This window comes from Schistocerca serialis, chromosome 11 (assembly GCF_023864345.2).
Source record: "Schistocerca serialis cubense isolate TAMUIC-IGC-003099 chromosome 11, iqSchSeri2.2, whole genome shotgun sequence".
Classification (NCBI taxonomy): Eukaryota; Metazoa; Arthropoda; class Insecta; order Orthoptera; family Acrididae; genus Schistocerca; species Schistocerca serialis.
In genome coordinates, this window is record NC_064648.1 from 135,459,918 (window position 1) to 135,574,786 (window position 114,869).

The 114,869-nt window shown below is 42.1% G+C and overlaps 1 protein-coding gene across 2 annotated transcripts; it reads left to right on the forward strand.

Annotated features, from left to right (window-relative positions):
- The first annotated feature begins 8,950 nt into the window (after positions 1-8,950).
- Positions 8,951-69,285, forward strand: LOC126426869 (ankyrin-3-like). Of its 2 annotated transcripts, none has more exons than XM_050088904.1 (6): positions 8,951-9,050; positions 30,189-30,323; positions 30,446-30,493; positions 46,043-46,604; positions 50,985-51,134; positions 68,623-69,285. In XM_050088904.1, exons 2-6 carry the CDS (start codon positions 30,236-30,238, stop codon positions 69,107-69,109), a joined length of 1,335 nt encoding a protein of 444 aa, XP_049944861.1. In that variant the 5' UTR covers positions 8,951-9,050; positions 30,189-30,235; the 3' UTR covers positions 69,110-69,285. The 2 variants fall into 2 exon arrangements, with proteins under 2 accessions (XP_049944861.1, XP_049944862.1); XM_050088905.1 differs by lacking the exon at positions 8,951-9,050 and adding an exon at positions 15,746-15,835.
- The last annotated feature ends 45,584 nt before the right edge of the window (positions 69,286-114,869 follow it).

Here is a 114,869-nt window from a genome sequence, read left to right on the forward strand (position 1 = left end):
CATAACCAGCTCTATGAACAATGGCGAGGACGAGAAGTACGAATATGTAAATGATGAATCTTGATGTTAAACATATTGAATATTGAACGTCAGTTTATATTAGTGCCAGTTAAAGTTCACTCAAGATATGTGTACCTTCCAATTGGTTTTAATTATTTTTTCCAACTCCTTTTAACTATTCAAGCAGGAATTATTAATCAGTTTACATTATACATTATATTTTTTGACTGCTCCCCTGTTCTGCCACTATTCAATGGCGACCATGACAGGGCGGAGCCGAGCGGAATATGAACAGACCTTTGACTTGTTGAGATAAAAAAATTTTTGCGTTAAAAATGGTTCAAATAGCTCTGAGCACTATGGGACTAAACTTCTGAGGTCATCAGTCCCCTAGAACTTAGAACTACTTAAACCTTACTAACCTAGGGACATCACACACATCCATGCCCGAGGCAGGATTCGAACCTGCGACCGTAGCGGTCGCGCGGTTCCAGACTGTAGCGTCTAGAACCTCTCGGCCACTCCGGCTGGCTTTTGAGGTAAATGATCCATTTTATCGTTACAAGAAACTAAAGACACATTTGTCTTATTTGTTACATGTCCGTGAGATTGGGAACAATAAAAAACTTGAAGGAGCGAAGTAAAATTAAATTTTGCCAACATACAAGACGCGCCGGGAATGCTGATTTCAGCTGTTGAAGTAGGAAGCCGCTACGCCATATGCGTGTATGGCTGCGCTTGGAACCGTCTCTCTCACAGCAGACAATTTTTCGTTCCAGTTACCATCCTTTATGGAGAGCGTATTTCTATAGAAAAGAAGAAAATTAGTATGGTCAACATTAAAGTGCAAAATATGTCATTCACATTCTGTAATACTGTATCAGAGAATAATCAGTTTCATTAATGAATAAGCACATAAATCTAATTTAATTGAAAAGTACCGACACAAACAAAATATCATTTTTGAATTTTTTTCATAGTATTGTTAAACACTGTTCTCAATGGAGTCAAATGAAATGGCCATTGTTGAAAACTCAGTACAAAATGCAATATGCCAAGTGAACTGACTGATAGTTCACAAACCGACGAGGTTTGGGTCCTACTATTAAAAAAATGATGACACTGGTAATATAACCAATTATGATGTCATTTTTATGACGCTCGACGTGACAATTTCTCAGTTCTTACCGTGGAACTATTTTCAAATAGTGAAACTAAAGCGCGTGAAAGCGAAAATTCCTTTATTTGTTCACGATGACGCGAACGCAAGAACAGGAAACAGTTCATAATGGCAACGTAAATACTTGAGACACACAGTTTGACGCAACTCATGCAACTAATAACACAGCAGTTCACACAGCAGTTCCCAAGACACCAGGAAAATATAGGACAGAGCTTACACAGCAAAATCAGGTATTAAACGATTTCAAGAATAGTATTAGTCAAAAGTTCAGTGAGGTGAGCAAAAGTATACGCACTGAATATTATCTGACGAACTATCCGGGAATTTAACAGAGCTCCTTAAACAACTAAATGGTTCAAATGGCTCTGAGCACTATGGGACTTAACATCTGAGGTCATCAGTCCGCTAGACTCACAACTACTTAAACCTAACCTAACCTAAGGACATCACACATATCCATGCCCGAGGCAGGATTCGAACCTGTGACCGTAGCAGCAGCGCGGTTCCGGACTGAAGCGCCTAGAACCGCTCGGTCACAGCGGCCGGACAAAGAACTACAACGAGAAATAACTACCGACATGTCTCGCAATATAAATACGTTAACGGAAGAAGTAACTTCCGTAGATTATAAACAGGAACAACTTGGAGGTGAGGTACAAAACCTTAGTGAAACATATCCTCAAATTCCGGAGACCCAATGAAAGTGAATGCTTCGGTAAAAAATGTGACGAACACAGTCAACGAGCTGCAAGACGTATGAAAAAACCTACCTACAGAAGTACACAAGTTGAGTTTAAGAGTAGACCAGTTAAGTTTAGAGTCAGAAATTGCCTAAAAACAGAGATAAGTTATGTGCAGATGTAAAGGAAATAGGAGAAAAAGCCGGGATGCTCAATGGGGCCGCATCCTTCCTGAAAAGTTAGTGTCAGAGTGCAAACTTTGTGTAGATACTGTCGAAGAAGCTCTGAAAGAAAGTCAATTTATAGCTAAAATAGTTTCAGGTTTAAAGGAAGCAGAGGAAAGGTTACGAGGCATTGTGGCTAAAATTACTGATATTCCAAAACAGCGTACGACAGAAAATAAATCCATGATTTTAGAGAAGTTAGATGCCTTCAGTGGTTACCCACAATACGGGGCTTGTCCGTCGAAGGAAAACAGTGAAGGTTGCACAGTGCAAAAAACACCTGCCGGCACTTGCACCTGTCGAGCAAGCGCAGTTGCCATGCGGTACGACACAAGCGAACATGAACACACCTGTCACTGACAACGCGGCGTGTTTGTCAACATTACTGGCAGATGAGGGATTACTTAGCGATCAACGGGTTCCCGGAATTTACTTCTGAAGAGAAAAGAACACACCCTGTGGTTTTTATCAGAGCATTTCTAAATGTTTTGCCACGTACGTGGACAGAAGCCTAGAAAATTAGATTTGTTGTTGGATGCACACAGGGTGACGTTCTGCAGTGGGCTACGGACATGGCGGAACGTTGCCACTACTATGAACAGTTTGAGAGAGCCTTTCGGGATAAACATTGGTCTGAGACCGTACAAGAGAGGTTCAGACGTGAAGTATTCAACCTAGCTCCATTCAATAGCAGACATGGAAGCTTAAGGGGCTATTTTGAAAAATATTGAGTAATACCAGATACTCGACGAGCCTGGTTTCTCTGGTAGAAGCGCTGAAAAGAGCGTGCCCTCATTAGGGAAAAACTCAGTACCATTACAGAACACGATACCGAATATTTTCTCTCTGTAGTGGACGCCATAGATTTAATATACGAAGAGAGGCGAGAACAACCCAAGCCAGTTAATTGGTCAATGTACGGAGGAACAAGTAAACAATGGGCGCGTACTACAACAGGGATGGCAAACTTGCCCACACAGATCTGTGGTAATGGTAACGGTAATCACAACGGCAATGGAGATATTCAGAGGCGGATATAAAACAAATGGGCAAAAATTTAGCAAAAACCACTACAACAGCCGGCCGGGGTGGCCGAGCGGTTCTAGGCGCTTCAGTCTGGAACCGCGCGACCGCTACCGTCGCAGGTTCGGATCCTGCTTCGGGCATGAAAGTGTGTGATGTCCTTAGGTTAGTTAGGTTTAAGTAGTTGTAAGTTCTAGGGTAGTGACGACCTCAGATGTTAAGTCTAGTAGTGCTCAGAGCCATTTTGAACCTACTACAACAGACGAGTAGCGTATGGCCAGCCTGTACAATATGTACAGACACAAGCTACCGACAATAATCAGCCGATCGCTTGGCAAACGCAAAACAATACCAGACAACCAAATAACCCACAGACAGCGGAATGCGGCCGGCAAAGTAACGCACATATGCAGAGCAACGCGCAAAGAAAATTTCAGTCGAGAGCCTCACAGGCTACTGATTGGCGTAATCAGACACCAACAGTCCACATACGCCTAAGTCAGAGACCGATGCCACCGCGATGCCAGAAAACTTGAACCGGTCACAGTACGCCCCCGTTCTGTGACCTTGGAGAGGGGGGGGGGGGGGGGCACGAGCCTGATCGACACTCGCTTCATCAGATACGATCATGGCAGTGACGTGAGAGATGATCTGTATCGAGGTAATGAGAGTACGCAGAAAAACTTGACAGAGGAGAAGTACAAGCTACTACTAACGCCAAAATATTTGACCTTGTTGTGCTTCACACAGGTGCTACGACTAGTCTGATGGCACGGGTGTAATATCTCATTATATTCGATGAATTATTCATATACAGTTCTACCCTTGAATGACGTTTACTAATTTTCTATCTTCATACTCGCAGAATCCATGCAAAAAGTAGCTCATACAATAGCTATGCCATGAGCGCATAAGTATTCTTTGTAGTACTCTCTCTGGTAGTTGTTAGAAAAAAAAAAAAAAAAAAAAAGAACGGGAGCTTCCGGGATTGTCCTCGTGCCGATTAGCCTGTGCTTGGTTTGGAAGAACTGTAATCTGATTATTGAGATTTATTACAGAAGATAACTGATATGAACTGTACGATTAAATGGAAATATATATAGATGGCTCCTTCAAGTAAATGGTGTGTATTTTAAATTTGAGAATTAATGATATTTATCGATATATTGCGTAGTTGTTAATCAGAAGGGACTTCCGAAAGACTGGATACGAACCTGCACTTAATAATCCAAGAGCTCCATTGTTTCTTCGGAAGGTTAAACTTCATCAAAGCCAAATATCCGCTTGATCTGAGGTTTCCCGACTGATTATACAACGCTCCCAAAATTACGAGGCATTTTATTTGTGCAGATTAGCAGACTGCCGCAAAGCACGAGCCTGCAGAGAAGAAGAATCATTGCCTGATTTCATTCTAACAAGTAAAATTTCAGAATCATTTTGAGTGACTGAGCTATGACTGTATTTCCTATCATGAATGATTGATTGCTCGAACGAATTGAGAGCTACAGAATTACGTAGAAAAGGAGGAGGAAAAAAATTACACGGGGATTCTTTGAACCTGTGTCACGCGCAACTTGATGTGTATAAAGTAGTAGGCCACTGTCATACACATCCTGTAAGTTGTACCGAGCATCCTTGAAACGTGAAAACACCAGTATTTGTAACAAGTATACCGTATCTCCCCTTCAATATCTGTAGTTATTCATATGCACTACGTGGTTATATTGTTGCAGACTTACTCCGATTTTGTTCATAATTGTTCTTTTACTACGCTTTACTATTTCACTACTTGTCACTGGAGACGGGATTTCTGGCTCTCAGTCCTGCAAGGACAATGAACTACGTGGCACACCACCTGTTTCTCCGCACAGTCGACTGTTTACTATACCACGCGTTCCAGTGACTCATCTTGCAGAAATGCCAATATTTCTTCTGCCTCTTGGTTCTCTCTCTGCAAAATTCCTTGGCTCCCTTTCTGGCAAAATGTCAACTCCGGTAAGTGTTCTTGTTGATATAATGCAATATTGGCTTTGGGTTGTTTTGAAAATCAGATTTACGCAATCACAATTAGTTTTGTAGAGCTTCGTGGGAAATTCTTGGTTTGGCTTTGAGATACTCATTTTACTCTAAGACAAATTTACAGAAATAAAAATTTGACCCACAGAAGGTGACACATAGGTGTCAAAACATGCCTGGGTAAATACAAAAAACTAATTGTGTTTGCATAAGGCTGATTTTCAAAAGAACCCAGTTTTAAATCGCCAAGACGGTAGAACATCCAGAGGAGCTCAAACCGTAGTGAAATGAGTGATATTAGCTCTGTTTATCGTTGCCATCGCTCTGCTTTGTATCAACATCACTTTCACTGTAACACTGTTGTGAGTTAGTAATCGACTAAGCAGCTCAACTGCGCTCTGTAGCCGCACGCTGGGCTCGCCACTTGGTTCCTCCAGCCCTGCCCTCTGTTCCCATCAGGAGCCAATGTTGTGGGGGCGTTGTTGGCCATACGTGGGCCGCCAAATGCCGTAGACCTCACTGATCTTTTGCGACTTGACACTCAGGGGATTCGTCAGCCACTTCGGATCACGGCTTTATGGGCTCCTTCGCCACTCTCTTTACAATGACGTCGCTAGGTGTCTAGAGCACATTCCACCTGGAAGCACACGCTCTGCAGCGTCCACAGCACACAACCACACTCGGTTTTCAACTGTTCAGCTTCCTAATCCATCAAATGATAATGTTTAATGACTGCACGTAGCTTTAGTCTGTTGATTTTCTAAAGCAACTGGTACAATAGCCACATGAGATACAGGTCGTCGATCTATTGCCAAATTTCGTCACAGACCCTAAAGTATCACGTGTACCATTTGACAAAATTTTTCAGTATTTCATAAAAATGGTGCAAACCTATTACACGATCCTACTAGTCCTTAGACGAATGATTGTCGATGGCGTAGATTGGGTCCAGGTGGAGTGAATCTAGCAGCTCTGCGTATCCTGCCCCCCACTTTTTTTTTTTTTTTTAGACTGGAGGGTACTACAACGCTGCTGCTAAGCCCTAGAGGTTTCCCTCTGAATTTGAAAAGCTGTCTCTTCCTGGAACAAAACACATTAACGTCGAGTATTATCAATGCCTTCAATCTGCTTTAGTGTAATTTTAGCTTAAGTTGCTTTATGAAATTACAATGAAATCCAGACCATTAGCTACTTATAGGGGTTGATAAATATCAACGGGGACAGTTGAATATGTGTGCCCTAACTGGTACTCGAACCTGGGATCTCCTGATTACAAGGCTGACGCTCTATTCGACTGAGCCATGGGGGATAAAGAGCATAGCGCGACTGCATGGTCTTATCTCTGGCGCGCTCCCCATGAGACCCAAACTTCCTACTTAGTGTCCACAAACTACACTTGTAGTGCCCCTGCCCCTGTACTCATTACTCACGGCAGTCAGTCTACCGACTCCAGTAAGAGTTTGAGCAATGTGAGTGCATCCACACTGAAGAGCATTATCTGATAAGCATTATCTATATGAAGATGGTTTCATTGTTCGATAGTTGCAAGATCGCGAATGGTACCTGTTGTTTCGAACATGTCCGAGAGAACTGATACCATCTTCCTATATTCATAAAACCACCTTTATGTGAAAGTTAAGTTCAAGGCACAGCAGTACTATGAGCCCATGTCCACCATATACATTACTTCGTTAAATATTCTGCCATCCTTTGACGCCGCAGGATCAGGAAAAAAAGCTATTAACAAAATATTACCAGTTGTCTTCACTTTTATGAGCGCCTGCAGCTCTGCTGTATGGTCAGATAATGAGGGCACACTCTCAGATAAGATGTTATGGAGGTATGGAGGTCTTCCATGAGGATCTCTGGGCGGCGGATACTCGAGAGGATGTTATCAACAGAAGAGAAACGAAACTGGCGTTCTAGAGGTCAGAGAAGGGAATACCTTAGCCGGTTATGTAAGTTAGAGAATTTAAGAAGAAAATGAACAGTAGTAGTAGTGTAGTGTGGTAGGACGAAGGACAGGACTTCTGGCGAAGTCAGTATAGGTTTACCAACATAAAGTCAAATGGGGTAATGTAGATGCAGGTCTAACAATGAAGAAGAAAACAGAATCGTGGCTAACGCACTGTAAACAGCGCAGAGAATGTATTATCATGGCGAAGATAGACAGGAAGCTAAAACCAACGAAAACAGTACCAGTTTTATACGTCAATCAACTTTGCAAATGATACATAAAATCGAACAATATGAAATAAAAGAAATTATTCATAAGCTAAGGGAAAGAAAAATTTAATTTTGGTAGAGGACTGGTGTTCAAGTGTAGCAAAAGGAAGAGAATAAAAAATACACAATGTTATCAAAAGTATCCGGACACCAGTAAAAACATACGTTTTTGGTATTATGTGCATTGCGCTGCCAGCTACTGCCAGGTCCTCCATACCAGTGACCACAGTAGTCGTTAACCATCGTGAGAGAGCAGAATGGGGCGCTCTGCAGAACTCACAGACTACGAATGTGGTCAGGTGATTAGGGTGTCACTTGTGTCATACGTCTGTACGCGAGATTTCATCACACCTAAACATCCCTAGGTTCACTGTTACAGATGTGATAGTGAAGTGGAAACGTGGAGGAAGACGTACAGCACAAGAGCGCACAGGCCGATCTCGTCTATGGCTGACAGAGGCCGCCAACAGTTGAAGAGGGTCGTAATGTGAAGATCGACTGAAAGTACAACGGCAGGTATGTGAGAGGTGAGTGAAATTTGGATTTCGTGGTCTAGCGGCTGCTCATAAGCCACAAATCACGCGGGTAAATACCAAACGACGCCTCGCATCCTGTAAGGAGCGTAAACACTCGACGATTGAACAATGGAAAAACGCTGTGTGGAATGAGGAATCACGGTACACAGTTTGGCAATCCGATGGCAGGGTGTGGTATGTCGAATGCGAAGTGAACGTCTTTTGCCAGCGTGTGTCGTGCCAACAGTAAAATTCGGAGTGCCAACAGTAAACTTCTACGCTTGTTAGTTGTAAATAAGCTGGAAAACGGTAACACCATACAGAGCGGTGGACGAGTATACTCCCACATCTCGTTAAGCTGGCTTCTGAGACCCCATGTTCCATACCTCAAATTGTTCAGTGGAGCATTCTCTATGTCCTGTTGAATTTTTGCTCTCCCTTAAGGAAACACCCTGTATGTACTGTTAACAGTGTCAGTTCTTTGACACCTCCTTCAGGTGCGGCTGAAATCACCTTTCCACCTGACGGTGTTGTTCCGTTAAGAGCAGCGTGCTGAATTCTGTCCGCAGGGAAGGCTTGAGCCTGGTCCCCTGACCGGCGACGTCTTGTTTCCTCAGCAAACGGAGTGCCGGCACTGTCCCAAGTGACTTCCTGAAGTCACTGAACTAGGAGGAATCAAGCTGGCCGCCGATGTCTACAGCGCTCTGACACTCAAGGAGAGTACGCGATACGCGAGCCTGTAACGTGTTCCATAACTCAACAGCAGCTTGACGTCAGCAATGATGGCTTCTAATTTCCTTCTTGGAAAATGTCATAACTTTTCCTTTTTTTCATTGGCTTCGTTGCTCCACTTGTTCTTATTCTAAAGCTGTTCTTTTGGTTTTTGCCATTCGAATTTTCATTAGAACGGCAATAAGAAATGATCTCTCCTTTACTTCGTGTTATCTCGTCGCAACACGGCACGCTCTGGTGAAGGCGATGCCCGCGCTATCGTTGGCGACCCTTCCGCTCTTGACCCGCGACGCGTCCAGGGAGCGCCTGAGTGTTTTCCTGGTGGACAGTCACTCATCAGTGCAGCTGGCCAGTGGTTTCAAAGCAAGCTGCGAAACCACAACTAAACGATTCGACTGTCATTCCTCTACGAAAGGAGTTCCACATGTCTGATGATGTGTCTATTACACTGGTATGATTTTCACGTTGTTACATTTAATCACTCTCATTCTATTAAGTCCATTCATTTCAGATAATTTATTTTACTCAAATATGATATATTATATTTGTTTTTTCTCAGTTGGAAATATATATAGGTTTTGGGAAGATCAGCTATTAACATTACCATATCTACAGCTGTTACAGCAAAATTACAAAAAGTCTTAATTGCATCATATATACTGAATGAGCCAAAGATACTGGTACACCTGCCCATTTTCGTGTAGGGCCCCCGCGAGCACGCAAAAGTGCCGCAACTCGGCGTGGCATGGGCTCGACTATTGTCTGAAGTAGTGCTGGAGGGAACTGACAACATGAATCCTGCAGGACTGTCCATAAATCCGTAAGAGTACGAACGGGTGGAAATTTTTTCTGAACAGCACACTGCAAGGCTTCCCACATATGCTCAGTAATGTTCATGTCTGGGGAGTTTTGTGGCCAGCGGAAGTGTTTAAACTCAGAATAGTGTTCCTGCAGCCGCTCTGTCGCAATTCTCGATGTGTGGTGGTGTAGCACTGTACTGTTAGAATCACCGAAGTGCGTCGGAATGCACAATGGACGTGAATGGATGCAGGTGATCATACAGGATGCTCACATACGTGTCACCTGCCAGAGTCGTATCTATACGTATCAGGAGTCCCATATCACTCCAACTGCACACGCCCTACACCATTATAGAGTCAGCCGAGCGGTTATGGGCGCTACAGTCAGGAACGGCGCGACAGCTATGGTCGCAGGTTCGAATCCTGCCTCGGGCATGGATGTGTGTGATGTCCTTCGGATAGTTAGGTTTGAAGTAGTTCTAACTTCTAGAGGACTGATGACCTCAGCAGTTAAGTCCCATAGTGTTCAGAGCCATTTGAATCATTACAGATTCTCCACCAGCTTGAACAGACCTCTGCTGGCATGCAGGGCTCATGGATTCATGAGGCGGCGTCAAGCCAGATACAATTTGAAAAGAGACTTGTCCGACCAGTCAACGTGTTTCCAGTTATCATCAGTCAGTATCAGTGTTGACGGGTCCAGGCGAAATATCTTCAGACTACTGGAAGAATGTGAGAGTTCCTATTCCACATAATGCAGGTGCTGACAAGTGAAAATTCTACAGATCCACAAATTTAGTGAGGCACAGTCACCATATGTTCACACGAATTATTTATGGAAGAATGGAAAAAGTGACAAAACCCATGTCATGGGAGATAAGCATCTGTTCCAAGGAAATACCAGTATGTAGTTCTTGCGACTTTCTCTAGAACAGAAATGCAAACATTGTTATAGCGTTTGTAGATTTAGGGAAATTTTTTTACAATGTTGATTGAAATACCTTTTCCAGTTCTCAATGACACTGAGATGAAATATACACAACGTGACCCAATGTATCCGGACGCCCCCAAAAACGTGCGTTTTTCATGTTAGGTGCATTGTGCTGTCACCTACTGCCAGGTACTCAATACCTTCGACTTCATTAGTCATTAGAAATCACGAGAGAGCAGAATGGGGGGCTCCGCGGAACTCACGAACTTCGAATGTGCTCAGGCGATTGCGTGTCACTTGCGTCTTACGTCTGTACGCGAGATTTCCACACTCCTAAACATCCCTAGGTCTACTGTTTCCGATGTGATACTGAAGTGGAAACGCGAAGGGACAAGTACAGCACAAAAGCCTACAGGCCGACCTCGTCTGTTGACTGACAGAGACTGACGACAGTTGAAGACAGTCGCAATGCGTAATAGGCACACATCTATACAGACTATCACACAGGGAATGAAAACTGCATCAGGATCCACTACAAGTACTATGACAGTTAGCTGGGAGGTGAGAAAACTTGCATTTCAGGGTCGAGCGGCTGCTCATAACACACACATCACGACGGTAAATGCCAAATGACGCCTCGCTTGGTGTAATAAGCGTAAACATGGAATAGTGGAAAAACGTTGTGTGGAGTGACGAATCACGGAACACAATGTGGCGATCCGATGGCAGGGTGTGGGAATGGCGAATGCTCAGCGAACGACATCTGCCAGCACGTGTAGTGCGGTGGTGTTACGGTGTGGTCGCGTTTTTCATGGAGGGGGACTTGCACCCCTTGTTGTTTTGCGTGGCACTATCAAAGCACAGGACTACACGTTTTAAGGACCTTCTTGCTTCCCACTGTTGAAGACCAATTCGGGGATGGTGATTGCATCGTTCAACACGATCGAGTACCCGTTCATAATGGACGGCCTGTGACGGAGTGGTTACACGACAATAACCGGGATTAAATGTCTTGCACAGAGTCCTGACCTGAATCGTATAGAACTCCGTCGAGATGTTTTGGAACGCTGACTTCGTACCAGGCCTCAGCGACCGACATCGACCCCTCTTCTCGGTGCAGCACTCTGTGAAGGATGAACTGCTGCTCCCCAAGAAACCTTCCAGCACCTGATTGAAGGTTTGCCCGCGAGAGTGTAAGCTGTCATCAAGGCTAGGGGTGGGCCAACACCACAATGAATTTCAGCATTACCGATGGAGGGCGCCACGAACTTGTACGTCGTTTTCAGCCACTGTGTCTGGATAGTTTTGATCAGATACTGGACGCAGTGAAAGGTTATTCACATTGAGTACAGAAACAAGAAGGTGGTTATAAGTGTCGAGAATGGAGAGAGACAGGATTGTAAACAATCGCCGCTTCTATTGAGTCTGTACGTGGAGCAAGATTTGAAGATAAATCAGGAGATATTTTGGAAGGTAATTAAAGATCAGGGTGAAAAAATAAAAACTTTTAACTATGTTTACGACATCCTAATGTTATCAGGGTTGCGAAGGACTTGGAAGAGCACTTGGAATAAATGGATAGCGACTTCATAATATAATATAAGGTGAACATCGAGATTAGTAAACAATGACAATTAAGTGTGACAGAATTACATGAGGCAGTGCCATGGTAATTAGGTTAGGAAATGAGACACTAGAAGTAGTGGATGATGTTTACTATTTGGATAGCAAAATAACTGATGAAGACTGTAGTTCAGGGGAATAGAGTGTAGACTGACAATAGCAAGAAAAGTAATACTGAAAACGGGGTGTTTGTAAAGGTGTAATATCAGTTTAAGTGTTAGGGAGTATGACATGTAGGTATTTGTTTGGCAGTAAATCGTGGATGATTAGCAGATCAGACAAGAAGTGAATATAAACTTTTACAGCACGGTTCTATTTAAAAAAATGTTGAATATATGATGGACTGAATAACAAATGATGAAGACAGTAGAGACAGATGAAAATTTGTACCAAGGCAGGAATTTGAAATGAGGTTCCCTCGCACTATGGAAAAGCAGTAACCACTACGCCACCCTGGCACAATGGCTTTGTACAACTGCACAGACTATCCTAGAGGACCTGCCTCCCCACACCAAATCCATATTCACACCTCAGGCCGCATGGTAGGAACGAGAATTTGAATTGAACAGGGAGGCATGCAGTGATAGTGCACACTGTTCTGCAAACCCACTATAGCAGGGTGGCGTGCGAACCAGCACATCTGCCTAGAGTGCACGACACACAGGTTCAAATCCTGGCCTTGGTACGAATTTTCATTCATCGCTCCAGTCTATATATATATATATATATATATCACAGGTGTTTCAGACTTGAAGAGATCTCTGGAACCATATACTTTCATTTGATTAAGTGAGGCAGTACTTAACTGACTTGGGGGAAAGGAAATTTATAACGCAACTTGACTAAAGGAAGAAACTGGTTGATAGGAAACGTCTTGACGCAATAATGAATTGTCAATTTCATTGTGGAAAGATACGTGGACAATGAGGGTAAGAGTTGTGGGAGGAGAACGAGGCTTGAATAAAGTAATTACGTTCAAATGGCTATAGATTGCTGTAGTTATACAGAAATTAAAAGACTGACGACCTTATCAGAAACAATCAAGGGAAGTTGTATAATGAGGTTGGACTACAACTTGAATAAAGGTGGCTGATCTGAGTGTATACCAAAGCGGACTGCCCAACGTGTCTTAACGCTCACCTCCACGTAATGCGACGTGGGAATAGTGATCGTAAAAAGCGAGACGAGTGTCACACCCCGTTAATGACAGCAGGCACCAAACCTATTATTGATTGCTGCTGTCACTGTATGTATGGCCATTTCGACAAGTTTGCGAGTGAACTTTGCTAATAGAACCGTATACAATGGACATTTAGCGTTGGTAGCCAGCAGCACATGAGACTGCAGGTCTTCAGCTGTGCCAGACAGCACGGGAACTGGGCAGTAGCCGGCTGGAGGTGTGCCGTTTGGCCCGACGTATCACAGGTCTGCTCCCTCGTCAGATGACGCGAGGCCCTGAGTGCACCGAAGAAGCAACGAGGCGCTCTGCCCGGTACGTGTGGAGGCTGCAGTTCACGCTGGAAGCGGCTCAGTCAGCTTTCGCGGTGTTTCGTGTACCGTTACTCAGGCCCGTTCATTCAGGTTACTGTGAACGTGGACCACCGTGTGTACTTTGGTACACTCTCTGTGTCCAGGTGTTGCCGTTACTGAGCCGTGGCTACCTGCCATGCTCTCGGCTGGATAGTTTCTCTGTCGATGTTACGCACTTTGAGGCGTCCAGGTTGGCCAGCATCCTCTAATTGGGACGGCCGCGGCTCTGGAGGAGAGGAGGCAGTGACAGGGGGAAGGAGGCAGCGCGCGGGGCGCCGCGAGCAGCCGGTCAGCGCTCCGTGTACTGCGGGGACGCACCGTGTTGACACTCCGGCGCCTGGGTCTGGCGGTAGCAGTCACCGGCCAACACGGGCTCTGTTGAAAGAGTCGGGTCTGTCTGGAATCCCGAGGAGAGCGCGGAGATTTACCCTGGCGTGCAAGTTAACGGCGATCTGCTGGACTAACTGTAAATGGTGAGCCAGTTGTCGTAGAACTAGTCATTGCTCCGTGTAGCCTCTTTGATTTCCGCTAATCATTCCTTAAACCACTTGGATGTGGGTCCGGGATACTTGGTATTGCAAGTCCATCTAACTGCACTGTGCCCTGGTTCTGTTGCTTTACAAGTGTGGCCGATATTCGGCGATTCCTTTTATTACTATTATTGTTAATACGGTAAGTCGTCAATTTTATGAGTGAAAGCTTATTCTCTGTATAAAACTCGAGCCGCCAATCTAAATTGGAATTGCCAACTTCATTGTCGTTGGCAACTGTAGTAGTAACAACTTTGCATCTTCAAATGGCGCTTTGCTTTTTAACGATGTGTGCGGATTGTCTGATCATTATCACCTTGAGCTAGTTGTGGTTTATAAATTTATCAAGTGAAATTTGACGTCATTGGAGGCTGTGTAATGAACTATTGCTTTAACAGTAACTGGGATTGGCACACTATAACGTTTAACATCTCGTCCAGCGTTTGGCGCTACCCAGTACTTGGCTGTTGGTTTTAGGATTTTAGTGAACTGTGTATTAATACTGGGTTTGTGTGATCTAGAAGCCGTTATTGATTTGTGCAGGCCCTCCTGCCTGCTGGTGTCACTTGAGCTCTCGAGCACGGAATTCAGACGCGCGGCCGATGTGAACGCCAAACGTCGAGAGGGTGCTGATTGCTGTATAAATCTTTCAGGCTATTGTAACATCATATTGGCGATTGTTTTCCATAATAGTTAATTCACGTGTTTATGAGACCTTGCTATTTGAGTATTTGTTTTGAAAGCAAATAGCTTTTACAAATTGTAATTTTTCATATTCACAAGTGATTAGTGAGCTCAGAACTGTAGTTATGATACGGTTACATTTGTGTAAAGTAATTTTTTATTAATTTAAAGTTGTGGCCATGAGGCTGTTTCTCTTTAAAATCATGTTTTGAATTATTCTCATTGCTTTTATTCAATTGAATAACCGGTGTAGATCATCCCCATTTGCAAATGCTAATTAAGCATTGTGTTGTTAACAGTGCTCTGTTTTAATTAACGTCGTGAGAATAAATTTTTGTGTCCACAAATGAGGCCAACATTCCACTCCAGAAGCCCATGTGCCCAGCTTACTGTTCTACCACCTTACCACTCACTTCTGCACTTCCTGATGAGCATGCTGTACACACTCCCATTTCGATAGATTACAACAGCCACATTCACAGGACTGAATGGATACATTCCCCTCTTGACAAACGCTCAGGAACCCGATCACATCTTAATAGCCCCACTAAATCTATCGATCTTAGTCCCATAGAAATGCGAGTCTGCGAGTTCCTGGAACAGCGTGTGATCGCAGCTCACGCCCGAATAGTAGCTCTACAGATGTAGTCATCATTTGGTGCATATCATACGAAATCCGCGTATTTCCTTCGTAGCCGAATGGAGGCCACTGTCAAGGGTACACGCAGTGTTGACGATATTTGCATCCTCATGGCGTGCTTGTCAGGGGATGGACTGGAACAGGCTCTGATGTGAGCACCTGCGGTGAGCGGGTACCTGGCTAACACGGAGTCGTACTGGAAGAAGCCGCGAGGTCAGAATGAGCAGCAGGGCGGTTGCCATAATTATCACGTGCCCTTGAGGTCAGTGCTGTGAGACGTTGCGCAAGAATACTTCGAACGTCGGACGCCGAGGAAGTTTGACCAGGAAGCGCTGGAGGAGGGTGGGGGGGCAAGGGATGAGAGGGGGAGGGGTTCTGGAGCAGAGGGCAGACTGCAGACAGAGTAGTCCGGCAGTGCCCAAGATAAGGATAAAAGGCGGTCTTCGCGACAGCCCACTACACTGGCTGCAGCGGCACAGAACAGAACTCACACATCTGGTAAGTCTCTATGTGTTTCTTCCAGCACTGTGCGACGTGCTGTGCGTATCACTTTCCTCAACTTGACGGTCTCCTGTTCTCAATGTTATCCTCCTTAATATCGGTATCTGTGAAAACGAGACTGGCTAGAGGTGGTACCGAGTTTTAACACAATTTTCTCAAATGTTTCTACGACCTCTAGCGCAACAACTCTTGATATGCATTCCGGTACCGATTCCCATCATCTACGCATTTCAGCAGCTACTGATTCTTACGGCACAGTCGACGTAATGGCGCCACAGGTCACACTAACTATTGTTACATGTTGTGTGCACTAGAAACAGGTTCCCGAGCGCATGCTACTTTCGATGCAAACTTGTCAGATCCGACAACTGAAGGAGTACAGATCTGCTGGAATACTGCCGTACAGTCCTCATATACAGGGTGATGCACGAAGATATGCAAATGTTTAGTTACAGAGTTGTTGTTGTTGTGGTCTTCAGTCCTGAGACTGGTTTGATACAGCTCACCATGCTACTCTATCCTGTGCAAGCTTTTTCATCTCCCAGTACCTACTGCAACCTACATCCTTCTGAATCTGCTTAGTGTATTGATCTCTTGGTCTCCCCCTACGATTTTTACCCTCCACGCTGCCCTCCAATACTAAATTGGTGCCGGCCGAAGTGGCCGTGCGGTTAAAGGCGCTGCAGTCTGGAACCGCAAGACCGCTACGGTCGCAGGTTCGAATCCTGCCTCGGGCATGGATGTTTGTGATGTCCTTAGGTTAGTTAGGTTTAACTAGTTCTAAGTTCTAGGGGACTAATGACCTCAGCAGTTGAGTCCCATAGTGCTCAGAGCCATTTGAACCATTTGAACTAAATTGGTGATCCCTTGATGCCTCAGAACATGTCCTACCAACCGATCCCTTCTTCTGGTCAAGTTGTGCCACAAACTTCTCTTCTCCCCAATCCTATTCAATACTTCCTCATTAGTTATGTGATCTACCCATCTAATCTTCAGCATTCTTCTGTAGCACCACATTTCGAAAGCTTCTATTCTCTTCTTGTCCAAACTATTTATCGTCCATGTTTCACTTCCATACATGGCTACACTCCATACGAATACTTTCAGAAATGACTTCCTGGCACTTAAATCAATACAGGATGTTAACAAATTTCTCTTGTTCAGAAACGCTTTCCTTGCCATTGCCAGCCTACATTTTATATCCTCTCTACTTCGACCATCATCAGTTATTTTGCTCCCCAAATAGCAAAACTCCTTTACTACTTTAAGTGCCTCATTTCCTAATCTAATTCCCTCAGCATCACCCGACTTAATTAGACTACATTCCATTATCCTTGTTTTGCTTTTGTTGATGTTCATCTTATATCCTCCTTTCAAGACACTGTCCATTCCATTCAACTGCTCTTCCAATTCCTTTGCTGTCTCTGACAGAATTACAATGTCATCGGCGAACCTCAAAGTTTTTATTTCTTCTCCATGAATTTTAATACCTACTCCGAATTTTTCTTTTGTTTCCTTTACTGCTTGCTCAATATACAGATTGAACAACATCGGGGACAGGCTACACCCCTGTCTTACTCCCTTCCCAACCACTGCTTCCCTTTCATGTCCCTCGACTCTTATAACTGCCATCTGGTTTCTGTACAAATTGTAAATAGCCTTTCGCTCCCTGTATTTTACCCCGGCCACCTTTAGAATTTGAAAGAGAGTATTCCAGTCAACATTGTCAAAAGCTTTCTCTAAGTCTACAAATGCTAGAAACGTAGGTTTGCCTTTCCTTAATCTTTCTTCTAAGATAAGTCGTAAGGTCAGTATTGCCTCACGTGTTCCAGTGTTTCTACGGAATCCAAACTGATCTCCCCCGAGGTTGGCTTCTACTAGTTTTTCCATTCGTCTGTAAAGAATTCGTGTTAGTATTTTGCAGCTGTGACTTATTAAGCTGATAGTTCGGTAATTTTCACATCTGTCAACACCTGCTTTCTTTGGGATTGGAATTATTATATTCTTCTTGAAGTCGGAGGGTATTTCACCTGTTTCATACACCTTGCTCACCAGATGGTAGAGTTTTGTCAGGACTGGCTCTCCCAAGGCCGTCAGTAGTTCCAATGGAATATTGTCTACTCCGGGGGCCTTGTTTCGACTCAGGTCTTTCAGTGCTCTGTCAAACTCTTCACGCAGTATCGTATCTCCCATTTCATCTTCATCTACATCCTCTTCCATTTCCATAATATTGTCCTCAAGTACATCGCCCTTGTATAGACCCTCTATATACTCCTTCCACCTTTCTGCTTTCCCTTCTTTGCATAGAACTGGGTTTCCATCTGAGCTCTTGATATTCATACAAGTCGTTCTCTTATCTCCAAAGGTCTCTTTAATTTTCCTGTAGGCGGTATCTATCTTACTCCTAGCGAGATAGGCCTCTACATCCTTACATTTGTCCTCTAGCCATCCCTGCTTAGCCATTTTGCACTTCCTGTCGATCTCATTTTTGAGACGTTTGTATTCCTTTTTGCCTGTTTCACTTACTGCATTTTTATATTTTCTCCTTTCATCAATTAAATTCAATATTTCTTCTGTTACCCAAGGATTTCTACTAGCCCTCGTCTTTTTACCTACTTGATCCTCTGCTGCCTTCACTACTTCATCCCTCAAAGCTACCCATTCTTCTTCTGCTGTATTTATTTCCGCCTTTCCTGTCAATTGCTCCCTTATGCTCTCCCTGAATCTCTGTACAACCTCTGGTTCTTTTAGTTTATCCAGGTCCCATCTCCTTAAATTCCCACCTTTTTGCAGTTTCTTCAGTTTTAATCTACAGGTCATAACCAATAGATTGTGGTCAGAGTCCACATCTGCCCCTGGAAATGTCTTACAATTTAAAACCTGGTTCCTAAATCTCTGTCTTACCATTATATAATCTATCTGATACCTTTTAGTATCTCCAGGGTTGTTCCATGTATACAACCTTCTTTCATGATTCTTAAACCAAGTGTTAGTTATGATTATGTTGTGCTCTGTGCAAAATTGTACCAGGCGGCTTCCTCTTTCATTTCTGTCCCCCAATCCATATTCACCTACTATGTTTCCTTCTCTCCCTTTTCCTACACTCGAATTCCAGTCACCCATGACTATTAAATTTTCGTCTCCCTTCACAATCTGAATAATTTCTTTTATTTCATCATACATTTCTTCAATTTCTTCGTCATCTGCAGAGCTAGTTGGCATATAAACTTGTACTACTGTAGTAGGTGTGGGCTTCGTATCTATCTTGGCCACAATAATGCGTTCACTATGCTGTTTGTAGTAGCTTACCCGCATTCCTATTTTCCTATTCATTATTAAACCTTCTCCTGCATTACCCCTATTTGATTTTGTGTTTATAACCCTGTAGTCACCTGACCAGAAGTCTTGTTCCTCCTGCCACCGAACTTCACTAATTCCCACTATATCTAACTTCAACCTATCCATTTCCCTTTTTAAATTTTCTAACCTACCTGCCCGATTAAGGGATCTAACATTCCACGCTCCGATCCGTAGAACGCCAGTTTTCTTTCTCCTGATAACGACATCCTCTTGAGTAGTCCCCGCCCGGAGATCCGAATGGGGGACTATTTTACCTCCGGAATATTTTACCCAAGAGGACGCCACCATCATGTAATCATACAGTAAAGCTGCATGCCCTCGGGAAAAATTACGGCTGTAGTTTCCCCTTGCTTTCAGCCGTTCGCAGTACCAGCACAGCAAGGCCGTTTTGGTTATTGTTACAAGGCCAGATCAGTCAATCATCCAGACTGTTGCCCTTGCAACTACTGAAAAGGCTGCTGCCCCTCTTCAGGAACCACACGTTTGTCTGGCCTCTCAACAGATACCCCTCCGTTGTGGTTGCACCTACGGTACGGCTATTATACAGAGTTATGGCTAGTAAAAATTTTGCCTGAACTTTAGCAACTTCGCTAATATGAAGATATCGCAAAACTGGATGAGATTAAAGTAAAGCACGATTCCCATTTATTTTGTTGTTATTGGTCTGATGAATCTAACAAAACGTGTCCCAGGCGTGTATCTACAATAGTTTTCCGGAATATCCAGAGAAGCAAAGGCGTAATTTCGTGAAATTTTAAATTTATTAACTACTTGGCCTAATTTGTTTTTTAAATTCCAGACAATTGCAGAAAGTTTTCAACAGAAGTTGTAGAGAATTTAATTTTGGAAAAATTGTGGTAAAAGCGTTAACTGCGTGAATGTGTCACATAATCTGCTTTTATTTATACCACAGCACACGTGAATTCGTGTTAAACCGAAAAAAAACCGAAGCTCGCTGTTAAGAAACTTGTACAAAGTACATAAAATTTCACAATACAATCACAATAAATGTTCAAAAAGTCTCCACCGAATTCAGTGCATTTAGCTGCGCGTGTATGAACAGATTTTGTTGCTCCTTTCAGTTTCACAGACTTGTTCATAATTTCGTCTATTGCATTCATAATGCAACCAAGTAGTGCCTCACGATTATTGACATTGTCATCATAATCTATGCCTTTCATCCATCCCCATAAACGAAAATCCATTGGTGTTAAATTGGGCAATCTGGGTGGCCACAGACGTGTAGCACCACGACCAACCCATTTCTGGGGAAAATGTTCATTTAAATGTGCAGTATCTGCGCTGGTGAAATGTGGAGGCGCGCCGTCATATTGAAAATACATTTGCAGTCGCGTAGCAAGCGGAATATGTTCGGACAAGTGGGGCATTTCTTCTTGAAGGAATTGTAAATACGACATGCCAGTTAGACGTCCTGGGAAAATGAAGGGTCCAATAAAGTGAGTGTTGATTATACCAGACAACAAATCTATGCTAAATCGCTGCTGGAAATTGCGCTGCACTGTTGCTTGTGGGTTTCCTTCAGACCATACGTACTCGTTAAAAAAATTGTTTATACTATCTCGAGTAAACAGTGCCTCATCAATAAATAAAACGTATTTGTGTAACTGTCGATTAGTTTTTAACCAGTTGCAAAACTCCAAGCGAAGGGCAGGATCTCCCAGGTGTAAATGATGCACTTTTTGTGTATGGTAGAGACACACATTATTGTGCTTCAGTGTACATCATACCTTACATTGTGAAATGCCTAATAGTTGAGAGATACGCCGTGTACCGTACACAGGCTACCTTGAACAGCATCCATATCTTCATCATCGTCTTCACGTGTCGAGCTCTCGTACTGATTATAAACGCTAGGTGGAGAACCTGTCTTCTGTAACATTCGAAATACTCCACTAATGATTCGTCCATTCGGAATCCTCCGAGATGGATAACGTCCGCGATATTCGTTAATTTCAGCCGTAGCATTGCCATCACATTTTCCATAAATAAACACTATATCGGCGTGTTCATACGTCGTAAATTTCAAAGGCATCCCTATTTCAGAAATAATATACAAACTACAACAGTTCCTATATGGTTTTACTTAAATACACTGTTTTTATTGTGTTCTTTGATTGAACAGTACAGAAAACTAACTCGTGTAAAGGTTAGGGAACGACTGAAACAACTCATTAATGGTAACCAACAATGACACAAACGTTTCTACATTCTTAATGAAAAGTAAACAAATTTACTTGTATAACAACCTTGCCTTCTCTGGACGTTCCACTGCAGATAGACGTCTGGGTCATGTTTTATTAGATTCAACAGACCAGTAACAACAATAGAAATCATGCTTTAATTTAACCTCGTACAGTTTTGCGAGCGTGATGCTTGGCTTATGAGCAGCCGCTCGACCACGAGACCCAAGTTTTCTCACCGCCCACCTAAGTCATAGTACTTGCCGTGGATCCTATTGCAGTTTGGAATTCCTGTATGATGGTCTGGGCAGATGTCTGTTTATAACACATCACGACCCTCTTCAACTGTAGGCGCTCTCTGTCAGTCAACAGACGAGATCGGCCTGTACGTTTTTGTGCTGTATCACATTGGAAATAGTGGACCTAGTGATATTTAGGATTGTGGAAATCTCGCATGCAGACGTATGACACAAGTGACACCTAATGACCTGGCCACATTCGAAGTCTGTGATTTTCGCAGAGTGCCCCATTCTGCTGACTCACGGTCACGAATGACTGCAGATGTCGGTCATACGGAGTTCCTGGCAGTAGGTAGCAAACGATGCACCTAATATGAAAAACTTATGTTTATGGGGGTGTCCGGATGCTTTTGTTGTGGGGGTGTCCGGATGCTTTTGTTCTTGTAGTGTTTGCCTATGACCTCCCATTAAACCCCTGGACCCATATCACCGAAATATGACAAACAAACAAACTACATGACTGTGAGCTTCATCACTGCTTGTCTTGTAGCCTTCCAGGTCGACAGGTGTGGGAATATGGACCATATCGTATTTTGACAGCTCATGCCATATCAGCTGCTCCGTATAATAGGCATGTTGTGTTCATATAGAGGTGGTTGGTCTTAGGAACCTGCTTTGCTGTGATGCCTATTAATCGACTGTACAAAATGGTTTTACAGTGGGTAGGCTGTACAGAACAACAGTGTGTTGGGATAAAGTAGAACTGACCTGGTTTATCGATTTTCTTTGCATGACATCAGGGGCACTGATTGGTTTCAAGTCCCTGATGTGTAAGCTGCAATCCACAATATGTTTGTTGTGGGAATATTATCAGCCTGCTTTATCGACATGTTTAGTAATGGCTACATATGTGGGTGGGCATGGCTGGGGAATTTCTAAATGGATAGAGGAGGGGATGGACTGAGGGAGGGACCAGGAAATGATGGACTGGGTAAGTGGAGGCAGGGGGAGATGATAGGAGGCGATGGACCGAGAGAGAAGGAGCAGGAGAAGACATAAAGAGAGATGGGAGTGGGAGGAGGTGAACACTGAGTGGCCGGGAGTAGAAGATGAATGAGGAGAGGCGGCTGGGGTAGATGAGTGGGGGATAGGAGGAGATGGGTAGGAGAGATGGGCAGGAGGAGAGGAAAAAATGTAGGGAAGAAGAGATGGTTCAAAATGGCTCTAAGCACTATGGGACTTAATATCTGAGGTTATCAGTCCTGTAGACTTAGCACTACTTTAACCTAACTAACCTAAGAACATCACACACATCAATGCCCAAGGCATGATTCGAACCTGCGACTGTACCAACTGCATGGTTCAAGACTGAATCGCCTAGAACCGCTCGGCCACAGTGGTCAGTGAAGAAGAGATGGGTTCGGAGAAGAGGAGGACAGAAAGGTAGAGAGGTGTAGGAGATAATGGAAAGAGAAACGGTGGCAGGAGGAGATGGATAAGAGAAAGAGGCCAGGAGGAAGTGGATAGGGAAGGATGGGAGATGCAAAGGGAGAGGGTGCAAGAGGAAATGGATATATAGAGGGGGCACATTTAGATGGAATAACAGATTGGAGGCAGGAAGAGATGGAGAGGGAGAGTGATGGAAAGGCTATGGACAAAGTGGGGAGGAGGATGTGGACAGTGAGAAAAGGGAAAGGAGAAAATGGAGAGAGGGGGTGGAAAAGATGGACAGAGTGAGAGGGAGGAGGAGGAGATGTAGAGAGAGAAAATAGAGGAGATAATCAGAGGTAGAGGGAGAATGAGATGAACTGAGACAGGGGTTGCAGGAGCCAGATGGATAGTGTAGGTGAGTAGTTGTAAGATGGAAAATGATGAGGGCATAGGACTGGACAGACAGACAGAGGGGTGAGGAGGAGATGGATGAAGACAGTGTGCAGGCAGAGATGTATGCAATATATGTGCCATACAGGTTTGCAAGTGAAATTATGGGAACAGTGACATACAACTGATCCTCTAAACTGTACACCCATATCACGGACATTATAGTCAGTAAGATTTAGGAATATACAGGCTGATCCAACTTTATAAAGTACCTTGAATCATCGGCACATGGACAACACTGACTCAGGAAATATGTTTCTTATGGAACCCTACTGGCTTTTTGTCCACACAAAGTAATTACTGCTATCGACAGAGGACCTGTAGTTGATTCCATAATTCTAGACCTACAGATAGCTTTTGACACCGTTCCTCACAACCAGCTTCTAATAAAATTACATACCTGTGGAGTATCATCTGTGACTGGATTCGTGAGTTTACGCTATAAGGCTCTCATTATTCATCTCTTGGTGCTCCATCTCTCTTTCCATCCCTCTTTATCCCCATCCATTCCCTTCTCTATGTATTTCAACCTCCCCAGACATGTAGCCCCTATTAAACGTGATGACAAAACAAGCTGACAATACTCCCACAACACATCTATAATACTGTGTGGCCTACATGTCAAGGGCTTGAAACCATTTTCTTCTCTTGCTTTATATGTTGTGGTGCTCTGTATGGCGACTGCAGGGTGAACCATCTCAAACTTGCACTGCAAATATTATGGAAATGGGATGTGATATTGACGTGCAGTTTTCACAGAATGAATTGGAAGCCAGAGTCTCGTACTGTTCGTCAATACAGATTGTAATAATACTTAGAAACTGTATTTTCTGTACCTGCAATTTTTCAAATGAAACAAATCTTACTGCCAGTAACAAACTAAAAATGGGGTAAACTAGAATTTCAGTGCTGTCTGCTGCAGAAGTCTAGTGCGAGCCAGTTATGGGATATCACATTGTGAAAAGTTTCCACATTGACACTGCTTTGTGCCATTCAACCTGCATAGTTGTTAGATCGATGTTGTTACGTTGGTTTACAGTGTACTTGTGTGTTCCTTGAGTGCACTGCTATGAGTTACTAAGTGACAGTCTAAGCAGTATCTCATTTGTGTACAATGGGATTTATTGGTGCAGAAAAAGCTGACATGTTCATGGTGTATGGAGAGTGTAGGAAGAATGCAGTGCATGCGGCAGGAGCCCAATCTCGGCCATCTTCTCAATCAGTTGTGTGAAAATGATAGTGTAACAACTATGGAACGCAACAGAATGAAACAAGTGATGACAGATGCGGGGAAATTAATTTTCTTGCTGTTGTCGCAGTTGATCAACACAGTACCTCCTGTGCAATCGATTGTGGAAGTGGCATGAGTCAGGCAAGTGCCCTACACATTCTCCATCAGCGTAAATTCCATCCCCATTACATCTACCTCAGTCAATAGCTCCATGGAAACAATTATAAGAATCGTGTTAACTTCTGTACATAAGCATTACGACTAGTACTCCAGATGTTTCATGTGTCTTCTTTCGTGGTGAAGCCAGGTAAACGGTGAAAACGTGCACTATTGGTATGTTGACAATCCCCATTGGCTTCCTTGGGTGGAACATCAGTGCCCATGAAGTGAAAACATTTGCTGTGGGATAGTAAACCATCAAATCATAGGCATGAGTTTCATAGATAGAACAATGAATGCACACAACTATCACAGCCTCCTAACAAACCATCTCCCACAGATACTGGAAGGCTTTCCTCTGCGCACAAGGAGGAACCTGTGTTACCAATATGACCGCTGTGCACTACATAGTGGGTGGAGTATTACGGCGTGTCTTCACAAATTGTTTCCAAAACGTTGGATTGGATGGCGAGGACCAGTACGTTAGCTGCCCCATTTTCCAGATTTGATGCCTGTTGACTTTTTCTGTGGGGAAAGCTGAATGACGCAGGACATACCGACTACACTTGATGATACGCAACGAGTCATAACTGCAGCCTGCTCGGAGATGTTCGACGAAATGCTAGCATGTGTGCAGCAGTCGCTCCATATCAGATAGCAAACGTGTGCTGCCGCTGCTGGTGGTCATTGTGAACACAACCTGTGATGGTCAGTTACCTCGTTACTGCCCAGAATGCACATAACTAGTGCATGCATTTACGTTGTCCTTTAGTGCGTACTACCACAGGTATTGTACAAGTGACAGTGTGGCAACTTTACAAAGTATTTATATTGTAAGCAGCTTGCACTAGAATCCTGCAACAAACCAACCAACATTATAATGTACACTATTTTCAGTTTCTTAATGACAGTAAGCATTGTTCCATTCAAGAAGTGTACCTTTGCACAAAAAATACACTTTACAAATATTATTACGAACTGTTTATTGGCCAACAATACGGAGCCCTGACTACCTGTACGTTCTGTGATAACTGCGCATCAATAGCACTTTCCATCTCCGCAATATTTTCGATGCAAATTTTATGTTAGTCACCCTGTATGTATACTTTACATTTTCTGTTACGCATATAGCTGCATCCAAGCTGCTGTCCTGGAAACTAGCATGAGTTCTTGCAGTTCCTATGTGACCAACCAGTACATCCGACCATTATGAAGCACCGAGAAGAAAACTATCTATTGACACATAATCAGCAGGGTCTCAGAAAATATCGTTCTTTTAAAACACAACTAGGTCTTTTTACTCACGATGTAATAAGTGCTGTCGACGGGGGATTCCTATTTTTAGATTTCCAGAACGCTTTCGACACCGTTCCTCACAAGCTTCTTCCAACCATGCCTATGGAATATCTCCTGAGTTGTGCGACTTGATTCGTGATTTCCTGTCAGAAAGGTCACAGTTTGTAGTAACAGACGGAAAGACATCGAGTAAAACAGAAGTAATATCCGGCGTTCCCCAAGGAAGTGTTATAGGCCCTCTATTGTTTCTGGTCTGTATTAACGACATAGGAGACAAATTGAGTAGCCGTCTTAGGATCTTTGCAGAAGATGCTGTCATTTATTGTCTTACAATGTCATCAGATGACCATACCGAATTGCAAAATGATTTAGATAAGATATCTGTGTGGTGCGGAAAATGGGAATCGACACTGAATAAACAAAACTGTGAAGTTATTCTCATGAGTACTAAAAGAAATCCGCTAAATTTCGATTACGCGATGACTCACACAAATCTGAAGGCTGCAAATTCAATTAAATACTTAGGGATTACAATTACAAATAACCTAAACTGGAACGAGCATATAGATAAGGTTGTGGGTAGAGCAAACCAAAGACTGTGATTCGTTGGCAGAACACTTAGAAGGCGCAACAGGTCTTCTAAAGAGACTGCTTACACCACGCTTGTCCGCCCTATTCTGGAGTATTGCTGTGCGGTGTGGGATCCCCATCAGGTGGTACTGACGGATGACACCTGAAAAGTTCAAAGAAGGGCTGCTCGTTTTATATCATCGCGAAATAGGGGAGATAGTGCCACAGAAATGATAAGTAAATCGGAGTGGGAATCATTAAAACAAAAGCGTTTTTCGTCGCAATGGGATCTTCTTATGAAATTTCAATCATCAGTTTTTTCCTCCGATTACGAAAACATTCTGTTGGCACCCACCTACATAGGGAGAAATGATCATCACTATAAAACAAGAGAAATTAGGGCTCACACAGAAAAATTTATGTACTGGTTTTTCCCGCTCACCATTCGAGAGTGGAACGGTTGAGAGACATCTTGAAGGTGATTCATTGAACCCTCTGCCAGGCAGTTTATTGTGAGTAGCTGAGTAATCACGTAGATGTAGATGTAGAACCCTGCATAGCATATGGGGCTCTATCTAGAAAAATCCGTTGACAGGGTACGATTTCATTCCTCTGCTGAATGTACCCCACAGGCATTTGGGAAGCTTGAGAAAGGGGTCACATGTTGCCACTGGGCGCGTCCTGTGGAGCAGAGGACACTGAAGTCGCCCTCTTGTGACGCAGTCGCCATGCAGAGCAGACGCTCCTGTATTTACAGCCTTCTGTCGTAGCTGACCGCACTTTGCCGACTTTTCCCTTCTCTGCTCTGAAACCAGCTTGCTCTAAACGCGCGCTACCTTCTTCTCTCTTTCCTGCACCAGTACTTCACTAACAGACTGATGAACGTCCCTAAACTCCAGCCTGGACAAGACCTAGTGTACTCCGTAGGTTTCAAAATGTAGCAGAATGTTGGTTTCTCTGCCAGTGCTCTTCTCTCGCATTCTTGACACAGTCCACATCCACAACTGGTGCGATTTGTACAATTATTGTGAATTGGTTTGGACTTTACCGCTATATAGGAAACTGGTAACATTCTGTGTAATGCTGTGCAAATGCTTTGTCGTACATAAAGAACGTGAGTGAGTAATGTATGAGGGAGTGCCTGATTTTCTCTTAATATATGCGAGATGACTCATATAAGATTTTGACCTTGAAAATACACAATGTGATCAAAAGCATTCGGACACCTGGCTGAAAATAAGTTACAAGTTCGTGGCCTCTCCATCACTAATGCTGGAATGTAATATGGTGTTGGCTCACCCTTTGCCTTGATGACAGCTTGCACACTCGCAGGCATACGTTCTATCAGGTGGTGGAAGGTTTCTTGGGGAATGGCAGCACATTCTTCATGGAGTGCTGCACTGAAGGGAGATATCGGTTTTTCGGTGATACCTGGCATGATGTCGGTGCTCCAAAACATCCCAAAGGTGTTCCATAGGACTCATATCAGGACTCTGTGCAGGACAGTCCGTTACAGGAATGTTATTGTCTTCTACTGCCGCCTTAGACTCTGCATTATGAACAGGTGCTCGATCGTTTTGAAATATGCAATAGCCATCCCTGAATTGCTCTCCAACAGTGAGAAGCAATGAGATGCTTAAAATATCAATATAGGCCTGTGCCGTGATAGTACCACGCAAAAAACAAGGGGTACAAGCTCCCTCCATGAAAAACACGATCACACCATAACACCACCGCCTCCGAATTTTACTATTAGCACTACATACGCTGGCAGATGACGATCACTGGACATTCTCGATAACCACGCCTGCCATCGGCTGGCCACATTGTGTACCGTGCTTCGTCACTCCACGCAACGTTTTTCCACTGTTCAGTCGTCCAATGTTTATGCCCCTTACAGCAAGCGCGGCTTTGTTTGATATTTACCTGCGTGATGTGTGGCTTACGAGCAGCCGCTCGACCGTGAAATCCAAGTTTTCTCACCTCCTGCCTAACTGTCATAATAGTTACAGTGGATCCTGATGCAGTTCGGAATTCCTGTGTGATCGTCTGGATAGATGTCTGCTTGTTACACATTACGACCTTCTCCAACTGTCGGCAGTCTCTGTCAGTCAACAGACGAGGTCGGCCTGTACGCTTTTGTGCTGTATTTGGCGCTTCACGTTTCCACCTCACTATCACATGTCAAATAGTGGACCTAGGGATGTGTAGGAGTGTGGAAATCTCGCATACAGAAGTATTATAAAAGTGACGTCTAATCGCCAGACGATGTTCGAAGTCCATGAGTTTTTGTGAATTTTTTATATTAATTTCAGCCAAAATAACAAAGTTGCTCTGTGATATCTGCTGAAGATTGTGAGTATAGTTCTCCAATTACGTGCAGCATAGCCATTCCGATTTTCATCTGAAATCAGAAAGGATTTGATTTTACATTACTAACTTATTTTCTAAGAATATGAGCCTCAATGCAGGTGAAAATAATGAAAATTAAAAACTGTGCAGGCGTGGGAACAATTTACTCTGATTTTCACATTTTTTTTCTCCATTTAGGCGAAGAAAAATACCCGTGAAATCATGAAATCTCCACATAAGTTGGTTCATATAATTAGTAGTTTTATACACAATCATACTATCACATTTAATAATGATCGATTGAATACTTTTTGAGTTAGACTGCACGCAAATGTGAAAAAAGTCATTTGGAGATGAACGCGTTTGAGAAATGAATTCTTGGAAACTGGAAATTCGTGCAAGTCAACAATAGTGTAAAATGCTTAGCAATTGATCTGCGATTCCAGCGCCATATCGTAATCGTTCTTCTTCCTCACAGGCTTCATTTTGCGCTTGCTGCAGTGCTTTCCTAGCTTCCCGACTTTCCTTCGATTCAATGAACTACGTAGATTCTGCCGGCATACGCGCTGGTTACCCATTTGTTCGACATAACTGAAGCTTTACGTGTCTCCTACAATTCCTGCCTCGTTCATGGCCATCAGAAGGGATGAATTTCCTTGATTGAATAAGCCAGCTGCTAAATACGACGCCGAATCAACCACTTATAATCCGGAGTGCAGGTGTTTGGGAGCTAATCACCAAATAGTGGAATTAAAAGTTTCATTAGCATTTTTCGTGTGGCCATCTACATATTTCTCTAGTAATTCATCCCCTGATAAATCTTATATCGGAAGAATTTCCTTCTGTACAAATGCGAATTTTGCTTTGAAATTTTGACAGAGTATTCTTGGATAGTTAACTTAACCCTTTATACTATAAAAACTGGATTTTTCGAACCTCCTAGTGTGGTTTCCCCATTAACCATCGTAATCCAAATTAGGTTATTATATTAATTTAGATTTTCAATCCAGTTTGTAGAAAGTAAATGAATTGTGGAGATATATTTACTCATAAATTTACAGATTTTCCAGCAGTTGTTTATTTGGCCTGACAGCATTGTCCTTACATCATGTTCTGCAGAAGCGTTGGTTGGTTCATCTGCATTTTTGTCGCAGTACTCACAGCTGCCGACTATAGCGACTGTCGTCCCAGTACAGGTAAAGATTTTACTTGTGTAAATTGACGTAAGTCTGTATATGATAATGAATAACCAGTTTTAGTAGGTAATGAAAAACATATTCAATATTTTCATTACGTATTTCATATATTTGTTTTTCAGGATTCGATCCTGTACTCACAGTCTACCACTTTGGAACTGACAATCAGAGTAAGTGTCATTATTTTCCATTACTTCCAGAAACTTTTCATGGTTCAAGAAATTCATGCAGTGCAAACTTATCTCATTGCTAGGCTTATCTGATGATTTAATAACTGATTTGGATCATTTGATTATTATGTGTAAAATCTCTAACTCCACTATGTTTCTATATTATTACTTTTGCTTTTATAGTCGGTACGAGTTGGAATACAGTTTACATATGTGTTACATACGTGTTGGTAGGCCTTGAGTGGTAATCATAGCCTTTTTCTGAATTATTTTCATAAAGGTTTAGTGGTCCCATCTAGATCAATATAACACATGAATAGACGAAGCTAAACAGCATCATTTCACATAAGTAGTCCTGGTATACAGGTATTTGACATTTCTTCCAGGATTACGGTAGTACATTGTACACCGCCTTCCATAAATTTATATTGACTACAGAAAAACCTTCTCACGTTCACAATATTTATGTAACCAATTAAAAACAGGAATCTGATAATGATAACCATCTCAGGACGTATCCATCAGAAACTGTAATGCTTGTGCTGACTATGTTATATCCATGTTTCTTATCTGTTTAAATTCATTGAGGTATGGGTTCAAAATTATGGTACGTTTGCTTCCAACGTGTCCCTTCATCAGTGGCAGAATTTTTTAATTAATAGTGGATGTCATCATTGTGGTTCAGCTGAAGATTTGCTTTCATGTAAAACAGAGTTCCATAGAACCTTCACATGGGCACAAACAGTAAATTTTAAAGGAGTGTTAAGTATTCCCATCTATATAGATGACTTGTAGCACTTACTCCTTCTATTTATTTTGAACAACATACTAGTTTCTCTTTTCTTGGAAATAATGGTTATTTTAGGAAGACAGGTATGCCTGTAAGAACCAGTTACGTGGCACATGCTACAACTATACCAGTAGCATTATGATTCTCTTGTTAGTAACATTACTAAATCAATAATAAACCAAACCCCGTCGAGTTACCTCTTCACAGTGTGAGATATGTAATGTTCCCTATTACGATTGTCATCTGAGTGAATGTCCATCAAATTATTGCTATTTACTTTCTGTAACAGTACGTTACAGAAAGTAACTACAAGTTGGTCTACATTTTCGTAGCAGTATGTAGTTGATATGTACACTGTTTCGAAGGAACCACATGGTAAACAAAATGTCATTCAAGAATGGGACATAATTGATGTCTGTAGATCATAAATTTTAAGTAACCACGTTGGTGTCGTCTGTAAGCATTAATTTAATTTCACACCGAATTAATGCCTGCTGTGTGCAGATTGTTACCAGAAATGCGAATCATAAGGGGACGCTAGGCTATACAAAAATGTAACTCCTTGTCCTGATGCCACAGAAACTTCCTGTGATGAGACAAGGTTTTAGCCGGTTAACTGATGAGTTACTGATTTTATAATTGCTAATAGCAGGCTGAACAGCACAAAGGCTTTAGTCAAATCACACAAGGTATTTACAGAAAAACAATTTCTGTGTCAACGCTCTAAGGTATACACAAATACAAAGATAGGAATATTCCTCTGAAAGCCAAATTATTTTTATTCCTAGTTGCAAAGCATTCAATACATTTGATTGTATGAATTAATTATTTTAATAATTTGAGGTTCTCCACATTTGTAACATCCGATTAGAGTTCCCTGGAATTTTGTGTAGGGCACCTTTTTCTAAAGAGTTCATATGATGGTGTATTTCATTTTGATGAAACAAATACTGTGGTGAAGTGTTGCATTAAAACATGAGTGAAATGTATGTATTCCATCTATTTCCCCAGAGTAGGTTTTCAGCTATTTACATGATGTACTGCCACATCATGTGATGCTTATTTCTGAAGGCAGGATGGTTTGGTTGAGTTACCCAGTGGTTACAGACAGGTGACTCATAACTTTCATGTGAAATATTGGGAGTTAGTTGTTGTAGGATATACACTGCAAGTCTAATGTCAGTGACATTTGAGTATCTCATGTACCTGGTCAGTGTGTGTCATGTGCCTTCTGCCTAGTCTGATGCACTGTCACGACTTCCTCCCTGTGCCAACCTCTTACCTTCAGAGTTGAACTGGTTATCTCACGTTCCATGTTGAAAATTCATACCAGGACGTAAAATATTAGAAATATTTTCCTTATGTTTGGTTGTAGTAGACACCTTCGACGCAGGAAAGCCATCTTTCCCTCTGCATGTCTGCCTCTTAAATCCGCCTTACTTTGTCCTTCATCTGTAATTTTGCTTTCAAGGAAGCAAAATTCCTTCATCTATTTTGTGATCCCAGACTTTGACGTTAAATTTAACGCTAATCTCATTTCTGGTATTCTTCATTACGTTAATCTTTCATTTGTTCACACTAAGTACATATTTGCATTCATTTGACTCCCCATTCCATACAACAGACCTCATAATTCTTCCTGATCTTCACTGACAGTAATGTTTTAAGCGAATCTTCCCCATGGCACTTTATAACCATGACTGTTAATCCAACTCCTAAATTTGTCTTTTATTTTCATTACGGTTTCCTAAATGTACAGATTAGACAGTGGGGGAGAAACACAGTTTCACTACCTTACACCCTCATTAAGCATATCTCTTTTCTCATAGTCTTCCGTTCTTATACCTTCTTTTGTGTTCCTATACATATTATTGTATACCCAAATTTCCGAGTATTTCTAGTCATATCACGCTGTAGAACGCTTTTCCTAGGTCAAAGAATTCTATACAAGTATCCTGATTCTTCTTAACTCTTGCATGCATTACCAAGTGGAATGCAGCACTTGTCTTTTGGGTTCTGTCGTGTTTCCTATGCACATACGCTACATCTGTTCTCCAGAACAGAGCTTTCTTTGTGGACCAAAGTCTCCTCCAGCCACTCACCCTCCCACAGATGCAAGACTCTTAAGCTCAACATCGAGGTGATAGCATACAGGAGGATGGCACACTGTAATACTTGAGAATCAAGACAATCCTCTTGGCTGCCAGATCTGTCCTTTCGTTCCTCGCAATTCCGATGTGTCCTGGTACCCAGCAAAAGGACACCTAAATCCCCAGTCGTTGTAGATGGAGGAGGGACTAGCTTCCCTGCTGAGTACAAACGTTTCACAGATTGAAGGGAACTTAGAAAATCGGATGAGACAAGAAATTTATCACTGGAAGAACGTCTCACCTACTCCAATGACCGCAAGATCGCATAAAATTCTGCTTAAAAGACAGTAAACGCTTAAGGCAGTATGATCTTGAGGACAAGATCTGTCAAAAAAACAGAGCAACCAACAGGATCCCCCTGTAGCGATACATGGATAAAAACAGCTATATTGTTGTGGTGCCCAGGTAAAATGTCAGAAAATATGTCATTAAAAGCGGAAGCAGGAGTGTAATCTCTCTTTTAGCGCCCCAAATCTAAAATCACTCTGGGTCTCTCCAGTAACCAAGGCAGCAGGCAGTTAAAATCCTGGATTTGGGGCAGTACTGGCTCCACACTGAGGGACTCCAGCACATGGTGCACGTGGATCGCAAATGGCATTGTGGCTCTTCAACGGTTCGAAGTAAGGGGGATGAGCAACATTATAGAGTGTGGGTGAAGTTGGAGCTGTGAGGAACTTGCATGCCTGATGCACTAGGTGAAGCTGCTGGTGACCCCCCAGCCTCAGCACATAGGCTGGGTATGGGACTGGCCCTATAGTGACCTGTGGCCAACTGGAGCCCCTCAAGGTGGACAGCGTCAATTCAAATCGAAAGGCCTCGCCAATGCATAAACCATGCACACATAGTCCACCCATGAACGCATGAAAGCTGTATAAAACTTCAATGCTCAGATACACATTGCTGTGGCTCAATGCAAGTTCTTTAGCTGTCAGAATCTACATTCCTAAATCAATAGCTAGGGTCCGGGGTCTCTCCCAGGAATGCTGGTCCCCATGTGCCACAATGCATCCCTTGTGCACCAGCTCTCATCTGTGACAAGATTTTAGCTGACATTCCTGATGAAAACCTCCAATAGAATCTTCTGAACCTCGAAGATCCATTGCTCATCTCATGAGTTCCTATCATTCGAGCTTCTGAGCAGGCTGCCACAGCAGCAGCTTTTATCGAAGGCCCAACTCTGGTATTTGCCACATAACCCAAATTGGAAGCTATGCAACATTGGTTGTAGCCCAAGTCTGGAAAAGTCCTCAGTGCCATTTCCACAAGGTGAATTGTGTTACTAGGTGTTAGTGTGCCCCCAAAGCTGAAATTTGCCACACCTCCACCTCTATGTCTGTGGACTGGTGACTGGGCGACACCAAGGAATATTCTTCCCAGCCATATTTTACAGAAGCGACACTGGTATAGGCTATACTCTTGCAGTCTTCTCAGTTGCTTTCTATACAAGCTAAGTTGTAATGCAAGCCAGTCAGATTCCAGACTGACATTGGGTCATCAGCTACAGTAATCGACTGGGTTGCACAAGCCATTAAGTCTCCTCCAGGCACCACTTCACAACAAAGTTATGTAGTTATAGTAACAACACCATTTCTGTTACCTCTGATGCAGTCCAAGCCCTGGGCCTCTTCCTACACCACCTACATCTTGGTTAAATTAGGACCAGTGTTCTGCCAGTGAGCATCCTGGGATTCCATATATACCTTACACCTACTGCAGCTCCAGAATTATTTAAGGTCTGTAGCGTCGAGTTTGCATACCAGGATAAGCATCAACAGGACTTGCAACATCTTCAGGATGAGGCCGTCTTCATCCCAGTAACACACAGCCAATGGGCCCTTCCAATTTCATTGTGGAGAAACCATCAGGAGCTGGCTGCATTTGTGGTGACTTCCAGGACACTGTGAATGCCCAGTCTGTAGTCGTCAGATATACCACTCCCATGCTTCAGGGCACTGTTTACATCTCGCGGGGTCTATGGTATTTGCCAAAAATGACCTTCATTATGCTTATTTGCCAAAAATTACCATCATGATGCTTATCTCCACCTCACACTGCGTAATGGCTCCCAGGAGACTGTAATCATAACCATCATAGCCACTCCTTTTGGATTGCTCCAATACACATAGCTTCCGTTTGACATCGTCGAAGTTACATCAATTTTTTGGAGGTACTATGTTGTTGTTGTGGTCTTCAGTCCTCAGACTGGTTTGATGCATCTCTCCATGCTACTCTACTCTGTGCAAGCTTCTTCATCTCCCAGTACTTACTGCAACCTCCATCCTTCTGAATCTGCTTCGTGTATTCATCTCTTGGTCTCCCTCTACGATTTTTACCCTCCACACTGCCCTCCAATGCTAAATTTGCGATCTCCTGATGCCACAGAACATGTCCTACCAACCAGTCCTTTCTTCTTGTCAAGTTGTGCCACAAACTCGTCTTCTCCCCAATTCTGTTCAATACTTCCTCATTAGTTATGTGATCTTCCCATGTTCAGCATTCTTCTGTAGCACTAAATTTCGAAAACTTCTATTCTCTTCTTGTCCAAACTATTTATCGTCCATGTTTCAATTCCATACATGGCTACACTCCATACAAATACTTTCAGAAACGACTTCCTGACACTTATATCAATTCTCGATGTTAACAAATTTCTCTTCTTCACAAACGCTTTCCTTGCCATTGCCAGTCTACATTTTATATCCTCTCTACTTCGACCATCATCAGTTATTTTGCTCCCCAAATAGCAAAACTCCTTTACTACTTTAAGCGTCTCATTTCCTATTCTAATTCCCTCAGCATCACCCGACTGAATTCGACTAAATTCAATTATCCTCGATTTGCTTTTGTTGATGTTCATCTTATATCCTCCTTTCAAGACACTGTCCATTCCGTTCAACTGCTCTTCCAAATCCTTTGCTGTCTCTGACAGAATTACAATGTCATCGGCGAACCTCAAAGTTTTTATTTCTTCTCCATGGATTTTAATACCTACTCCGAATTTTTCTTTTGTTTCCTTTACTGCTTGCTCAATATACAGATTTAATAACATCACGAAGAGGCTACAAACATGTCTCACTCCCTTCCCAACAACTGCTTCCCTTTTGTGCCCCTCGACTCTTATAACAGCCTTCTGGTTTCTGTACAAATTGTAAATAGCCTTTCGCTCCCTGTATTTTACCTCTGCCACCTTTAGAATTTGATAGAGAGTATTCCAGTTAACATTGTCAAAAGCTTTCTCTAAGTCCACAAATGCTAGAAACGTAGGTTTGCCTTTCTTCTAAGATAAGTCATAAGGTCAGTATTGCCGCACATGTTCAAACATTTCTATGGAATCCCAACTGATCTTCCCCGAGATCGGCTTCTACCAGTTTCCCCATTCGCCTGTAAAGAATTCGTGTTAGTATTTTGCAGCTGTGACTTATTAAACTGATAGTTCGGTAACTTTCACATCTGTCAACACCTGCTTTCTTTGGGATTGGAATTATCATATTTTTCTTGAAGTCTGAGGGTATTTCACCTGTCTCATACATCTTGCTCACCAGATGGTAGAGTTTTGTAAGGACTGGCTCTCCCAAGGCCGTCAGTAGTTCTAATGGAATGTTGTCTACTCCTGGGGCCTTGTTTCGACCCCAGGTCTTTCAGTGCTCTGTCAAACTCTTCACGCAGTATCGTGCCTCTCATTTCATCTTCATCTACATCCTCTTCCATTTCCATAATATTGTCCTCAAGTACATCGCCCTTATATAGACCCTCTATATACTCCTTCCACCTTTCTGCTTTCCCTTCTCTGCCTAGAACTGGATTTCCATCTGAGCTCTTGATATTCATACAAGTGGCTCTCTTTTCTCCAATGGTCTCTTTAATTTTCCTGTAGGCAGTATCTGTCTTACCCCTAGTGAGATAAGCCTCTACATCCTTACGTTTGTCCTCTAGCCATCCCTGCTTAGCGATTTTGCGCTTCCTGTCGATCTAATTTTTGAGACGTTTGTATTCCTTTTTGCCTGCTGCATTTACTGCATTTTTATATTTTCTCCTTTCATCTATTAAATTGAATATGTCTTCTGTTGCCCAAGGATTTCTACTAGCCCTCGTCTTTTTACCTACTTGATTCTCTGCTGGCTTCACTACTTCGTCCCTCAGAGCTGCCCATTCTTCTTCTACTGTATTTCTTTCCCCCATTCCCGTCAATTATTCCCTTATGCCGTCCCTGAAGCTCTGTACAAACTCTGGTTTAGTCGGTTTATCCAGGTCCCATCTCCTTAAATTCCCTCCTTTTTGTAGTTTCTTCAGTTTCAATCTACAGTTTATAATAGATAGTTTCTGGTCAGTCCATATCCTCCCCTGGAAATATATTACAATTTAAAACCTGGTTCCTAAATCTCTGTCTTGCCATTATATAACCTATCTGATACCTCCTAGTATCTCCAGGATTATTCTATGTATCTAACCTTCTTTTATGATTCTTGAACCAAGTGTTACCTATGATTAAGTTATACACTTTGCAACATTCTACCAGACAGGTTCCTCTTTCATTTCCAATCCCCAATCCACATTCACATTCTATGTTACCTTCTCTCCCTTTTCCTATTCTCGAATTCCATTCACCTGTGACTATTAAATTTTAGCCTCCCTTCACTACCTCAATAATTTCTTTTATCTCATCATACATTTCATCAATATCTCCATCATCTGCAGAGCTAGTTGGCATATAAACTTGTACTACTGTAGTAGGCATGGGCTGCATGTCTATCTTGGCCACAATAATGCTTTCACTACGCTGTTTGTAGTAGCTTACCTGCACTCCTATTGTTTTTATTCATTATTAAACCAGCTCCTGCATTACCCCTCTTTGATTTTGTATTTATAATCCTGAATTCACCTGACCAAAAGTCTTGTTCCTCCTGCCACCTAACTTCACTAATTCCCACTATATCTAACTTTAACCTATCCATTTCCCTGTTTAAATTCTCTAATCAGCCTGCCCTATTAAGGGATCTTACATTCTGCACTCTGATCTGTAGAACGCCAATTTTCTTTCTTCTGATAACGACGTCCTCTTGAGTAGTCCCTGCTCGGAGATCTGAAAGGGGGACTATTTTACCTCTGGAATATTTTACCCAAGAGAACGCCATCATCAGTTAACCATACAGTAAAGCTGCATGCCCTCAGGCAAAATTACGGCTCTAATCTCCCATTGCTTTCAGCTGTTCACGGTACCTGCACAGCAAGGCCGTTTTGGTTAGTGTTACAAGGCCAGATCAGTCAGTCATCCTGACTGTTGCCCCTGCAAGTACTGAAAAGGCTGCTGCCCCTCTTCAGGAACGACACATTTGTCTGGCCTCTCAACAGATACCCCTCCATTGTGTTTGCACCTATGGTATGGCCATCTGTATTGCTGAGGCCCGCAAGCCTCCCCACCAACAGCAAGGTCCATGGTTTACAGGGGGGGCGGGGATGAGCAACACTTAAAGGACGTCTCAGGGACCGTGAGCTACCTTGACAATTTTCTGGTTGTTGGAAAGTATACAGCTGATGGTCTTCTCCCCATTCACAGAAGTTTACCTTCGTTGTTATCTTGGCAAATGTTCTTTTTCCATCCACCAGGTCGAATATTTAGGACATATCTTCAGGACATCAGGCATATGGCTTACACCACATTGTGTGCGTGCCATCCAAAAATTACTGGCCTCGATAGATGCATTCCAGCCGAAGTCTAAGTCAGCCAAACTGCTATAAACCATTCATGCCTCATGCTTCAGCGATTCTGGCACCACTCACTCTGTAACAGAGTTCCATGGAAGTGGCCATCCTAATGTAATAAGGTGTTCCAAAACCTGAAGAAGGCCCTCTTCGACCGACTTGTCTCATGGTATACAATCCAACGAAACCATTGGTATTAGTGGCTGATGCTGACTGGCACACTTTTGTCCCTTATTGAGAATGGCATGGAGCGACCCACAACATTTGTATCCAAGACACTTACAGCAGGACAGAGGAACCACATAGAAAAGGGGGCTTTGGTCATCATCTTTGGCAGCAAACGCTTCCATGCCTACATCTATAGCCGCCGTTTCACACTCATGACAGATCATAAGCCTCTAATGCGACTCGTCAAGTATTCAGCAACTTGCCACTGTGGGCTCTGTTTCTCTCAGGATATGCCTATGGTATCCAGTATCACTGTAATGCCGCCAATGCCAATATCCTATCGCGATTTCATGTCAGCCAGAACCCAGAATTTCATGAGGGTCCAGAAGTCTATTTTCATGAGGACAGTGAGACTGCCATCACCAAAGACCTATCTTCCAATTGATGCACCCCTTGTGGGATAACACACAGTGACAGGCCATGTCCTCCAGGAGGTTTTGCATTATACAACAGAAAGATGGCCTGCAGAGAAAGTAATCTCTCATGTACCCAGACCTCCAAGCCTTCTGTAGCACGCAGCAAAAATCTTTATCCTTGCATCACATTGCGCTGATAAAGGTCGCAATGGGCCAAGCTCAGGTCCTCATTCCCAAAACCCTATGGCATTGGGAAGTCATTTTGACTCTCCTAGCAATACATCCACTGGAAGGGTATGGAGACACTTAATGCGAGAATGGTGAAAGAGTGCCTCACATGTCAAAACAAGCAAGCTGTGCCCCCCTGTCAGTATTTTCCATCGCCTCCTATGGTGACTCATTGGTCCTGTCTTCATTTGGACTTTGCTGGCCCATTCCTTGGATCTGTGTGGCGTCTGATTTTGAATGTGAGCAGTGGGTTCTCCTTTGTGTTTTTCATGCCATTCACAACCTCAGTGAAGACGATCCAAATTGTTGCATGGTTGTTCGCCCTTAAAGGTGTCCCACAAGCTTTGGTCACTGACAATGGCCCCAATTATCATCAGCAGAATTTCTGATTCTTGCTGTTCAATTTAGTTTCATCAGTCCACATGGTCAACCTCATAAATCACCATTTTCCCTAGAATCAGAACAGCCCCATACCTTCTTGGATCAATGGATGGTGTAGGTTTTCTTTGCAGGATCCAGTGCAGCTGTAGACACCCTCCCTTTATTCTCCATTTGATTGGGCAGGCAATGTTTGAATTTCAGTTGCTGCGAAGAGGCTGTCGCTGCTGGCATATCCATGAAGTATGGGCCCATCATGGATCCAAACCACTAATGGGTGCCATAACTCCTTCTTGCACTCCAGACGCCTGTAATGCGACTCTCTTTGCGCCATCTACCACTTCCCCCACCCAAGACCTCCTGTGGGCAGCCACAATTCGTCACGCTCTCATCCCATATGAATAGAAGTGGATCCAGTCCCCCCACCCTTCCCCAGAATGGTGAATGCTCCAACACGGTCGAGGCCTCCAGGGCCTGCTGTGGCCTAGATGCACTTTTGGGGGAGAAGGGCGGGCAGCGGCAACATGAATTACGGTTGTACCATGTATGTCACAGAATGTAACGCTCATACAGTCCATAGCTGCCACGCAAGATTTTCAGAAGGCGCACTAAGAACTACAGAACAATAGATATCTCAACACGCAAAAGTAAGAGGTCGCTGGCCTTATCGCAAGACCGTGCCTGTATCCGGTCACGAGTTAGAACGGGACAGCACGGTTCTTCCTGGAGAATAACTATTTAAGGAAACCCAGGGATCACTGTGGACAGTTCCCATCGACGAGAGTTGGCTGATTCATGCTATTGTCTATACGCCATCGATGAAGACAATGTAGCGGCGAGAAGTAGGCATCTGATTTGGAAAACAGCTCTCACCGAGTGTTGGTCATTTCAATGTTTAGTTCCGGCTCCAGGGATTTAGGTGGAGCCAAATCCACAGAATTGTATTTCGTTCTGAAACGCAGAGGAGGTATAGTCAGATTGTAATTATAAATTGTGACAAGCAGTTAATTTGCCTTTCGAACGGACAATAATGAAACTAAGAAAATTTTTTGCTCAACTGGGATACTCAATAACGAAAGCAGATGGAATTTGCAGAAATTATGAGCTCCACAGTGAGAATAAACAGCTAAAGGGTAGTTCTGTTGTATGAATGCATAAACCCCACAGGAATTCCCCCACATAGATGCAGCACAGTCATAGGCCTGTCCTCTGAAACATGCTTTATAATTACACGAAAGTTACCCATGTACTTGTCATCTTGTTTGTCAACTTCAGTAGGATCTAAGTCATTAAGGGGGCCTTAATGCAATCTCCTGACATCCACAGATAATCACCACATCGATGAGAGGGTCTAGCCCTTTTCTGTTTCCTTCCCACCCGCTCCACCAAGCCTTGGTCCTGGCGATATTTCATATCTTCTGTCTTGTTCATCATCATGTGAACAAAATTTTGACCATGGATTAGAGTAGCTATATAGTAAGTACAGCACGCCTCGATGTTGAAATATTGATCATGCTTCTACACCAGAAACTTGGAGTTTTCCAGGGCTGTAACATTTTGATTACTATCTTTAACAGATTTGTCATAGCGAAAAACAAACAGTACTTACAGAAGACACCGTCCTCTTTGGCAGAGTATACTAAATAAAGTTGAATGTACGATATTGGCAAATTTGCGAAGTGAGGGGAAATATATATATTGCATTAGGCACAGAAAAGTTTTGGAATTGTTGTAGCTTCATGTGGTAATCAAATTTTTTGATACTTAGCGATCAAATACTTATCTCATAGTTACAGCCCAATCGTGTATTGTCTCCACGCAGCCAAACATTACTATTTCCAGTCAATGATCGGCTCAATTGGACCAGAGGACCCAGTCCATTCCATGTAAACACAGTCCACACCAGTATAGAGCTAGCACCAGCTTGCACTGTGTCTTGTTGACAGCTTGGGCCTGGACTTCGTGATCCAATCAGACCACCGTCTTCCAGTCGTCTAGGGTCCAACCAATGTGATCACGAGCACAGGAGAGGGGCTACAGGGGAAGTCATGCTGTTATGCAATTGCACTCACGTTGGTCACCTGTTGTCATAGCCCATTAACGTAATTTCGCTGCACTGTCCTAAGAGATGCGTTTATCGTATGTCTCACATTGATTTTTGCGGTTGTTTCGCGCAGTGTTCCTTGCCTCTTAGCACTGACAAACGCCGCTGCTCTCGGCCCCTAAATGAACGCCGTCGGCCACTGCTTTGTTTGTAGTGAGAGGTACTCTCGGCATACTCTTGACGCCGTGGATCTCCAAATGTTGAATTGTCTGACGATTTCCGAAATGGAATGTCCCATTTGTCTACCTCCACCTTCTAATCAGCGTTCAAAGTTTATTAATACCCGTAGTGCGCCTATAATCAAGCTGGAAACCTTTTCATGTGAATCACCTGAATACAATCGACAGCTCGGCCAATAAACTGCCACTTCATACCTTTTGTATGCCGGACTACCGCCATATGTGAAAGTGCATACCTCTATCCCATGATTTTGCTACCTCTGTGTGGATGTGGCAGCAGGCATCTCTCGTAGTTTGATTCTCGAACTTCAACCGTGGACTTCCTCTGGTATTTTTTTGATGATATATAAATGTCCATTGCACCTAAACAGATAATCAACAAACCCCTTCTAGTCAGCATTATTTTATTGATTTCGTTGTTTGTTATCTTATTAGTCCCTTTGACTTTTCACGGTGTGCCTTTAACAACACATTTCAAAAGTATTCCGTTTTTCAGTTCCGTATATCATAGAGTCCAGGTCTCACATTTACAAGATGCAACACTACAAACACGCTTTTGGAAGCATTTTTCTGGTGTGTTACCAGTCAGTTTTAGAGGCTAACATCTCCTTTCTAGGTTTTGTTCTGATTCTTACTTTTTCCTCGCTCCTTACTCCTCCAGCGATTTTATTTCCTAAATAAGCAACAAGGTGTTAGAGTACGTGGCCATCCACGACAGGTACTCGGACGCTGATTTGTCGTCGTTTTGTCACAAACCATTAGTAATACAGTTTCGTCATGACTTTGTCCACTTCATTTAAGGTGGAATCTAAGATGTGATGAATCAAATGGTGTCGTTAAGGATATGTGGATATTCACGTGACTCATTATTTTGACACAGGAAGAATGTCGTATTGTTGTGCTGACTTGTGAAGAACACTATTTCTACTAGGAGTACTATGTGGGTCATTTTTGACCCACGTTACCCGCCTCTATAATCATCGCACGACCAAACGCTCCCGTGACTTTTCATCATTTATGGGATTGTATAACTTACCAAAATTTCATCCCCCCTAGCTCACTCACCTAGAAGTACGAAAAATTTATCTATTATACCAGTAGTACGATGTGGGTCATTTTTGACCCATACCTATTTAACGCACAGTTTGATATCAGTAATACCGGTTTTCTGTCACTAAATATGATCTGGGCACGCCTCGACGTTATTCGCGAGCTGTTAGGGTACATTATACTTTGGGCCAAAAAGAACGTTAAATACAAATTATTCGGTTGTCGAATGATACTTTATATCAGTGAGGCTTTCCGTTTTCTATGGACTGGCGACATGCAGACCTACGCGAAGTAACACTGCAAAACTACAAAATAACATGTGACATATTATACTTCATTATTTTCATCGTGGCAGTGACAGTATAACAGAGGTAGTGGCGGAGGACATACGTAGCCATATGTAATTTTATTTATGTTCGAAACAGGCTTATGTCTCTTGAAACTATTTTATTGGTCTTGACACAGCTGCTGGTCTAAGAGATTATTCATTTATTTGTGTGTATGAGTTCTGAAGAAGGCTATATTATTATAGCAGAAATCACGGTCCAGATTTAAAAGAAACAAAATTTAGTGCAACTGTGGGCTGTTTTTCATTCGAGACAACATATTATACAGTGCAGAATCCCAACGCCCCTCCTACACTACTGTCTGGAGCACTGCTAACAGTTCTCTTACACTACAGCAGATGTTAGTTATTTGTTCTTATGTTTTATTTCCTTCATTGCAATAACTACAAAAAATGCAGAGCATTTTAGTCACCTACTGCTTTTTAGAATGTTTCACAAATATTTGGTACTTATCTTATTCTTCTATAAAAGGAAAAATACTATTAATAGCCGGCCGCGGTGGTCGTGCGGTTCTAGGCGCTCCAGTTCGGAGCCGCGCTGCTGCTACGGTCGCAGGTTCGAATCCTGCCTCGGGCATGGATGTGTGTGATGTCCTTAGGTTAGTTATGTTTAATTAGTTCTAAGTTCTAGGGGACTGATGACCACGGCAGTTGAGTCCCATAGTGCTCAGAGCCATTTGAACCATTTTTGAACTATTAATACTCACATAAACAATATGTTTTGATTATGTTTCAATCTTTTTATAAAGAAAAACATTACAACGTTGTTGTTGTTGTTGTTGTGGTCTTCAGTCCTGAGACTGGTTTGATGCAGCTCTTCATGCTACTCTATCCTGTGCAAGCTTCTTCATCTCCCAGTACCTACTGCGACCTACATCCTTCTCAATCTGCTTAGTGTATTGATCTCTTGGTCTCCCTCTACGATTTTTACCCTCCACGCTGCCCTCCAACGCTAAATTTGTGATCCCTTGATGCTTCAAAACATGTCCTACCAACCGATCCCTTCTTCTAGTCAAGTTGTGCCACAAACTTCTCCTCTCCCCAATCCTATTCAATACCTCCTCATTAGTTACGTGATCTACCCACCTTATCTTCAGCATTCTTCTGTAGCACCACATTTCGAAAGCTTCTATTCTCTTCTTGTCCAAACTGGTTATCGTCCATGTTTCACTTCCATACATGGCTACACGCCATACAAATACTTTCAGAAACGACTTCCTGACACTTAAATCTATACTCGATGTAAACAAATTTCTCTTCTTCAGAAACGATTTCCTTGCCATTGTCAGTCTACATTTTATATCCTCTCTACTTCGACCATCATCAGTTATTTTACTCCCTAAATAGCAAAACTCCTTTACTGCTTTAAGTGTCTCATTTCCTAATCTAATCCCCTCAGCATCACCCGATTTAATTTGACTACATTCCATTATCCTCGTTTTGCTTTTGTTGATGTTCATCTTACATCCTCCTTTCAAGGCACTGTCCATTCCGTTCAACTGCTCTTCCAAGTCCTTTGCTGTCTCTGACAGTATTACAATGTCATCGGCGAACCTCAAAGTTTTTATTTCTTCTCCATGGATTTTAATACCTACTCCGAATTTTTCTTTTGTTTCCTTTACTGCTTGCTCAATATACAGATTGAATAACATCGGGGAGAGGCTACAACCCTGTCTCACTCCTTACTCATTACAACATTGCTTTACCAAATTTACGAAAGATTGTGGAATTTCTTCTGTAACATTTAAAATAAAAAAAATGTTTACATAGAGAAAATTTATATTTGACCACGTACTGTTCATTTTAGAGACGTATTGTCAACATGAAGACACTCATAATACCACCCAGATACGAACAAAATGGTGGTTTTCTACTGCGGGTAAAAATGACCCACATGGTATTACCAGGGGTATGGCGAAGTCTAGTTCATTTAGTGTTAGGAAGTGATGGTTGACGCAGATCCAGTTGTGGCTCAAGCATGTTCTCACATGGAGGGTGCTGTGCAAGGGGAAGGGTCTACTCAGTGACGCTGTGTTTCAGAATCGCCCACAGCAGGACAGGTCCAGGAGGGGAAAGAGGCTCCCACTGTGGACCTGGGCACCCTGCTGGACGCTGGAGGCAGCGCCGTGGTGACTCTGGTGGCGGGCGACACCCGTCTGGCAGCGCACAGGGCCGTCCTGGCCGCCAGGAGTCCCGTGTTCGCCGCTGTTTTCAGCCACGGCACGCTGGAGGCCACAGTCCCAGACGTGGGGGGCCAGTTACTGCGCCACCTCGTGGCCTACATGTATACCCTGCAGGCCCCGCAGCTGGCCATAATGGCCCCCCAGCTGCTGGTCGCGGCTCATAAGTACGGCTTGTCAGGCCTGAAGGCACAGTGCGAGCAGCAGTTGGCTGCACAGCTGTCTGTTGAGACTGCGGTGGCCACAGCTGTGCTCGCTATTCGGAACTCCTGTAGCAGCCTTAAGAAGGCCGCCGCCGCCTTCATAAAGACTCATATTTTGTACGTGATGGCCACGAAGGATTGGGCAGATGCGCTACATTGTCAGCCTGAAGATTTAATTGAAGTGCTCAAGCTGCTGTCTGAGCCACCAGCAGAAACCAGGTAAATACAAGAGAAGCTACATGTCTACGTTGTCCAGTCCTGTGTAGTTCTGTGTGTGTGCGTGTATTTCCAGCTCCTTTACGTGTATCTGTGCAGCAAAATACACCATCACTGACTGACATTTTCTGATATCTCGCGATGCTTTCATTGATTTCTCATGTTAGTTTAATGTTGTTGTTGTGGTCTTCAGTCCAGAGACTGGTTCGAAGGAGCTCTCCATGCTACTCTATCCTGTGCAAGCTTTTTCATCTCCCAGTACCTACTGCAACCAACATCCTTCGGAACCAGCTTAATATATTCATGTCTGGGTCTCCCTCCACAGTTTTAACCCCCCACGCTGCCCTGCAGTACTAAATCAGTGACCCCTTGATGCCTCAGAATATGTCCAACCAACGGATCCCTTCCTTCAGTCAAGTGCTACAAAATCCTCTTCTCCCCAATTCTATTCAGTATATCCTCATTATTTCTGTGATCTACCAATCTAATCTCCAGCATTTTTCTGTAGCACCACATTTCGAAAGCTTCTATTCTTATCTTGTCTAAACTATTTATCACCCATGTTTCACTTCCATACATGGCTACACTCCATACAAATACGTTCAGAAAAGGCTTCCTGACACTTGAATCTATACTCGATGTTAACAAATATCTCTTCTTCAGAAACGCTTTCCTTGCCACTGCTGGTCTACATTTTCTATGCCCTCTACTTCGACCATCATCAGCTACTTTGCTCCCCAAATAGCAAAACTCATCTACTACTTTAAGTTTGTCATTTCCTGACCTAATTCCCTCAGCATCACCTGATTTAATTGAACTACATTTCATTATCCGCCTTTTTCTTTTGTTGATGTCCATCTTATATCCTCCTTTCAAGACACTGTCCTTTTCTTTCAACTGCTCTTCCAGGTCCTTTGCTGTCTGTGACAGAATTTCAATGTCGTCGCCAAACCTCAGAGTCTTTATTTCATCTCCATGGATTTTAATTCCTACTCTTAATTTTTCTTTTTTTTTTCCTTTACTGCTTGCTCTATATATAGATTGAATAACATCAGGGATACGCTACGGCCCTGTCTCAGTCCCTTCCCAAACACTGCTTTCCTGTCAAGCCTGTCTATTGTTATAGCTGCCATCTGGTTTCTGTACTAATTGTAAATAGCCTTTCGCTCCCTCTATTTGACCCCTGCCACCTTCAAAATTTGAAAAAGAGTATTCCAGTCAACATTCTCAAAAGCTTTCTCTATGTCCGCTAATGTTACAAACGTAGGTTTACCTACCGTTAATCTATCTTATAAGTTGTAGGGTCAGTATTGCCTCACATCTTGCAACATTTCTATTGAATCCAAACTGGTCTTCCCCATGCTCGTTTTCTACCATTTCCACTCGTCTGTAAGGAATTCGTGTTTATTATTATTCTGCTGTTACCTGTTAAACTGATAGTTCAGTAATATTCACACCTGTTAGAATTAAAGAAGTACTAGATCCAACTGGGTTTATTACCGGACAGGTTAGGTTAAAAAAATCAATGGAGAACTTAATTATTCGTAGATTTATAAATGGTTTTATCATTATTTGCGGCCATTAGATGTGCTGAACTGCATATGTGCAACAGCCTTATAGGTTCTGGTGTAAAGTATCTGAATAAGCGGTATATTGCTGTGAAGAGGGTAGGAGCCGTATCAGCAGTGGGGTGGACACAGTGATGTGCTGCTCACAACAGATGTACACCAGACACAACGATGTGTAGTGTCAGCAGCCATGGCAGCGACCTGCAGGCTTTATTCTGTGTGCTGTGCAATTCACCAAAATCTCTTTACTCAATATTACATATATTGTTGTCTGCTGTCTCTTCTGGTGTTCACAATGAGATACTTACAACCTACATATGCTGCATAAAGGAAGGATGGCATTGATCAACAAGCGTGTAGTCCGGTGTTAACACCAGGAACTCTGCAGCGCAGTTCAAAGAGATCAGAAAAGAATTTAAAACTTTCCAGCTCTGATGTTGTCATGACATAAAAATTAAACCTTGGAAAAAAATAGGTGCTGTACAGAAGACGGTCAGACTGATCGCTATTTCCACATCACTACTGCAGTTTGATTTCTATGTTTCTCCTTCACTTTCTATGTTCATTTCTGAAATATACCTACGGTTCACAGAACAAACTTTGTTTATTCTCCCCAAGTAGTAGAGTGTTATTAGATACAGGTCTTAAGATGTGTGCTAGAATCCAAGAAGAAGGGTGCGGTGCTGAATCGAATCATGAGGAAGACATCCGTTGCAGGACGTGACACAAGTACGTCTGCAGGAAGCTGTAGGATCTTACTCCTCAAACAGCCTGCGGCCACTTCAGGAGACAACAGACCAGTCTCCGCAACCCAGAAAGATCCACAAAATGCGCAGATCCACACAACGCTTCCCATTTCCTTTCGCCTTGTGTTCCGTTGTTCCAAAGGATATGTGCTGTAATTTGAACATTCCCATTCTCTAGCACATTAGGAGAGGTGGTTTTATTAGTCAAAACACTGTATGTGCTTCTTGGTGGAACATCTGTCAGTTGTCTACCAACCTGGCAGCCTTGCTTGTAGTTCTCTATGCTGTTTCTAAAGGCTGCCCAAAGAACTTCACAGTGTTAGGACATTCCCTAGCCCATACATTGCAGTTACTGATACATCTCCCACAATATGAGTATTCATAATACCTTTTGTCTCATTATCATTTTCTATATGCTGTATCACTTAACAAATGCACCATAAAATCCTAATGCCCAATAGTTGACACATATTTGCTTTTTGCAGATGTTTTGTGTGTGTGTCTGTGTCTGTGTGTGTGTGTGTGTGTGTGTGTACAGTAGGTTCAGAAATTTCCTTTAGAGACTTATATTATTTGTAGAGGGGAGTGAGTACTGGAATCCATGTCCAGAAACAAACCGTTTCCCTCCTACGACGGTTTCAGTTCAGATGTTTAACTCATCCACTTCTGCTTGAGCAGCTGAGTTAGGTGTGATGCAGTACAGTTACTAGATAACAATTCGAAAGAAACACAACGAAAGATTCCTTTATCAGCTAAGCCTCCTTGTTTGTATTATCACTGAAATATTACGTGTTCACATTAGTCCAAAACAAAAGATCAAGCTAGCATACTGTACATGCAGAAGGTAATGTTTAAGTGTTAATGCAAACAGATGTGTGGAACTGATAAATGGATGCTTAGCTGTGTTTACTTTCGGACTGTTACCTAATAACTGTATTACATCACTCCTAATTCACTTCTTGAAGCAGAAGTGAATGATTTAAACACGTGAACTCAAACTGTCGTAGAATGCATGCAGTACATTTCCAGACGGAGTTCCTGTTCAACATATTACGTTCTCTCCCCCCTCTACAAGTCCTAGTAGTTTGTAAAGAGAATTTCCGAACACTCTATGTATGCTTCCATCACTGATAGAGTTTCCATTCATCGACCTGTATCTTCTCCTCACTTGTAGCAACCACAGCTTACTTTAGTCACATTTAATGACTGATAATGATTTAATGCGTATTTACACAACATTGCATTGTCTCCTGTGTTATGTAACCCATGTCTCCTTAATTTAAATCCAACTCTTTCCTTCGTTCTACAGGAAATCTTCTTATCACAGTCTGATAGAAGTGTATATATAGAATATAAGAATTAAACATAATTTCTATTTCCATTCGAATAACAACTTCTGACTACATATCACGCATAAGTGTATGTATAGAATGCTTCTGTTTGCCTTTTTTATCTTACTCATTGCTCAATGTTCGCTAGTTTATTGAGAGTGCTCGTTGGCCAATGTGAAACAAATATATTTACTTGCCTATTTTGGTGACAGTTAAACGTAGTAAGGGAATAGCTGCACAGTATCACACATCTGTAACCCTTGCTTCTCTAAATTTCTTTTGGTGCACAGTTCAGAATCTGCTCTTCTGTAATTTACCAGCTGCGCATCCTACAGCCAAGTCCCTAACAGCTACCGATACAATCTGATGATAATGGTACAAGTTGTACATGTAAAGATTATTTCCATTTTTATTTCTGTGGGAATGTTGTTTTTATGTATTTAAACTACGCTGATGACTAGTTGTCATATCAGTTCAACCTAAATGTTGACCTTAGCATGTACCTTTTATTTGTACTTTAATTTATCCAGCCTGTTGTTTGCTAAGCCATGCTACTAGTGTGGGGGCTAAACCGATTAGCACAGGGGTAAGTCCTTCTTCTCAGAGGACCCACTACTGATGTTGAAAGTGTGTGTTCTATTAGTTGTGTCTGGATAAGTTCTCAGCAGCATTGTCAGCAATAGGCTGCCCTCTGTCCTCCGTGTGTACAGAGTGACCACACCCTGTGTCTCTGCACAGCACTCCAGCGACTGGAGACAGCGAGGTCACCCCCACCACTCCGCTGCACACTGGCCACAGAAACTGCAGCAGGGCTCCTGTTCCAGCTGCAAAGCACACAGCTACCTGCCCCACTCCCACATTTGACGACGCTTCCGTCTCTTTCCTGAGGTGAGTACTGTCGCTATACATGCACGATTTCCACATTCATCATACCACTTATGAGGGCGTTAGCCAAGTGATCTTATCCAAAAACAGAATCTCACTTTATTGTATTTTTCGATAAAATAGAAGTTATAATTGTCAAGAAACGGCATTTTATTTGTTAATTTTTGATGTTTGTGTAAGCATGTATCATAGTGTTTCTCAAGATATTTTTCTGGGAACAGAGTGTGAATTACAACCTGTTCAGACCACAGTTGGTCCATCCATGCAGTTATTTGACAAAGGTACCATAAACAACTTTTACTCTCCAAATGTAGTGAATGGTCTGTCAGGTGAAAGTTATCTTATCAGTGGTGGTTTCCCATCTCCTAAAGTAAATTTGTATAAAATTGGTGTTACAGCTACATTTATGCATTGTAACTAAAAATATTACTTTAATGCGAATAAATAATTATGCACAAGTTAGTTATGGTCGTCAAAAGGAAATGATGATGGGTCATTATGAAGGAAAAGACGTAAAAATAATATCCATCATCAGAATAAGGTTATGGAATGTTGTAGAGTGAAGCTAGTTGGTCATCCTATCAAACGACCTCACTTGACTCAAGCTTTCAGCTGTCAGTTTTATTTCCATGTTTGTTTTGCAGAAACTATAATTGCGTTTGACAGTATGCGCCCAAATAGCACCATTGGATGAATGGCGTCTGTAAGAGACCGAAGTTCAGTCTGCCACGAGAGCTGAATATGAGATCGTCTGGCAGTAGTCCTTGGAAATCATTTGTTTGGAACATCAGCCTAAATGAAACTGGAAGTCACACGTGCAGTCGTGCGGTGAGGCAGCCTAGTAGTAAAGGCGACTGCTTGTGATGAGCAAGAAATCCGTATTCGACAGCCAGTATGGGACAAATTTTCGGTGGTCACTACATAATGGTCAAGATGGCTGCTCGTGCTAATCAGGCAATCCTTCTGCGCGTGTGGTCGGGTGGAGTCGTGTGTAGTGGCGTATGACGTCTTCTGTAAACAAATCCCTGCAATTGACGGTGTTTCACAGGTGTTATGGGTACAGATCTTGATTCAGCATGGGGAAATTTCTGCGAAAATGCATCCTGATATCGACTTATCTTTATGCAAATCGATTGTCGGTGGTAGCAGATAATGGTAGTCGACTTCACGAAAAACTGTGAGTGCACATTGCATTACATTTGTTACGTATTTAAAGACCTGCTACCTGACATTTTAAAAAGCATGTCGTGCATTATACAATTTTACATATAATACTGCATTGTTCTACATCGCTAGTAAAATTAGTATTGAGCTATAAAAGGAGGGTAATAACAATGAATTACAAAGTAAATTACATTGGTTGTAGGAAATAGAGTATTAATAAATGATAGTAATTTATAACAGAAAATAGAAACATAGGAAAGGAATGATCTCCAGATTTCATTTTACTGTTAAAATAAAATATAACATATAAATTATGATTTATGTGCTTGCCATTCCATGTGGGAGGGCCTTGGCAGAAACGTTACTAAATGAAATATATCATGAGTGACTGCGAGTGTATTTGTTTATACTGTCTATGGAGTAGTGGCACTTATTAGATCTTATCTAGGGTGTACTATTGCACTAGTTGTGTTGCAATGGCTAGATGTAGTTACCCATATACATGTCGTATGTGTGCTGTTATCTTGTATGTCTCTGAGCATGATGTTTTTATCTTTAAGCAGTGTCATAGGCTGGAGTGGAACCACAGAACTTAAACTTGAAGATTCGCCTCACCATATAGCATATTCCTTAGATGTAATGAGTGTCTCAGTTCTTCAATTAGTCGTTTTCCTTCCCGTTTTTAGCTGTTGTATTGAAAATTCATATCAGGTAAATGAAAAAATCACATGCGATGCCTCCTTTCTTATAGTTATCTTTTTTTGTCTGTTTTAGCTATTGAACCTCTTATAATATGATGTTATTGCTGTGCTTGTGTCATTTTCTGTGCCCGCATCTACATCAATGTCTGTGATGTGTCTGAGTTTGTATCCTCCCAAGGATCGTGTTGTTGTCGTTGTTATGTGCTTGTCTGAGATCTGCCATATGAGTTCCCTCGTCTGTAGATTTCGTGCAGTGTTCTTGAAACATTAACAGTTGCGTTGCTTAGAGCACACTATTTGTCTGGGTCTCGTAGCATTTCTTTGATGTCGTTATGCTCTGTTACAGATCTTATATGTGTGAGGGTGTTGAATGTAATGTCACATGTTCAGGAGACCTATATGCCCCACACGTGCATGTAGTACTTTAGCTAAGGCCCACTCGGTTCAAGCCCAGTCGCAATGTGAACAATGGCATGGGTGGATCCGTATGCTTGTGATGAAGCTGTACCTGTAAATTGTGGAATCGCAGAAAACACGATGACCTTTGTCGGTCATCTCCCAGTCCATTTTTCAGGTGTCAAGGTGGCAGTTATTTAATTGACTCATGTCTACAATGTTTTCTCCTGTTATTCGTGGAATCTTGTAGTATGTACCCCTCTTGACCCAGCACACCACCGCTCTGTGGTAGATAATGACGTCAATGCGGCAATACCCCAGATCCACACACACGGCTTCTACTGACGTGGTGCCAAAAGCACGCAGCATTGTGAGTAGCATGCTCCTCTGTCCTAGCCTCACTGTGCTTCTATAGGCCACTGGACACAGGCAGTATGTTTATGCACCTGCTGCGAAGCATAGTAAGGCTTCCAAGAGAGCTGTGTCATATGTTTGTAGCGCATGCACAGGGCCATATACTGATTTCATTGCCAATGCACTTACTGTTAAAGTCAAAGACAATGAATTTTGCATGTGAACAATGCGTATACATGCCCGCAATTAGCAACAGTGACAGTGTTCAACATGCCTTTTTAATATAATTAAGGTGTAATACAATACGGTATTGTGTGACATAAGAATTTCTTTATTATTCAAGGGGATATATGGGAGCGAAAGAAGTTTTGTAAAGTATATATTTTGGTACAAAGTCCGTAAGTGAATTTAAGGAAACACAACGCCTGCTCCACAGAGATTCCAGTACTTCGTGCTTTGGTGAACCAGGACAGTCAGCCATGGGCATGCATAAACTGTGGATCCAATTTACATTTAAAAGCCTCGTACACCATAGGTGGACTATACAATTCACACACAGTAATAACTAATCATGGAAGACAGAACACTTATTCTGAAGTTCCATCACGAACTGGAAACTGACAAGCATATGCCAAATGTCGTGCATAAAAGTAATGCAGGTGATGTAACACAAAAAGAGGTGCATGCTAACAGCCAACGAGCAGAAAGAATCGAAAAAATTATTAAAGAGACAGACCACAGCGAGAATCTGTAGAAATGCCAGGTACCTCTCTGCTTGAGGTGACAAGCAAACATGCACACTGCAAAACATACGATATTGTTAAACACAGTGTACATACTGTCGAGGAAATACTTTAAAATATATTGTACGTAGTATATTCAAAATTAGCGGAATCTCGGTAAAGTACGTAACAGGAAAGGAATTATACCAATTTATAGTGTTACGAAAACTTGAGGGACTCAGTCCCAATAAAATATCAAAAAGCGATGAGGGAACTACTGGAGAAGGAAACAAATGTTAGAACAGAACACAAAACAAATTACGACAGAATTTAAAAGAATGGTCGAGAATTGTGTTAGTAAGTATATCAAGAACAGAGCAGAACGTGTGTCGAGAAAGACTTTTGTTATGCATGGTTCCAATAATGTACAGGTAGAAGAAAGTTAAGACCTTTCTCGCTGACAGCTGTGCGAACGCGTAAAACACCTTACAAAAAAGATCACAAGCTATGAAAGACTAAGTGCCTACGAATGATAGCCTCAGAAACGGAGAGGCTTCGAACGTGCCAGCGTTGTCGGCGTCTAGAGAAAGTGACTGGAAATCAGTCAAACCAAGAGCAGATAGTGATGTGTTTAGCGCCCACAACTCATCTCAGAACACCGAGGTCAGAGGTTTGTACAGTAAGGCAAGTGGTGATTTGTTGCAGATCTGGCGACACAGTATAATTCTGGTGCCGGCACAAGAGGTTCACAGCACAAAGTTTGACACAAGTTGTTGAATGTGAATATTCATACTATATGACCTGAAACAATTTTGCATGTGGACAGAATTAAAGCATCATTGTTGGATCTTGTCCTCTCGTCTTGTGTAGGGTGCCTAATGGATGCTTCGTTCTCAGAATGCTATACAACAATTCAAGCAAATAACTTTAATAGTTTTACTTCGTTAAAGCAGATTGACAATACTTAACTTTAATGTAAAAAGGAGTCGCAAGCGATGGGCGTAATGCAATATAAATTAGTCTAGTGCAATATGCAATGTTCAGGCAAGTCTGTCTCTCAGTTTGTTGATCACAAATATCAGTTCTCGTAGCAGTCTCTGCTAGGCCATGCTAATGCTGTCCACTAATGTCTGGCCGAGGCTGGCAGGAGCGGCGCCTATATTCATTTCTTGCAGGTGTCACTCCAGTCATGATGCGGTCTTAATCAGTGCACTATTGGCCCATGTCGTTTCACTGCCTTCTCTGGTCTTGCGTTCTTTGTCTTCGTTCTGGCGCCAGTGGTTACACCAGAACAGTCATTACCACTGTAGTGGGAGCAGGCTCATCGAGACTGGACAGTGGATCACTAGAAACGTATGGTCTAGTAGGATGAATCATGTTCTTTTGGTTACATTATGCTGATGGCAATCTCCAGACATGCCATCATTCAGGTGAATAGTTACCCAAAAGATGCACAACATATATGCTGGACAGTGAGAGCTGGACTATGTGGTGGGTGCAATCATCTGGGCTTCCATGGCATCTGTAACCGATGCCACCATGACAGCTGAGGATTACCTGTACACTAATGCAGATAACCTGTACATTTTCACGCTTTATGTCTTCCTCAACGACGATGACCCTGTCACGAAGACAGGATTGTGGTACAGTGAGTGGAGGAGAATGATACTGAACTCGTCTTGTCTCGTCCACATAATTTGCATGGTGTCAACCTGATGGAACACATCTGGCCCGCTATCAGACGGCACCTCCACTCTTACAAAACAATGGTCCATAATTTTCGAGAGCACAGTGTTGTGTAAATGTAGAGATAACACACACATAAATTTAATCAGAATTATGCACAGGAAGGCTAAATAAGGGTGACAGTTATACTGCATCTTCTGCAAGGTTCGCAGAAGAGCTTCTGTAAAGTTTGGAAGGTAGGAGACGAGGTACTGGTAGAAGTAAGGCTTTGAGGACGGGGCGTGAGTCATGCTCGGGTAGTTCAATTGGTAGAGCACTTGCCCGCGAAAGGCAAAGGTCCCGAGTTCGAGTCTCGGTCCGGCACACAGTTTTAATCTGCCAGGAAGTTTCATTAACAACCTTGCTTGATTATAGCCATATATATATAAAAACACAAATTTACGTAAGTCAGAGCTTCCAGATGAGCAGGAATTCCTTATGCAATTGACTAGTTCTTACCACGAGGAAAAAGGAATTTTTTCTTCTTTCTTAGAGTACCTTTTACATGTGAGTCTAGTAATACCAGTTATGGCAGGCGAGAAAATGAATCAGATCTTAGTGCCCTGCATTTTAAACAGTACAACCATTGGTGCCTTAGACTTTCACAGACATAGCAGAGGCTAACAGTCGAATAAACCCGCAGGTGGCCGGCCGCGGTGGCCGAACGGTACTTGGCACTTCAGTCCGGAACCGCGCGACTGCTATGATCGCAGGCTCGAATCTTGCCTCGGGCATGGATGTGTGTGATGTCCTTAGGTTAGTTAGGTTAAAGTACTTCTACGTTCCAGGGGATTGATCTCAGATGTTAAGTCTCACAGTGCTTCTTCATGCCGCAACTGCCAACTCTCCACAAGAGTCCATACAGCCACATATTAAACCCACGCGAACAGCCCACTTTTCCCCTTTCCCTCTAGACGGAGACACCGAAGCCTTCAATTGCGACAACGGCGCCACCGGCAGAAATCGGAGGGCAACTGCTTGACGCTACGTGCTGCGGCGCGCTTTTCAAAGCTAACTTTACCATGGGTCACCAGTGGTCCTAACACCACCAGTCCCTAGCAGTTCCAGGTCTGAGGACGAGGTGCAGATTGTAGAATCGCTCAGGGTCCTATATCGTGCTGACGCTTCAGACGCAACAGTCCTGGATACCAGCACTCATGGTCACACTGAGGCATAAACTGTCTCCTTGATCCCTTAATGTGTTCCCAAATGACTGACAACCTATTGCTCCAGTGGAACTGTGGCGGTTTTTTCTCCCACCTCGCTGAATCATGACAACTTTTAAGCATTAGACTTGCGTTTTGCATTGCTTTTCAAGAAACGTTGTTTCCTGTGATGTGGACCCCAGCTCTTTGTGCCTGACAGGGGTACTACAAATATTGTACTCACTGTGACACACTGCGAGGTGGAGTCTGCGTCTATGTCTGTAGCGAACCTATTTCCCCTTGAAACACTTTTGGAAACTGTGAGGACAATGCAGGAAATTACCATCAGCAAGATATAAGTCCCTCCAGACGGTGAAGTGTTGCACCATGTATTAGCTGCACTAATTTCTCATCTCTCGCCTCCACCCCCACTTGTCCTACTTCTGGGTGATTTTAATGCCTTAAACTTTGTTTGATGATGGCGTCCTCTTGGGTAAAATATTCCGGAGGTAAAACAGTCCCCCATTCGGATCTCCAGGCGGGGACTACTCAAGAGGACGTCGTTATCTGGAGGAAGAAAACTGGCGTTCTACGGATCGGAGTGTGGAATGTCAGATCCCTTAATCAGGCAGGTAGATTAGAAAATTTAAAAAGGGAAATGGATAGGTTAAAGTTAGATATAGTGGGAATTAGTGAAGTTCAGTGGCAGGAGGAACAAGACTTTTGGTCAGGTGATTACAGCGTTATAAATACAAAATCAAATAAGGGGTAATGCAGGAGTAGGTTTAATAATGAATAAAAAAAATAGGAGTGCGGGTTAGCTACTACAAACAGCATAGTGAACGCAATATTGTGGCCAAGATAGACACAAAGCCCATGCCTACTACAGTAGTACAAGTTTATATGCCAACTAGCTCTGCAGATGGTGAAGAAATTGATGAAATGTATGACGAGATAAAAGAAATTATTCAGGTAGTGAAGGGAGACGAAAATTTAATAGTCATGGGTGCCTGGAACTCGTCAGTAGGAAAAGGGAGAGAAGGAAACATAGTAGGTGAATATGGGTTGGGGGGAAGAAATGAAAGAGGAAGCTGCCTTGTAGAATGCATAGCTAACACTTGGTTCAAGAAACATGAAATAAGGTTGTATACCTGGAAGAATCCTGGAGATACTAAAAGGTATCAGATAGATTATACAATGATAAGACAGAGATTTAGGAACCAGGTTTTAAATTGTAAGACATTTCCAGGAGAAGATGTGGATTCTGACCACAACCTATTGGTTATGAACTGCAGATTGAAACTGAAGAAACTGCAAAAAGGTGGGAATTTAAGGAGATGGGACCTGGATAAACTGAAAGAACCAGAGGTTGTAGAGAGTTTCAGGGAGAGCATAAGGGAACAATTGACAGGAATGGGGGAAAGAAATACAGTAGAAGAAGAATGGGTAGCTCTGAGGGATGAAGTAGTGAAGGCAGCAGACGACCAAGTAGGTAAAAAGACGTGGGCTAGTAGAAATCCTTGGGTAACAGAAGAGATATTGAATTTAATTGATGAAAGGAGGAAATATAAAAATGCAGTAAATGAAGCAGGCAAAAAGGAATACAAACGTATCAAAAATGAGATCGACAGGAAGTGCAAAATGGCTAAGCAAGGATGGCTAGAGGACAAATGTAAGGATATAGAGGCCTGTCTCACTAGGGGTAATATAGATACTGCCTGCAGGAAAATTAAAGAGACCTTTGGAGAGAAGAGAGCCACTTGTATGAATATCAAGAGCTCAGATGGCAACCCAGTTCTAAGTTAAGAAGGGAAGGCAGAAAGGAGGAAGGAGTATATAGAGGGTTTATACAAGGGCGATGTACTTGAGGACAATATTATGGAAATGGAAGAGGATGTAGATGAAGACGAAATGGGAGATAAGATACTGCGTGAAGAGTTTGACAGAGCACTGAAAGGCCTGAGTCGAAACAAGGCCCCGGGAGTAGATAACATTCCATTAGAACTACTGATGGCCTTGGGCGAGCCAGTCCTTACAAAACTCTACCATCTGGTGAGCAAGATGTATGAGACAGGCAAAATACCATCAGACTTCAAGAAGAATATAATAATTCCAATCCCAAAGAAAGCAGGTGTTGACAGACGTGAAAATTACCGAACTGTCAGTTTAATAAGTCACAGCTGCAAAATACTAACGCGAATTCTTTACAGACGAATGGAAAAACTAGTAGAAGCCGACCTCGGGGAAGATCAGTTTGGATTCCGTAGAAATACTGGAACACGTGAGGCAATACAGAAACCAGATGGCAGTTATAAGAGACGAGGGGCATGAAAGGGAAGTAGTGGTTGGGAAAGGAGTGAGACAGGGTTGTAGCCTCTCCCCGATGTTATTCAATCTGTATATTGAGCAAGCAGTAAAGGAAACAAAAGAAAAATTCGGAGTAGGTATTAAAATTCATGGAGAAGAAGTAACAACTTTGAGGTTCGCCGATGACATTATAATTCTGTCAGTTACAGCAAAGGACTTGGAAATGCAGTTGAACGGAATGGACAGTGTCTTGAAAGCAGGATATAAGATGAACATCAACAAAAGCAAAACGAAGATAATGGAAAGTAGTCAAATTAAATCGGGTGAGGCTGAGGGAATTAGATTAGGAAATGACACATAAAGTAGTAAAGGAGTTTTGCTATTTAGGGAGTAAAATAACTGATGATGGTCGAAGTAGAGAGGATATAAAATGTAGACTGGCAATGGCAAGGAAATCGTTTCTGAAGAAGAGAAATTTGTTAACATCGAGAATTGATATAAGTGTCAGGAAGTCGTTTCTGAAAGTATTTGTATGGAGTGTAGCCATGTATGGAAGTGAAACATGGACGATAACTAGTTTGGACAAGAAGAGAATAGAAGCTTTCGAAATGTGGTGCTACAGAAGAATGCTGAAGAGAAGGTGGGTAGATCACATAACTAATGAGGAGGTATTGAATAGGATTGGGGAGAAGAGAAGTTTGTGGCACAACTTGACTAGAAGAAGGGATCGGTTGGTAGGACATGTTTTGAGGCATCAAGGGATCACAAATTTAGCATTGGACGGCAGTGTGGAGGGTAAAAATCGTAGAGGGAGACCACGAGATGAATACACTAAGCAGATTCAGAAGGATGTAGCTTGCAGTAGGTACTGGGAGATGAAGAAGCTTGCACAGGATAGAGTAGCATGGAGAACTGCATCAAACCAGTCTCAGGACTGAAGACCACAACAACAACAACCTTGTTTGGGGTGGAACGAAGATTTCTGGTGTGGTAAGACTGTCGAGGATCTACTAACTCACCTCGGCTTTTGCCTCCTCATTACAGGTGCCCCCATTCACTTTAGTGTGGCATCTGACACATACTGAGCCATTGATCCCTTGGTTTGCTGTTCTGGTCTGCTCCTTTATATCCACTGGAGATCTCATGGCAACTTGTGTGGTAGTGACCACTTTCCACTCTTTCTGTCCCTACCCCAGCATCGCCTGGACACTTGCCCATATGGGCTCTTACCAAGGCTGAATGAGATGCTTTCAAGGGCACTACAACTGTTGAATCTCCTTTGCATGGGACCACCATTACTACCATTGTTGCCCAAGCTGAATCTTGAATCCCTTGTTCCTCAGGCTGTTCCAGTGGTAGTCAGTCCCTTGGTGGTCACTCAAAATCGCTGTGGCCATTAGAGACTGTAGGTGGGCCCTTCAACATCATAAGCGCCATTGATTTCTAGAGCACCTCATTGCCCTCAAAATGCATTGTGTCCAGGTCTGTCAGCTCATTGAATGATGGGACTATTGGGAACGATACATCTCCACCACTCGCACAAAAACCTCTCCTTCCCAGGTCTGGACCAAGCTCAGATGCCTTTACGGATATGAGACTCCTTCAGGTATACATAGAATTTCGACAGATGGAGCTGTATATGCCGATCCACATGTAATCGCAGAATGTCTTGTGGATCATTATCTTCGCACCTCTGCATCTGACAATTAAATCGTGGTGAAACGACAATTCCTATCTCTCGCTCCACACCAATCCGAGACATATAGTGCTCCCTTCAGTGAGTGGGAATTGCTCAGGGCCCTTGCCGATTCTCCTGACTCAACCCCTGGGGCAGACTACATCCATTCCCAAAAGCTTAAATGTCTGTGAGTGGATTATCAGCGCCACTTCCTTGCCATCATCAACTGAATCTTGAGCGATGGCGACTCCCCATCGCAGTGCCAGTTAAGTATGATCATCCCAGTGCTAAAGCCTGGTAAGAACCTGCTAGATTTGGGCTGTTATCGTCCTATCAGCCTCACCAACGCTCTGTGCAAGCTGCTTGAATGTATGGTGAGCTGGCCGTTGTGTTGGCTCCTCAAGTGTCAGCGTCTTCTGGCTCCCTCCCAGGGCGGTTTTTGGCGAGTTCGCTCCACCACTGACAACTTACTCTACCCAGAGACTGCCATCTGATTGGCCTTCTCCTGGCGTCAGCACCTGATTTCCGCCTTTTTTGGTCTGACGAAAGCCTACAATATCACTTGGCGACACCACATCCTCTCTACTCTGCATGAGTGGTGTCTCTGGGGCCCGCTCCCGATTTTTATACGGAACTTTTTGTCGCTACCCATTTCAGAGCTCGAGCTGGTGCCTCACACTGTTCGCCTCACATCCAAGAGAATGGGGTCCCAAATGGCTCTGTACTGAGCGTTCCAATCTTTTTAATCATCGTTAATGGTCCTCAATATCTCCCCACCTATATGCTGATGATTTTTGTATTTCCCTTTGCTCCTCTTCTGTTGGTGGCTGAACGTAGACTGCTGGAAGTCATACAAAAGGTGCAGCAGTGGGTCCTCACTCACAGGTTTCAGTTTTCAGCTGCCAACACTTGTGTCATACCCTTCTGTTTTTGTTGTACTGCCATCTCCATCTGGAACTTTACCTTTATGACCAACTACTTAATGTAGTGGAGATGTTCTGCTTTTTGGGACTGGTCTTTGATACTTTTTTAACTTGGCTTCCCCATCTTCGTCAGCTTAAGAAAATGTGCTGGCAGCATGTTAATGTTATTCAATGCCTACACCACAACGAATTGGGTGCTGATCGCCCTACACTGCTGCAGCTGTGCAAAGCACTTTGCAGTCCCTTCTTTCCTATGGATGCCTGGTGTGTGGTTCTGCTTTGCCCTCAGCATTCCAACTGCTGGACTCTATACACCACTGTGCGACAGGAGCTTCCTAAACCAGCGTCCTAATAAAGGCTGGTGTTCCTCCATTGCGAATTAGGTGACAGCAGTTGCTTGCGAACTATACTGCCCATATTCATTATTCGCCTTACCATTCAAATTATGATCTCCTTTCCGTAATATGGCTACCCATCCCTGACAACAGCAGCGCAGATTGGGGATGCCAATTGCAGTTTGTGTTTGCTTCTTAGTGATCTTGACACTTTCCTTCTATCACTTTTCTATGTGTTCACTTCGTGGTCCATACCACAGCCACTGGTTCGTCTGGACCTATCGCAAAGCCCAAAAGGCTCAGTTCCACCTGTGGCCTCCATGACAGTTTTTCTCTATTCTTGGTGAGTTCCAGGACTCAGAAACAGTCTACACAGATGGCTCAATGGCTCTTGTTGGCTTCGCTTATGCTCACGTTGGACATGCTGAACAGAGCTCCTAGCTGGACTGCTTCAGTGTTTTCACTGCACAGTTGGTAGCTATCTCTTGCACTCTTCAGCATATCCATTCCTTCCCTCACCACCCTTTGCTGTTAACTATCCAGCTGTTAACTATCCACATTCAGTGACCTACATTAGGACCCCAGGACATGCTGGGATCCTGGGCAGTGAACTTGCTGTCAGGTTGACCAAACATGCTACCAGTAAACCAACTCTGGAGATCTTCCCACTGGAGACTGATTTCCAGTTGGTCTTATGCTGTTAAGTTTTCAGGATCTGGGATGCTGAATGACACATGGTCAGTACACCAACTAAACTATGTGTTGTCAAGGAGAATACGAATCTGTGATAATCATGCATGCATGCCACTCGCAGGGCGTCTGTTGTCCTTTGCTAACCCCACATCGGCCGCACCTGGCTGACTCATAGACACCTCCTCCGTCGCTAGGACGTACCTCAGTGTTGCTGTAGGTCCCACTTGACTGTCGTCCTCATTTCACTGGACTGCCCTAGTTTAATTGCCCTGCAGTGGACTTTTAACCTTCCCATCACACTGTTAACGGTGTTGGGAGTCAATGTCATAACGGTTGACATCGTTTTACGTTTTATTTGTGAGGGGAATTTTTATCACACAATCTACCTTTATTTTAACTCTTCCTCACTCTTTCTTTGCTGTTTTTTAGCCTTGGTGTTCGTATTTTCCCTGTCCAAGTTCGTCTGGCCTCGTCTTTAAGGCTGGAGGTTTTAGTGTGTTGCAGAGTGGCTCGCTCATCCTTTATTTCTGTCGTGATCACCCAGTCCTGGCCATCTGCTATGTTATTCTGATACCATCCACTGTTTTTTCTTTTAGTTTACGTTTTCCCCTTTTTGTTAGCCTTTTTTTGTTTTCTTCTTCAGTGTAGTTTCGAGTCAGTCTTTCTCCTTTTACTTTCCCGAAATCGTTTTGGTAATGTTTTTAACCCGAGAGCTGTTTGAATGTTGGGAAAGGGACAGATGACAGCGTAGTTTGACCCCTTTACTCCTCACACCAACCAACCAACTAAAACTGCTTCTCATAAAGAATCGAGCTCAATGCAGTTTTCGTAGTACTATAGCTAGGAACATGTCAGACCTATTGCCAGAATGTACATGTATATTTTATATCAGACCTCAGCTTGTAAATCACATCCAGCGAAAATGATAGTTGAGTTTGACAATGCATATGACTGAGTGAAAAACAATTTTTAATATGACTGTGAGCAAAATGCGATTTAACAGATGAGTGAGTAACATGATATACAGTGTTATAATTAACGAGGCATCCACAGTCATCGTTAGTCAGCATCTTATGACACCACTATACCCAGATTAGTATGGGATGTCTGCTGCCAGCGACATCACATGCTACTGATTTTAAATCACATCTCGTAATATGACAAGGACTTCAGGTTTCCAAGATGAAGAAGATATGTAAGGAAAATGCTCATAAATCAGTTTGCAGTTCAACAGGAACTAAAATTTGCAGAAAACTGCACACGTTTGAACAGCAAGACCAGTAATTGACTACGAAACAGTTCCAGCTCATAAAACTAGCCTAAATATCATCTCCATAAATGTAACAGACGAGAGGATGCTTCCAGATCTTATGTATTTTCCCACAATTTACAATACGCTTTGAGTTAGTTAGGAACATAACCGTATGTCAGTGCTTGAAAGGGTAGACGCCTGTGACACAAAAATTACTTATAAGATACAAGTGGTAACTTTCATGAAGACTTATACCATTGGTAAAAGTATTTAGCAGTAGTATTTCTACTGTCCACCACATTTCCAAACAGAACAAAGGCAGTGGTGTATTCCTTCATGTGTAATGACAGCACCTTCAAGACCATCTTTAGTGTCACAATGCTACAGGACATGCAAATGTTGGATCTCAAGCCATGGAACTGAATGTCACGAAAGACAAGAAATTATTGCTATGTCCAAATGCATTCTCATTCCATATGAAGCATCTAGCAGATACACTTCGATCAATGTAGATCTAATAAATCACAAGCTAGATTCTGTTTCTGAGTATTAGTTGGACAAAGTTTTTTTTCAGGGAATAATCTACATAATCCCTTGCTGACCACAAAACTCAGAGCCAGCAGGTAGGAGGTAATTTGTGATAATGTTCCCATCACAGATAAATTATACAGTTTCCTATCCCTCCAAGTTTACTTTGCCTGCAATACTGAATAGTAGACAAACGATGAATGGAGCTGCATGGTGGAAAAAACATGTTCACTAACAGAGCAACTTACAAACGCATGGAATTCAAGTGCATTCCTAAACCGAAATATACTGATCACTAATGCACTAAATCACTGTTTTAAAGAAAAGAAATCCTATTAACTGTCTCTCAAAGTGAAAGATTAAAAAATCTGTTAAAGTGTCTGTTCATGCTAAGCAGGAAATCTAACTTGCGGTCGTGATGTGAAACAAAATTTAAACTGTCACTAATGTTCATTACATTACTTTGCAAGTTCAACTTTTCTGAGTGGTTTTCCAGGATATCATTTCACTTCAGTGCATGTTCATTGTTTTCAGTGTGATTGGCTTCTTCTTTCTTAGTGCATTAGATTAATTTCACTTCAATTATTGCTTATGGCACATACTGTCTCTCAAATGGTTCAAGTGGCTTGGAGCACTATGGGACTTAACTTCTAAGGTCATCAGTCCCCTATAACTTAGAACTACTTACACCAATCTACCCTAAGGACATCACACATATCCATGCCCGTGGCAGGATTCGAACCTGCGACAGTAGCGGTCGCGCGGTTCCAGACTGTAGCGCCTAGAACCGCTCGGCCGCCCCAGCCGAGTGCCTCTCAAAACTGCTTACTATAACTGAATTATATTTTTATAATCGGTTTGTGTTCCTGCTACTTTCATGAGGCGAAACATTATTTTTCATCACTAGAGAGGAAAAATTGTGTGCCAAAATTATACATGAAAAACACTGTTTTGAGAATCATTCAGCTAAAAGTCCGTTAAGTATAACAAATTTTTTATAAAGTCATTCATACATTTCAGAGTGGATCATAAGTTACCCCATTTCCTGTTAGTATTCTACGTACAGTAATCCATATGCAGAGAGCAAACTTTTAATTTATGGGAGCACAGTCAGTCCCATGGTTTGAGATCCTACATCTGCATGTACTGTAGCATTGTGACACTAAAGGCAGTCTTGAAGATGCTGTCATTACATAGAAAGTGACACACCACTGGCTGTGTTCTGTTAGGAAATTTTTTGGGCAGTGGAAGGACCGCTGCTAAATACTGAAAGAATTGGGAGTGACTCATTATTACTAACAAAGTTTATATGTATGTAATATTTGTCAAAAATGTGAGAGAAAATGCTAGGAAAGCTTATGACGTGTAGTTTTCATTTTCATGCATGCAATTTTGGGCATGGTTGGCAGGTTTCCACCATATCCATTGTACATCAGTGCTAGAAACACCACTCAACAAATTGCCTGCTACACCACACCCCATCAGAGATCACTCGAGTATAGGTGGCTATCATCGGTTCATAGCTGAGGCACGCCCATGCTGGGTGGTACCACTACCAGCCCCAATAACCACACATATGAAGGGCAAAGACTCATCGCTCTGTAGAAGTTGTGTGTGGCTGCTTCAGCAACAGATTTAGAGTACAGAGTAGCGGATCATTTTTTAACAGCGAAACACTTTGTGGTACAGAGGCCCACATACGACTGATCTAACAGAATATAGAATTGCAGCATCTTGTCCACCCAGAAAATCTGTTGGATTGGAGGAGAGGGGATCATGCACTGGGTGTACTCATGAGGCAACGAGGTGTAATTAAAGTGGGGGTTCCATAAAATATTCAGTAGTAATGAGAAACCGTAGTAGATTAAGTGTCTTAAATCGTCACTGATTCTGGTCAGGTTATAAATGATTACCATTAAAGTACCAGTAATGATAGATTAACGCCTGTTTGTGAAGCAGCTTCCACAGCTCCGTATTAAATTGCCCAAACAGCTCAGAGTCTGGCTCTCATCTGTAAGAGTTTTTTGAATCTGGAGATGTGACTTTGACGTCCGTCAGTGACCTATGCATTTAAAAACAAAGTAGCACCACTTCAAACATTGTGTCACACCGTGGGTACACCTTCACCAGACTACACACACACATACACACACACACACACACACAAAACAAACACACACAAAACACACACACACACTTAAACATGTGTGCAAGGCAAACATAAATACACTGCCTTCACCAGGACCACACCAAGTTAAGCACTGTGGGAGTCAAAAGGGCTTCAGAGCTGTTCGTTCCTGTACAGTCATTCAGGATTCACGTCTGTTTCTCTCTATATAGAAAACATCCATTATTATCTGATGCAGTTATCAGAACTATAAAATGAGTTTTGAGTATGTCAACTGTATGATTTTCAATAGAATCAGCAACATTTGCAAATCTGTCTGCCCAAAATATTTCTAGAAAGAGGAATTATGTATTTTATCGATCAGCGGATATTGGATTCATTATTTTAATACGTCATTTACCAGAATAATGGAAATAATTACTTCTTAATTGACTTTAGTTTCAAAAAATGTTACTAAATTCTTCCCCTGAGCACATGCCGCACAGTGCGTAGTATCAGCGTGTAGGTATTTTCGTTTAGACCCGTCCTAGCGAGATTGTCGCATGTAAATTACATACTTCAGCACTTTCCAGGAAACAAGATTTACTTTCCAACGGTTGTCATATCGAGACAAGTTCATTAAACTTTAATTTACTCTCATGATCTCGCTGTCGCCTTAAGGCACATCACAGCCAGAGGAATATAAGACGAAAGTTTCTCTCTCTCTCTCTCTTTGTCTCTCTCTCTCTTTCTCTCTCTATGTGTATGTTTCTGTGTGTGTGTGTGTGTGTGTGTGTGTGTGTTTGTTTGTTTGTTTGTTTCTGTTAGTTCCTGTGTGTATGTGCATCTGTCAATGAGTGTGATTGTGTGTAGTGGTAGAAGAGTCCAGTTTGGTATTATTGCTGTATCCGAAACGTAACTACTAAATGGTTTCCTGGTTAACAGTAGCTTTCTCTGTTTGACGTGTTTGTGTCAAGAAACTTGTTGATAATTGGGTTTACTTTTGTTCCTGTAATAACAGAAACTTCTCTTTAAATAGCACGAGACGTCATTAGCATTATTTGTCACATTTGCAAGTGTCAGAGAGGACTGCTGCACACAGAGACGTAGTAATGGCTGAACGAAGTGGAAGGCAACAACTTCTATAACGACTGTATTCTAAGGTCAAAAAACTAACGATCACGAATTAAAGTGACAAAATGTGATAACTTTGTATCTTGAGTGTTGGAGTGTAGGAATTTTTTGTGGAGAGTGCATGAAGAATTTGAGAGGATGACGTAACTGTGCATCTGTACGTTAATATAAAGCAACTTTCTCAGTGTTCTGTATCACAGAAGGGAGATTTATCAGTTGTCAGAGAGATGAGTTATAGAATTGGTTACAGTTGTACCACTCTGATACGTTTCTTCATCAGAAGTGTGTGTTTGAACAAAAGTACGAGAATTTCTGTGTTTTGTGTAGGACCCTCTCGGCAGCGGAGAAAGGAAGGAGGCTGATGAAGGCAGCTAGCGATGGGGCAGTGCAAGAGCTGCAGATGCTGCTGGCAGCTGGGGCTGATGTGGGTGCGACGGATGGGAACAAGAATACTGCGCTGCACTGGGCAGCCTGGCAGGGTCACGTGGAAGCGGCGAGTTGTCTGGTGGGGGCTGGCGCGGAGGTGGATGCCGGGAACTGGGTCCAGAACACGCCGCTGCACTGGGCTGCATGGGGCGGCCGGCCGGCCGTGGTGCGGCTGCTGGAGGAGGCCTCTGCAGACCCCAATGCCAGGAATGTGGACGGGGACACGCCGCTGCACTTCGCGGCAGAGCATGGCCGCACAGAGGAGGCGATTGCACTACTCGATGCAGGGGCTGACAGCGGGGCCAGGAATCACAAGTGGAAAACCCCAGTGGACCGCGCCAGGCAGTTCAACCACCAACACTGGATAGACAGGATAAGACGAGACTAGCAGTACAATACACACCTCTGAAGTAAAAACAACGCTAGTCTACCAAAATCACAACAGTAGCGACAATGTGAGATTCATATAAACTAATGTGTGTAGCAAGAAGCGAGTTTCCTTCCATGAAAACTTAACAATAATCGAAACGCATATCATTAATAATAAATATGTTTTTAACTAAATTCATTATTGTAAAGTAATTGGTAAGAATATGCTATTACAAATAACACCACCTCCAGTGTGGCAGTAAGGCGCTGTACTGTTGCGGTAAGTTGTTGGACCACAGTAACAATAAATCTTTAATTTAATCACGAACAATTCATTTATTGAGCCAACTGTGCAGTTTGTAAACACTGCCAGTGCAGGTCGGCCAAATATAACTGTAAGTAAACAGTTATGATGAAAGTCCAAAGACAATCGTCTGAACAGAAAAAGAACATGTTGTATTGAGCAGGAACATCAGCCATCCCCAAGGAAACCCCAGAGGCTTAGTTTGTGCTGTAATACAGTATCACAGTTGCTGTGGAAAAAATAACAATGATTACTCAAAACAAACCATTCCTCTTACAATACCATAAAGATATTACAGCACTTCTTAAAAACATCAAGAATTTTCTTATTTGCCAAGGACAAGCATTTACAAGAGAAACACACACTCACTAATTATATCCATGTCTTGCGGAGATGAAAATGTGTTCACAATGCAACAATTTCCAAAATTCATGATAAGGCATACACCCAAAGAAATTTTCATTGAAGGAGTTCACATCATGAAAATAAATCATCTTTGGTAAAACAATTACTGATTGGTTCTTCCATGTAGTATGCTGCACAATGTGCAAACCGTAAGAAATAAAAGGTAAAATATTATTAATCTGACCTTAAGAGACAATGTAACAATATATCAAACAATGCTCAGAGCTGTATCCCATCTAGAGTAATTTAAGATTATGTTTACATGTTATTCTAAGCCAATTACATACATGAAAAACAGTTTTGCATCACCCCAGTTTCCAGAACTCCTGAAGATAGATGTTGACTTTGGCTACTGTATCACAGACACAGTCTATTTTACTGTTCAGAGTTGTCTATACCCGCCCAAAGATGTAAACAACCATGTATGAGCAGCGCCTATTAGGCGGACGGAGTCCGACAGCTGATCAGTTCCAGTCATTCCACCAAGAAGGAGGTACATGGCTAGTGTTGTCTGTAGTTCAACCCTGCCTACATGGTCAGTACTGCGGTCTGATTGCGTTCGCATTTTTTCTTTGTGTCACGAAGGGCTCTCAAGAAGGGAAGTGTCCATGCGTCTCAGAGTGAATGAAAGTGATGTTGTTCAGACATGGAGGATATAAAGAGAGAGAGGAACTGTCGATGACATCCCTCGCTCAGGCTGCCCAAGGGCTAGTATTGCAGTGGATGAGCGCTTCCTACGGATTATGGCTCGGAGTAACCCTGACAGCAACACCACCATGTTGCATAATGCTTTTCGTGCAGCCACACTCAAACTGTGTGGAATAGGCTGCATGACGCACAACTTCACTCCAGATGTCGATGGTGAGGTCCATCTTTGCAACCACGACACCATGCACTGCGGTACAGTTTGGCCCAACAATATGTGAATGCATCCCTCAGGACTGGCATCACGTTCTCTTCACCGATAACAGTCGTATATGCCTTCAGTCAGACAAGTGTCAGAGATGTGTTTGGAGGTGACCCAGTCAGGATGAATGCATTAGATACACTGCCCAGCGAGTGCAGCAAGATGGAAGTTCCCTGCTCTTTTGCGGTGGCATTATGTGGGGCCGACGTACGCCACTGGTGGTCTTGGAAGGAGCCATAATGGCTGCACGATACGTGAATTCCATCCTCCAATCGATAGTGCATCTATATTGGCAGCATATTAGCGAGGCATTCGTCTTCATGGACCATAATTTACGCTCCCATCGTGCACATCTTGTAACGATTTCCTTCAGGATAACGACAACGCCTGATTAGAATGGCCAGCATGTTCTCCAGACATGAACCCAATCGCTCATGCCTGGGATAGGTAGTGCGGTTTATGGACGACGTGACCCTTGAACCACTCTGAGGCATCTACGCCGAATCGCCATTGAGGAGTGGGACAATCTGGAGCAACAGTACCTTGATGAACTTGTGGGTAGTGTGCCACGACGAATACAGGCACGCATCAATGCAAGAGGACGTGCTACTGGGGGTGAGAGGTACCGGTGTGTACAGCAATCTGGATCGCCATCTCTGAACGTCTCGCTCTATGGTGGATCAACATGCAGTGTGTGGTTTTTATGGGCAATAAAAAGGGAGGAAATGATGTTTATGTTGAGTTCTATTCCACATTCCGTACATATTCCGAAACTCTCCGAAACCGAGTTGATGCAAAGCTTTTCTTGATGTGTGCGTTTTAGCTGGTCAAGAGGCATCAGATAAGGCGCTCTTGCTTAACTTCTCTCTGTAAATAAATGAATGTATGAAAAGGAACTTCATATATGTCGGTCAAATGTGACCATACATATAATTTAACATAAACTTCTACCTATTGTGTGAAACTAGTATATCAAAAGAAGACGAAAATAAACTTAAGTAACCAATTGCTCTAACTGGAACGACTTAGCAGAAGTCTTCTTGGGTAGAGTAGTGCCCAACAGCCAACAGCGTTCCATAGGTTACAAACAGAGTAAAGTTAACACTACGCTGGATACCTGTAGGAGGCTCACGAGGAAGAGTAAATACGCTCACTATGCAATTAATACACACTGGCCTACGGTTACTATTAAAGGAAACGTAACATATCCAAATACCTCAATTACGATACGAACGAAGAATGAGTGACGTTGGATAAACAGTGTTACGTGGATTAGTACAATTTTGAACTTAGCCAGACTCCTCTTTAAGACAAGTAATGACCTTGGTCACAAAACCTGGCTTATGCCTGTACTATTCGTATTTTTATTTAATAATGGACATTTATACTAGATCTTAAGTCACTGGCAAGAATAGTAGGAATTAGTACACAACAACAAAAATAAATAACAAGCAGCCAAATCAGCAGTTTTCTCAGAACAGTCCATCAGTTGGCTCACACTAAAACATATTGTAAACCAGAGCATAGGTCTGTAAGAGAAGCGCGGAATACTAACACAAATCAATCACAACTAACGAAATCTGCAGTTAACACCGAAGATCAGTTACTCTCACAGCCCATGAATTGACCACACAGAAATGTATCTGAAGTTCCACCACTGCATGCAATAGATAATTGCCAAACTTTGTACAAATTGACCAGGTAAAGGCGCCAGCAAAATCATAGAGGAGAACATTAACTGAACAAAGATAGAGGTGGAACCAGAATGCGATGGATTACTGCGATGTGAAACCAGTACTTGGTGAGACATATCAAGTGTCACAGTTAATTACAAGAATCGCAGTATCGGGCAGTCCAAACCATTTTCCTTCCGCCTAAGGCCTGATGTATTAATCACACAGCTCCATTGGTCATCTACAATCCAAGACTCTGCAAAGTCCAACAACCGCAAATACCGCAATAATAGGTCCCCCTCAGCGTCCATGACTCTGACCACGAAATTCTCCATCGGTCATGCAAAATTGTCCTTCATGTGCCCAAAATACCCTGTGCTCGGGCACCTACAGCTGACCAGCGGAGCTAGGAACTCTTAGCTTCGCTGGAACCAAAGAGTGCGCGTGAGCTACTGATACACACTGGTTCCAAGAAAACAGAACACGTGTGTGGCACATCCATATTACTGGCATATGAACTCTATGGTTAGAATGCATTTTCACTTCAAATCTAAGACTGCTTTTGTGTGTGCAGACGATGCATTAATTGGCGACCTCTGTTATAATATGACATTAATAGCAGTATTCACACCACTTAGTTCTGATGCCAGACTAAATTTACTCATGTGTCAGCAGTAGCGATGGTTTGAAAGCTAGTGTGTTCATAGTATGGCGTTAGTACCAATATTCCACACCACATCGTTTGCGCATAATATGAAACAATATAATTGGTTTACGTTTATTTACAACGAATTGTAGAAAACCGCTAATAATACATGACCAACAGATCTGTAAAACTGTAGTTCCACAACACATTACGATGTGTGGGGTAAAATAGACCTTCACGGTGACATTGCAGGGTGCTGCAGCATATTTTTCCTTTTTCAATTTTTGCCTTCCATCCGTCGTCTGTGCATCTCCCTGCACCAGGCGTCACAGCGGCAGAGCGCCTGCAGGTGCCGCAACTCTGGCAGGGCGGGTGCAGCTGTCTGCTTGGCCCTCATTGCCCCAGTCGACAGTGTGCCGAACTGCAGCACGCATGAGCTGTAGAATGCAAATAGGAATTTGTGTAGAAAATGTACTGCTTGTTCAACATGCAGATTGAATAACATCAGGGGTAGGCTACAACTGTCTCACTCCCTTCTCAACCACTGCGAGGGCTTTGTGTATATCTTGGCTACAATAATGCATTCAATGTGCAGTTCGTAGTTGCTTACATTATTAATCCTACTCCTGCATTACCCCTATAACCCTGTATTCAGCTGACCACAAGTTTTGTTCCTCCTGCCAAAGAATGTAGCTAATTCCCGCTATATCCAGCTTTAACCTATCCATTTCCCTTTTTAAATTTTCTAACCTACCTGCCTGATTAAGCGATCTGACATTCTATGCCCCGATCTGTAGAACACCAGTTTTGCTTTCTCCTGATAATGATGTCCTCCTAAGTAGCCCCTGCCTAGAGATCCGAATGGGGGACTATTTTACCTACAGAATATTTTACCCAAGACGGTGCCATCATCATTTAACCATACAGTAAAGCGGTGCCCTCGGAAAAATTACGGCTGTAGTTTCTCCTGGCCTCCAGCCGTTCGCAGTACCATAGCAACAAGGCCGTTTTGGTTAGTGTTGCAAGGCCAGATCAGTCAATCATCCAGACTGTTGCCCCTGCAAGTACTGAAAAGGCTTCTGCCCATCTTCAGGAACTACACATTTGTCTGGCCTCTCAACAGGTACCCCTCCATTGTCGTGGCATCTACAGTACAGCTATCTGTGTCGTTGAGGCAAGCAAGCCTCCTCGCCAATGGCAAGGTCCACGGTACATGGGTGGGAAATGGAATATATTACACATTAAAAATGAAATTGATAGCATCTTCACTTCATCATGCGCACATTTTACCATCCAAATAAAGTTGTCAAAAGGGTAGAAGTTCCCATTAAGGCAAAAGTGAAATTGCGACCTATGAACACAAGACACACAAATTTCACAAAGATACACATGAAATGGGATTCACCCTAGGCAGAATGGTGCAACTGAGGCGGTAATTTAAATAACAAATGGCTCTGAGCACTATGGGACTTAACTTCTGAGGTCATCAGTCCCCTAGAACTTAGAACTACTTAAACCTAACTAACCTAAGGACATCACACACATCCATGCCCGAGGCAGGATTCGAACCTGCGACCGTAACGGTCGCGCGGTTCCAAACTGTAGCGCCTAGAACCGCTCGGCCACTCCGGCCGGCTAATTTAAATAACAGAAGTACAGGAAATAATGTGCTACTTTTTCCATAAATGAAGTAAATAATTCTGATTACGTTAGTCATACGTCAGCTAAGTTGCTGATAACCATACTGATGGAAACTAATCAGCTTCTGTGACTCTCAGTGATTGGTAAAGCGTAATATGTCTCCCAAACGTTTGTAAAAATTAAGCTATCATTACCTACTGATAATGAGGATTTCATACTTCAGCTGTACAGCTGTTGACCTTCAGTTTGGGAGTATCAACCACATCTACATTTACATGGATACTCTGCAAATCAAATTTAAGTGCCTGGCAGAGGGTTCATCGAACGACCTTCACAATTCTCTATGGTTGCAATCTCGTATAACGTGCCAAGAACCAGCACCTGTATCTTTCTGCACGAGCTCTCATTTCCCTTGTTTTGTCGTGATGATCGTTTCTCCCTATGTAGGTCTGTGTCAAGAAAATATTTTCGCATTCGGAGGAGAAAGTTGGTGATTGGAAATTCGTGAGAAGATTCCATCGCAAAGAAAAAACCCTTTGTGTTAATAATGTCCAGCCCAAATCCTGTACCATTTCAGTGACACTCTCTCCCATATTTCGTGATAATACAAAACGTGCTGCCCTTCTTTGAATGTATTCGATGTACTCCGTCAATCCTATCTGGTAAGGATGCCACACCACTCAGCAGTATTCTGAAAGAGGACGGACAAGCGTAGTGTAGGCAGTCTCCTTAGTAGATCTGTTACAATTTCTAAGTGTCTGCCAATAAAACACAGTCTTTGGTTAGCCTTCCCCACAACATTTTCGGTGTGTTTCTTCTTATATAAGTTGCTCGTAATTGTAATTCCCATATTTTCCCTTTCATGTCGGGCAATATGGATGGGCAAATCCCTCGCTCAAACTGTCCAGAACGTTCACCAAACCAATCGTGAACATTTGTGGCCCCATGACATGGGGCATCGTCATCCATAAACATTCCACTGAAGTTTGGGAACATGAAGTCCGTGAATGGCGGCAAACGGTCTCCAAGTAGCCGAACAAGATCATTTCCAGGCAATGGCCGGTTCAGTTGGACGGCAGGACACAATCCACTCTATACAAACACACCCTGTAACATTGTGGAGACATCCCCAACTTGCACAGCGCCTTGTTGTCAACCTGGGTCCGAGGTTTCGTGGGGTTCGCTCTTAGCAACTGAAATCTGGACTCATCTGACCTGGTCGCGGTTTTCCAGAAGTCTAAGGTCACAAGAGAGGTGGTGCATGCGATGTCGTGTTATTGGCAAAAGGCCCATTAACGCTAAATTCTGCACCACTGTCGTATCAGATAAGTTCATCGTACGTCTCACAATGATTTCTGCAGTCGTTTAACGCAGGTTAGCTTGAAAAAAGAGACAGCATTGGTCGTATATTTTTTACTATTGCAAAATCGATTTTCTGTCACTGAGTGACCATCTTCAGTGCTAGCAGTTAAAATTTTTTTCACATTACGAACGTTGTACTTTTGACTTCCCACGCCAGATGGTGGGTGTTACGTTTTTTAAGTAAGACCTGTGTTGCGCCTCTTTTTATGTTATTCATTTATTATTCTTTGGCATTATCTTTTGCTTTTTATATGTTCTGCACTCTAACAACTTATCATCGATCTATTTTATGTTTTATAGTTTATAAAAAACAATATGCCAATGTATTTTAGATATTCTCCTGCGTCTGCTATGTGTTGTACGTACATTTTAAATTTGAATTACTACACCATTCATAAAAGTACAAGAGTTATTTAGTGTTAATAATTCGCAAAACCAATAGTACTATGTCTTCACGTGACACATGTCACATAGAGGGCGTGTCAAGCCCCGTCATACCGAGGTCTACTGAACATGTGCAGGTAAACAGCGACCTCAGTCTATGTGATTGCCGTAAGCTTAGTGACAACAGTGCATCCCAATTTAAGTTATACAATATAGGTTTGTTTCTAACAAGTGTTATGTTCACATGCAGATGTAATTGTGATCTTCTATGTTGTACTCTCTGATCGTAATGTGAAAAAAATTTTAACTTCTAGCACTGAAGATGGTCACTCAGTGACAGAAAATCGATTTTTCAATAGTAAAAAATATACGACCAATGCTGTCTCTTTTTTCAAGTATACCTGTTATCTGGTCGTAGTGTACAAGACAACATGGAGTCGCCAATCAATAAAGCAGGTTAACTTGTCTGACAATACTGACAACTCTACGCAAACGCTGTTGTTCTTGGTCGTTAAGTGAAGGTTGCGACCACTGCGTTGTCCGTGGTGAGAGATAATGCCTAAAATTTGGTATTCTCGGTTCAGTCTTGACACTTTCGAGCTCGCCACATTGAATTCGACTTCCCAAATATAATGTCTCATGCCTCTAGCTGCGACTACTATTCCGCGTTCGAAGTCTGTTAATTACAGCCATGCGGCCAATCACGACGAGAACCTTTTCACACGAAAGACCTGAGTATAAAAGACAGCTCTCACAATGCACGGCGCTTTCATACACTATGTGATCATATGTGTCCGGACACCTCCAAAACCACATGTCTCTCATATTACGTGCATTGTGCTTCCACCTACTGCCAGGTACTCCATATCAGTAGTCATTAGAAATCGTGGGAGAGCAGAATGGGGTGCTCCGTGAAATTCACAGGCTTCGAAGGTGGTCAGGTGATTGTATGTCACTGGTGTCATACATCTGTACGCGAGATTTCCACACTCCGAAACATCCCTAGGTCCGCTGTTTCCGATGTGACAGTGAAGTGTAAACGTGAAGGATCACGTACAACACAAAAGCGTACAGGCCGACCTCTTCTGTTGACTGACAGAAACCGCCGACAGTTGATGGGGGTCGTAAACTGTAATAATCAGACATCTATCCAGACCATCACACGGGAATTCCTAACTGCATGATGACTCACTGCAAGTACAATAACAGTTCGGCGGGAGGTGAGGAAACTTGGATTTCACGGTGGAGCGGCTGCTCGTAAGCCTCACACCACGCCGGTAAATGCCATATGACGCCTTGCTTGCTGTAAGGACCGTAAACATTGGACGATTCAACAGTGGAAAAAGCGTTGTGTGGAGTGACGAATCACGGTACAAAATGTGGCGGCCCGATGGCAGGGTGTTTGTATGGCAAATGACCGGTGAACATCATGTGCTAGCGTGTATAGTGCCAACGGTAAAATTCGGAGGCGGTGTTGGGATGTTGTGGTTTTTCATGGAGGAGGCTTGCACCCCTTGTTCTTTTGCGTGGAACTATCACAGCACAGACCTATATTGATGTTTTAAGCACCTTCTTGCATCCCATTGTTGAAGAGTTATTCGGAGAGATTGATTGCATCTTTCATCACGATAGGCCGGCCGAGGTGGCCGAGCGGTTCTAGGCGCTACAGTCTGGAACCGCGCGACCGCTACGGTCGCAGGTTCGAATCCTGCCTCGGGCATGGGTGTGTGTGATGTCCTTAGGTTAGTTAGGTTTAAGTAGTTCTAAGTTGGCTCTGAGCACTATGGGACTTAACATCTATGGTCATCAGTCCCCTAGAACTTAGAACTACTTAAACCTAACTAACCTAAGGACAGCACACAACACCCAGCCATCACGAGGCAGAGAAAATCCCTGACCCCGCCGGGAATTGAACCCGTGAACCCGGGCGTGGGAAGCGAGAACGCTACCCCACGACCACGAGATGCGAGCAGTTCTAAGTTCTAGGGGACTTATGACCACAGCTGTTGAGTCCCATAGTGCTCAGAGCCATGTGAACCATTTTTTTTTCATCACGATATAGCACCTGTTGATAGCTCCGACTTGGTGCCAGGTCTCACCGACCGACATCGACACCTCTCCTCAGAGCAGCTCTCCGTGAAGAATGCATTGCCATTCCCCAAAAGACCTTCCAGCAGCTGCTTGAACGTATGCCTGCGAGAGTAAAAAATGTCATCAAGGCTAAGGGTGGGCTAACACCATATTGAATCCAGCATTACCGATGGAGGGCGCCACGAACTAGTAAGTCAGTTTAAGCCAGGTGTGCGGATACTTTTGATCAGATAGTGTACCTTGTGTACGTGATACTACCGCCACCTGTATATGTGCATATCGCTACCCAATGACGCTTGTCGCCTCAGTGTATGTTCACTGAACGATTATCAACACAGAATGACCTCGTATATGGCAGGTTGAAACGATTTCGATCACGCTTTTCTACCAGAATACCCCGACAGCAATAGATTAACGGCCGGAGATGCATGCAGTATGTCTTCACACCCGAAAAGATTTTGATTCGGTACTACACCAAAATTTCTTAACTGAAATAAAATCGTATGAGATATCAAATGAAATTTGTGACAGGACTCAGAATTTATTGGTAGGGAAGACGAAGCATCTCATCTTGGATGAAAATTATTCGAGGTAAGTAGGAATAATTTCAGGTGTGCCAAGGGCATGTGTACCCTTCACTGTGTTTATCAGTGAAAAGGCATGACCTATACAAAGTTTCAGGTTTTGAAGATGATACAGCTATCTACAATGAGGTGCAATACGATAGAAAAATTGCGCAAATCTCAGATTTTGAAAAGATTTAATAGTGGTACATAAGTTAGCAGCTTTCTGTAAATGAACAAAAATATGCATTTCAAAAACTGGAAGAAAATAGTACTGTTTGATTTCAGTACGAATAATTGAAAAAGGTATTCAGTCGACTTACAGTATTATGTGGGGTAACAGTTTATGGAGCTACCAGCATAACGATAACAGGGACTCAGTCAGAAGTTCAGCAAATGACAGTCTTTGGTTGATTGGCAGGATACCAGGAACACTCAGTGATTCTACAATGGTGATTGCTTGTACCTCACTTACAATCTGTACTTGGATATTGTTCTAGTATCAAGGATCCATAGCAAAAGGAACAAAAGGGAGATATTAGAAATTTAGAGAAAAGGCTGCAGAAGTGATCACAGATTTTTTCATCCATGCCACAGAAATCCTGAAAAACTGGAACTGGCAGATGCTTGAAAATGGACGCAAACTCTGTCTTGAAAGCTAACCCGAAAGCCTACAGACGTACTCCTGCTTGAGAATACTAGGAGTATCCTACAATCCTCTACATGAGGGACAGTGAAGTGGAGATAGACTAATTACAGTAAGCACGGATTCAGCTGAGCAGTCATTCTGCCAGCACCACATACATGATTTGAACAGGAGGAGCTCCTTTATGTTGTACAGTGGGAAGCACTTACTGCCACGAAGCTCAGCGGTTTTTAGAGTGGGGATATTGCTGCAGAAATGTTCATAAGCCCAAGTGCACAATGCACAGTAAAACACAGAGTATACTACATGCAACTACTGATTCAATTTATTGTCTTTTATGCCTGCTGCGTTGAGTATGTCTATCAACGACAATACGTAATTACATTTCTAAAAGCCATGCTACAGCAGATAGTTTTATTCGTTACAATAGGCCTGCTATGATAAATAGCTATCGTCAGGTTATCTGCAAGTACTTGGTACATCATTTTGGTACAATGCTCCTACAATTAGAGGTAAATTTTGAGTGGAAAACATGATTATAATTTTTTTTTTCTGCATACGTCAGATGGGTTTGACAACCATAAGTTATCGTGGTTCTATCACTGTCTCTTCGTTTTTATTTCATTCCATTAGTGCTCTTGGAGTAATACCGGTTGGTTTTACTAGATATGAATTATTATCTGATGTAATTTTCAGATTGTCTTCCATTTCTTCTGAGTAACAATTATCTGACAGCGTATTTAGCAGGCGTACCAGCGTTATTTTATGGTTACAATCAGTTTTGTTTGTCATGCTGTAACTGCAGTAGTCTTTACTACTGGTATCATGAGTGTACAGGGAAAAAAATGGTCTCATTATCAGTATTCCAGAGGTCTTTGCACTGATAAAGAAAGCAGCCATATGAAGTGTAGCATAATTTACCATCAATACATGTTTTTATATGTATCCAAATAGGGTTCATGGAAAATTTGTGTTGTGGGGTTCTCAACCGCATGGGTATCAGAGCCCAATCTTTTCACTGTCTGGTCTCGCCATTTCCCGGATGATGATGAAATGATGAGGACAACACAAACACCCAGTCCTGAGCCAAAGAAGACTCCATGATCCAAAGACAGCAATGTCAACACCAAGAACTGGGGATTTTTTTACAAATAGTCCCACCGACTTACCTACAACTCGTTTCCTGCCTACCGACACGTCTGCCTGATAATGACCGCAAACAGTGGGTCACTGCCCTAGAATACGAGTAAGTTGCAGTTCAAATAGTTCAAATGGCTCTAAGCACTATGGGACTTAACATCTGAGGTTACAAGTCCCCTAGACTTAGAACTACTTGAATCTAACTAACCTAAGGACGTCACACACATCCATACCCGAGGCAGGATTCGAACCTGCGACCATAGCAGCAGTGCGGTTCCACACTGAAGCGCCTAGAACCGCTCGGCCACATCGGCCGGCTAGGTTGCAATAGTCTGTTGTATGCGAATTATTATTGATATGCACAACACTTTGAAGGAACCTTCCAAACAAATGTAATCGATCCACGCCCCATGGTGTGTATAGAATGACGAAGTTGATAACAGATAGTGTGACATTAATTTGCAGCCCACAGTAGTGTCACAGTTTTGATGACTGTAAAAATTTGAAAGGTAGGGAGTGAAAATCCATCCAAAATTCCAAGGAAGTGGCAGTACCAGTTATTTGTACAAAATATTGTGACACACGAGGCAGAAGAATGGACACTGACAATGTGAATAAAAGAAAGGGTCCACTGAGTACAAATGATATATTTGATGAGGTGTTGCTGTCGACAGAAAAAGAGAACAGACCATATGATGAGGATATCAGACAAGTTACGGAAAGAGATTCAGTATTTATACTGATGCACCCATGCTCTTGGGATAGCATCTATGATTAGTAATCAAAACGTCCTCGGTCCCTGGTTGGAAACACGCCATCACTCTAGTTTTGATTAATAAGCAGCATTGGCGGCCGAAGACTTCTGGCATAAGAAGTCAAGCTCATTCTGCCAATGGCCTTGTCAAAGAGGGCGCAGGAGTGGACAGAGGTTCATTGTACTCTCTTGTCCTTGATGTGGGAAACCGCCCCTAAAGGCGGAACAATCAGCAATGATCAACGGCATGAGGATGCAGAAGGTATAGAACTTGTGAACTGTAATTGAAAAAGTGCCATGATGATCTCTCCATTGGCAAAATAATTCATAACAGTCCCCCATTTGGATCTCTAGGAGGGAGTGGGGGGGGGGGGAGGCGGACTGCCAAGGGGGAGGTGACTATGAGGGAAATACTGAATAAGCAAGTAAACGATAACGTTCCACGAGGGTGGGAAAGGAATGTCAGGAGCTTTAATGTGGTAGAAAGCTAGAAAATCAGAAAAGGGAAATATAAAGTCTCAATCTAGATATAGATGGTATCAGTGAAGTTAAATGGAAAGAAGACAAGGATTTCTGGTCAGATGGGTATAGAGCAATATCACCAGCAGCAAATGGTATGACGGGAGTAGGATCCGTTATGAGTAGGAAGGTATGGGAAAGAGTGTGTTACAATCAACATATCAGTGATAGGGCTGTTCTTATCAGAATCGATAGCAAACGAACATTGACAACGATAGTTGAGGTATACATGCCAACATCGCAAGTTGAAGATGAAGATACAGTAAGATATGAAGATTCTGAAAGTGTAATGCAGTACATACACGGAGATGAAAATATAATAGTCATTGGGGACTGGAATTCAGTTGTAGGGGAAGGAGTAGAAGAAAAGGTTACAGGAGAATAGGAACTTGGGACAAATAATGAGGGGGTGGGAAGACTAACTGAGTTCTGTATTAAATTTCAGCTAGTAATAGCGAATACTATGTCCAATAACCACAGGAGGAGGCAGTGTACTTGGAAAAGAATGGGTGATACAGGAATATTTCAGCTAGATTGCATCATAGACAGAGATTCCGAAGTCAGATACTGGATTGTAAGGCGTACCCAGGCGCAGATATAGACTAGATCACAGTATACTAGTGATTAAGAGGAAGCTGAAGTTCAAGAGATTAGTAAGGAAGAACCAATACACCAAGAAGTGAGATACGGAAGTAATAAGGGATGACGAAACACTCTTGAAGACTACAGATACAGCAATAAGGAATAGCTCAGTAGGCAGTACAGTTGAACACGGATGCACGTCTCTAAAACGGATAATCACAGAAGTTGGAATGAAAAATGTAGATTCAAAGAAGGTAAGTGCGAGGAAACCATGGGTAACAGAAAAAATACTTCAAGAAAGAAGGAAGTACAAAAATGTTCAGAAAAATTCAAGAATACAGAAATACAAGTTGCTGAGGAATGAAATAAACAGAAAGTCCAGGAAAGTTAAGACGAAATGGATGCATGAAAAATGCGAAGAAATCGATAAAGAAATGGTTGTTGGACTCAGAATGTAGGAACGTCAAAACAACTTTCGGTGACCTTAAAAGCAAAGGTGATAGCATAAAGAGTGCAATGAGAATTCCACTGTTAAATGCAGAGGGGGAAGATTCGTCTGATGTGATAGAAGAAGAATCAGGAGTCGATTTAGAAGAGATAGGGGATCCAGTACCAGAAAAAGAATTTAAGAGAGCTAAGGTAGAAAGGGTAGATAACATTCCATCACAATTTCTAAAATCACCATCAACAAAACGACTGTTGACGTTGGTGTGCAGAATGTATGAGTGTGGGGACATGCCATCTGGCTTTCGGAAAAACATCATCCACATAATTTCGAAGACAGCAAGAGCTGACAAGTGTGAAAATTATCGCACGATCAGCCCAACAGCTCATGCATCCAAGTTGATAACAAGGATAGTGCATAGAAGAATGGAAAAGAAAATTGAGCATGTGCTCAATGACGATCTATTTGGCCTTGGAAAAGGTAAAGGTAAATGACAGGTAATTCTGACATTGCGATTGGTTCTGGAAGGAAGATTAAAGGCATATCAAGACGCATTCATAGGATTTGTCGACCTATAAAAAGCGTTCGACAATGTAAAATGGTGCAAGATGTTCGAAATTCTGAGAAAAATTGGGGTAAGGTATAGGGAAAACGGGCAATATACAATATATAAAAGAGCCAAGAGGGAAAAATAAGAGTGGACGAACAAGAACGAAGCGTTCTAACCCAAACGGATGTAAGACAGGGATGTAGACTTTCCCCACGACTGTTCAATCTGTACACCGAAGAAGCAATAATGAAAATAAAAGAAGGGTTGAGGAGTGGAATAAAAATTCAGTGTGAAAGGATATAGACGACACGAATCGCTGTCGACACTGCTACCCTCAGTGAAAGTGATGAAGAATTACAAGGTATGCTGAATGCAATGAACAATCCGATGAGTACAGAATATAGACTGAGAGTAAATCGAAGAAAGACGAAAGTAATGACAAACATTAGAAATGGGAACAGCGTGAAACTTTGAAAGGTGGCTACACTGTGCCACTGCGCCAGAGAGTGCGCCAAAGAGTACTATTAAGCCGCCTCCACAGTGCGTGTTAAGAGATCGTAGCAGTCAGTGCTTGTTGGGAGTTCATGGCAGTCAGTGCCTGTCGAGAGCTCGTAGAGGTCAGTGTGTGTTAAGAGTCGTACCGAGATGTGCTAGTGGGCACTGCTTGTCGTGAAGTCGGAGTAAGATGTTGTAGTAAAGAGTGTTGTTCCATGTCTTATGCAGTTATTTGATGGGAGAGATAGCAGATGTTATTGTAATGAGTGCATTTCGTCAATATATATGAAGGTAAAAACTACAATGTTCTTTTATTAATTGTGTGTCTGAAATAATGCGTCACTACAGGTTCAGTCAACAAAGCATCTGGCTTGTGTTCTGGTATTAGAGTGAATTTTGGTTTTCTTGCGTAATTATAGTTTTTCTAAATTTCTTTTGTCACGTCAGTATAGTTGGTATTTAAAAATTCTTGTCTTGTTGAAGAAGAACCGTGCCAGATGTGGACGTTGAGTCACACTCCCACATACAGAACAGTTACATTTGTGCTTGGATTTTGTAGGTTTTATAGTTGCTGGGGACTTAATTAATTAACTGTGTTCACGAAAATTTTCTTACATTGTTTGTTGCAGTCAGATAGCGTAATAATACTAGTCAGGGCCAACCGATTACGAGACACTGCGTAATCGGACAGACATACTAAAACTAAAAATATTTTCAATCATATATTTAATAAGCCCCCATGCACGTGGCGACCGCTGCTTCGGATCGTCCCTTGGAATTTTTCTGACTGTAAAAATAGTAGACTGTAGTATTGTTGTAGTAATTTGTAGTTAGTAATTGTAGTCTATTTTGCATGTGTAGATTTGGTAATTAGCATTCTTCTAATGGTATTTTTCAAAATTTAATTTTTATTGCCTTGTATACGCGTTTGACAAATTAGTGCAATTATTTCAATTGTTCGTTAATCGTGTTTGAGGGAAACATTTAGTGTGAATAGTATTGTTGGAGTTAAGGAGTCATTGTGTGTGATTTTCGTACAGTGACGAATCTTTTGTATATTTTGTAAATGATTACGCGATCAATGAAAAGGCAAAAATGATGAATAGTGAGAATAACGAAATTGTTGACATGGCGAACTCGCCAACAGAGGAAAACAGTATGGTGGATAATGGAGTTGAAAACAATGTAATAAGTCGGGAAAATAGTCCGGAACCATTTCAAAATTTTTCTCAATCAGAAAATTCACAGAATCCGAGATTAACGATAGAAGATTCTGGAATAGTATCGAACACAGATAGCTTTACAGCTATGACGAAGGAAACTGGTTTTGTAGGAAATGTTAGGGGCGAAAAGAATTTGGACCAAGTTAGTACGGAGCAGTTGATGAGTGCAATATTAAATTTGGGATCTGAGTTAAAAACACAAATGGGAACAATGGAGCAGTTTCGATCTGAATTTAAAACAGAGATAGGAACAATTAAAACTGAGATGGGAACAATTAAAACAGAGATGGGAACAATTAAAACAGAGATGGGAACAATGGAAACTCGGTTAGGATCTGAAATTAAAACAGAGATGGGAACTTTGGAAACACGGATAGATTCACGAATAGGGACATGTTTCAAAAATATGAAAGATGAATTAAAGAAAGAAATCAGGGAAGAAGTACAACCGATTCTGAATTCTCACAATAATAGATTAATTGCAGTAGAAATCAGACAAAGGGAACAGGATAGAGAACAGGAAGAAAGAGATCGCGTGATAGTACAGAATTTTTCAGAGTTAAATTTACAACGTGCAAAAGATAAGGAAGAAATATTTGAGAGAATCGAAGAATCCGTACCAAATGACAGAATAAATAATCTAACACGACAATATGAACAGTTAACTACCAAATGTGTCAATACTGAAACCCGAGTCGCGACACTTACGGAAGATGTAAACAAACAGAAAGAACAATTAGGTGACTTATCGGAAAGAGTTGAGGAAATTTCAGATAAACTGACAAATCTTAGTTTACATGGGGACAGAGATTCGGATGATACAGCTCCATTACCATTTGCAGAAACCGAAGAGTATCAGAACATAAATAAACATGTTGAAAATCAGGGAAAATTTAATGAACGCGTGAAAAGGGAATTTGAGGCTTTAAAAAAGCAAGTCAAACAAATTGAAGGCGAAATAGTACTAAAGGACAGTAGAAGAAACTTAGAATCACAGATAGCAGAGGGGTATGAAGAAAGAAATTTATTTCATTTACGAGAAGCAACAAGAGAGCGCCAGGCGCGCGAACTTGCCAATAATCGACATTGGGACTGGGACAGACGCGGTAGGTCTTTGTCACCACGAGGCGAAAACTTTGACTATAAACACTTTTTGACTGTTCGGAAATTTAAGATCTTTCGCAACTCTAAGAATGACATACATCCATGTGCATGGTTAGATCAATTTACGTACGCACTTCCGTCAGATGTGCTACAAGGTCACAAACTAGAAATTATGTGCAGCTATTAAAGTCCTCAGGGGATTCACTACTCTAAGTGAATATGTGCCGTAGCGAGCATAGGGCCCCGAGCTGTAGTGGTGCTATTTCCCTTTTAGTTTTCTGCACCGCTGCATACTCTTTTACTATTATTTGCATCTGTCAAACCAACTCTTCGACTATCAATCTATCTAGTGAGTAAGTGAACAATAACCGGATATGACTGTTTTACCCAAAAGTGACTTTGGAAATCACCGATTGGACTTACTGTACCTATTGTAGCATTTATTGTAGTTTAAACGAAATGTTACCTGTTTCTCTTCGTGACAATATTATTTCATATGTTGACGACATTCTTATTGCTAAATATTCTTGAAGTGAGCACAACAAAATTTTGGATTCATTATTACGTATTTTGCAAGAGTTGGCATTACAGTGAACTTAGAGAAATCTGAATTTGGTCGTTCACAGGTGAAATCTCTCGGTCACATTATTTGTACAGAAGGTATTCTTCCTGATCCAGAGAAATTAGACGCTATTCGTAATTATGCTGTTCCTACCACAAAACGTGATGTTCGTAGTTTCCTTGGTGTCTGTAATTTTCTGCGACGCTTTGTTAAATTGGACGATTTGGCCACACCTCGTTTTTGCGATCTATCTGGAAAGTTCTTTTTAAACGAAAATCGCTCGACAACTCTGTTTGGTTAGTTTGTATTCCTGATGAGTGGGTTAATAAGCCGATTTGGTATACGCATTTCAGTTATGCACACTTTGGTCCCAGAAAATGCTTTCATAAATTACGAGAAAATTGTTACTTCAGTAATATGGAAAAACGTATTCGATCTGTTCTTGCCAAATGCAAATTATGTCAAATGGCTAAGTCTCCAACGATTTCTCACAGAGCACCGTTGTTTCCCATCATTCCAGCGAAATTAAAGGAGATGGCTGCAGTCGATTTGTTCGGTCCAGTGGTTCGATCTACTAATGGTTTTGCGTACATTTTCGTAGCAGTGGAACTGACGTCAAAATATGTGTGTTTTACACCTTTACGCAAAGCAACAGCTCGTTCAGTATCTAACGCTTTCATCAAACATTTTCTTAAAGAAGTTGGTCATGTTGATAAGGTTATATCAGATAATGGATCACAGTTTCGCTCTAAAATTTGGCTTCGTACTCTACACCGTCGTAACATGAAACCAATCTTCATCTCACTTTTTCACCCTCAATCTAACGCTTCAGAGAGATGGATGAAGGAAATCAATAAATTGTGTCGTCGTTATTGTCATCAGAATCACAGAACTTGGGATCAGTATCTTCATATTTTTCAAAATATTCTGAATGAACTCCCTAATGATTCAACTTCTTTACCACCTATACTGGTATTAAAAAATAAAGCACCGACAAATCGCATTTCTGAAATCGTTCCTTTTCCGCCTTCACGGAAACTGCGGCATTCTGAAGTTGTCAACCTGGCTCTACGAAATATTGCATCTGCGGCTGCTAGAAGAGAGAAATCAGCTAAGCGTCCTGGTCGTTCAAAATTCTTGTCGGTTGGTCAGAAGGTATTAATTAAGTCCCACCGTTTGTCTCATAAAGGAAAAGGCTTGTGTCGCAAATTTTTTCTGCTTTATAACGGTCCATATAGAATTCGCAAAATTATTCATGATAACACTGTCGAAGTAGAAACTCTTAAATCTCGACGCTCTAAAGGAATACATCATATATCAAACGTTAAAATTTTTGTGGAATGACATACTTTTGAGAAACGAACAGCTAGATGAAAACATGCGGAGAGTACAAGGATACCGCGCTGTGTTTTGGCGGCGGCACATACTCAAAGCAACAGTCAAGTCTGCGCGCCACACAAGGCAGTCGTTGACCGCGAACAATTGCTTCCTACGTCACGCGCCTACAGCTGATCGAGCGCTCAGTGCGAATGCACTGACAGCCGTAAACAAACACACAGTCTAATTTCTCCGACTAAATTCAGTATAAAGCTATAAGGACTTGTTGAATTGTGTTATTAACATTCAGTATTTTGCAGGATACGGTTGTATAAAGTATTTAAGACCTTCAGGTAAATTCTGTGCGTGTCCGACGTTAAGACGACTTACTATCGAGAAATTTTCAGGAAGAATGTAATTTCGAAGAAGAAACTAATTAACTAAAAAAAAAAGGTAACTATTAATTGAGTTTATTTTCAGGTAACAAATTTCCACTTAGGTACGTACTTTAGACGTAATTTGCTGCTCGCGATTACGTGATTCATACTTTGTGCTAAATTTTATGTTCGATGAAATTACTTGTGAAGCGACGTGCTTGCGTACGTTAACTGATTTTGACAATGATTATTAATGAACTGGGTTGTAACTTGTGTATATTATGCATCGCTTGGCTGCACTGCTTTTTCACTGATGTCATATTTTTAATTGTGTGCCTGCTGTGCTTATTTATTTAAATTATAATTGTAACCTAATTAATTGTGCTGACTGTGATTATGTATGTAAGTTATACTTTGTGATTTATCTGCTTGCGCCTTCATGTTTACTTATTAAGATGACATATGAACATTTATTTGCTTATACTGATATGATGCTAATGACCTGTTTATTACGTAAGAGATGTTTACTGCTATGCTTATGGATTGCATATTTATACATTTCTGTTTGTCGTCACAACAACTCTTTAATTTAGTATATAGCAATGCTGATATACTGTGTATAAACATAGAGTTTAGGTCACACTACTGTATTAATTATAGATTGTTCGCTTGGCAGAGCCTCGTTGTAGGAATTGTGCTGCATCCACTTGTTGACATTCTGTTCTCTACTGGTATATTTACTCGTTATTGCATGTTTTGCTTACGCTCAGTGCCTTATATTTTTAAGATAAGAAAATTAACTGCTATAATTCGACGAACGACATTAGTACAAGAAAGTCGTTGAAGTCACATGAGCTGAGGTTTTATGGAAGCTGTATAAATTTATGCTAATAGGAAGGAAGCTAACGACATGACATACCAACACTAGGTTTAGACCATTGACAGTATCACACTGCGTTTTTTGTGAGCTATTGAAATAGGAAGTGACACTTGACACAAGAAATACTCCACATGTTTGCTTCTGTCTGCCATAATTCTTGAAGTGGTGTACACACTGTGAAATATTATGATCATTCACACTCCGTAATCGTACTTAATTACTGAGAGTTATTCGAACTAAGTCTGTTAGAGGTCAGGTATGCATTTCTTTTATTTAATGATGGACAAGGAACCAAAATGTATCTTATAATTTATAATGAGTAGAAAATTTGGGTCAGATGGATTACACAGAGGTTGTGTGTGGACACTGTGTCTTCGGATTGTATGGATGCTGAATTGAAGTTGCATTAGGATTTTATCTGTACTTGTTCGAGGAGACTGACTAGAGGAAAGAGTTGTGTTGGAAGTGAGATGATATTGGCAATAAGGTTCACATTTATCGACGTATTATTGAGGTATAGAGATTATATGAAGTTGATGATTATGGAGTTTTTGTGGACAAGAGGAAGGTAAGTGATATTGATGATAAGCGTTATATGTATCGACGTATTGAAGAAGTATTAGTGATGTATTGAGATTATGTGATGCTGATGATTATTGGAGTTTTGGTGTATAAGAGGTAAAGTAAATGAGATGCATATTTTTTTTGTTGGTCTTATGGAACAAGGAGGATGAAGAGAGCAGACTAGAACACTAAAATAGAAGGAAGATAGTCTATACACACACTTTGTTAAATCACTAAGCAGTATATACTTTTTTTTGGAGAGAGGAAGTAATTGCATATCTTGGCTCACTGACAGTTGTTCAACAACAGTACATTTTGATCTGGCTTGGCAAACATTGGTCTTGACATGGTGACTATGACGTTGACTAATTATTATTGACTGTTATACATTGCTGCCACTATTACTTGATACACATGATGAACATCAGATTTTGACAGAATTGCATTTACACAGTTAACACTATTCAATTACACAGTAGTACTTAATGTGGATGAAAGATGAGTGAGTGTGTTTTGTGTGTTTTCCTTTCCTAATCCTACCCACCTATCTCCTAAATATTATTTTATTTGTTTGTAGTGGCTTGCACTGACACCCATGAATATTATAGGTTTACTGGTATTTGTGTATTGTAATAGTTAATAGGACAATTATCTGACATCATTTGTGTGTTTGTTATGATTTGTATGTTACTGTAAAAGCATTTGTATGTGCATTCAAACTATTGTTCATGCCTGAACTGTCTGATTAGTGAAGATAAATATTCTGAACTGTTACCTGCACTTTTCAACATGATGTGTGACATTTGGTCGTGTTTAATTTCTGCTGATGAACTGCGTGATCAGTGATTGTAAAAAAAAAAAATTATGGACTGTTACCTGTACCTTTTCTACATGATTGGTGCCACTAGGACATGTTTAATTTCTGCTCATAAACTCTGATAAACAGTGTGATCAGTGCTAGTGAATTTTTTGGAACTGCTTCTGCTGAGAGATGTGACTTTTTGCTGTCTGCACCTACTCAATATTGCTGGGTGCCACTGATGGACTGCTTCTACTGAAAAGATGTCCCCTGTTGCTGTGTGCACCTGATCAACATTGCTGATGCCACTAATGGACTGCTTCTACTGAAACGGTGTCACTTGTTGGTGTCGTTACCTGCTCTCAATATTGCTGGGTGCAACTGATGGACTGCTTCTGCTAAAATGGTGTCACTTGTTGGTGTCTGCACCTGCTCTCAACATTGCTGGGTGCAACTGATGAACTGTTTTTACTGAAATGAAGTCACTTGTTGCTGTCTGCAACTTTACTGGGTGCCACAGATGGAACTACTCCTACTGAAATGATATCACTTGTTGGTGTCTGCACCTACTCAACATTGCTGGGTGCCACTGATGAACTGCTTCTACTGAATTAATGTGACTTGTTGCTGGGTGCACCTGCTCAACATTGCTGGGTGCCACTGTTAGAACTGTTTCTACTGAAATGATGTTACTTCTTGCTGTCTGCACCTGCTCAACATTACTGGGTGCAACTGATGGACTGCTTCTACTGAAATGATGTCACTTGTTGGTGTCTGCACCTGCTCAACATTGCTGGGTGCACCTGATAGACTGCTTTTACTGAAAAGATGTTACCTGTTAGTATCTTTTTTTGTATAAACTAATCATTGAAAGCATTTTATGTGAACATTTGTATAAACTGATTTTTTGTATATTGTGTAAACTATTATGTAAAGTCACATGTATGAAAAGAAGTTGTATTGCTTACTGTATTTCATATATTAGGTTAGTAAAAGGTCAGTGCAAAGCCAAAAATTTTAACTAATTATGTGATATTTAGGTATTAATATTATCTTTTATTTTTGTCTGTATTTTTCTGGACGAATTTGGTGGTATTTTCACCACCAATGCTGGCAAAAATACCATCAAATTCTGGCCTGTGGAGGAGGGGCATATGAAAGGTGGCTACACTGTGCCACTGCGCCAGAGAGTGCGCCAAAGAGTACTATTAAGCCGCCTCCACAGTGCGTGTTAAGAGATCGTAGCAGTCAGTGCTTGTTGGGAGTTCATGGCAGTCAGTGCCTGTCGAGAGCTCGTAGAGGTCAGTGTGTGTTAAGAGTCGTACCGAGATGTGCTAGTGGGCACTGCTTGTCGTGAAGTCGGAGTAAGATGTTGTAGTAAAGAGTGTTGTTCCATGTCTTATGCAGTTATTTGATGGGAGAGATAGCAGATGTTATTGTAATGAGTGCATTTCGTCAATATATATGAAGGTAAAAACTACAATGTTCTTTTATTAATTGTGTGTCTGAAATAATGCGTCACTACAGGTTCAGTCAACAAAGCATCTGGCTTGTGTTCTGGTATTAGAGTGAATTTTGGTTTTCTTGCGTAATTATAGTTTTTCTAAATTTCTTTTGTCACGTCAGTATAGTTGGTATTTAAAAATTCTTGTCTTGTTGGAGAAGAACCGTGCCAGATGTGGACGTTGAGTCACACTCCCACATACAGAACAGTTACATTTGTGCTTGGATTTTGTAGGTTTTATAGTTGCTGGGGACTTAATTAATTAACTGTGTTCACGAAAATTTTCTTACATTGTTTGTTGCAGTCAGATAGCGTAATAATACTAGTCAGGGCCAACCGATTACGAGACACTGCGTAATCGGACAGACATACTAAAACTAAAAATATTTTCAATCATATATTTAATTAAGCCCCCATGCAACTTAACATCAGGAGTGATGAAGTTAAGGAAATCTGTTAGCTAGGCAGCAAAATAACCAATGATGGCTCTATCAAGGAGGACATCAAAAGTAGACCAGCACTGGCAAAAGGGGCATTCCTGGCTAAGAGAAGTGTACTGATATCAAGCATATGCCTTCATTTGAGGAAGAAATTTCTGAGAATGTATGTCTGAAGCACAGCACTGTATGGTACTGAAAGATGGACTTTGGGATAACCGGAACAGAAGAGAATCGAAGCATTTCAGATGTGGTGCTACAGACGAATGTTGAAAATTAGGTAGACTGATAGGGTAAGAAAAGAGGAGGTTCTGCACAAAATCGGAGAGGAAAGGAATAGGTAGAAAACACTGACAAAAAGAGAGGACGGGATTATAGGACATCCGTTAAGACATGAAGGAATGACTTCCATGGTACTGTAAAGAGCAAAAACTGTAGAGGAAGCCAGAGACTGGAATACGCCCAGACGTAGGTTGCAAGTGCTACTCTGAGATAAAACGGTTGCAGAGGAGAGAGGAATTCGTGGCGGCCGCATCAAAGCAGTCAGAAGACTGAGGGCACCCCCCCCCCCCCCCCCCCAATAAAAAAATGTTCCTGATTATATGAAAGAAACAACTGAAGCAATAGGACCACTTTAGACATGTGGATGGTAACCTGTGGCATGGTGGCTGTATTAAGCTTCCTGTAACTGTGCTCATTTAGGCCTGTACGTTCCACAAATACAGTCTCTCGTCTAGGGCGACGAACATTAATTCGGTCAAGAAAAGATGTAGAAAAATCGACTGAAGCATTCGTGTCACAAAACTGTATAATATTAAGTATTGTTCTGCTGTAGGTTTGTTTCACATGTCGGATTTAGATTCACTAAGTAACTGAAGTAAGCACTTTGAAAAACATATGTTTCATGTGTTGGCATAAAGTCACAAAAACAGTCACCAAGCTTGTAACACGCAATGCACAGTACTTGCTACAAATGTCAACGTTAGTTTAAGGCAATCAGTCCTTACGCTCTAACCCGCCATTCAACTGAAGACTATCTTCATAGTGCCCTACATGGCGATTGGAAAGGATAGATAATGGACGAGAATAAGAAGGAGAATACCGTTCAGTAATAATGGTCATGCAGCAGGATGACTTTCCGTATCCGTGTCAGTTACAGTGCAGAGGCTATAGTTTTTATTTACAAAATTCAATTTTCATAACAATTTGCTGTGCTTGTGTCTCTTTATTTGGCAGGAATAGCTCGTCATACTCTGCATTTTCTTCAGTTTTGGAAGGTGCAAGTGTAGTAAAATACTTCGAGAATGTTTTCGATCTGTCGAGACGTAATTAAATACGCAAATAGATCGGATTTTCCTATCGTGTGCGCAGTACCGCCACAAACATCAACATAAATCACCACATGTAGCTACACTGCTATAGATCGCAATCCCAATCTAGCACTAAATATAGTCAGTCCAGCCATATGTGACAAAACAACAGTTTCTTTTGACGACGCATTAAACGAGGGTCATTCAATAATTATAGAGACAAATTGGTCTGGAGAAAATAACGTTTATTTTTTCGCAACAATACTTTTTCTACTTTTCAAACATAATTCCCTTGAAAATCTACGCACATGTGCCATTGGGCTACAAGATTTTTCATGCCGGCTCCCAAGAACTATTTACCTTCATCTTTCAACCAATCTCCCAAAAACTTTTTCATGTCCTCGAACATCTTCCCATGTAATGCCTGATTCAGTGCACCCAACAAATGGAAATCACTAACCACTAGGTCCTAAATCAGAACTGTAAGGGGGGTGAGGCTGTACTTCCCAGCCTGTTTTGTCGATGGTTTCATGTGTTAGTTGAGCAATATGAGGACGTGCGTTGTCTTACTGGAGAATCACACCTCTCCTTTGAGATCCACGACGTCTCTCTCTCATGGCTGACTTCACCTCATTTAAAAGCAAATCCGAGTAGTATTAGCTGTTGATTGTACGCTAATCGTTGAGATAATCACAAAAAACTGGACCTTCAGCATCCCAAAACTCCGTCAACACGACTTTTCCTACTGATGCTTTGGTTTTGAATTTTTTCTTGACAGGTGAGTTGATGTTCTTCCAATCGGTGCTTTGTCTTTTTGATTCTGGCTCACAACAGTGAACCCAAGTTTCATCACAAGTTAAAACTTTGTTGAGGAAGTGCTCACCTTCTCTTTCATAACGTTCCTTTAGCTCTGTCCACACTCTCAACCTTGTTTTCTTGTGTAGCCGCGTCAACTCCTCTGGGGCCCATCTTGCACATGTTTTACGGTACTTCAGCTTGTTACCGATAATGTTATGAACTGTACCAGTAGTAACTGGAACCTTATCGACTATAGTTTCCACAGTCACACGGCGGTTGGCACGAATAATGTCTTCGATTCGACTTTCAAGTGAGGGAGTTGAAACAGTGTTCGTCAGTCACTGAGTCGTGACCATTTTTTAACTTCTCTGCCAACTTGTAAAATTTTGTACGATTCTTACAACCTTCATCTTAAGCTATACAAATGGCTCAGATGGCTCTGAGCACTATGGAACTTAGATAGGTCATCAGTCCACTAGAACGTAGAACTACTTAAACCTAACTAAACTAAGGACATCACACACATCCGGCTTAAACTTTACACATTCTACAGTATAGTGACTTGTTTCTCGCCTTTAGCAAGTAAAAAACGAAAAACAGAACTTTGTTCAACATATGTGGACGTTTCAAGCAGACTAGTCATCTTAGAATGTATTTTTGAGGTTATAAACAAAACAATGCTGAGACACAGCTGATCAGGGCTCATCCCAGTGATGCCAACTTAAAGCTATAAAAGTACCAAACTGGCCATACTAGCAGCTTTTTCCCCTGACCAATTTGTCTCTTTAATTAATTAATGACCCTCATACATATCTTGAAAAATCAGATAGTAAGAACCATCGTCACACAGATGTAAATAATCACGGAAAAGTGAACTAACACCACTTTACACAAAATACACGCGTGTAAATAGACGGGAAATCATTAACGCTGCGAAGAATCGGTAATTAAAAACATCTTCACGTGTAGAAATAATCACGGGAAACTGAAGTGACAGATATCTCGTGAGTAGAAAGTGGCAGGATATTATACATATTCGAATAAACACTGCAGGGCTGAGTGCTGGGAGTATCCATACCGTACACGGTGCATGCGCCACCCATCATAGTTCCTGCCTTAGAAAGCTGGGCAGGTGGCGACGATATATCGCACTCAGAGACGATTTTCGAACATTCGGACTGGCCGCACCGAAGAACGTGCTGTTTTGATGTGTCACACCAATACCCAAAAAGGGAAATACGAGTAATCCGATGAATTACAGGCCCATATTACTAACGTCGATTTGCAGTAGGGTTTTTGAACGTGTACTGTGTTCGAACATTATGAATTACCTCGAAGAAACCGCTTTATTGACACATAGTCGGCACGGATTCAAAAAATACGCCTTCTGAAACCCAACTAGCTCTTTATACTCATGAAGTAATGAGTGCTATCGACATATTTTTAGATTTTCAGAAGGTTTTCGACACATTTCCTCACAAGCGTCTTCTAACCAAACTGGGTGCCTATGGAACAACGCCTCAGTTGTGTGACTGGACTCGTTTTTTCCTTCCAGTTCGTGGTAGTAGACGGAAAGTTAACGAGTAAAACAGAAATAATACCCATCGTTCCCCAAGGAAGTTTCATAAGCCCCCTGTAGTTCCTGATCTGTACTAACGACACAGGAGTCAATCTGAGTGTAGCCCTCTTGCCCTATTAGATTATTTGCAGATGATGCTGTCATTTATCGTCTTGTAAAGTCAGCAGATGACCAAAACGAATTCCAAAATGATTTCGATAATATATCTGTATGGTGCGAAAAGTGTCAATTAACCCTAAATAAAGAGATGTGTGAAGTTATTCACATGAGTACAAAAAGAAATCTACTAAATTACGATTGCGCTATAGGACACACAAATCTGAATGCTGTAAATTCAACTAAATACTCAAGGATTACAATTACAAATAACCTATACTGGAACGATCACGTGGATAATGTAGGTAGGGTAAACCAAAGACTGTGTGATTCATTGGCAGAACACTTACAAGGTGCAACAGGCCTACTAAAGAGACTGCTTACACTACGCTTGTCCGCCCTTTTGTGGAGTATTTCTGTGTGGTGTGGGATCCACATCAGGTGGGACTGACGGATGACATCGAAAAGGTTCAAAGAAGGGCAGCTTTTCTATTATCGTGAAATAGTGGAGATAGTGCAACAGATACGTTATGTGATCTGGAGTGGCAATGACTAAAACAAAGTGGTTCTTCGCTGCGACGGCACCTTCTAATGAAATTTCAATCACAAATTTTCTCCTCCATTTTCGAAAACATTCTGTTGGCACTCACCTAGACAGGGAGAAATGATCATAAAATAAGAGAAATCAGGGCTCGTACAGGAAATATTTTAGTGCTCGTTTTTCTCGCGTGCCGTTCGAGAGTGGAATAGTAGAGAGACAGCTTAAGGTGGTTCATTGAACCCTCTGCCAGATACTTTATTGTGATTAGCAGAGTAATCGCGTAGATGTAAATGAGATATTACAGGGTTCCACGTACTGCTAGGAAGAAACACATTGCCTCTATTAATCAAATTACCCGCCAGCCTGATTTCAATTGCCTCCTTATAGACACTACTCCACAAACCAATAAAAGTGTTGGCAACCCTCTCACTTTTGTCAGATTTCATATATTGTCCCTCGTTTGAGCAATGTTATGCTACGGCCGATTTTCCCGACAGTTGTAGCCCCGTATGACGGCGATGTTCCACGCATCTGTCATGAACTGTGCGTACCGAACGGCCGATGTGAGCGACCTGCCTGCACATATTACACGTTGCACTGAGGTATTTGCATTAATGTATGTACGAATACTCACAGGTGACACGTGAAACTTACGGTTTTAATACAGAAATGCCAAAGCGACAAACAAATTTGTTATATTTAACACAGACACTTGGTCAGAAATTTTTGTGCAATTATCAACATCTATTTTAGAAAAATATAGAACTTAGAAATTTGTAGCATGTGGTGAAAGAATACATCACGTTGTTCGCATAGCTTTACTGCAGCCAGGAACTGAGTGGAGAGTACTACATCCACATCCATGCTCCGAAAGCCATCTGACGGTGTGTGGCGGAGGGTACCTTGAGTACCTCTATCGGTTCTCCCTTCTATTCCAGCCTCGTATTGTTCGTGGAAAGAAGGATTGTCGGTGTGCCTCTGTGTGGGCTCTGTTGTTGTTGTGGTCTTCAGTCCTGAGACTGGTTTGATGCAGCTCTCCATGCTACTCTATCCTGTGCAAGCTTCTTCATCTCCCAGTACCTACTGCAACCTACATCCTTCTGAATCTGCTTAGTGTATTCATCTCTTGGTCTCCCCCTACGATTTTTACCCTCCACGCTGCCCTCCAATACTAAATTGGTGATCCCTTGATGCCTCAGAACATGTCCTACCAACCGATCCCTTCTTCTGGTCAAGTTGTGCCACGAACTCCTCTTCTCCCCAATCCTATTCAATACTTCCTCATTAGTTATGTGATCTACCCACCTTATCTTCAGCATTCTTCTGTAGCACCACATTTCGAAAGCTTCTATTCTCTTCTTGTCCAAACTATTTACCGTCCATGTTTCACTTCCATACATGGCTACACTCCATACAAATACTTTCAGAAATGACTTCCTGACACTTAAATCTATACTCGATGTTAACAAATTTCTCTTCTTCAGAAACGATTTCCTTGCCATTGCCAGTCTACATTTTATATCCTCTCTACTTCGACCATCATCAGTTATTTTGCTCCCCAAATAGCAAAACTCCTTTACTACTTTAAGTGTCTCATTTCCTAATCTAATACCCTCAACATCACCTGACTTAATTCGACTACATTCCATTATCCTCGTTTTGCTTTTGTTGATGTTCATCTTATATCCTCCTTTCAAGACACCATCTATTCCGTTCAACTGCTCTTCCAAGTCCTTTGCTGTCTCTGACAGAATTACAATGTCATCGGCGAACCTCAAAGTTTTTATTTATTCTCCATGGATTTTAATACCTACTCCGAATTTTTCTTTTGTTTCCTTTACTGCTTGCTCAATATACAGATTGAATAACATCGTGGAGAGACTACAACCCTGTCTCACTCCCTTCCCAACCACTGCTCCCCTTTCATGTCCCTCGACTCTCATAACTGCCATCTGGTTTCTGTACAAATTGTAAATAGCCTTTCGCTCCCTGTATTTTACCCCTGCCACCTTTAGAATTTGAAAGAGAGTATTCCAGTCAACATTGTCAAAAGCTTTCTCTAAGTCTACAAATGCTAGAAACGTAGGTTTGCCTCTCCTTAATCTTTCTTCTAAGATAAGTCGTAAGGTCAGTATTGCCTGACGTGTTCCAGTATTTCTACGGAATCCAAACTGATCTTCCCCGAGGTCGGCTTCTACTAGTTTTTCCATTCGTCTGTAAAGAATTCGTGTTAGTATTTTGCAGCTGTGGCTTATTAAATTGATTGTTCGGTAATTCTCACATCTGTCAACACCTGCTTTCTTTGGGATTGGAATTATTATATTCTTTTTGAAGTCTGAGGGTATTTCGCCTGTATCATACATCTTGCTCACCAGATGGTAGAGTTTTGTCAGGACTGGCTCTCCCAAGGCTATCAGTAGTTCTAATGGAATGTTGTCTACTCCGGGGGCCTTATTTCGACTCAGGTCTTTCAGTGCTCTGTCAAACTCTTCACGCAGTATCTTATCTCCCATTTCATCTTCATCTACATCCTCTTCCATTTCCATAATATTGTCCTCAAGTAAATCGCCCTTGTATAGACCCTCTATATACTCCTTCCACCTTTCTGCTTTCCCTTCTTTGCTTAGAACTGGGTTTCCATCAGAGCTCTTGATGTTCATACAAGTGGTTCTCTTATCTCCAAAGGTCTCTTTAATTTTCCTGTAGGCAGTATCTATCTTACCGCTCGTGAGATAAGCCTCTACATCCTTACATTTGTCCTCTAGCCATCCCTGCTTAGCTATTTTGCACTTCCTGTCGATCTCATTTTTGAGACGTTTGTATTCCTTTTTGCCTGCTTCATGTACTGCATTTTTATATTTTCTCCTTTCATCAATTAAATGCAATATTTCTTCTGTTACCCAAGGATTTCTACTAGCCTTCGTCTTTTTACCTACTTGATCCTCTGCTGTCTTCACTACTTCATCCCTCAAAGCTACCCATTCTTCTTCTACTGTATTTATTTCCCCCATTCCTGTCAATTTTTCCCTTATGCTCTCCATGAAACTCTGTACAACCTCTGGTTCTTTCAGTTTATCCAGGTCCCATCTCCTTAAATTCCCACCCTTTTGCAGTTTCTTCAGTTTTAATCTACAGGTCATAACCAATAGATTGTGGTCAGAGTCCACATCTGCCCCTGGAAATGTCTTACAATTTAAAACCTGGTTCCTAAATCTCTGTCTTACCATTATATAATCTATCTGATACCTTTTAGTATATCCAGGGTTCTTCCATGTATACAACATTCTATCATGATTCTTAAACCAAATGTTAGCTATGACTAAGTTGTGCTCTGTGCAAAATTCTACCAGGCGGCTTCCTCTTTCATTTCTTAGCCCCAATGCATATTCACCTACTACGTTTCCTTCTCTCCCTTTTCCTACACTCGAATTCCAGTCACCCATGACTATTAAATTTTCGTCTCCCTTCACTACCTGAATAATTTATTTTATTTCATCATACATTTCTTCAATTTCTTCGTCATCTGCAGAGCTAGTTGGCATATAAACTTGTACTACTGTAGTAGGTGTGGGCTTCGTATCTATCTTGGCCACAATAATGCGTTCACTATGCTGTTTGTAGTAGCTTACGCGCGCTCCTATTTTCCTATTCATTATTAAACCTACTCCTGCATTTCCCCTATTTGACTTTGTGTTTATAACCCTGTAGTCACCTGACCAGAATTCTTGTTCCTCCCGCCACCGAACGTCACTAATTCCCACTATATCTAACTTTAACCTATCCATTTCCCTTATCAAATTTTCTAACCTACCTGCCCGATTAAGGGACCTGACATTCCACGCTCCGATCCGTAGAACGCCAGTTTTCTTTCTCCTGATAACGACATCCTCTTGAGTAGTCCCCGTCCGGAGATCCGAATGGGGGACTATTTTACCTCCGGAATTATTTGCCCAAGAGGACGCCATCATCATTTAATCATACAGTAAAGCTGCATGCCTCTCTGATTTTATCTTCATGGTTCGCGAGATATACGTAGCAGGGAGCTTGACTCCTCGGTGAAGGTATGTTCTCGAAATTTCAACAAAAGCCCTTACCGAGCTACTGAGCATCTCTCCTGTAGAGTCTTCCACTGGAGTTTACCTATCATCTCCGTAACGCTTTCGTGATTAAGAAATGATCCTGTAACGAAGCGCGCTGCTCTCCGTTGGATCTTCTCTATCTTTTCTATCAACCCTATCTGGTACGGAACCCACACTGCTGAGCAGTATTCAGGCAGTGGGCGAACAAGCGTACTGTAGCCTACTTCCTTTGTTTTCGGATTTCATTTCTTTAGGATTCTTGCAATGAATCTCAGTCTGGCATCTGCTCTCCCGACAATCAACTTTATATGATCATTCCATTTTAAATCACTCCTAATGTGTACTCCCAGATAATTTATGGAATTAATTGCTTCCAGTTGCTGACCTGCTGTATTGTAGCTAAATGATAAGGGATGTTTCTTTCTATGTATTCCCAGCACATTACACTTGTCTACATTGAGATTGAATTGCCATTCCCTACACCATGCGTCAATTCGCTGCAGATCCTCCTGCATTTCAGTACAATTTTCCATTGTTACGACCTCTCGATATACCACAGCATCATCCGCAAAAAGCCTCAGTGAACATCCGATGTCATCCACAAGGTCATTTATGTATACTGTGAATAGCAACGGTCCTACGACACTCCCCTGCGGCACACCTGAAATCACTCTTACTTCGGAAGACTTCTCTCCATTGAGAATGACATGCTGCGTTCTGTTATCTAGGAACTCTTCAATCCAATCACACAATTGCTCTGATTGTCCATATGCTCATTAAACGACTGTGGGGAACTGTATCGAACGCCTTGCGGAAGTCAAGAAACACGGCATCCACCTGTGAACCCGTGTCTATGGCCCTCTGAGTCTTGTGGACGAATAGCGCGAGCTGGGTTTCACATGACCGTCTTTTTCGAAACCCGTGCTGATTCCTACAGAGTAGATTTCTAGTCTCCAGAAAGGTCATTATACTCTAACATAATACGTGTTCCAAAATTCTACAACTGATAGATGTTAGAGATATAGGTCTTTAGTTCTGCACACCTGTCGACGTCCCTTCTTGAACCGCTATTGTAGTAAAATGGCGCACGTGAAAAGAGGGTACAGTGCATTCTGTGGTATCACGAGAAGAAATATCCAATTAACGAGAAGCAATATTTTTGAAAACAATGGGAAAGAAAAGCACCGGATGGAACGAGTATTGTTGAATGGTACATTAAGTTTAAACAGATCAGCAACGTATTGGATCTTATGTGAACAGGGCAGCCTTCTGTCAGTGAGAAATGTTTCTTGCAAAGTCCTTCCAGATCGACTCGATGTATATGTCATGTATTAAACTTTCCTAGCACCAGAGTGCGAACAATTCTGTACAACAAATTACAGCTGCATCCGTATAAGGTCCAGATTACACACGCATTACATCAGATGATGGAACTTGTCGTGAAACATTTGCAACTAAGAATTTGGACCAAACCGACACCAGCAATGAAAATCTTCAATGAATTCTTTTTTTTCGGATGAGACTGTTAGCTGAATATGTGAGGATATGGGGTTCTGAAAGTAAACATTTTGCCTTAGATCGTGTAAGGAATTCCATTAAAATGAGTGTTTGGCGTGGTTTAATCCACAACAGAGTCACTGGCCCTATCTACTTTGTCGAAACGTAAGTAACAGCTACCATCTATGTCGAAATGCGCGAACAGTTTACTAACCCGCGTCTCAGAGACTTACCCCTGAGTTTGTCCAACAATATGGGGCACCACGGCATTGAGGATGGGGTTTTAGAAATTTTCTTAGCGAGACATTTCCTGACAGGTGAATTTAGCGAGATGATCCACCTGCCTGCCCTGCAAGGTCACTAGACATAACGCCTTTAGATGTCTACATTAAGCAGAAGGATAACGGTTGCTGTTCATCTTGTTACACTAGGAATGTCGGCAACTGTATGGCGTGAAACAGAATACCTATTAGACACTCTTCGTGCAAAAAACAGCGCACAAGTTGAAGATTTTGGACCTCATTACAAAATTTTCGTGATGTATTTTTTTCTTTCGTAATAAACTGCAAATTTGCAACTTAAATAGTCTTTTAAAAAATAAATATTGATAATTTCACAAAGACTTTAGGTCCACCCTGTATATTGCACGGTTATAATTCATGAAACGATTTTCTCCGTTGCTCTGTTGCTCAAATTTTTCTCTCTCTACTGGTGTAAAATATTAATTAGCAGGAACCAGAAGCTAATGCCAAAACATCGTTCAGCTGAGATTGAAAGAAGGCTCTGAAAAGAAATTTATGTCAGACACTATTTAAAAAACTGAAGATGGACTGAAATGAAATGATATTAGTGCTAACCGGTCATGTATACTGACCTGGTACTGTAATGTCAACTTGGTGACAGCTTTAAATTTGTGCCACAACACGACTCAAATCCAGATTTCCTGATTGTGGTCAGCAGTTACCTTAACCCTTTTGTTGAATCATTCACTTTGGGAGGTAATTAAAGCAGTTCTTTATTTCTGAAGTACGAATGTCATTATTCTTCCTGTCTCTTAAAATAGTGACTTAGTATTAGAATGACCAGTCCAAACCAGTTGAACAATGTGCTTCAATTCTTTGTATATTTATTTTGCTTTAGTGACAGAAGCTCCACAAAGTATTAAGTCTACTATGCTGCGTGTTTCCGTACAAGCGTGCAAAAATTTAACAGGACATAGAGAATGCTCCACAGAACAATTAGAGGTAGCGAAGCTGGGATCGGGAAAGCCAGCTTAAGGAGATAATATGAATAAAATCACATTACTGCGTATTTTTTTATTTATATTAGTTACTGTTAACTGCAAATTCCGTTGTTGACAGAATGAACGTACCATTTCTACTGTACCTTACAAAATCTGAAACTGACGGCCGTCAACATCAACACAGGCATGACATCGGGGAACGAACTTATGACGCACCTTGGCAAATATCCCTGCTGTGATCCTCATGTCGCCAGGTCCCTCGTCTCTGCTTTCCAATGAACGTGCCTCCTGCATTCGTCGATCGAGAGAAATAAAAACTTGTCGTGACGGGTGATGCCCGTTGGGATATCGTTCCCTGCACAATCATTCAGCAGCGAGAGCATTGCAACCTACTTCCCATACACGAGGTGCACGTCAGTACGTCTCTGAATAGCATTGAATAATGAATGGTTCTGTCGTTGATTCATAGCACGTTCTGTCATGGGACAATGTAAGTACGGTACAACAGAGCCACCTTATGGACAGGTAAAGAAAACAAAACCTGCATCATGACTTCCTAGTAATCAGTCTCGATCTCCTTGTTTCCTTGCAGGAGATAAGGACTGTACATGTAAATGAGCAGTACAGTACGTGTAGACAAGTACTCATGTCAGTTGTAAATAATCTGGAAGACAGTAATGCTGGAGAAAGCGGTGGACAGGTTTACTTCCATACGTCCTTAAGTTGCCTTCTCCGAGCCCAGGTTCCATACCTCAAATTGTTCAGTGTAACCTTCTCTATGCGCTGTTATATTTTTTTCACACTCTTACGAAAACACGCTATATAGGGTGACGTGGACCTCGTGTAATTCTGTATAATGTTTTGGCGATAGGGATTGAAAGGTTACGAGATTTTGCGCTATTTTATTGATTTCCGCTATTTTATGGATTTCAGACAAGAAAACCATCTGATTAATAAGAAAATTCCATACTAGCTTGGTGTATAAATTAAGAAGCATACGTAGTTGTGTGCTGTAGTAAAGTTGAGCAAAATGATCATTTGTATAAAACTATCTTTATTATGTATGAACCATTATTACAGAGCACGCTCTGTCGTCGTTCTATTTCCTTCCACGAGGTATTTGGTGTGGTGACATGAACTGTAGCACTGTGCTCAACGTCATCGCAAGTGCAGCAAGTGAAGCATAATGTATAGCAACAAAGTCAACATACACTGAATCTTTTTGTGACAGCATTTACAATCAGTATTAAGTCATATTGTCAACCTACAATCTTGCAGTAGCTGTTGTAGTACTTTAGGATAAAAACTGCCACAATGTCAATATAATCTCTAGGAAATATTCATCCGAGTATTTCATAGTATGTACATAGCGAACTCTGCCAATAATTCCTAATAACTGTTCAAAAGCATCCGGAGATATACCATCAACGGTAGCTTCTCTACTTCTGTAGAATGTTTGATGTTCTAACATATTTGTTGGTTTTGGGAAAGCTGCTACTACCCTGTCACCTTCCACAGTAATTCCGCCTACAACGATAGCCACTTGATGCCTACTTGTCCGGCTTCACATAGTGTGTGCTAGAGTGCCTGGAAACGTCTTGCGCTCTAACGTACTTCCCCGGTCCTCGTCACTTGCTACACACGGAGATATCTGACAGAACTAATGTGACTGTGAACCCAGGCCCTGAAAGGTAAGGAGATGTGGATCGCGATTAAACATCAGAATAACAGACATCATACATGTCCTAAAATATTTCAGTGAGGAAGGGTTACTCTCTACTGTAGAACACACAAACAACTGTTACCTTCACTAAATCTTTTTATTATAGAATCAGCATAAACATTGGGTTCAGGTATTTACTTGGTGGCATTGGTAAATCCTCCATAATTACGAAGATTCTGACAACGAATTCACGAATTAAATTAATCGTGATACATGAACACATAGCCACCTTTCAAAAGCGTTTCTACATGAGAAAAGAACCCCTAACGTAACTTAAAATACAAGGATTACAAAACAATTTACCCTTCAAAGTATTACACTCACAGCACTTCATTATTGCGCTATTGTCTATGCTATTTTAGCTGGGCAATAACGTATATTTACCGATACCTTTCTCGACTTTTAAGCCCTAAGAACACAGACACGATACGTGGCTAGCTTGGACACAAGTGAATGGAAGGAAAATACGTAACACAACTCGAATCTCCAGTAGAACTGCAGTGCACGCACACGTTAGTGACTGCCTTACTGAGCACCTGAGAAACACGGCATCCAGCGCGCTCTGTCGGCGGCCGCTGTGGCCGGCAGTGGCGTCTGGTGGCGGCGGCGCGCCGACGCTGTGCGGACGTCTGAACCTCGACACTGTTCTGGCCTCAGCTGTGTCGGCAGTCGGGAACACACCCTGAGTTTTCGTCAGGCTAAACTATTGGCAATGTCCACTCGCTCTGTGTTAGCAGCATGTACAGCTCTGCCCTCTTATTTGTTCCGCAGAAGGTGAGTAACTCGGGTCGAAATCGGAAATCTCCACTCCAGAGGTGTCACGAGATTTTCCAACTCTATGAACACAAGTGTTCACTAGAAGGCTTCTCTAGGCTTACAGAACAGTAAGTGTTCCGTCTACACATGGCCCTGGCCTGAAGGGCACTCTCCTTCAACCCAGGGTCCTGGTCTGTATATCTTCTTCGTTCTCTCCCTGTGTACCATGTGTTCATTCCCTACCACAGGTAGTAGCGGCCCGTGCTGACTGTGGTACGAATTGCGTCGTTGCCTGGCCGAATGAAGCTTGAGAAGCGTAATGGGGGTGGAAACTATTTTCCTTCTGGCCTATAGCATTCATGTTTCTTTCCTGTCCTCTCAGAGTCCGCCCATACAAGAGCTGTCCAGATGGAACCTCGTGTTGTGCACTCCTTCATCAGGTCATATGCGAGTACTTGTTAAAAAAAGCAGTGCTCTCCTCCGGTCTGTTTTCCGTCCTGAAAAAAAGAAACACAGGGACAATGGTTTTCGTGCTTGTCAAAGACCTCCCGTTGCCATTCTGAAAGCATTCCTTTCCGAGAAGCTTTCCGAGGCCTCTGGTGTGGTCTTTCCATGTGTGTTCTCCCGTCGTCTGTGCCCCACTTTTAACTTTATTTTTGCGACTTAACATTTCTCGCAAATGCAAATTCCGTGTATTGGTCCTGTCAGAGCGGCCATGTGGACCCCTGCTATGCTAAGAAGTTTGTTTCCGTTCCACGCAGGTGTCAGTCAGAGAAGCTCGATTAATGGCTTACTGTCAGCTAATGGTGTCATTTTTAGCTGCTTTTCACAACCTGTTTGCCACGTACTGATCCACGTGTAACTGATTTCTCACTGTTTGTTCAAATATTACTTAAACTAATCAAATTACGTAAATACACTTAATGTTGTTCTATGATCATCAGATTTTGTTTTCAGATCATGTGTGAGGGACACCGCTCCTAAGGGCACTGCTTGCCACGCCCTCCACCTGCTCCACCCTCCTCGGCAGCCGGCGCCGCAGGAAGGCCGCAGGCAGCGCTTCACGCCACACGGTGCTGCCTGTCTTTTTCAGGGTTTCCTTAGCGGCAGCAGACGGCGGTGGACGTGAGGTGAGATCGCTCGTCGACTTGAAGTCAAGCGCCGGCACGCCAGTCGGGAACGACAGAGCAGAGAGCTTTGTGAGAAAGACGTCAGCGAACCGCAGGCTGGCCGACCCCTCTCCAGGACGACAACGCGACAGCAGCGGCCTCTATGCACGCCACGTCCGACTGGCCACGGCCCAACTGAACAGTAGCTTCAAGATAAGCGGCGTCTGTAGCAGCATCGACGCTAGTTACTTTCCACGTGCAGTCTATGTAACACGGACATGGGAACTGTTATACCAAAGAACATTGCTTATTTTGCATGCCGCCCTTTGCATGCCACACATCTGTGTAACATAAAGTTAAGTATTATAATTTTTTCCTTTTTTAATAAAACACAGTAATACGATTTGCTGTAATTGTTGTCTAGCGATAGGAGAAAGCAGGTTTCTTAGACGACCAGGCAGGACTCAACACTGTATGTTCGCCTATGTACGTTTGTTAAATACTTCAATATATGTTACATAATCGTTATTAAAAAATTTGATTCTCTTGTCGCTTATATCCATGTAATCATCAGGTTCCAATCACGCTCATAATTTGTTTGTATGAAATTATATTTGTAGAAATTAAGATTTCATAATTTTGCAGGAATTGTATATTTAGTAACATGAAAAGCTGAACATTCCAATATATTGAGACAGTTCCAGAGACAATATGCAAAATCACTATAATATACCCATTTTAAGTAATATGAATTTAATTTTTACGAAATGAATGGACTTAATACGAGGGTCACTCCAAAAGAAATACACACTATATTCTTTTTAAATCCATCTTTTATTCTACATGTTTCAAAGTTTTACAGTGTGTAGATACATCCTTTAGGAACAATATTTTCATTTCTCCACATAATTTTCATCCCTTTCAACTGCCTTACGCCATTTTGGAACCAGCGCCTGTATACCAGCACAGTAAAATTCTGGACCAACGTGTTGGAGCCACTGTTTGGCAGCGTGGACAAGGGAGTCATCATCTTCAAACCGTGTTCCACGAAGAGAGTCTTTCAGTTTCCCAAAAAGATGATAGTCACATGGAGCCAGGTCAGGACTGTAAAGTGGGTGTTTCAGTATTGTTCATCCGAGTTATCTGGTCGCTTCCATAGTTTTTTGACTGACATGTGGCCGTGCATTGTCGTGCAATAGCAAAACATCCTGCTTCTGCGGATGTGGTCGAACACGACTCAGTCGAACTTGAAGTTTCTTCAGTGTCGTCACATATGCATCACAATTTATCGTGGTTCCACTTGGCATATTGTCCATAAGCAAGTGTCCTTCGGAATCGAAAACCACTGTAGCAGTAAGGTGTGGCTCTGAATTTTTTTTTTTCATGGGTGAATTTGCATGATGTTACTCCATTCAATGCCTCTTCGTCTGTGGTAAAAAATGATGGAGCCATTTTTCATCACCTGCCACAATTCTTCCAAGAAACTCATCTCCACCATTCTCGTACTGTTCCAAAAGTTCGCTGCATACCGTGTTTCTTGTTTCTTTGTGAGCCACTGTCAACATCCTGGGAACCCACCTGGTACAAACCTTTTTTAACGCTTACACTTTCAGTATTCTGCAAACACTTCCTTCCCCAATCCCAACGTAGAATGACAATTCGTTTACTGTGATGCGTCTGTTAGCAGTCACCAATTCGTTAACTCTCTGGACATTGTCTGGAGTGTGTGCAGTATGAGCCCTTCCACTGTGAGGACAATCCTCAATATTGCCGTCCCCGCTTTCATCACGTAACCTGATTGCTCACCAACTAACTGTACTGCGATCGACAGCAGCATCTCTGTATACCTTTTTCAACCTCGTGTGGATGTTTCCCACTGTCTCGTTTTGACAGCACAGGAATTCTATGACAGCACGTTGCCTCTGACGAACGTCAAGTGTAGCAGCCATCTTGAAGACGTCCTGTGACGGTGCCACGCACTGGAACAGGTTGAACTAAGTTTGGAAACAAGCGGGAAGGATGTATCTACACACTGTAAAACTGTCATACATGCAGAATGAAAACTGTATTTTTACAAAAATAGCGTGCATTTCTTTTGGAGTGACCTTCGTAGAATGAAAGAGGCGAGAATTGATACCATTGTAATACATATACAGGAGATGTGCTTTTTTTACGATTTTATCCTCGTTCAGAGCTTCTTTCCTTTCGAAGAAGAACGACAATCTAATCTTTCACCCGCAGACGCAGGGTCTGTATCAAAATCATTCCCGAACTCCTTTGGTGAGTGATTTACTCTGAGGAAAAAATAAAGACGCTGATTTTCCGGGTCACGGATCGTGGACGCTGGGTCGCCAGTGATAAGACCGGCTTTTGCTACATTTAAGCGGCGTGTTTTGAAATACAGCATCGCGTGAAGTAAGCGATGCATTTGGAATGCAGTCTCACCCAGCAGAAGCGCAACATAGCGAGCACAGTAGGAGGGCTTAACGACAGGTGATTGGCTTCCACGAGGCAGCTCTGTTCGTCTTGCACTGATGTCCTTTCTTATTTTAGATGGCCTGTTTTCCTCAGTTGCGGGTAGTATTATGTTGGTAATTTTCACATTACGGACCCCATTAAAACTAATTTTACCAAGCCATTCTCAATTCGCTATTATTTTTTAAAACGCTCCGCCAGTGACAAGGTTTAGGAATGCTGCTAGAGTAGTTTTGCTAATAGCCATTCGAATTTTAAGTAGCAAAACACTGAGGATATGAACACTCATTTACTATGGCTATGTTTCCAAACAGGTTAACGCTCGTTTCACCACACTTTCCACAAACGTGACGTCATCGTGACGTCACATGCAATATCTACGACCGCATGATCGGCTATCGAGTTTCGTTAGCTTTCGATACGGACCTCTGACAAGACTTAATGCGCACACACTGGATATTTACAAAAACACGATGTTCTTGGAATGATATATTATATTTACTGCAATAATAAAATGTTACATAATGATTTATCGATGGTTAATGGCTTCATATAAGACTGCTCCCTCAGAAGTGAGTTATCATCATCAATAATTTGCAAACTAAACTTGAAACACGTTTGTTTTATAATTAGTAGTATGCAGTTTCAAGCCATCAGAGTACTGAAAATTTATTACAGAAATGTGATCATTATGTTTAAATGTCACTTAATAACGCATCAACATTGTATAAAGGTTTGTTTGTCTTGTTGCCTTGGGTGATAATTAGACGAAATATTTGTCAGTATTTGTAAGTGGTGGGTCCTTCAGGTGTGGCACTACGTGAAGGCCGAGAAGTAAGTTTAAACAGTTTTATTGGCAAAGGCTGATCATAGAACATGCATGCTACATGCACCCATCATCACTGGGTCTGACATCATAATTATGATCGTATCGAAAGGTTCCACGGTGAGCTAAGAAAAAGAGACATATTTACACCTGAGGCCACACTGCGGATGGCGGCCAGTGGCTTACTCCCTGCGTCGCACTGCGGCCGGATGCACGTGCACTGACCGAGCAGATTGTCAGCACTCCAGATAGGTCGGCTGGCGAGCGCGTGTTACGTACCGTACGGCTGCGTGCAACATTTAGACCCATACATCACTCTCCCCAGAGAAGAAGAGCAACCATAGGTGGCTCAAAACGACATCCTGAGCGTTATGAATCTATTTCGCAATTTGTGGCTTCAGAAGGCATTCCAACATGTATTTCATTTGCAGACACAGTAACATTCGGTACAGAGAAGCATGCTTTCAGGATGACAATTTCATACATGACAAATGCTGTTGACAAAATACAATTTAATAAAAGCAATAAAAACACAATACTGAGTAGCAAGTATGCATTAACATTACCGGATGAATCGAAGGACTAAAACATCCCCTTAGAAAAATTTATCAATTACTGTACTGGTAAACCCCTTACGGTATTTGATTTTCAAACAGCTGAGCAAAACTGAACGTACTCAGATATTCACTAAACTGACACACAATATTTTTAGCGCAACGCAATCTGACTTTCAATAATCCCTGCAAAAGAATGGCACTGACTAACAATAACATATACCTTTCATGAATCACTTACCTCACAAAAATCTCCGTTACTCGATCTACTGCAATGCAGCGAGTGCCAGTACTGCCAGCTAAATAAAAGATCCTAACTACTGAAGACACTAACTAGTGATAGGCATACTTAGCAAATGAAAGATTTTGATAGAAAACAAACAATATATTTATCTTAATAGCGTTCAAAAATTATAATATATATATATATATATATATATATATATATATATATATATATATATATATATATATATAGGGTGAGTCACCTAACGTTACCGCTGGATGTATTTCGTAAACCACATCAAATACTGACGAACCGACTCCACAGACCGAACGTGAGGAGAGGGGCTAGTGTAATTGTTTAATACAAACCATACAAAAATGCACGGAAGTATGTTTTTAACACAAACCTACGTTTTTTAAAATGGAAACCCCGTTAGTTTTGTTAGTATATCTGAACATATAAACAAATACGTAATCAGTGCCGTTTGTTGCATTGTAAAATGTTAATTACATCCGGAGATATTGTAACCTAAAGTTGACGCTTGAAACCTCCTACGTTCAGTTGCGTGTTGTAACACGGGCCACGGTCGGCGAACAGCATCTGCAGGGACATGTTTACGATGACGACCGTGTTTACGAGTGTGGCTGTAGTGCATTGTTGTGGTTTGGTCTAGCTGTCGCAGGGTCCGCATGTAGCGCTTGCTGCTATTATTATTCTGCATTCGTCTCCCCACGCAGACCAACTGTAGTACACCGTGTTACCAGACGTCTGTGATAGTGTAGTGTTGTAGGAACTGTGACCATGATGTAGGCCGGCCGAAGTGGCCGTGCGGTTAAAGGCGCTGCAGTCTGGAACCGCAAGACCGCTACGGTCGCAGGTTCGAATCCTGCCTCGGGCATGGATGTTTGTGATGTCCTTAGGTTAGTTAGGTTTAACTAGTTCTAAGTTCTAGGGGACTAATGACCTCAGCAGTTGAGTCCCATAGTGCTCAGAGCCATTTGAACCATTTGAACCATGATGTATTCGAACTCTGAAAAGGCGGAGATGATACTCATCTATGGCGAGTGTCGACGAAATGCAGCTTAAGCCTCCAGGGTGTATGCAGAACGGTACACGGACAGAGAGCATCCAACGTGCCGCACATTGCAAAACGTCTACCGCCAACTGTATGCAACAGGTATGGTCGTAGCACGCAAACGGGTCCGTAACAGGCCCGTCACAGGAGAAACGGGTGCAGTTGGTGTGTTAGCTGCTGTTGCCATAAACCCACACATGAGTACACGGGACATTGCGAGAGCCGGTGGACTGAGTCAAAGTAGTGTCATGCACATACTGCATCGTCACCGCTTTCACCCGTTTCATGTGTCGCTACATCAGCAATTACATGGTGATGTCTATAATCATCGAGTGCAATTCTGTCAATGGGAATTAACAGAGAATGCGTTGCAGTTCTACCTGTTTACCGACGAAGCGGGTTTCACAAACCACGGGGCAGTGAATCTACGGAACATGCATTACTGGTCCGTGGACAATCCTCACTGGCTCAGACAGGCAGAGCGACAGCGACTGCGGACTGTAAATGTATGGTGCGGAATCATTGGCGACCACCTCATTGGTCCTCACTTCATTGCAGGGCCCCAAACAGCTGCAAAATACATCGCGTTTCTACAGAATGATCTGCCAACGTTACTCGAAAATGTCCCACTGGAAACGCGTCGACGTATTCGTATCAGCATGATGGTGCACCTGCACATTCCGCAGTTAACACTTGGCTGACCCTTGACAGGATGTTCGACGGGCGTTTCATAAGACGTGGAAGACGCATAAATTGGCCAGCCCGTTCTCCTGATCTTACACCTCTCGACTTCTTTCTGTGGGGTACGTTAAAGGAGAATGTGTACCGTGATGTGCCTACAACCCCAGAGGATATGAAACAACGTATTGTGGCAGCCTGCGGCGACATTACACCAGATGTACTGCGGCGTGTACGACATTCATTACGCCAGAGATTGCAATTGGGTGCAGCAAATGATGGCCACCACATTGAACATCTATTGGCCTGACATGTCGGGACACACTCTATTCCACTCCGTAATTGAAAACGGAAACCACGTGTGTACGTGTACCTCACCCCTCATTGTAATGTACATGTGCGTCAGTGAAAAAGACCAATAAAAAGGTGTTAGCATGTGGACGTAATGTGCTGTTGCAGTCTCTTCTGTACCTAAGGTCCATCACCGTTCCCTTTGGATCCCTACGTAATTCGGTGCTCTCCGATACACACGATCGAACAGCGGAGGAGTGGTACTCAAGCGTTAACTTCAGGTTACAATATCTCCGGATGTAATTAACATTTTACAATGTAACAAACGGCACTGATTACGTATTTGTTTATATGTTCAGATGTGCTAACAAAACAAACGTGGTTCCATTTAAAAAAACGTATGTTTGTGTTAAATAACACACTTCCGTGCATTTTTTTATGGTTTGTATTAACCAATTACACTAGCCCCTCTCCTCACATTCGGTCTGTGGAATCGATTCGTCAGTATTTGATGTGGTTTACGAAATACATCTACTACAATGGCAAATACTCAAAAAATGCAAACCAGCCACAGAATGCACACAGCACAGTCAGTGATTTTCATACTTTGCGCTACATGGTGTTACCAACATAAAAACCTAAACAGACTACTTACAGAGCGCCCATGCTCCCAACAAAAATTTTAGAAATTGTTTTGGGCAGTGCCCAATACATATTTGTTAAAATTATTCATAATTACAATAACAAATATATCAAATGCACACGCTTATTGATACACTGTTGCTCAAAAGCAAAGATTTTCTCACAGTATGTAAAGACAGTCCTGATCATTCATCACAGTATTAATTACAATTTTATGCACAAAGTCTGAGCAGTAAAAGAAAATGCACACAGAAGTACTGGATTTCCATGCAGTCTTGAACAAGCAGTGTTGTCCTTCTGACAGAAAGACAGTGCTGACTCTTGACATGCAGACAGGTAATGGGCCACAACAGAGTAAACCCACAGCAGGGTCAGTTGAAATTGAAGAATATTGGTAGGTAGGTCAT

Coding starts and splice junctions, on each gene's coding strand:
- LOC126426869 (XM_050088904.1), top strand. CDS start 30,236: ATGTTCTGCAGAAGCGTTGGTTGGTTCATCTGCATTTTTGTCGCAGTA. Junction 30,324..30,445: donor CGACTGTCGTCCCAGTACAG/GTAAAGATTTTA, acceptor TTTGTTTTTCAG/GATTCGATCCTGTACTCACA. Junction 46,605..50,984: donor GAGCCACCAGCAGAAACCAG/GTAAATACAAGA, acceptor GTCTCTGCACAG/CACTCCAGCGACTGGAGACA.